The sequence below is a fragment of the Musa acuminata genome, chromosome BXJ3-5, assembly GCF_036884655.1.
Source record: "Musa acuminata AAA Group cultivar baxijiao chromosome BXJ3-5, Cavendish_Baxijiao_AAA, whole genome shotgun sequence".
Taxonomy (NCBI): Eukaryota; Viridiplantae; Streptophyta; class Magnoliopsida; order Zingiberales; family Musaceae; genus Musa; species Musa acuminata.
The window spans coordinates 13,858,193-14,002,371 of NC_088353.1; positions in this window are offsets into that span (position 1 = coordinate 13,858,193).

Below are 144,179 nucleotides of genomic sequence, written 5' to 3' on the forward strand. Positions count from 1 at the left end.
ATTCCGTAGTCCTAGTGGTGTATCTCTGGTCCTTAGACTTGAGACACCAAGGATGTCCTGTATGAGTGCTCCACTCTTTGATACCAAACTTATAGGTTTGGCTGTCCCAGATCTAGTACAACTGGTCATTGGGAGTGGTAGTTGACCTTACGAGGGCTATTGAGTGTCGATAGAGGATCATCCACTCTCGGCGTCATGAGAGGAATATCCCATGTGTTCTTGCTCAGACAAATCCCTGGCCAGGGTCATTCGGGTTGAGAGAGAAAGAGTTCTCCGGGAGAATCCGATTAGAGCGAGACTCGAGTAGAAACCGTATGGGTTTGACAACAGCATGCTCGATATACGGTCTTTGGGATATTACATGGATAAGGGACTATAGGTACATGGTAATTGAGGAAAACATGTCCAATGGATTGAATTCCCCTATATCGTTTGGGGACTACGGCATAGTGGCCTAGTATGTCCATAGTCGATGAGTCGAGTGAATTATTACAGAGATAATAATTCACTGAGTTAGTAGGAGTTCTGACGGGTATGACTCACGACCAGCTCGATATTGGGCCTAGAGGGTCACACAAATATGGCAGGTATTGTAATGAGTAGAGGTTCTGATATGAGATATCCGACGGAGCCCTTGTCTTGTTGGATGCAGATTCAATACCCACTAGGGGAGGACCCATTAGGGTTTGACAGGGGACCTTTATAAAAAGGAGGGATTTAAAGCCTCATAGGCTAGAGTCTTTGCTTGCCTTTCCTATTCTCCTCTCCCTCTCCACCTCAGAGCAGGCCTGGAGTTTTGAGGAGCATCGTCGCAACCCTGCTGTGTGGATCACCGCTAGAGAGGAGGACGCGTGACCTCCTTCACCCTCTCCTAAAGATCTGTAAGGAAACAGGGATATACGATCTCCCTAGGTAACACAATCTACTCTATACGTAGTTTCATGTTTCGCGGATTTTTGCGTATCAATCTTCACACGACGACGAACTTCTCTTTGGGAATCGGGGATTTTGTTTTCTTGTTCTTCCGCTGCGCATGTGATGTCGCCCCCATGATTTCCCAACAGTGATATCAGAGCCAGGTTGTTCGTGCGAATGATTGGTTTTGAACTGCGTGTGTTGTGTTTACGAAGAATATTGACATCAAAATCGTTGACACAAAAGCGAGAAAGTGTAGCAATAGTTGTTGCCCTCGATCTACGTGTGTGAAGCGCAGCCGAAGGCTGGCAGCACAAGGGCTGAGTCTGCAGTAGCTGGCCGGTGGCCTGCTTGCAGCAGGCTTGCTGACGGTAGGGCTGGCAGCCCACGGGCAGAGGCGCCGCAAGGCAGCGGCGCCTGCCGCCACTACTCCCGCGGGCGAAACCCCCCCCATAGGGGCGGCCGGTCGGCGTGACAGCACCGCCTGCGGAGGCAGCAGCGCCCGAAGGGGGCGCCCACCCGCAGCGGCATCGCCGCGAGCGGGCGTGCCGCCTGAAGGCGAGGGTAGTGCCCTCGCCTCGCCACATAGGCCGTCGCCGGCAGGGTGGCGGCGGCGGCAGCAGCGAAAGGGGGAAAGGGCATTAGGGTTTTCTGGGCAAAAGAAAGTTTTGCCCCTCGGAATTTGAGAAATTTCAGTTTCTGTCTTTTGTCCAAATTACAAAAATACCCCTATAAATTCAAAAATTCCCTACATGTCCCTGATTTCAGAAAATATTAATTAATTAAAAGGTTTAGTTGATTATTATTTTTATTATTATCTAGTAGTCCTACATGATGATGATTATTTATACATGTGATGTATGATGTGTGGACGGATGATCATGAACCGTGTGATGTGTGTACTTGTGATTATTATTATTGAGGTCTGTGAGCCTCCATTATATTTCTCGTTTATTATCGGGTCTGCGTGCCTATGATTAAGTTGTAATCACATGAGGAGGCGCAGCGGGAGCGTGGATGCGATAGCGGGACCCATGAGACGGACGATCGCGATGCATGAAGATGCATCAAGATGTCGACGGAACCGACGAGGACGAGATGGACGATCACAAGGCATGGATTTGCACCGTTGCACACATAGATCTTAATGTGAGTGATTAGGCCTACTGGCTCGGGCCTAATCACATTAGGTTGTGGTCCATGATCATCTCGTGTAATTGATTATACACATACTAGATAAGTATATATATTTGCATGCGATGTAGATATATATTAAATATGTATATGTGTGACATGTCATATTAGGAGACCAAATCTTAGAAACAACTCTCGATAATATTAAATCGGTAAACGTGAGGCAATTAGATTGACCCACGTGGCCTTCCATCGTTATAAGTAGGAACCGATTCCTGGTGTAGGTTGAGTTGGTCGAGTCCCTCGAGACTCACCTATATCACGATTCGTTATCTTGTTTACGACATAGAGATGTCACTGGTGACCTGAGGGCATGGTATACTTGGTCGAGTCCCTCGACGGTATATCATCAAATCAGACTCATCTTGTAACGAAGGTGTTGACTTAACCGAGCATCATGGTTGGTCGAGTCCCTCGAGGCCATGGTGATTCGGAGGCCGAACAGGACGGGAATCACAAGGAGTTGTGATCGGCAAGAGTTGCCTACCTTTTAGGCTTAGTGTGATTGGTCGAGTCCCTCGAGGTTACACTAAGACGCTGATTGGATCCTGATCCCCACTAGAAGTCTGCCGGAGACTTCCGTTTCACGTGCTGAGGGTGTCGCGTGACTCGTTAGTAAAATAGTGGGAGCATATTAAGATAGAAGTCCATATCTTGATAGTTTATTTCTTGCAAAATCTACATATTATTCATTTCTGCTACATCTTTATTTTCAGAAAATGTCGCTTTTAAATCTCTTACGTGGCATACTTGATGTCAACCGCATCACTGGTCCAAATTATACGGATTGGCTCCGTAACTTGAGAATTGTTCTCACAGCGGAGAAAATCGTGTACGTCCTTGATACAGTGATGCCTACGCCCGAAGAAGGGGCAAGCGAGGATGAGATCGCTCGCTACGTGAAGTACATTGATGACTCCACTCTTGCTCAGTGCTATATGTTGGGCTCTATGACTCCTGAGTTACAGAGACAACATGAAAAGATGGATGCCAGATCCATTCTCCTACATGTCCATAAATTGTTTGAGGAATAGGGAAGGACTCAACGATATGAGATATCTAAGAGCCTCTTCCGCGCTAGGATGACTGAGGGGACACCGGTTCAGAACCATGTCCTAAAGATGATTGAGTGGATAGAGAAACTCACAGGTCTAGGAATGGTCCAAGAGGATAACTTATGTGTGGACATTGTGCTTCAGTCCCTACCAGATTCCTTTTCACAGTTCATAATGAATTTTAATATGAACAAGCTTGAGGTGACACTCCTATAGCTCCTCAATATGTTGAGGGAGGCAGAGAGTACTATTAAAAATGAGAAGCCAGTTCTCTACACTGGTGAGACCAAAAATAAAAGGAAAGCAGAAAGGTCCCTAAAGAAGGGAAAGGGCAAGGGCAGACTAGGTAAAGCAAAGGTTGCTAAGAAAGACCCAGCAAAGGATAAAGGCCAGTACTTCCACTGTGGTAAAGATGAGCACTGGAAGAGGAACTGCAAAGAGTACCTTGCAGAAAGGGCGAAACAAGAAGCTTGGAGAAGTTTCAGGTACATTCATGATCAATCTCCAATTGTTAGATTTTTGTGATAGTGCATTGGTATTGGATACCAATATTGCTTATCACATCTATAATTTATTGTAAATTCTAGCAAAGCTAAGGGGAGATTGATGAGAGGAATATTGCATAAAGGTTTGTTTATGCAAGACACTACTCCACAGATAATGAATGTAAGTGTCTAAGAGGAAACGAGAGGAGGTGAACAGTGCATACCTATGGCATTGTAGGCTAGGTCACATCCATGAGAGAATGATTCAAAAGTTGCTAAATGATGGATATCTAGATCCATTCGACTATGTGTCATATGCAACTTGCGAGCCTTGCCTTCGTGGAAAACTGACCAACTCTCCATTTAGTGGAACTGGAGAGAGACCCACTGAGCTGTTGGAACTCATACATAGTGATGTATGTAGACCCATGTTAACTCATGCCATTGGTGGTTACTCCTACTTCATTACCTTTATTGATGATTTCTCAAGGTATGGATATGTGTACTTAATGAAGTACAAGTCCGAGGCTTTTGAGAAATTCAGAGAGTATAAGAATGAGGTGGAGGACCAGACTAGAAAGAGTATCAAAACTCTTCGATCAGATCGAGGAGGTGAGTACTTAAGTACATAGTTTACTCAGTTCCTCAAGGACCATGGGATATTATCCCAATGGACACCTCCTTATACACCTTAGCTCAATGGTGTCTCTTGAAGGAGGAATCGTACGCTGTTAGATATGGTACGGTCCATGATGAGTTTCGCTGACCTACCCATCTTATTATAGGGATATGCCCTAGAGACCACAACTTACCTTCTGAACAGAGTTCCAACTAAGTCGGTAGTGTCTACACCATATGAGATATGGAAAGGGAAGAAGCCCGATCTTAAGGTTGTTAAGATTTGGGGCTGCCTTGCCCACATTAAAAGACACAATCCCGACAAGTTAGAATCAAGGACAGAGCGATGCAAATTTGTGGGACACCCTAAGGAAACTTGTGGGTATTATTTCTATCATCTCGAGGACCAAAAGGTCTTTGTAGCTAAGAGAGCAGTGTTCCTTGAGAAGAAACACATTCTTGGCGGAGACAGTGGGAGAATGATAGAGTTGAGCGAGGTTGGAGAACCAAGCTCAAGCACCACTCTACAGCCCGAGTCTGTTCAGGTACCTAATACACAAGTTTCAACTTTACGCAGGTCTGATATCACATCCTCCTGAGAGATATGTGGGACATATTAGAGGGGAGGATGTTGAGTATATTGATCCTCAGACCTACGAGGAGGCTATTATGAGTATAGACTCCGGGAAGTGGTAAGAAGCCATGAATTCTGAGATGGATTCTATGTACTCTAATAAGGTTTGGAACCTAGTTGATGTGCCCGAAGGTATTGTACCCATCGGTTGCAAATGGGATCTTTAAGAAAAAGATCAAAGTAGATGGAAAGGTAGAGACCTATAAAGCAAGGCTAGTGGCTAAGGGGTATCGTCAAAGGCAAAGTGTTGACTACGACGAAACCTTCTCACCCATAGCAATGCTAAAATCCATCAGAATTCTATTGGCTATTGCAGCACACTATGATTATGAGATCTGGCAGATGGATGTGAAAATTGCATTCCTCAATAGGAACCTCGATGAGGAGGTGTATATGATGCAACCTGAGGGATTCGTGTCCAAGAGCTGCACAGATAAGGTGTGTAGGTTGCTTAGATCCATTTATGGACTAAAGAAAGCTTCCCGAAGTTGGAACATAAGATTTGATGAGGCAATCATACCTTATGACTTTGTTAAGATGAAGATGAGCCTTGTGTATACAGAAAGGTAAGTGGGAGCGCTATCACCTTTTTGATGTTATATGTGGATGACATCCTCATCATTGGGAATGACGTAGGAATGCTATCCACAGTAAATGCTTGGTTATCTAGACACTTCTCCATAAAAGACTTAGGGGAAGCATCCTATATCTTGGGGATTAGAATCTATAGAGATAGATCAAAGATGATGCTTGGCTTGTCCCAGTCCAGGTACATAGAAACCATTGTCAAAAGGTTTGGTATGGAAAATTCCAAGAGTGGTCTCATACCGATGAGACATGGGATATCGCTTTCTACGAGTATGTCCCCAAAGACTCCAGAAGAAAGGGCGAACATGAATATGATACCTTTTGCCTTAGCAATAGGGTCTATCATGTATGCCATGCTATGTATTAGGCCTGATATAGCGCATGCTCTGAGTGTCACGAGCAGGTATCAGGCGGATCCAGGCTTGGAGCACTGGAAAGTAGTAAAGTGTATCCTTAAGTAAGGACTAAGGATCTTTTACTATGGAGGTAATAGCCTTAAGGTTGAAGGATACACAGACTCAAGTTTTCAGTCTGATGTCGATGATAGCAAGTCGAATTAAAGGTAATTGTACACCTTGAATGGAGGAGCAGTGTGCTGGAAGAGTTCCAAGCAAGATACCAATGCTGACTTGATCATAGAGGCGGAGTATATTGCTGCATCAGATGCAGCAAAGGAGGGAGTCTGGTTGAAGATGTTCATCACAGATTGGGATTCATTCCGGATAGTGAGAAGTCGACTTCCTTATATTACGACAACTATAGGGCGATTACTCAAATAAGGGAACCAGGGTCTCATCAGAAGTGTTCTGAGGAGGTTACAACTTATCAGAGAGATCGTAACCCGAGGAGATGTAGCAGTGGAAAGAGTTCCATCCGAAGATAACATTGCAGATCCACTGACAAAGCCGTTGTCTCAGATTGTCTTTGAGCGTCACAGGGGTCTGATGGGGATCAGACACATAGGTGATTGGCTTTAGGTCAAGTGGGAGATTGCTAGTCATAGGTGTCCAGCAAGCCAATCACGTGAGTGATGACATGTGTGACTTGATACAGAATCTTTTTGCTTTTGGCGTATATCACTTTATAATTATTGCATATGTGCATATATATATTGTGATGTCCTTGGATTTGTGCAATGGGAATCGGATCGTGATGAGATCACGATAATGAGATCGATTCACCTTTAAACACATATCCTAAATAATCCCGGTCATAGGTTACTCGAGAGGGACATCGTGATAACCGGACAGATTGGTGTACTGTGTACCCGTCCATATGATGGATGCAGTTGGTCTCATAGCTGCTCGTGTAGGGACACTAGGGATACAGTACAAGTGCTCATTGGAGAATGAGTTCACTGATTGATCCGCTTATGGAATGCTGGATGGTTGATGATGTCTTATTGTCAGATAGCGATTTCGTAGTCCTAGTGGTGTATCTCGTCCTTAGACTTGAGACACCAAGGATGTCCTGTATGAGTGCTCCACTCTTTGATACCAGACTTATAGGTTTGGTTGTCCCAGATCTAGTACAGCTGGTCATTGGGAGTGGTAATCGACCTTACGAGGGCTATTGAGTGTCGATAGAGGATCATCCTCTCTCGACGTCATGAGAGGAATATCCCATGTGTTCTTGCTCAGACAAATCCCTGGCCAGGGTCTTTCGAGTTGAGAGAGAAAGAGTTCTCCGGGAGAATCCGATTAGAGCGAGACTTGAGTAGAAACCGTATGGGTCTGACAACACCATGCTCGATATATGGTCTCTGGGATATTAGATGGATGAGGGACTATAGGTACACGGTAAATGAGAACAGACAGGTCCAATGAATTGGATTCCCCTGTATCATCTGGGGACTACGGCGTAGTAGCCTAGTACATCCGTAGTCGATGAGTCGAGTGAATTATTACAGAGATAATAATTCACTGAGTTAGAAGGAGTTCTGATGGGTATGACTCATGGCCAGCTCGATATTGGGCCTAGAGGGTCACACACATATGGTAGGTATTGCAATGAGTAGAGGTTCTGATATGAGATATCCGACGGAGCCCTTGTCTTATTAGATGCAGATCCAATACCTACTAGGGGAGGACCCATTAGGGTTTGACAGGGGACCTCTATAAAAAGGAGGGATTTAGAGCCTCATAGGCTAGAGTCTTTGCTTTCCTTTCCTATTCTCCTCTCCCTCTCCACCTCAGAGTAGGCCTGGAGTTTTGAGGAGCCTCTACGCAACCCTGCTGTATGGATCACCGCTAGCGAGGAGGACGCTTGACCTCCTTCACCCTCTCCTAAAGATCTGTAAGGAAACAGGGATATACGATCTCCCTAGGTAACACAATCTACTCTATACGCAGTTTCATGTTTCGCGGATTTTTGCGTACCAATCTTCGCACGACGACGAACATCTCTTTGGGAATCGAGGATTTTGTTTTCTTGTTCTTCCGCTTCGCATGTGATGTCGCCCCCATGATTTCCCAAAACTAGATACACCACTAGGACCACGAAATTCCTATATAACAATAATGGATCATCAACCATCTAGCATTACCTAAGCGGATCAATTAGTGAACTCATTCCCCAATGGGCACCTATATTATATCCCTAGTGTCCCCACACAAGCAGCTATGAGACTAGTTGCATCCATCATATGGACAGGTATACAACACACCAATCTGTTTGGTTATCTCGATGTCTCTCCTGAGTAACCTATGACCGGGATTATTTAGGATCTGTGTTTAAAAGCGAATCGGTCTCATTATCATGATCTCATCATGATCTGATTCCCATCATACAGATCTAAGGACATCACAATATATATATATATATATATATATATATATATATATATATATATATGCAATAATCAATATAAAGTGATAAAATGCCAAAATATAATAAGCAAAAAGACTGCATGTCAAGTCGCATGCGACATCACTCACGTGATTAGCTTGTAAGGCATATATGACTAGCACTTTTAAAGCCCCAAGAATTCAAGATATTATTCACACTTTTGTGCCCTTTTATGCAGAAAAGGGTGGAGTATTTATAGGCCCCAATGGCTTTAAAAATGGAGCAAAAAAATGTCACATCTTGGATTTCAGGATACTAGCGGTACCACCACCATTATTGAGCAGTACTACCGCTTGCAGACTCACACTAGGCTGTATGACCACCTAATAGAGCTTGGAGACCGAGCTCTAGTGGTACCACTGCCAAACAAGGGGCGATACCATCACTTGACAAGGCGCGGTACCACCGCTTGTTAGCATTAACTACCGATGATACCACCACCCAAACCACCTGGGAGACTGAGTCATCAAGTTGTCACGGACTTAGCTGGTTTTGCCTAAGTTGTGCGGCATCCTTGCATGTCCGTCCGCAAAGGTCAGCCTCCCCGAAGCCGCCCATGTCCCTTAGGACCCACAAAAGAGAGAACGGGATAGAGAAAACGCCTCATTCGGGATCCACAAGCAAACATTTTCGAAAACACTTCATAGACAATGCAAATTACAAATAGACTTTACAAGCTCTGAACAATTGCACAACAAAGGGTAAAATGGTCTATTATAGACCAAAAATCTCTCACACGTGTCCACATGACATAACCTTTATTTACAAGCCTAAAGAGGCCACCAACCTAACTAAAATGGGACTATTAAGCCTTCAGTCGTCCCTCTACATGCTGTACAAGGCATGAACATACCAAAAGACACGGATATACATAAGCATTACATCAAACATCTTGTTTAGAAGTTTGTCCGTGACAAAGTGGTGCCACCGCCGGTTATGACTTTAAGTGCTGAATGGACTGTTCAACCGGCCCAGTTCAGCCCTATTAAAGGCCCAGTTGGCCCCTAACTATGTTAGTGTGATTACCTCCCAATCCTAACTCAACTTCAGGTATAACTTTGATAATTTAAGACATTAACTAATCAATCTTAGTCTGATATGTCAATTGTTCTTCTAGCGAACTTATGACGATCTTCTTGATGAGTTCCGATAAGCTTCTTTAGCAAGCTCTTGGACTTCTCGATCAATTCTGGTAAAATTTCTAACAAACGTTCGGACTTCCATCGAACTTTCGAACTCCCAACAAAGTCTTGATCTTGACTCCGGCCCAACATCTACTTAATGTCTTACTACTATGATAGTTAATCCTACATGTAAAATCTTATATTTTGTTGATGAAATCAATTAATAATTGTTTATGATTTGATTTACATTTTTAGTGATGCAAGATGCTTCGATCAGGATGAGACAATTAAAGCAGGAAGAATCATGTTGTGCCGGAGGAAAACATGTCAGAAGATTGGATGTCGGGCCGAAGGATCGATCGACGTATCAATAGAAGGCTTCGGGCCATGGATTCGGGCATCAAGCCAAGAAGAGCGAATATTACGCTAAGGATATCGGAGGTGCGGAGTCAACTGGCCGATTGGGCAATAGGCCGCAAGAGAGGACGATGCATCGAAGAATCGGACGTAGTGTTGAGGGACCAATGACATGCCGGACAACATAATTAATGGTTAGGATTAATTATCTAGATCAAAGTATGTTTTACATATGCAGGATTAACTATGATAGCAAGGCATGAAGCAAAATGAAGTCCCGGAGTTAAGGATGCGACTTTGTTAGGAGTTCGAGAGTTCGTCGGAAGTTTTATCGGAACCAGCTGAGAAGTCTCAGAGCTTAGCAGAGAAGCTTGTCAAAACTCACTAAGAAGATCGTCGTGAAGTCTAGGAGCTTGTTGGGAGTCTGTCGGAACATTGTCGAGAGATCGTCGAAAGTTCGTCGGAAGATCGCCGAAAGCTCGCCGGAAGAAACCGGACTTATCTTGCTCAAATTATGTCTTAGATTTCGTAGCTAGCACGTAATTGGGTTTGGATTTGGGCCAACCCAATTAGGGGCCAGCTAGGCCCATGTAAGGACTATGTTGGGCCCAATAAGAGGCCCAAACAATGCCCCAAGAAGTCTCACCGTCATGGCACGATCTTCGGGAATATGTCAGGTGGTGGTACCATTAGTCTGGGAGGTTGTACCATCCCTGGCAGGGTGCTAAGCGGTGGTACCGCCTAGTGTCAAACTGACACTGACGGTGGTACCGCCCAGCGCATGCAATGGTACCGCCCGTGCTCGGGAAGCCTGGGATGAGATGGTTTTAGGCTCTAAGTTTGAATCAACTTCAAGCCTATAAATACCCTTCTCTTCCCTGGTTAAAAGACACAAGCACAGAGTATTCAAAAGTGAGAAAACGCTGCTGTAATCTCTTTAGAAATTCCATCCTTCACTCTAAGTTTAGAATTCTGTAAGAGGAGTGTGAGTGCTTGTAAGGGTTGTCTCCTAAACCCGTGAAAAGGAGAAGATGGTGTAAAAGTTGGTTGGTCTTCGCCTATTAAAGGAAGACCTCTAGTGGATGCCGGTGACCTCGTTGGAGGAGGAAGCCGAAAGTAGAAATAGGTCACATTAACCGAACCACTCTAAAATCTGGTTTGCATTTCTATTGTTGTCATTTATATACTACAAACTACTTAGTCACTATGCTTCCATGCGCTTTTAAGTTAAGTTTCCAAAATAGTTTTCATCGTAAACAGATTTTATCGTACGTAAGTTTTTGAAGATGTGATTTTTTCGCTGCACTAATTCACCCTCCCCCCTCCCCCCTCCCCCCCCCCTCTTAGTGTGCTCTTGATCCTAACAATTGGTATCAGATCCTCGTTATTTCTCACTTGGTCTAACACCCAAGAGAAATGGCTCTTTTCGGCTTTCAAGAGGGTCACTCTCTCATTCATCCTCCCTTTTTTAATGGGACGAACTACACTTATTGGAAAACTCGAATGAAAGTTTTTTGCTTTCATTGAATCTCGATTTATAGAATTTAGTCGAAAATGGTTTTCAAAGGTCTTCTCTTCCAATGAACCATTGGAATGATTTGGAGAAGAAGGCTTTTTCTCTAAATGCAAAGGCTATGAATGCCTTATTTTGTGCCTTAGACAAAAATGAGTTTAATCAGGTTTCTACTTGCAAAATGGCTTTCGAGATTTGGCACACATTAGAAGTCACACACGAAGGCACAAGTAGAGTAAAAGATTCGAAGTTCAATCTTTTAATGCATGATTTTGAACTTTTTTATATGAAACCAAGCGAGACTATTGGAGACATGTACATCCATTTTACGGATGTCATCAATAGTCTAAAAGGACTTGGTAAAAGCTTTTCGAATTTTGAACTCGTTAACAAGATCTCAAGATCACTTTCTAAAACTTGAGAATCGAAAGTAATGGCAATACAAGAAACAAAAGATTTAAATATTTTTTCACTTGAAGAACTTATTAGTTCATTGATGACATATGAAATGGTGCATAATGCACATGATGAACAAAACTATCTTTCAAAGAACAGGAAGGATTTGGTACTTAAAACATTTGAAGACCACTCTAGCATAAGCTCAAGTGATGGTGAACATGAACTCCTCACTAATAAATTTAAAAAGTTCATGAAATAAAAATTAAAGAACAAAAAGAATGGAACTACTTGCTTTAAATGCAAGAAGAAGAACATAAATCGGGATGAATCGAGCTCCTCCGAAAATGATGAGAAAATCAACAAAGGCGAGGTGGCAAACTATGTCTTAACGGCATTCGACGATAAGGTAATCTAAATACCTTTAATTTATTTTGAAATTACATGATGTTTTTTCATGAGTTATTTTTAATTTAGGTTAGAATTAATTTTTGCTTAAATAACATGTTTAATAATGTTATGAAAATATAAAAAAAATTAGGAATCATGTTTATCATGCTAGTAATTTTGAAAATAATCATGAAAATTGTATATGATAAAGGAACAAAATGTTAGACTTAAATCATGCTATATGTTTTAATGATGTGATAAAGTGATAATGTGTATCTTGATAATCTTCATACTTTACTAAATCATGCTTGATGAAATAATGTAATTTGTGATCATGCTCAATAAATTTATATTTCGAAATTATGCATGATGATTCTTGCGATTGATGGATTATCGATTTTTAGGGTAATGAAAGTAGATTTTTCAGTTTAAAATATTGATGCATGTTTTTATTTGGCATAAATGAAAAACGCTTGCTTCTATGAAATAAATCACATGAATTGAAATAACTAAAAAGAGAAAAATATTTTTCTTGAATTTTTTTTTTCTCTATCTTATTGACCTTGATGAATCTATTTGATCATCTTTTTATGAATCTTTGGAAAATGATTTTGATTTGATGATTTGAATTTGAATGAGTTTTTATTCAAATCATGATCTTGATCTCTTGGAATTACTTGAGATATTTTTTCAAGATCTCTTCTTTGTACTCCTACGATTTTTTCTTGGTATTTTATTTAAAAAAGAGATTTACTATATGAATTAAATTTTTTGATATTTAATTGGTCTTATCTTTCATGACATGATTTCTATGTATTTATGGCTTGTATGGCCTGAAATGTTTTGGAATGATGCATACAACACTATGATTTTTCCCTTAGATAAAAATGTATGCAACACTATAATTTTTTAAAATAATATGAAAATCAATAATTATTATTTTCTGAAATAATACTCTAGAATGATGATTTGGAATCATGCATGTAATGATGATTTTATATTTTATATACATAATGGTTTGATATTATGCATGCAATACTTTAACTTATGATAATGATCCATGCAATGATAAAATATTCATGATAAAATAATTATTTTGATATTCATAACTTGAATTTTCATCCATGCTATTTTCCTTTGTCATGATTTGAAAATTATTGTAAAGGGAAAAAGAGATACAAAATTGTACTCTTCCCTTCTTTTTGACAATGATATAGGGGGAGCAAATTTTGCTAGCTTGCTAGCTAGTTTGCATACTTCAAGAAGAAGCAAAAGGCTTGCTTATCTCAAAAGATGCAAAAATTTTATCAATTTTCATATGTATACAATTTGCTAGCTTACATGTTCCAAAATTATGTAAAACTTACTAATTTGCTAGCTTGCAAATTGCATAGAGAAAGAATTGCTAGTATGCATATCTCTAAAGAGAAAATTGCTATCTTGCACTTCTCAAAAGAGAAGAAAGAATGATGCTATCTTGTGAATTTTGCTAAGTTACACATTTCAAGAAAATGCAAAAATGATGCTATCTTGTATATTTCAAAAACTTACCTGTTTAAACATCGTAAAGAAAAGCAAATATGTCAACTTGCACATCTTTAAATTTGCTAGCTTGTATGTTATAAAACTTGCATATCTAAAACTTGATAGCTTGCATGTTCTAACATGATATAGCACTTGCTAAATTTTTGCTAACTTGCATGATGTAAAACTTGCTATCTTGAACATCACCTAAACTTGCTAGCTTCCAATCTCAAGAGATGCAACATTGCTATCTTGCTTATCTCAAGAAGCAAAATATGTTAAACTTGCACACCTAGCAAAATTTACAAACTTGCATATTTCAAGAAGGAAGGGTTGCTTTCTTGAACATCTCAAAATTTTTGCTAGCTTGCATAATGATCAAATTGGAAATTATGTTTAATATGCAATGATTTGAACTTGTACTTCTAAACACATGAGAATTGGACTTCTCCTTTATGTTGATGACAAAGGGGGAGAAGTATGATCATATTATGCATGATGACATATTACAAATATTCATGATGAAATTTGCAATGACTCGAATTCAAGGTTCTATCAATATGACATATTAATAGGGGGAGTTTGTTTTAACTCCGTCATCAATTGGTTGTCATTATCAAAAAGGGGGAGATTGTTGAATCTCATATTTTAATGATTAAACCAATTGATAATTGTTTATGATTTGATCTAAGTTTTTAGTGACGCAGGATGCTTCGATCAAGATGAGACAATTAAAGCAAGAAGAATCATGTTGTGTTAGAGGAAAACATGTCAGAAGATTGGACGTCGGACCGGCGGATTGGTCAACGTATCGACAAAAGGCTTCGGGCCATGGATTCGGGCATTGGGCTAAGAAGAGCGGATATTGCGCTAAGGATATCGGAGTTGCAGAGTCAACTGGCCAATTGGGCAATAGGCCACAAGAGAGGACGATGCACCGAAGAATCAGACGAAGCATCGAGGGACCAATGACATGCCGAACAACATGATTAATGCTTAGGATTAATTGTCTAGATCAAAGTGTGTTTTACATATGCAAGATTAACTACAATAGCAAGGTATGAAGCAAAATGAAGTCCCGGAGTCAAGGACGCAACTTCTTTGGGAGTTCGAGAGTTCGTTAGAAGTTCGGACGTTCATCGGAAGTTCTATCGGAACCAGCCGAGAAGTCTTGGAGCTTGGAAGAGAAGCTCATCGGAACTCGCCAAGAAGATCCTCATGAAATCTAGGAGCTTGCTGGGAGTCCGTCGGAACATTGCCAAGAGATCGTCGGAAGTTCGCCGGAAGATCGTTGGAAGCTCGCCGGAAGAAACCAGACTTATCTTACTCAGATTATGTCTTAGATTTTGTAGTTAGCACGTAATTGGGTTTGAATTTGGGCCAACCCAATTAGGGGCTAGCTAGGCCCATGTAAGGACTATGTTGGGCCCAATATGAGGCCTAAATAGTGCCCCAAAAAGTCTCACCGTCGTGGCACAGTCTTTGAGATTGTGTCAAGCGGTGGTACCGCTAGTCTAGGTGGTTGTACCACCCCTGGTAGGGTGCCAAGCGATGATACCGCCAGTCTGGGTAGTGGTACCACCCAGCACAGCCCCCCGAGAGGTGGTACTGTTAGGTTGGGTGGTGGTACCGCCTAGTGTCAAACTGACACTAACGGTGATACCACCCAGTGCAGGCGGTGGTACCGCCTATGCTCGGGAAACCCATGATGAGATGTTTTTAGGCTCCAAGTTTAAATCAACTTAAAGCCTATAAATACCCCTCTCATCCTTGGTTAAAAGACACAAGCACAAAGTATTCAAAAGTGAGAAAATGCTGCTGAAATCTCTTTAGAAATTCCCTCCACTCTAAGTTTAGAATTCTGTAAGAGGAGTGTGAGCGCTTGTAAGGGTTGTCTCCTAAACCTATGAAAAGGAGAAGAGGGGTGTAAAAGGTGGTTCTATTGAAGGAAGACCTCTACTGGACGCTGGTGATCTCGTCGGAGGAGGAAGTCGAAAGTGGATATAGGTCACGTTGACTGAACCACTCTAAAATCTGGTTTGCATTTCTATTGTTGTCATTTACATACTGCAAACTACTTTACTTAGTCACCATGCTTCCATATGCTTTTATGTTTCTGAAATTGTTTTCAACGTAAACAGATTTTATCGTACGAAAGTTTTTGAAGACGTGATTTTTTCGCTGCACTAATTCACCCCCACCCCCCCCCTCTTAGTGCGCTCTTGATCCTAACACTACATACTTATCTCAATATATAGATTAGATCAAATAATTTATCAATTGATTTCACTATCAAAATATGAGATTCAACAACTCATACTTCATTCCTTTTTCTAATAATTTCTTAAGGTATGGACATATGTACTTAATAAAGTACAAGTCCGAGATCTTTAAGAAATTCAGAGAGTATAAGAATAAAGTAGAGAACTAGACTGAAAAGAGTATCAAGACTCTTGATGCTTACAAAAATGGGTAACCAAGCTTATTGGATATGATTATGAAATAACTTATAAAAGGGGGAAAGAGAATGTTGTTACAAATATGCTTTCTTGGCTACTAGAGCAAGCTAAATTATTGGCCATTTCACTTTCAACCAGCAACTTCCTTGAGGATATTAAGAGGGAATGGCAGGAAGAATCGGAGACCAATAAGGGATGCATTGTGTTTGTGCCAAATTCTACTTGCATAAATACCATCCTTCAAAAGATGCATTCCACACCTGTGGTCAGACACTCCATATTCCTTAGAACCTATAAGAGAATTAAGCAAAATTTTTATTAGGTAGGGATGAAAAATATTATTGCTAAATTTGTGGCATAATGTGATGTATGTCAACGACATAAAGGCAAGATAGTGGCGAGTCCCGGAAAGCTGCAACCTCTACCCTTCCCAGACTCAATATGGACTGATATATCAATGGACTTCATCGAAGGGCTTCCCTCATCACAAGGAAAATGTATAATTCTTGTCGTGGTTGATCGCCTTACAAACTATGCTCACTTTTGTATTGTTCATAATCCCTACCCTGCTTCTAGTATTGCTCGAATCTTTATGTAGAATATTGTCAAATTACATGGGATGCCAAGATCTTTTATAAGTGATTGTGATAGGGTCTTCACAAGCATATTTTGGACATAATTATTCCAGATGCTGGGCACTAAATTGAAAATGAGTATGGCATATCATCCACAAACCGATGGCCAAAAGTGATGAATAGGTACTTGGAGATATACTTCAGATGCTTCACTAGTGACCGACCAAAAGAGTGGATAAAGTAGCTTCCTTAGGCCGAGTGGTGGTATAATACAACTTATCATTCATCTATAAAATATACTCCCTATAAGGCTATGTATGGACGACCTCCCCCTATAATCCCAAAAAATATATTAGGTACCTCTAAAGTAGAACAAGTAGACAGGGAACTACAAGACATAGATAAAATGCTGAAGTTACTAAAAGATAATCTCATACAGCTTAAGCAAAGATGAAACAACAATATGATCAGCACAAAAGTGAAAGAGAGTTTTTAATAGGAGATTGGGTCTTCCTACGGCTCGAGCCATACAAGCAAACATCAATCCAGACCAAAGAATCTATGAAGCTTTCACCTTAGTTCTATAGACCCTACCAAATTTTAGAGCGCATCGGAGCGGTAGCATATAGATTGGACTTACCTGCCAACTCTCGAATCCATCCAATCTTCCATATGTCGTGTTTAAAGCTCAAGCTGGGACAAAACGAGACAGCCCAAAGCTATCTACCAAATATGTCTACCCAAGGAGAACTCCACACCCAACTGAGTGCCATTATTGATCGACGGATCGTGACTTGACGACGACGACCCACTACTGAAGTGGTAATATAGTGGGCGAGCCTACCAGTAGAAAATACCACTTGGGAGAACTATGATGACTTGAATATCAAATTCCCAGAATTCATGGGTCGTCAACCTCGAGGACAAGGTTGATTTGAAGAGGGCGGGTCTGTCAGGACTCTAGTTGGGTGAGTCCTAATTGAGTTTCATTGAAAGGGGCATTTATGTAAAACCTACCTAGCCAACCCTATTAAAGAGGTGAAGAGGCTGGCTAAGGTTAGGATTATTTTAGAGGTTGCTTCTTAGAGAAGCATTAAGAGTTGGTTAAAAATAGGAGTCTTAAGTAGGAGTCCTATTAGGAGTTGGTTAGAAGTAGGAGTCCTATTAGGAGTTGGGGTTTAGAATCCCTATAAATAGTCATGTATTCATCCTCTTTTCTGAAGGAATAAATGAATTTTTTTTAGCAGCCTTTGAGCAGTAACTTGGAGGAAGGAACCCCTATAGAGTTCCAAGGAGGTCGATACCCTAAAGAGATCAACCCCAAGCTTAGAATCTACTAGGGTTCTATCAGTTCTCAAACCTACATGATTTTACGAAAACACTAATTCACACTAATTCACACCCCCCATCCCCCCATGCCAAAACGGTCCTAATAGAGAGGAGATCCACTGACAAAGCTATTGTCAATAACATCGTAGATCCACTGACAAAGCTACTGTCTTAGATTATCTTTAAGCATCATAGTAGTCTGATGGGGATCAAACACATAGGTGATTGGCTTTAGGTCAAATGAGAGATTGTTAGTCATAGGTGCCCTACAAGCCAATCATGTGAGTGATGACACATGTGATATGATAAATACTCTTTTTGCTTATTATTATTATGGTATTTTCTTACTTTTTATTGCTTATTACATATATATATTGTGATGTCCATAAATCTGTGCATTGAGAATCGAATCATGATGAGATCGCGATAATGAGATTGATTCGCCTTTAAACACAAACCCTAAATAATTCTGGTCATAGGTTACTTAAGAGGGACATCAAGATAACCGGATAGACTAGTGTACTTACTATATACCCATTCATATGATAGAGGTGGTTGGTCTCATAGTTGCTTATGTAGGGATACTAGGGATATAATGTAGGTGCTCATTGGAGAATAAGTTCACTGATTGATCCGCTCACGGAATGATGGAAGATTGATGATACATCATTGTTAGAGAGTGATTCCATCATACTAGTGGTGTATCTGATCCTTAGACTTGAGACACCAAGGATGTCCTATATGAGTGCTCCACTCTTTGATATTGAACTTATAGGTCTAGATGTTTCAGATCTAGTACAATCGGCTATCGGGAGTGGTAACCAACCTTACGAGAGATATTAAGTATTGATAGTAGATCATTCACTCTCGGTGTCATGAGAGGAATATTCCATATGTTCTTGCTCAGATAAATCCATAGTTATGGTCATTCAGACTAAGAGATAAAGAGTTCTCCAAGAGAATCAGATTAGATCGTAACTCGAGTAGAAACCATATGAGTCCGATAGGTATATGATCTTTGGGATATTATATGGATGAGAGACTATAAGTACATGATAATTAAGGACAAATAGGTCCAAAGGATTAGATTCCCCTATATCATTTGGGGACTATGGCATAGTGACCTAATACATCTATAGTCGATGAGTCGAGTGAATTATTATGAAGATAATGATTCACCAAGCTAGAAGGAGTTTTGACAAGTATAACTCACGGCCAGCTTGATATTGGGCACAAAGGGTCACACACATATGGAAGGTGTTGCGATGAGTAGAGGTTTGGATATAAGATATCCACTAGAGTTGCAATCTTAATGGATATCCAATAAGACCCTGAATTATTGGATCCTATGGATGAGATCGAATAAGAGCCAATAAGAGATTATTGGGTAGAGATATAGTACTCTAAGAGGCTTAGGTAGTTAGATAAAGATCTAATACCTAATAAGGTAGGATCCATTATGGTTAAATTGACAAGGGGCCTCTATAAATATGAGAGAACCAAAGGGTCATAGGCTAAGCCTTTTTAGCTACCACCTCCTATTCTCCTCTCCCTTTCTCCTCCTTAGCCAATAACTCTTATTTGGGGCATGTGGAGATTTAAGTAGTAATTCGAGGAGCGTTTTCGCAGCCTTTACTATATTAATCACCACTATAGAGGAGAATAGTTGACCTCTTTCATCCTCTCCCATGGATTTGTAGGAGTTAAGGGATGTACGATCTCCCTAGGTAACATAATCTTTCTTGTACATGTATTTTTTCGATTTCGTGGGTTTTTGCACACCAAACTTTGCACGACAATAAAACTCTTTTTGTAGAAATCTAGAAATTTTATTTTATGTTCGCATGTGATGTCACCCCCTAGATTTTCTTACATATATGAATCTTTTTCTAAAAATATGAGCCAAGAGTTTAAAATACGCTTAATTGATGATTAATATTTTCTTATGATTATAAATTAAATAATTAAATAATAATTTTTTTATTAGTTAAACCAATTGAAAAGATTTCACATGGATAATTCTAAGATTATCAACACACCAATGAGCATATTTATTAAATTAGACATAGAGATATGGTAGTTGACTTTACTATACCTTACTACCACTAAACCTAATATCATATTTAGTATTGGTCTTTATGTAATATTTCTGTGTAATCCCAAATAATCTCGTTTTAAAGCAGTAAAAATAACTCTTAGGTACTTAAAAGAAATATTATCTCTAGGATTATGGTATCCCAAATTTGATAATTTTAATTTGTTACTTATGCTAATACTGATTTTGTAGAATGTAAAATTGATAGAAAAAGTACTTTTGGTATGCATCAAGTTTTAGATCATACATTTGTTTCTTAATATTCTAAAAAGTAGAATTCTATTGCTCTATTATAGCTAAGGCAGAATATGTTACCATTGGTGTATGTGCTGCACAAGTGATATTGGTAAAACATACCTTAGAAGACTATGAAATCTTCTTAAAAAATATTTCTATAAAATTTGATAATACTAGTGTAATTTGTTTGACAAAGAACCCTATCTAATACTCTAGGACTATATACATAGATATTAGATATCATTTTATTATAGATCATGTTAGTGATTATGATATATTTTCAGAATTTATTGATACAAAGCATCAAATTGTAAAAATTTTTACTAAGCTTTTAGGTGAGATTCAATTTGACTTTATTAGAAGAGAATTAGTTGTGTTAAAATTTTCAAATGCATGATTAAAGATTTTTTGCTATTACATCTCCTTATGACCCTTTCTTTTTGTTAATGACTAAGTGAAAGATTTATTGAAATCAATCATGATCTATGATAGATTTTGACATATCTTTTTCTCGATATCTTGGTGTTCATGGCTTGTGATTTATTTTTATTTATTTTTACTCTTTTGTATTCATGATTTGTATACTTCCATCGTTTTGCTAATGGCAAAGGGGGAGAAGCTATGAACAAATGCCTTAACATCTTAATATCAAAATTATAAAGCTTAATTTCAATGATTCCTATCAAGTTATATTTCATTCTATATTTCTTCAACTTAATGCAATTTAATATTCATCATGTAATTTTATACTATTTGCATAACAATAGAGGACTCTTTCAAACCCCTTCATCAATTAGTTGTCATCATAAGAAAAAGAAGATTATTGAGCCCTAGATTTTGATAATAAAAGCAATTGATGAGCTTAAAAAACTAATCATGTGAAAAGTTAAATGGTACAGGTGTACTTCGAGCAAGGGTCCGAATTGTGGAAAGATTAGAAGTTATGCAAAATGCTCGAACATTGTGATGAAGAATCAGATGTTCTGTTAAAAGGTTGTACATCATGTGGGATGTCGAAGAAGGATAAATCAACTTATTGAATGTTAAGATGATGTGTTGGACTATTGAATGATATGTCAAAAGAATGACAACGTGCCGAAAGAATGAATGACTTATCGAAAGACTCTCATGATATATTGAAAGTAGTTATTGATTTGAAGCCTTATTTGAAAATAATTTGGGTTAAAATTAGGCTTCAATTGGACCATATTTGTTCTATGAAAGGTTAAGATTGTAATGGACTAGATTTGGGCTAAATTAGGTTGGATTTGGGCCTTTACTAGGCCAAGTTAGTGTATATGCAATGGTACCGCCAAGAGGACGTGGTGGTACTACTCAAAGTAGCTTTGGTACTACCTAGGGGTGATTGTACCATCCAAAACAATAGTAACACCTAGAACAATGATAGTACTATCAAAACCCTTGATTTTGGGTTTTTTTCTTAATTTGCTTCATATTTTGGGTACTATGGGAGCTATTAATATCTCACTTCAAGCATGGGTGAGAGATATCATTCTTGAGCTTCCAAGTGTTGAAATCCTCTCTTAGAGCCTTGTTTGAATTTTACTTTCTTAAGTTTCTTGTTGTGTTATTAAGTTTAAAAAATGTGAGATTCTTGAAAGTGATCAAATGCAAAGCCTAAGTCTTCGAAAGGACAAGGTTGTAAATGATCGTTAATCTTCACCCATTAGAAGCAAGATCGATAATCAAGAAAAGAGGAATAGAGAGTGAACATAGGCTGGGAAGACCAAACCACAGTAAAATTGATTTGTCTCTCTATCTTTGCTTATTCTCTTATTTATGCTTATTCCTTAGTTAAACTAGCTTTCAATACTTATATCTTTACTTGATCAAAATTTTAAAGTTTCTTAAAGTTTGTAATATTTCTAATCCAACCCCTCCTCATAGTGTCATGTCGATCCTAACACTTATGATTGTTAGAAAATCTAGGGGCAATATCACATGCACAATAAAAGAACATAAAACAAAAACCTAAATTTCCCAACATGTGTTCGTTGTCGTGCGAAGATTGGGGCACGAAATCCGTAAAATAAAAAACTACATGTTAGAAAGATAGTTGTGTTACCTAGAGAAATCATATATCCTTGAATCCCTGCAAATCTGTAGGAGTGGATGAAGGAGGTTAAGAATCCTCCTCTCTAGTGGTGATACACATAGTAGGGTTGCAACGACGCTCCTCAAATCATCAGGCCTGCTATCTGAGGAGGAGAAGGGGAGAGGAGAATAGAAGGTGATAACCAAGATGCCCTAGCCTATAGACCTTTAGTTCCCTCCTATTTATGGAGGCCCCTAGTTAACCCTAATGGATCTTACCCTATTGAGTTTTGGATTTTCATCCAATTACTTAAACCTCTTAGATTAGTAGGTCTCTACCCAATAATCTCTTTTTAGCTCTTATTGGATCTCATCCATGGAATCTAATAATTCATAGGCTTATTGGATATCCAATAAGATAGGGGCTCCAACGGATATCTCATATTTAAACCTCTAATTGTCGCAACACCTACCATATGTGTGTGATCCTCTAGGCCCAATATCGAGCTGACCAGGAGTCATACCTATCAGAACACCTTTTGACTTAGTGAATTATTATCTCCAAAATAATTCACTCGACTCATCGACTACGGATGAACTGTGCCAATATGCCGTAGTCCCCAGACGATATAGAGGAATCCAATACTTTTGACCTATCTGTCCTCAATTACCATATACTTGTAGTCCCTCAATCATTTAATATCCCAAAGACCATATATCGGGCATGGTGTGTTGAATCTCGGATTTTGATGATGAAACTAATTGATTGTGTTTAGATGTTTAAAAGCATTTTGAGTGATGCAGGTCAACTCGATCAGGATTAGACAGTTGACGCAGGAGGAATCGACGTTGCGCCGGAGGAGATCATGTAAGGATATTGGACGGCAGAAGGCTTCGGACGTCGGGCATCGGGCCAAGGAGAGCGGAATTATGCCAAGGATATCGGGGTTGCGGAGGTCAACCGCCAATTGGGCAACAAGCCGCAAGAGAGGACGATGCGCTGAAGAATCGGACGAAGCGCCAACCAATGACGTGTCGGGCAACAGAATATCAATTCGTAGTGTAATAATTGTCTAGATCAGAGTAGAGTTTTAGCTTGTGTATGCAGGATTAACTACGATAATGATGAAGACATAAAGCGAAACAAAGTGTTAGATTCAAGCGCAAAGGATTTGTTGTGAGTTCGAGAGTTCATCGGGAATGCCGCCGGAACTAGCCGAGAATGAGTAGGGAGCTTGCCGAAGGGTTTTTCGGAAGCTCGCCGGAAGGTTCGTTGGAAATTCGCGGAGCTCACCGAGAAAGATCGAACCTTGCCGAAGAAGCTCGCTGGAACTCGCCAAGATCAAATCGTGAAGTCTAGGAGCTTGCCGGGAGTCCGCAGAATGGTTTCCGAGAGTTTGTCGGAAGACCGTTAGAAGTTCGCCAAAAGCTCGTCGGAAAAAGTCTTGACTTATGGACTTTGTAATAGCTTAGAAAATGTCTTTAAAATTCATAGTTAGCACATTAATTAGGGTTAGGATTAAGTGTTAATCCTATAACCCAAGTAGGGGCCAATTGGGCCCGAGTTCGGACTGGTTTGGGCCAAGTTTGAAGCCCAACTAGTGAGCTAAAATAGTGTAGGCGGTGGCACCGCCCAAAACCCGAGAACTGAGCGGTGGCACCGCTGGACTGAGCGGTGGCACCGCCCAGAACCCGAGAGGTCGGGCGGTGATAGGCGGTGGCACCGCCAGCCTCGAGAACCCAAGAGAATTCAAAATTTGGAGCCCAAATTTGAATCCTCTTGGGGCCTATAAATACCCTTTAATTTTCAGCTGAGACTACAACCTTTCAGAAGCAAGAGATTGAGATAAAAGTCTTAGCAAAGTCTTTAGCAAGTTTTTGTTTTCAATTGCTTGAGTGTTCACCTCCTTCTTTCTCTTTAAAAATTTGTAAGAGAGTGAACCACTTATAAAAGGTTGTAAGAGGGGTATTTGTCCTTCCCCTTCAAAGTGATTTGCTAGTGGAAGTTGGGAGCCTCATCTAAGAATGCTTCGCAAGTGGATGTAGGTTGCATGACCGAACCACTATAAATCGGTTTGCGTTTATCTTATTGTCATTTATATTACTGCAAATCATCTTCACGTTGATTCTCTACTTCTTTGTCTCCTTCTTACGTATGCCTTCAAGTTAAAACGCAATCGAAACGGTTTTAAACGAAACGTTGCTTTTATCGTACGAAGTTTCCGAAAGTGTTTAAATCATCAAAAGTTTATCGTACTTTACCGCTGCACTCTTAGTGCCGCTCCAATCCTAACAATTGGTATCAGAGCCTGGTATTTCTCATTTCGGATTTATACCTGAGAGAATTGGCTCTTCATGGCTTTCAAGAGGGCTTTTCGATTGTTCGTCCACCGTTGTTTAACGGATTTGACTACACTTATTGGAAAACTCGAATTAGAGTTTTCTTGATTTCTATGAATTTGGATTTATGGAATATTATTGAAAATGGTTTTCAACTTCCCTCTAAATCGATGAACGAATGGTCGAATTTGGAGAAGAAGTATTTTTCTTTAAACGCAAAGGCTATGAATGCCTTATTTTGCGCTTTGGACAAAAATGAGTTCAATCGGGTTTCTTTGTGCGAAACGGCTTTCGACATATGGCACACTCTTGAAATCACACACGAAGGCACTTCTAGAGTTAAAGATTCGAAAATCAACATTTTAATGCATGATTTCGAGCTTTTTTGAATGAAGCCGAGCAAAACCATTATTGACATGTACACCCGTTTTACGGATGTCGTCAATGGTTTACAAGCTCTTGGCAAATGTTTCTCAAATTTTGAACTTGTTAGTAAAGTTTTACGATCACTTTCTAAAGATTGGGAATCAAAAGTAACGACAATACAAGAAACAAAAGATTTAAATATTTTTCCACTTGAAGAACTTATCGGCTCATTGATGATATATAAAATGGTGCGCAATGCACATGATGAACACAATCAACACTTGAACCACCTTCCAAAGAATAGGAAGGATTTGGAACTCCAGACAAATGAATACCACTTGAGCGATGACTCAAGTGATGAGGACAATGATGAACTTGAACTTCGAACACTAACTCCTAATAAGTTCATTAAACAAAAATCTAAAATAAACAATGAACTTGAATGGAGGAAGAGGCCAAAGGAAAGGAAGGCACCCAAGGATGAATCAAGAACTTCTAAAGGTGAAACGACGAATTGAGCTTTGACGGGCTTCGACAATAATTCAACTCTCTTGAATTATTTTGAAATTACTTGAAGTTTTTCATGAGTGCTTAATTTAGATAGTAGGAATAGGAAATAAAAAATTATTTTTCAAAAATTATATCATGTTTTTCTTTTTAGCATCGTTGAAAATTTAAAAAATTTAAGCATGAAAAGATAGATTCACCTAAAAAGAAAAATGTATGACTACAACAAATAACAAAATGATTTTGTTTAAAAATGCCTTATGCTCAATGAAACCATCATTGATGAATATGCTTTATATTTAATAGTTTCTTTGGCTTATATGCCTTATCATGATAAACGTTTTAAAAAGTTTGTATCATACTTGATGATTGTTATACATGATGATTTATTGGTCTTGAAGTCATTCAATTTTGATTAAATGAAATCATGTTTGAGTTGAAGTAATGAGTTGAAATAATTTTTTTATGTGTTGCACTTTTTTTTATGATTTTTTATCTTTCCGTTTTAAACGATGATGCATGGATTTAAAAAAAATAAAATAAAATAAAAAAAGGACATGCATGTAACGAATCAATCAATAAGTTGAAACAAAAGGAGGAAAGATTTTTTTATTAAAAATTTTCTTTTTCTCTATCTTATTGATTTCTACCTAAGAGACCAATAAACTTATTTATGCCATTTTGAATCTCTTGAAAGAAATGTTGAGATTTTGATGATTTGGACGATTTGAATTTAAATGAGTTTTATCTAAATTCATGATCTTGATTCCATGATATTTACAAATTAAGATTTATTATGAATCAAGATTTTTTTATTAATCGATCTCTTAAGATTTTCTTTTGATTATTTATGAGTACGTTTTTTAAAAAAAATCATGCCTTTTGGTATTCACATGTTCTAATCTTTCATGATATGATTTTTATGCAATTCCTTATATTCATGAAATGTTTATCGCATCACCCAATTATTTTCTTTTTTATATTCCTTATGTGGTGATATAAAATTATGCATGAAATACTCTTGATATTATTTTGATGCATACAAATGAAAAGTTATGATCATGAATGGTAGGATGAAATTTGACAAGTTAATACCATCATAATTTGAAACATTTATGATTTGAAATTATGCATGCAATTGCTTTTTATTGTGATGATATATGCATATAATTTGTATCATGAATACTTTATTATCATACATGAAAATAGTGATAAATATTTTGAAAATAAATGTTTGTATCATGTTAGATGATTTTACATTTTGTGCATGATGAGTTATAGTGATGATTGAAACAATGATTGAAATAATATGAATGATGATTTGGAATCATGCATATAATGATGAGTTTATATGTTTTAAAAATATATATGATGATTTGGTATTATTTATGTAATTCTTTAATGTACAATAATGATGCACACAATGATGAATTATTCATGATAAAATTATTATTTTGATATTCATGACTTGAATCTTCCTTTCTTTTTGCCATTGACATAGGGAGAGAAAGAGTTGCTAATGTGCTATCTTGAATTGATGTAAAGGGTAATCTCAAAGATAAATTAGCTACCTTGCACAAGTCAAGAAAATGTAAAAACTTACTTTCTTGCACATCTAAAGAAAAGATACAAATGTAACACTTGCCAAATTGTTTTCTTGCTTCATATAAAACATGGTCCCTTGCTAGTTTGGTATTTTGCTAAGGAAGCAAAAATGACACTTCTCAAGAGAGAAGAAAGAGCTTACTTTCTTGAACATCTTTAATATGCTAGCTAGCATGATGTACAATTTGCTATCTTGAATATTACGAAGAAATACTATCATGCACATTGCAAAGAAAAGCAAATATGCCAACTTGCACATCTTTAAATTTGCTAGCTTGTATATAGTAAAACTTGCATATCGTAAAAGTTGCTAGCTTATAGAGAAACAAAGAATTGCTATCTCGAAAGAAGCAAAAAATGCAAAACTTAGAAAACTTGCAATATAATTGCTCTTGCCATGCTTTGTATCAAAAATAGGTTGATATCCTTAAAAGCATCGCATTAAATTTTTTTAGTATTGCAATGTATCACATATATTGCAAATTGAAAATTTTGAGACTATTATCATATCATGTTTAACAATTGATGTCTTTCATGACATGATTTCTTTGCATTTTTGTCTTGTATGTATCATGTGATGATTGAAATATTGATTGATGCAAATTCATAATTTATGTAAAAGTTTAAATCATTGGTTCCTCTCCTTCTTTTTGGCAATGACATAAGGGGAGAAAGATTGCTAGCTCAAGGCAAATGTTGGCTAGCTTGTACTCTTCCCTTCTTTTTGACAAAAACAAAGGGGAGAAAGCTTTTGCTAGTGAGAACATGCAAAGAAAAGCAAAGTGTAATCTTGCACAAGAAGCAAGTGTTGAATTATCATGATTGAACTTAAGAATCTTGCTATGCTTTTGTGCTTATATGTTGTGATGAAAATCTAGCTTTATGTTGCAAAAACTTATATATCTTTTAAAATAGGTAGAGCTACTTCTCCTTTTTGTTGATGACATAGGGGGAGAAGTATATTGATGACTTCATGCATTGAATTGAATATTTTATATATATTTACATGATGGTTTAAATGTTTTTCATAACATGTGTTGAATGTTACTTGGATTTGGGATAATCCAAGTGTTCTATCAATGGCATATTGATAGGGGGAGTTTAGTTAAACTTCGGGGAGTTAAGGTTAACTTCGTTAGTCATCAATTAGTTGTCATCATCAAAAAGGGGGAGATTGTTGAATCTCGGATTTTGATGATGAAACTAATTGATTATGTTTAGATGTTTAAAACCATTTTGAGTGATGCAGGTCAACTCGATTAGGATTAGACAGTTGACGTAGGAGGAATTGACGTTGCGCCGGAGGAGATCATGTCAGGATATTGGACGGCAGAAGGCTTCGGACGTCGGGCATCGGGCCAAGGAGAGCAGAATTGTACCAAGGATATCGGGGTTGTGGAGGTCAACCGCCAATTGGGCAACAAGCCGCAAGAGAGGATGATGCACTGAAGAATCGGACGAAGCGCCAACCAATGACGTGCCGGGCAACAGAATGTCAATTCGCATTGTAATAATTGTCTTGATCAGAGTAGAGTTTTAGCTTGTGTGTGCAGGATTAACTACAATAATGATGAAGACATAAAGCGAAACAAAGTGTCAAAGTCAAGCGTGAAGGATTTGTTGCAAGTTCGAGAGTTCGACGGAAGTCCGAAGGTTCGTCGGGAATGCTACGGGAAGTAGCCGAGAATGAGTAGGGAGCTTGCCGAAGGGTTTTTCGGAAGCTCGCCGGAAGGTTCGTTGGAAATTCGCGGAGCTCACCGAGAAAGATCGGAGCTTGCCGAAGAAGCTCGTTGGAACTCGCCAAGATCAAATCGTGAAGTCTAGGAGCTTGCTGGGAGTCCGCAGAATGGTTTCCGCGAGTTTGTCGGAAGACCGTCGGAAGTTCACCGGAAGCTCACCGGAAAAAGTCTTGACTTGCGAACTTTGTAATAGCTTAGAAAATATATTTAAAATTCATAGTTAGCACATTAATTAGGGTTAGGATTAAGTGTTAATCTTATAAACCAAGTAGGGGCCAATTGGGGCCGAGTTCGGACTAGTTTGTGTCAAGTTTGAAGCCCAACCAGTGAGCTGAAATAGTGTAGGCGGTGGTACCGCCAGATTAGGCGGTGGCACCGCCCAAAACCTGAGAACTGAACGGTGGCACCGTTGGACTGAGCAGTGGCACTGCCCAGAACCCGAGAGGTCGGGCGGTGATAGGCGGTGGCACCGCTAGCCTCGGGAACCCAAGAGAATTCAAAATTTGGAGCCCAAATTTGAATCCACTTGGGGCCTATAAATACCCCTCAATTCTCAGTTGAGATTACAACCTTTGAGAAGCAAGAGATTAAGATAAAAGTCTTAGCAAAGTCTTTAGCAAGTTTTTGTTTTCAATTGCTTGAGTGTTCACCTCCTTCTTTCTCTTTGAAAATTTGTAAGAGAGTGAACTACTTGTAAAAGGTTGTAAGAGGGGTATTTGTCCTTCCCCTTCAAAGTGATTTGCTAGTAGAAGTTGGGAGCCTCATCGAAGAAGGCTTCGCAAGTGGATGTATGTTGCATGACCGAACCACTATAAATCGGTTTGTGTTTATCTTATTGTCATTTATATTACTGCAAATCATCTTCACTTTGATGCTCTACTTCTTTGTCTCCTTCTTACATATGCCTTCAAGTTAAAATGCAATCAAAACGGTTTCAAATGAAACGTTGCTTTTATCGTTCGAAGTTTTCGAAAGTGTTTAAATCGTCGAAATTTTATCGTACTTTACCGCTGCACTAATTCACCCCCCCTCTTAGCACCGCTCCAATCCTAACATGGTGCTATCAGGCCCACATAGTTTCTCCTCGAGTTTCGCTCTAATCGGATTCTCACAATGAACTCTTTCTCTCTCAATCTAAATGACCTTGGCTAAGGATTTGTCTGAGCAAGAACATATGGGATAGTCCTCTCATGATACCAAGAGTGGATGATCCTCTATTAACACTCAATAGCCCTCGTAAGGTTGGTTGCCACTCCTAATAACTGTTTTGTACTAGATTTGAAACTTCCAAACCTATAAGTCCGGTATCAAAGAGTAGAGTACTCATACAAGACATCCTAGGTGTCTTAAGTCTAAGGACCAGATACACTACTAGGACCACGGAATCGCTATCTGATAGTAATGTTGAATCTCGAATTTTGATGATGAAACCAATTAATAGTGTTTATGATTTGATATGCATTTTGAGTGACACAGGAAGCTTGGATCATAGAGAGACAATTAAAGCAGGAAGAATCATGTTATGCCGGAGAAAAACATATAAGAAGATTGGACGTTGCACCGGAGGATCGGTCAACGTATCGACAGAAGGCTTCGTGCCATGCTTTTGGGCATTAAGCCAAGAAGAGCAGATATTGTGCTAAGGATATCAGAGTTGCGGAGGTCAACTAGCCGATTGGGCAATAGGCCGCAAGAGAGGATAATGCGTCGAAGAATCGAACGAAGCATCGATGGATCGATGACATGTCGGACAACATAATTCATGCTTAGTAATAATTGACTAGATCAAAGTGTGTTTTATGTGTGTACGGTTAACTATGATAGCAAGGCATAAAGCAAAATGAAGTCCTGAAGTCAAGAACGAGATTTTGTTAGGAGTTCGAGAGTTCGTCGGAAGTCCGGACGTTCATCGAAAGTTCTATCGGAACCAACCAAAAAGTCTAGGAGCTTGCCAAAGAAACTCATCAGAACTCGCCAAGAAGATCATCGTGAAGTCAAGGAGCTTACCAGGAGTTCGTTGGAACATTGCCGAGAGATTATCGGAAGTTCAACTAGAAGATCACCGAAAGCTCGTTGGAAGAAACATTGACTCATCGGACTTATTTAGCTTAGTGTATGCCTTAGAATTTATAGTTAGCACATAATTAGGATTAGAATTGGGCCAATCGTCAGTTGAGCCCATGTAAGGACTGTGTTGGGCCAATTGAAAAGGCCCAAACAATGACCCAAGAAGTGGCATCGTCATGGCATAATCTCCGAGACTGTGAAAAGCGGTGGTAACGCTAGTCTAGGCGGTGGTATTGCCCATACATAGTCTCTGAGAGGCTGTCGGGCGGGGTAACACTAGTCTGGGTGGTGGTATCACCTAGTCCAGGGTGTCAGGTGGTGGTACCGCCAGACTGGGTGGTGGTACTGCCCAGTGTAGTGTTAGTGTCAGTGTCAGACTTACACTCGCGGTGGTACCACCAAGCAAAGGCAGTGGTACTGCCCGTACCTAGGAAACCCGGGATGAGATGTTTTTAGGCTCCAAGTTTAAATCAACTTGAGGCCTATAAATACCTCTCTCATCCCTGGTTAACATACATAAGCACATAGAGTTTGAAAGTGAGAAACCGTTATTGCAATCACTTGAGAAATCTCCTCCTCTAGACCTAAGTTTAGAATTTTGTTTAGAGAGGAGTGAGTGCTTGTAAAGGTTGTCTCTAAAACCTATGAAAAGGAGAAGAGGGGTGTAAGAAAGAGGTTGATCTTCACCTATTAAAGGAAGATCGATAGTGGATGCCGATGGCCTCGACGGAAGAGGAATCGATGGAGTGGATGTAGGTTACGACGATCAAACCACTATAAAAATCTAGTCTGCATTTTCTTTGAACACTTTACTTTAACTGCAAGATGTCTTCTTATTGCTTTCAAAGTTAAGGATTTCCGAAACGGGATTAATCGCAAAGAGTTTTTCTTAAACTGATGTTTTTACCGCTGCACTAATTTGTTAGGATCAAGAGCACTAAGAGGGGGGGGGGGGGGGGGTGAATTAGTGCAGCGGAAATCTTTCAACGATAAAAAACGTTCGAACGATAAAAGAGATTTCGGTGTGAAAGCCGATTCTAAGATTACTTTAACTTAAGATCAAGCAAGATGACGTTAAAGTCAATCTATGAAGGCAGTTTGCAGTTATGATGAAAATCAGAATATAAGCGCAAACTGAAATACGACATTCATACGATAAAAGCGATTTCGGTATGAAAGTCGATTCGTAAACCACTTTAACTTGAGATGAAGCGAGATGTAGTTAAAGCAAAGATATAAAGGCAGTTTGCAGTTATGATGGAAATCAAAACGTAAGCGCAAACTGAAATACGACGTTCGTACGATAAAAGTGATTTCGGTATGAAAGCCGATTCGTAAGCCACTTTAACTTGAGATGAAGCGATATACAGTTAAAACAAAGATATAAAGGTAGTTTGCAGTTATGATGGAAATCAGAACGTAAGCGCAAACTGAGATATGATGTTCGTACGATAAAACTGATTTGCGTCTAAACGCCGATTCGGAAAGCACTGAACTTTGAAACACGTTTGTAAAAGCACATAACGCAGTAAGCTATTGAGGAGGTTTGCAGTAAAGATAAGATGCTCAAAGTAAATGCAAACTGAGATTTAGAGTGGTTCGGTCAATCTTGACCTACTCAACTTTTGGCTTCCTCCACCGATGAGGTCACCGACGTCAACTAGAGGCCTTCCTTCAATAGGCGAAGGCCAACCACCCTTTTACAGTTTCACTCCTTTTGACGGGCTTAGGAGACAACCCTTACAGAATTTTCTCTCCTCTCTTTAAAGCTCAGAACTTGGAAGAAAAGAGGAAGAAGAACTTTTGGCCTTTACAATAATTTTGAGCTCTAAAAATCACATAACAAGATTAGGATTTCGGTGTATGTTCAGTGCCCTTTCAGTGCTGAATGGGTGGGATAGTTATAGGCCCCAACCCAGTTTGAATTTGGAGCTCAAAACTATCAATTCCCGGAATTCCGGGATCTGGCGATTACACCTCCTAACTGGGGCGATTGCACCGCTTGGAAGAGCTCGAAGACTGAGCCTCTAGGCGGTGCCACCTCTTGTCAGGGGCAGTTGCACCTCTTACCAAAGCTCGAAGACTGAGCTTAGGCGGTGCCACCGCCTAACTGAGGCGGTTGCACCTCCTGCTAGAGCTCGAAGACCGAGCTCAGGCGGTGCCACCTCTTGTCAGGGGAGGTTGCACCGCCCAATCTCGCTCGGAGACTGAGCCCAGGCAGTGCCACCTCCTACCTGGGGCGGTTGCATCACCTAGTCTCGCTCAGAGACTTAGCCCAAGCGGTGCCACCTCCCGGCTTGGGCGGTTCAACCTCCTGGCAGAAATCAGGGTCCGAATGGGTTGATCCGTTCGGCCCAATTTGGGCTTTTCAAGGGCCCAATTGCCCCAAGATTAAGTTAATGAGATCACCTCTCATTTCAAACTTAATCATTGTGCTAACTATAATGTTTCCTAAGACATTTACTGCAACTTGCTCCGGTGCGTCAATCGCTTCTTCCGGCGAACTTCCGTCGATCATCCGATGAACCCTCGGTAATGCTCCTGCGGACTTCCGGCAAATCCTGGACTTGCGACGATCCACTTGGCGAGTTCTGACAAGCTTCTTTGGCAAGCTCATGGACTTCTCGGATTTGTTCCCGTAGAACCTCCGACGACTGTCCGAACTTCCGACGAACTCTCGAACTCCCAACGTGATCATTGTCTTGACTCCGGCGCAACTCCTGTTGCCTATCTTACTTTCATCGTAGTTAATCCTGCGCACACAAAACAAAACTTTGATCGAGACAATTAATCCTAAGCAATTAACCAAGTTGTCCGGCATGTCATTGGTCCCTCGATGCTTCGTCCGATTCTTCGGCGCATCGTCCTCTCCTGCAGCCTATTGCCCAATCGGCCAGTTGACTCCGCAACTCCGATATACTTGGCACAATACCCACTTTTCTTGGCTCGATGCTCGAGTCCACGGCCCGAAGCCTTCTATCGATATGTCGATCGATCCACCGGGTCGACGTCCAATCTTCTGACATGTTCCTCTAGCACAACATGATTTTCCTGCTTTAATTGTCTCATCCTGATCGAAGCATCCTACGTCACTCAAAACGCAGATTAAATCATAAACATATATCAAGTAGTTTCATCATCAAAATACGAGATTCAACAATCTCCCCCTTTTTGATGATGACAACCACTTGATGACGGAGTTAAACTTAACTCCCGGAGTTTAAACAAACTCCCCCTATCAATATGCCATATTGATAGAACCTTGAATTCAAACTGAATTCAAGTCATTGCAATATTCATCATGAATACTTGCAACATGTCATCATGAACTTATGCACAAACTTATGCATAACATCATACTTCTCCCCCTTTGTCATCAACAAAAAGGAGAAGTCCAACTATTCTTGTGTTTGGAATATTAGTTTAACTTATTGCATGAAAAACATAATATCAAGTTTTATCATCATGCAGTTTTGAAGCCCGAAAATTCAGCAAATGTTACATCATGCTTAGAACATTCAAGCTATCAAGTTTTAGATATGCAAGTTTTACAACATACAAGATAGCACTTTTAGAACATGCAAGCTAGCAATTTAGAGATGTTCAAGAAGGCAACTCTTGCTTCTTGAAATATGCAAGTTGCAAGCTAGCAAATTTTTGCTTCCTTTGCAATGTTTGAGCTCACAATTTTGCTTTCATTGCAAGGTGTAAGTTTAGCATGTTTAATTTTCTTGAGATAGCAACTATTTGCTTCTCTTTATACTACAAGCTAGCAATTTTTATGGTATGCAAGTTTTACTACATACAAGCTAGCAAAAATTTCGAAAGCAAATGCAAGATAGCTTTCTTGTGTAAACTTATGATTCTTGCTTCCTATTGCAATGTGCAAGTTGCAAGTTTTGCTTCTTGAGATAGGCAAGATAGCACTTTTGCAATTTTTGTTTGGCAAGCTTGTGATGTTCAAGATAACAATCTCTTTATTCTCTTTTGAGAAGTGACATTTTTTCTTTCATCTTGAATTGTGTAAGCTAGCTAGTTTGCCTCTTTTCATGATGTCCACGCTAGAAATTCTTACTCCCCCTTTGTCATTGTCAAAAAGAAGGGAAGACCCTTTTTTTTTTTTTTTTTTCAGATTATGACAAAGGTAAGTATCAATTTTATTTATGCATCATTATATATTCAAATTAAAACATACACAATTTCAAAAACCTTATTTTTCATGCACGATACCGAAAAATAAATCAATCATCATTAATGGGTATATCATACATGATACTCAAACATTAAAATTTTTAAGCATTTATCAACACGTTGATCATGATACCAAACATTCATCATTTAAAGCATTCATGATACATATCATATGTAATACATCATGTACATCATTGTCATAAGTATTGCATGCATCATTTCAAATTCATGAATATTTCATCATTGCATGCACTATGCCAAATCATAAAATATACAATCATCATTAATGCATGATTCCTAATCATCATTTATTTTGCAACATGATGGTACCAAATTTGTCAAATTACATCCTACCATATATGATCGAAACTTCTTATTTGTATACATCAAAACAAATTAATGAATATTTCATGTATTCTTATCATCACATAAGGAATATCAAGAACAATTATTAGGTGATGAGATAAACATTTCATGAATACAAGGAATTGCATAAAAATCATATCATAAGTGTTTCATGTATTCATATTATCACATGAAGCATACAAGACAATAATGCAAAGAAATCATGTCATGAAGAATATCAATGTGAAAATTCAGCAAAGATCACATGATACAATCACAAAGCATGATATAATTATGCAATAAATCATGAGATGATAATTTATCATATCAATAAAAGATATCAATGAGGATCAATTGTTAGGATCAATTCGTAAATACCAAAGATATGATTCATGGTTCATTAAAATTCTTCTTAACAAGTTCACGATCAAGATTCATATAATTCATAATAAAGGAAATTGATGTACAATCATCACACAAGACATACAAGGCAAAGAAATCTTGTTATTTGTTTATTATGAAATATATGATATCAAGGCTCATGATTCATTTGAAAAGATATAGCACAAAGAGCAACTTGAAACATTCTTATCAAGATCACATTTTAAAATATTCCAAGTATCAAGATATCAATATGACACTTCATTGGATTCTGAGAAATCAAAAGACAAGTTACACTTCATTTGAAGAATTCTTTTTTGATAAATGTAGGGAGCATAATGAACGATCTTGATTTATAAAGAACTTCATGTTATAATTATCAAGATCATGATTTTAATAATTATTTTCTTTAGCAAAGAATCACAAAAGCACTTTATTTTTGCATAAGAAATCTCATTGTATTGTTAGGATCAAGATATGTATGTGAAACAAATCTTTGCAAGTAAAAACACTATCATTCATATCTCAAGATGGAATTTATAAGCAAGAATCATTTCATTAAATCCATTTCAGAAAAATATTTTATAATAAGTGTATGAGAAAATCCGATTGTTATGATACCAATTGTTAAGCGAATCTGAAAATGAAATTAACACTTTCATACATTCAGACAAGATTTTGCTATAGATTTTCAAGTTCAATCATGAAGTTAAAACATGCTCATCATCATAAAAATTTTGTATCTAAAACACATAATTTCTAACATGTTATTAAGGCATGTAATAGTGTAAAATCATCATGGCAATTAAGTGATTTGAACACTGAATCAAGAAAGTCCGAAAAATAATCTTAACAAGTTCATGTATTTGAGCAAATTTTCGCCATAGTTTTTCAAATACACTCATGAAAATAACACATGCTTATCATCGTGTATAGCTTAAAATCTCATGCATAAAATTGTTAATCAAAATATCATTATGCATTTCTTCAAATCAAATATGATTTTTTTAATCAAAATCGAGAAATAACAATGGAAATCAATGTAATACACATTATTTCTTCTTAACCATGATTTCATATTTTCAATCAAGATCATTTTATTTGTTTATCATAAAATATGCAATATTATCATTTTCAAAATTACTTAGCATGATCATAATTTTTTTTTAAAACATGTAATTTTTAAGAAAATTAATTCTAAACTAAAAAAGAAAATACATCATGAAAGCATCAAGTAATTTCAAAATAAATTAGGGGGATTTCGATTATCTCATCATTGAAAGCGATTAAGGCATAGTTTGCCACCTCACCTTTCTTGATTTTCTCCTCGTCTTAGGAGGAGCTCGATTCATCCCACTTTGTGTTCTTCTTCTTTGGCCTCTTCCTTTGTTCAAGTTTATTGTTTATTTTAGATTTTTGTTTAATAAACTTATTAAGATTTAGTGTTCGAAGTTCAAGTTCATCATTGTCCTCATCACTTGAGTCATCGCTCAAGTGGTATTCATTTGTCCAGAGTTCCAAATCCTTCTTGTTCTTTGGAAGGTGATTTTGTTCATCATGTTCATCATGTGCATTGTGCACCATTTCATATGTCATCAATGAACCAATTAGTTCTTCAAGTGGTAAGTTGTTTAGGTTTTTAGCTTCTTGTATTGCAGTTACTTTTGAATCACACTTCTTAGAAAGAGAACGCAAAATCTTGTTTATGAGTTCAAAATCCAAAAAACATTTTCCAAGTGCTCTTAAACTATTGACGACATCCGTGAAACGGGTGTACATGTCGCCTATAGTCTCGCTTGGTTCCATTCGAAAAAGATCAAAATCATGCAATAAAATGTTAACTTTCGAGTCTTTGACTCTACTAGTTCCCTCGTGCGTGATTTCAAGTGTTCGCCAAATGTCAAAAGCTGTTGCGCACGTAGAAATCCGAATGAACTCATTTTTGTCCAAAGCGCAAAATAAGGCATTCATAGCCTTTCTGTTTAAAGAAAAATACTTCTTCTCCAAATCCGACCATTCGTTCATCGGTTTAGAGAGATGTTGAAAACCGTTTTCAACGATATTCCATAAATCCAAATTCATAGAAATCAAGAAAACTCTCATTCGAGTTTTCCAATAAGTGTAGTCCGTCCCATTGAACATGGGTGGACATGTAATAGAATGGCCCTCTTGGTTTCCGACGTATGCCATCTCTCTTGGGTTTTAATCCGTTTGAGAGTTAACCCCGCTCTGATACCAATTGTTAGGATCAAGAGCACTAAGAGGGGGGTGAATTAGTGCAGCTGAAAACCTTCTACGAAAAATAAAAACTGCGTTCGTTCGTTAAGTGATTTTGGTAAGAAAGTCGATTCGTAAATCACTTTAACTTTTGTTTAAGCGAGATGCAGCAAAGATATAAATGTAGTTTGCAGTTATGATTCTAATCAGATAGTAGGCGCAAACTGAAATATGATTATTCGTACAAAAAAACTGATTTACGTCTAAATGCTGATTCGTAAATCACTTGATTAAGTGAGATGCAATTTAAGCAAGGATATAAAGGCAGTTTGCAGTTATGATAGAAATCAAAACGTAAACGCAAACAGAAATATGATGATCGTACGATAAAACTAATTTACGTCTAAACGCCGATTCGAAAAGTGCAAAGCTTGAAACCCGACCGTATATGCGCAGAAAGCAGTAAGCTTTAGAGGAGGTTTGTAGTAAAGATAATATGCTCAAAGTAAATGCAAACCGAGATTTAGAGTGGTTCGATCAATCTTGACCTACTCCACTTTTGGCTTCCTCCATCGACGAGGTCACCGACGTCAACTAGAGGCCTTCCTTCAATAGGCGAAGGCCAACCACCCTTTTACAGTTTCACTCCTTTTGACGGGCTTAGGAGACAACCCTTACAGAATTTTCTCTCCTCTCTTTAAAGCTCAGAACTTGGAAGAAAAGAGGGAGAAGAACTTTTGGCCTTTACAACAATTTTGAGCTCTAAAAATCATATAACAAGATCCGGATTTCGGTGTTAGTTGATTGTTGTTTCAGTGCTGAATGAGTGGTGTATTTATAGGCTCCAACCCAGTTTAAATTTGGAGCTTAAAACTGTCAATTCCTGAAATTCCGGGATCAGGCGGTTGCACCTCCTGACTGGGGCGGTTGCACCGCCTGGCAGAGCTCGAAGACTGAGCCTCTGGGCGGTGCCACCTCCTGTCAAGGGCGATTGAACCTTCTACCAGAGCTTGAAGACTGAGCTCAGGCGGTGCCACCACCTGACTGAGGCGGTTGCACCTCCTGCCAAAGCTTGAAGACCGAGCTCAAGCGGTGCCACCTCTTGTTAGGGGAGGTTGCATCGCCCAGTCTCGCTCGGAGACTGAGCCCAAGCGGTGCCACCTCTTGGCTGGGGCGGTTGTACCGCCCAGTCTCGCTCGGAGACTTAGCCCAAGCGGTGCCACCTCCATGCTTGGACGGTTCAACCGCTTGGCAGAAATCAGGGTCCGAATGGGTTGATCCATTCGGCCCAATTTGGGTTTTTCAGGGGCGCCCCAAGATTAAGTTAATGGGATCACCTCCCATTTCTAACTTAAACATTGTGCTTACTACGATGTTTCCTAAGACATTTACTGCAACTTACTTCAGTGTGTCAATCGCTTCTTCCGGCGAGCTTCCGACGAACTTCCGTCGATCATCCGATGAACCCTCGATGATGCTCCTGTAGACTTCCGACAAACTCCTGGACTTGCGACGATCCACTTGGCGAGTTCCGACAAGCTTCTTTGGTAAGCTCATGGACTTCTCATATTTGTTCCCGCAGAACCTCCGACGATTGTCCGAACTTCCGTCGAACTCTCGAACTCCCAACGTGATCACTCCGGCGCAACTCCTGTTGCATATCTTACTTTTATCGTAGTTAATCCTACACACACAAAATAAAACTTCGATAGAGACAATTAATCCTAAGCAATTAACTAAGTTGTCCGGCATGTCATTGGTCCCTCGATGCTTTGTTCGATTCTTCGGCGCATCGTCCTCTCCTGCAGCCTATTGCCCAATCGGCCAGTTGACTTTGCAACTCCGATATCCTTGGCACAATACCCGCTCTTCTTGGCCCGATGCCTGAGTCCACGGCCCGAAGCCTTCTGTCTATATGTCTACCGATCCACCGGCCCCACGTCCAATCTTCTAACATGTTCCTCTGGCACAACATGATTTTCCTGCTTTAATTGTCTTATCCTAATCGAAGCATCCTACGTCACTCAAAATGCAGATTAAATCATAAACATATATCAAGTACTTTCATCATCAAAATACGAGATTCAACATAATTTACCTCCTCCTCTTAGTGCCGACTCATTCCTAACAGTTGGTATCAGAGCCTTGTTTTTCTCATTTGGTTTAACACCCAAAGAGAAATGACTCTTTTTGGCTTTCAAGAGGGTCACTCTCTCATTTATCCTCCCAAGTTTAATTGGATGGACTATACATATTGGAATACTCGAATGAGAGTTTTCTTGCTTTCGTTAAATCTCGATTTTTGGAATATTATCGAAAATGGATTTCAAAAGACTTCTTTTCCAATGAAAGATTGAAATGATTTGGAGAAGAAGACTTTCTCTTTAAATGTGAAAGCGATGAATGCTTTGTTTTGCGCCTTAGACAAAAATGAATTCAATCGGATTTTTACTTGTAAAACGGCTTTTGATATTTGGCACATTCTTGAAACCACACACGAAAGCACTAGTAGAGTAAAAGTTTCGAAGATTAATCTTTTAAAGCATGACTTCGAATTGTTTCATATGAATCCAAGAAAAACCATTGGAGACATGTACACCCGTTTTATAGATATCGTCAATGGTTTAAAAGCACTTAGTAAAAGTTTTTCGGATTTTGAACTTATAAACAAAATTTTACGTTCTCTTAATAAGAACTGGGATTCAAAAGTAACTATCATACAAAAAGCAAAAGACTTAAACAAATTTCCACTCGAAGAACTTATCGGGTCTTTAATGACCTACGAAATGACTAATGTGGCACAAAACAAACTTGATGACAACCTTCCAAAGAACAGGAAGGATTTCAGACTTAGAACAATTGAAAACCACTCGAGCATAAGCTCAAGTAATAGTGAACTTGAACTCCTCACTATAAAATTTAAAAAGTTCATGAAACAAAAATTAAAGAACAAAAAGAACACAACTACTTGCTATGAACGCAAGAAGTGGGAAGCACTTTGAAATGAATCGAGCTCATCCGATGACGAGGAGCAAACCGATGAAGACGAAACGATGAACTTCGCCCTAACGGCTTTCGACGATGAGGTAAATGACTCACTCGAAACCCCCTTAATTTATTTTTAAATTACTTGATGCATTTCATATGTTGTTTTTAAATTATTATATAAATATAAAAAAATAGATAAATAAAAGGAAATCATGCTTTTCTTTTTATAGCTAATTTTGAAAATGATAATGACAATTGCATATTTTATGAAAATATAACAAAATATTATATTTAAATCTAATGATAATCCTATGTATGTTTTTAAGAAGCATTAAAGTGTATCATGTTGATTTCCATATTGTTTCTCGATTTTGATTAAAGATGCTCTATGATTAATGATATAATGCCCAAAGTAATGATGCATAATGATCATGCTTAAAAATTTATATTTTGAAATTATACATGATGATTTGTGTAATTTATGGCTTATTAATTTGTACCATAATGAAAATTACTTTTTTAATTTTAAAAATAATGCATGCTTTGATTTGCCATAAAGAAAAAAGGCATGCTTATATGAAATGATGTATGTATTATGCTTGATGATTTTATATTTAAATTATATATGATGATTTAAAGCAATGATGATTTTTGGGTAATTTATGGTTTATTGATCTTGATGATTTCAATGATGAGATTTACTCTTTTGATTTTAAACCATGATGTATGATTTTCATGCGGAAAACTTGAGCATGCTTATATGAAATCAATCACTTAAATTGAAACAATTAAAACAAGGAAAATATTTTTTAAAATTTTTTTTCTCTATCTTATTGATTTTGATGAATCTATTTGTATCAATTTTATGAATCTCTTAAACGTGACTTTGTTGATTTAACAAGTTAAATGATTTGAAGATAAATGATGATTTTTCTCTTGATTATAACTTGTGATATTTTTTTTTATATGAATCATCATTTTGATTTCTTGATATTTAATACATGAGATTTCTCTATGAACCAAGATCTTGTTTTTAAACTCCTATGTTTCTTCTTACCATTTTTCTAAAACTAAGAGATTAATGAATCTATCTATGGCCTCTTAATGAATATCTTGAAAATGATTTGGATTAGACGATTTGAATTTGAATGAGCTTTATATTGATTTTTCAAGATTTAGAACTAGGGATTTCTTATGCATCAATCAAGATATTATAACATTTCTTCTCCTTGTTTCTTCTTTTCCTTTACTAAAGAGGAGAAAATAAATGATGAATGTTTGGTACCAATAATCATGAAGTGATAAATGCTTAAAGAAGTTGATTTAATGTTTGGTATCATGAATGCTTTAGTCTCATGCGTGGGAGTAATGATGAAGGTTTTGAAAACAAATGTTTGTATCATGTTTGATGATTTTACATTTTGAAATAATGCATGATGAGTTGAAGTGATGTTGGTTTAAAAATATTTATTCAAATGTATAAATCAACAATCTTTTTGAATCATGATTTTTCTTGTGAATTCTTGGAATTATAACTTGAGTTTTCTTTTTGAATAAAGATTGTTTCCTATCATGCTTTCTATTTACAAAAAGAAAAAACTTGTCAAAAATGATATATGATCTTTTGACATTCATTTTTGTTGTCTATTTTTCTCATGCTTGGAAAATTATTGTAAAAAAAAAGAGGGAAATACAAAATTATATTATTCGCTTCTCTTTGACAATGACAAAGGGGGAGATAAAGTTTGCTAGCTTGCATACTTCAAGAAGAAGTAAAAAAATTGCTAGCTCGCTCATCTCAAAAGAGAAGCAAAGATTGCTAACTTGTATATTTCAAAAATTACCTTTTTGAACATCTCAAATATTACTAGCTTATATTTTTTAAAAATGATGTAAAAATTTGCTAGCTTGTATATTCTAAAATATTGTAAGATTCACTAGCTTGCATGATGTAGAACTTGCTATCTTGAACATCACCAAGAAGTGCTATCTTGCCTATCTCAAGAAGCAAAACATGCTAACTTGCACATCTAGCAAAATTTACAAACTTACAAAATTCAAAATTATTGCTAGCTTGCATGATGATAAAACTAGAGATTATGCAATGATTTGAATTTGAAATTATATCTCAAACACTTGATAGTTGTACTTCTCCTTTTTATTGATGACAAAAGGGAGAAGTATGATGATGTTATGCATAAGTTTTATGATAACATGTTGCTTAGATTTTTGAATCCAAGAGTAATATCAATATGGCATATTGATAGGGGGAGTTTGTTTAAACTCCGGGAGTTAAGGTTAACTTTGTCATCAATTGGTTGTCATCATAAAAAAGGAGGAGATTGTTGAATCTCGAATTTTAATGATGAAACCAATTGATAGTGTTTATGATTTGATATGCATTTTGAGTGGTGCAAGAAGTTTTGATCAGGGAGAGACAATTAAAGTAGGAAGAATCATGTTTGGCCGGAGAAAAATATGTCAGAAGATTGGACGTTGCGCCGGAGGATCAGTCGACATATCGACAGAAGGCTTCGGACCATGGTTTCGGGCATCGGGCCAAGAAGAGTGGATATTGTGCCAAGGATATTGGAGTTATGGAGGTTAACTAGTTGATTGGGCAATAGGCCATAAGAGAGGACGATGCACCGAAGAATCGAACAAAGTGTCGATGGACCAATGACATGTCGAACAACATGATTCATGCTTAGTAATAATTGTCTAGATCGAAGTATGTTTTATGTCTGCATGATTAACTACGATAGCAAGGCATAAAGTAAAATGAAGTCCCAGAGTCGAGAACGAGATTTCGTTGGGAGTTTGAGAGTTTGTCAGAAGTCCGAATGTTTATCGAAAGTTCTATCGGAACCAACCGAGAAGTCTAGGAGATTGCCAAAGAAGCTTATCGGAACTTGTCAAGAAGATCGTCGTGAAGTCCAGAAGCTTACTAGGAGTCCACTGGAACATTGCCGAGAGATCATCGGAAGTTCGCCAAAAGATCGCTAGAAGCTCACCGGAAGAAACCTTGACTCATCGGACTTATTTAGCTTAGTGTATGCCTAAGAATTCATAGTTAGCACATAATTAGGATTTGAATTAGGCCAACCCAATTAGGAGCTAGTTGGGCCCATGTAAAGACTGTGTTGGGCCAAGTGAAAAGGCCTAAAGAGCAATTTGAATTAGGCCCATGTATATGTATATATATATTTATATGTACATGTACATATTTATATATATATATATACATGTACATGTATATATATATATATATATATATATATATATATATATATATATATATATATATATACATGTACATATATATATATATATATACATGTATATATATATATATATATATATATACATGTACATATATATATATATATATACATGTACATATATATATATATATATATATATATATATATACATGTACATATATATATATATATATATATATACATGTACATATATATATATATATACATATACATATATACATGTACATATATATATATATATACATATACATATATACATATACATATATATATATACATATACATATATATATTGTGATGTCCTAAGATCTGTGTAGTCGGAATTGGATCGTGATAATATTATGATAATGAGATCGATCCGTCTTTAAACACAGATCCTAAATATTCCCGGTCATCGGTTGCTCAAGAGGGACATCAAGATAACTGGATAGACTGGTGTGTTATATACCCATTCATATGATGGATACAGTTGGTTTTATAGCTACTCGTGTGGGGACACTAGGGATAAAGTACTGGTGCTCATTGGAGAATGAGCTCAATGATTGATCCGCTTACGGAATATTGGATAGTTGATGATGTCTTATTGTCATACACTGATTTCGTAGTCCCAAAGGTGTATATAGTCTTGGGATATTTTGTATGAGTGTTCCACCCTTTAATACCGGGCTTATAGGTTTGGATGTCCCAGATATAGTACAATCGGTCATTGTGAGTGGTAGTCAACCTTACGAGGGCTATTGAGTGTCGATAGAGGATCATCCACTCTCAGTGTCATAAGAGAAATGTCTCATGCGTTCTTACTCAGATAAATCCTTGGCTAGGGTCATTCGGATTGAGAGAGAAAGAGTTCTCCAGGAGAATTCGATCAGAGCAAGACTCGAATAGAAACCATATGAGTCTGACAACACCATGTGTAGTATACGATCTCTGAGATGTTAAATAGATGAGAGTGTTAGGATCAAGAGCACTAAGAGGGGGGGGTGAATTAGTGCAGCGGAAAACCTTTTACGATAAAAGCTGCGTTCGTTCATTAAAAGTGATTTCGGTAAGAAAGCTGATTCGTAAATCACTTTAACTTTTGTTTAAGTGAGATGCAGCAAAGATATAAATGCAGTTTGCAATTATGATTCAAATCCGATAGTAGGCGCAAACTGAAATATGATATTCGCATGAAGAAACTGATTTACGTCTAAATGCTGATCCGTAAATCACTTGATTAGGCGAGATGCAGTTTAAGCAAGGATATAAAGGCAGTTTCCAGTTATGATAGAAATCAAAACGTAAATGCAAACTGAAATATGATGATCGTACGAAAAAACAGATTTACATCTAAACGCTGATTCGGAAAGTGCCAAGCTTGAAACTCGATCGTATATGCGCAGAAAGCAGTAAACTTTAGAGGAGGTTTGCAGTAAAGATAATATGCTCAAAGTAAATGCAAACCAAGATTTAGAGTGGTTCGGTCAATCTTGACCTACTCCACTTTTGGCTTCCTCCATCGACGAGGTCACCGACGTCAATTAGAGGCCTTCCTTCAATAGGCGAAGGCCAACTACCCTTTTACAGTTTCACTCCTTTTGACGGGCTTTGGAGACAACCCTTACAGAATTTTCTCTCCTCTCTTTATAGCTCAGAACTTGGAAGAAAAGAGGGAGAAGAACTTTTGGCCTTTACAACAATTTTGAGCTCTAAAAATCACAGAACAAGATCCGGATTTCGGTGTTAGTTGATTGTTGTTTCAGTGCTGAATGAGTGGTGTATTTATAGGCTCCAACCCAGTTTAAATTTGGAGCTTAAAACTGTCAATTCCTGAAATTCCGGGATCAGGCGGTTGCACCTCCTGACTGGAGCGGTTGCACCGCTTGGCAGAGCTCGAAGACTGAGCCTCTGGGCGGTGCCACCTCCTGTCAAGGTCGGTTGCCCCTCCTGCCAGAGCTCGAAGACCGAGCTCAGGCGGTGCAACCTCCTAACTGAGGCGGTTGCACCACTTAGCCAGTGCTCGGAGACCGAGCCCAGGCGGTGCCACCTCCTGTCAGGGGAGGTTGCACCGCCCAGTCTCGCTCAGAGACTGAGCCCAAGCGGTGCCACCGCCTGGCTGGAGCGGTTGCACCTCCTAGTCTCGCTCGGAGACTGAGCCCAGGCGGTGCAACCTCCTTCCTTGGGCGGTTCAACCGCCTAGCAGAAATCAGGGTCCGAATGGGTTGATCCATTCGGCCCAATTTGGGTTTTTCAGGGGCCCAATTTCCCCAAGATTAAGTTAATAGGATCACCTCCCATTTCCAACTTAATCATTGTGCTAACTACGATATTTCTTAAGACATTTACTGCAACTTGCTCCGGTGCGTCAATCGCTTCTTCCGGCGAGCTTCCGGCGAACTTCCGTCGATCATCCGATAAACCCTCGGTGATGCTCCTGCGGACTTCTGGCAAACTCCTGGACTTGCGATGATCCACTTGGCGAGTTCCGACGAGCTTCTTTGGCAAGCTCATGGACTTCTCGGATTTGTTCCCGCAGAACCTCCGACGACTATCCGAACTTCCGTCGAACTCTCGAACTCCCAATATAATCATTATCTTGACTCCGACGCAATTCATGCTGCATGTCTTACTTTCATCGTAGTTAATCCTGCACACTTATCTCAACATATAGATTAGATAACAAATGACAATTGACTTCATCATCAAAATCCGAGATTCAACAATCTCCCCCTTTTTGATGATGACAATCAATTGATAATGGAGTTAACCTTAACTCCCCCTGTCTATATGTCATACTTGAGATAAGTCTTTCTTGAATTCAAAACCTTTAAATTCAATGGACATATTGATAAATTAAAATCATTTAAACTTATCAATACTCCTATCATGATTCCCATCATGATGTATCTTACTTAAGATGATGTCAAGGCTTGACATTCATTTTCAAATTTTACATTACAAGTTTGAATGATGATAATAGTAGCAATTTATCATATTGTAAGATATCAATATGTAAAACTGCGAAGTAAGATTTTGATATCATTACATGATACAAACAAGGCATAATGCAAATTATAGCAATCATAGCATCAATTCATATATCTCTTGGTGATGCAAGCATGGCATTAATACTCATATATTTTCCCCCTTTGTCATCAACAAAAAGCATGGTAATTGTGATACCAGGAGAATAATATGAGCAAATTTTGAGCATAAGTGTGATAATCGTTCATGCCTTTACTAGGTTCAAGTTATTTTCTAATAATAAGTGATAGGAAATCAATTGTACAAGCATGATATGTAGATCACTTTGAATACTTCTTCGTTTTTATTTGTTATAATCTTTTTGCATGAAGGAGGAAGGCCATTTGTGATACTAGCTATTTGTGAGTTTACTCTGAGTGAAGTTAAAAAACGATGAGAGATTAAATCATGCTTCAAGTATCAAGATATGTGTGAGAAACAACTCTTTGCAAGTAAAAACACAATCATCCATATTTCAAGATGGAATTCATAAGCAGGAATCATTTCATCAAATCCATTTCAGAAAAATATTTTTCATATATAAGTGTATGAGAAAATCTGATTTTTAGGATACCAATTGTTAAGCGAATCCGAAAATGAAATTAACACTTTCATACATTCGGACAAGACTATGCTACAGATTTTCAAATACAATCATGAAGACAAAATATGCTTATTGTTATGGAAATTTTTGTATTCAGCACATAATTTCTAACATGTTATTTTGGCATGTAATGGCAATCAAGTGATTTGATCATACAATAAAGTCCGAAAAATAATTTTAACTAGTTTATGTATTCGGACGCATCAACATTCATAATTCTCTTCTTATGAAATCAAATTGTTCTTCACTTAGAGGTTTTGTAAAAATATCAGCTAGTTGATATTTAATATAACATGATGCATCAACTGCATTGGTATATCATTTTCACAAATCATATTTATCATGGAAATCAAGACACAAGGTTTTCAAAAACATTTAGTTTCGATGTAAAATCCGATAGTGAGTAACGAGATTAAACAATGAGTGATATTTGTAACTCTGCTCACAAATAAATACATCAGGTAACCAGATCAAGGATCAAGGCACAAGGCATTGTGATCATAGTGAGTAACATAAAGAGTTTACAATACACATATAGGCTCATTCAGGAGGTGGAAAATTAAAATGCCTAAATAAAGAGTCAAATTATCGATGAATTTGCTGTAGCTCAAATAGTATTTGATCTTGTCGATGTTCAAGCTGTTCTTGTCTTTGTTCAAATCGGTCCATCCGAATCCCAATATCTTCGACAAATGATGTATGAGCTGGCTCAAATGAATGTGTTTCCTCAAAGGGACAGATCGGAGGAGATTGAGTACCCCTAAAGATTGGTGTTTCCGGTTCTGGTTCAGGTTGAGGGGGATCGTTTCTTCTAGGCATTCTAACCCAGTTACCATTTCTATAAACACATCTTAATCGGTGAAGTAGAATTTTATTTATTATGCTAAACCTATCTACTTTTATTACTTCTTCTTCCGGTGGTATTAGAATATCGTAGGCTTTCAGTATTCTAGTGATTATACCACCATATGGAAGCATCATGTCTTTCTTAGATAGTTCTAACATGTTTTGCTAGATAAGATAACCAAGACAGATGTCATATCCTTTCATGATCAAATACATAGTTCCTAATTCTAATTGGCTTACTTCATCGTGATGGTATTGTTTAGGGAGAATGATGCTAGTTAGGATATGATGAAGTACCTTAGTGTTTAGTGGCAGTAGATGTTCACAACTTTTAGGAACAAATGCTAAGTTGGGATTGGCGAAAATAGTTCCTAAGGCTTCAACATATGTTGTCCCAACAGTTTCATCATCCCATGATCCTCTAAAGTAAAGTCCTCTACTTTTTATTGGAATGCCTATCATGTCGCAAATGAATTTATCCGTAATGGAGTTGTGTTGTCCTAAGAGATAGGTAGACATTCTTTCTTCTTCATCTACTTGTATGTTGTTGTAAAACAATCCAACAAGTCTTGGATAGATGGGTTCATTAATTTGTAAAATATGGAGTAGATCTAAGTTTGCAAACCATTGGATTGTCTCTAAGTCTCTTAGTTCATTTAAATCAACATGTTTTCCCTTATTGACACTCCTAAGTTCGAAAGAGGAAAACTTTTCAGCATGATATTTTGAATTGAGAAGGGTAAGATTAAAATCTTCCACTAATCTCCTCTTCCCTTTGTCCCTTGAGGATCTTCTAGACCACATAACTACTGCTGTTTAGGAGGATAGTAATGAACAAGAGTAAATGAATCAAAAACAGAATTTAAGGGCTTCTTAGAGTATACCTTCGTGAGATCTTCAAGAGGGGGAAAGATTGTTGATCTTTTGCTTCGAAATGAGGAGTATTTGGTATGCTATGAGGGGAGAAATGTAGGTGGAGAAGCTTTGGAAGAGTAAAGAGGGGAAAGGAGTGAGTTGGGGTCGGTTCCACCGCCAGCCCTAGCTCGGGTTAAAAAGGGGCAGAGTTGCGGGCGGTTGCACCTCTAGCTGGGGCGGTGCAACCGTTTGCAACACATGACAGCCGGAGGTGCTACCTCTAGTTGGAGCGGTGCCACCACCTGCAGGCGGTGAGTACTTGTTCTGACCGTAGTGTGATCTGATTTGAAAGTTTTTGACTTGAGAAGAATTTTCATTCAGAGCAATCAACTTTACTTACGTAATTACATAAGAATTTTCATTGTAAGATAAGAAATTTTGCATAATCAAGATAGATCTTGTAACATGCATACATGTTTGTGACGGATTGTTCAGATTGGTAAGCCTTATAAGTTCATGACAAACTTAGTAAGTTCATGATATAGTTGGAATTGAAAGTAACGAACGGATGAAATCAATGAGTTTGAAAATCTACAGGATATGTGAAGTGAGGATCATGGGTTTCCAATTCTGAGAGATCAAATAGGATTATATCTATATCACATTTGTAATTTTAACTTTCTAATCCTCTTCTGTTATTTAGGCTAGAGAGCATCGCGAGTTCTTTTTTGATCTCGTGTCATGAATATCGAGAATCCAAAGAGCAGGATATTATTTCTTGCTCCCAACTTAAGATGTTTTATGTCTTTACAAGAAAGGATGATCTTTAGGTACCCATTTGCTTTTGGGTGCCTCAAAAATAGATCTACATTGTTTATCATGTTGCATAGAATTTATCATGGTTCCTTTAGGAACCCAAATTAATTTGTTTGGACTAATTTTCTTGAAGGGACAGTAATGCGTTTTGTGTCCAAGTTTGCAACAAAAGTTGCATTTGCTTTGGTGTCGAACATGTAAGATGGGGCCTTTTATGAAGGTGGTTGGATTTTGGTGAGGACTTCTCACAAATCCGATTCCACTTCTTTTGGGAACGTGACCTTTGTTTGCAAGGATCATGTTCAAGGACTTGCTACCAACCTCGAATTTCTTCAAGGTGTCCTTAAGTAGCAAGTTTTCCTATTGGAGAGTTTCTAGATCATGGCATTTTATGCATGAACCTAAACTATCATGATATTCAGTTTTTAACTTATCGAAATTACAAGTAAGACTATCATGCTCCTTTTTTAGCAATTTATATTTTCTACTAATAATCTTGCATTCATCAAATAAGTCATGGAAGGCATTTAATAATTCATCAAATGATAAATCTGCATCTATTAAATTCGTTACCTCCTCTCCGATGGCCATTAAGGCATAATGAGCAACTTGCTCGGTGTTGGAATCCTCTTCTTTGGACGCGCTCGAGTCATCCCATGTTGCTTTGAGCGCCTTCTTCTTTGATGTTCTCTTTTTGACTTGGGGACAATCACTCTTGTAGTGTCCCGGCTTTTTGCACTCATAGCAAATAACTTGATCCTTCTTAGGTTCAAGTTTATTTTTTGTGTCATTCTTAAACTTGTTTCTTTTAATGATTTTTTTAAATTTTCTTGTTAGAAGTGCCAAGTCATCATCATAGTCCTCATCACTTGAGTTTTCTCTCAAGTGGTCTTCTAAAATTCTAAGTGACATATCCTTCCTGTTCTTTGGAAGGATGTCTTCTTGCTCTTCATGAGCTTTGCAAGTCATCTCGTAGGTCATTAATGACCCGATTAGTTCTTCAAGAGGGAAGTTGTTTAGATCTTTCGCCTCTTGAATAGCAGTGACTTTAGGATCCCAACTCTTAAGAAGGGATCTTAGAATCTTATTTACGAGCTCAAAATCCGAAAAACTTTTTTTGAGTCCTTTTAGACCGTTGACGACATCTGTGAAACGAGTAAACATGTCGCCAATAGTCTCACTCGGTTTCATCCGGAAAAGTTCGAAAGAATGTAACAAAAGATTGATTTTTGACTCTTTCACTCTACTTGTGCCTTCGTGAGTCACTTCGAGTGTGTGCCAAATATCAAATGCGGTTTCACAAACCGAAACACGGTTGAACTCATTTTTATCAAGCGCACAAAATAAGGCATTCATAGCCTTTGCATTAAGAGCGAAAGCCTTCTTCTCCAATTCATTCCAATCAATCATTGGAAGAGAAGACTTCGAAAATCCATTTTCGACAAGATTCCAAAGTTCAAAATCCATAGAAATAAGAAAGATCCTCATTCGGGTCTTCCAATAGGTGTAGTCCATCCCATTGAACATGGGTGGACGTGTAATAGAGTGGCCCTCTTGGTTTCCGGCGTATGCCATCTCTCTTGGGTTTTAATCCATTTGAGAGTTAACCCCGCTCTGATACCAATTGTTAGGATCAAGAGCACTAAGAGGGGGGGGGGGGGAATTAGTGCAGTGGAAAACCTTTTACGATAAAAACTGCGTTCGTTCGTTAAAAGTGATATCGGTAAGAAAGCCGATTCGAAAATCACTTTAACTTTTGTTTAAGCGAGATGCAGCAAAGATATAAATGCAGTTTGCAGTTATGATTCAAATCCGATAGTAGGCGCAAACTGAAATATGATATTCACACGAAGAAACTGATTTACGTCTAAATGCTGATCCGTAAATCACTTGATTAGGCGAGATGCAGTTTAAGCAAGGATATAAAGGCAGTTTGCAGTTATGATAGAGATCAAAACATAAATGCCAACTGAAATATGATGATCGTACGAAAAAATAGATTTACGTCTAAACGCTGATTCAGAAAGTGCCAAGCTTGAAACCCGATCGTATATGTGTAGAAAGCAGTAAACTTTAGAGGAGGTTTGCAGTAAAGAAAATATGCTCAAAGTAAATGAAAATCGAGATTTAGAGTGGTTCGATCAATCTTGACCTACTCCACTTTTGGCTTCCTCCACCGACGAGGTCACTGACGTCAACTAGAGGCCTTCCTTCAATAGGCGAAGGCCAACCACCCTTTTACAGTTTCACTCTTTTGACAGGCTTAGGAGACAACCCTTATAGAATTTTCTCTCCTCTCTTTACAACTTAGAACATGGAAGAAAAGAGGGAGAAGAACTTTTGGCCTTTACAACAATTTTGAGCTCTCAAAATCACAGAACAAGATCAGGATTTCGGTGTTAGTTGATTGTTGTTTCAGTGCTGAATGGGTGGGGTATTTATAGGCCCCAACCCAATTCAAATTTGGAGCTCAAAACTATCAATTCCCGAAATTCCGGGATCAGGCGGTTGCACCTCCTGACTGTAGCGGTTGCATCGCCTAGCAGAGCTCGAAGACTGAGCCTCTGGGCGGTGCCACCTCTTGTCAAGGGCAGTTGCACCTCCTGCCAGAGCTCGAAGACCAAGCTTAGGCGGTGCAACCTCCTGACTGAGGCGGTTGCACCACTTAGCCAGTGCTCGGAGACCGAGCCCAGGCGGTGCCACCTCCTGTCAGGGGAGGTTGCACCACCCAGTCTCGCTCGGAGACTGAGCCCAGGCGGTGCCACCACCTGGCTGGAGCGGTTGCACCTCCCAGTCTCGCTCGGAGACTGAGCCCAGGCAGTGCAACCTCCTTCCTTGGGCGGTTCAATCGCCTAGCAGAAATCAGGGTCCAAATGGGTTGATCCATTCAACCCAATTTGGGTTTTTCAGGGGCCCAATTGCCCCAAGATTAAGTTAATGGGATCACCTCCCATTTCTAACTTAATCATTGTGCTAACCACGATATTTCCTAAGACATTTACTACAACTTGCTCCGGTGCGTCAATCGCTTCTTCCGGTGAGCTTCCAGCGAACTTCCGTCGATCATCCGATGAACCCTCGGTGATGCTCCTGCGGACTTCCGGCAAACTCCTGGACTTGCGATGATCCACTTGGCGAGTTCTGACGAGCTTCTTTGGCAAGCTCATGGACTTCTCGGATTTGTTCCCGTAGAACCTCCGATGACTGTCCGAACTTCCGTCGAACTATCGAACTCCCAATGTGATCATTGTCTTGACTCCGGCGTAACTCCTGCTGCATGTCTTACTTTCATCGTAGTTAATCCTGCACACTTATCTCAACATATAGATTAGATAACAAATGACAATTGACTTTATCATCAAAATCCGAGATTCAACAGAGAGACTATAGGTACATGGTAACTGAGGACAAACAGGTCCAATGGATTGAATTCCCCTGTATCGTCTGGGGATTGTGCCGTAATGGCCTAGTACGTCCATAGTCAATGAATCGAGTGAATTATTATGGAGATAATAATTCACTGAGCTAGAAGTAGTTCTAATAGGTATAACTCACGGCCAGCTTGATATTTGGCCTAGAGGGTCACATACATATGGTAGGCATTGAGATGAGTAGAGGTTTAGATATGAGATATCCGCCGGAGCCCCTATCTTATTGGATATCCAATAAGCCCTTGAATTATTGGATCTCATGGACGAGATCCAATAAGAGCCCATAAGAGATTATTAGATAGAGATCCCCTAATATAAGAAGCTTAGGTAGTTGGATGGAGATTCAATACCCAATAGGGGAGAATCCATTAGGTGTAAGTTGACAAGGGACCTCTGTAAATATGAGAGATTTAGTGGTTAGTAGGATAGAGCTTTTGTTTGCCTCTCCTATTCTCCTCCCCCTCTCCACCTCAGAGCAGGTCTGGAGTTTTGAGGAGCGTTGTCGCAGCCTTGCTATTTGGATCACCGTTAGAGAGGAGGGCGTTTGACCTCCTTCACCCTCTCCTAGAAATCTGTAGGGATTTAGGGATATATAATCTCCCTAGGTAACACAATATATTATATACGTAGTTTTACATTTTACTGATTTTTACGCACCAATCTTCACACGACGAAGAACATATCTTTGGGAATTAAGGATTTTGTTTTATGTTTTTCCGTTGCGCATGTAATGTCACTCCAAAATTTTCCAATAGTGGTATTAGAGCCTGGTTGTTTGTGATAGATTAGTTTTCAACTACTTGTGTTGTGTTTTGGAATAGCTTTTGATGTCAAAATCGTTGACGCGAAAGCGAGAAAGAGCAGCTAACTGTTGCTACCCTTGTTGTCATCGCAAATGGTAGCACTGCCATCTGCGTGCAGGCAGGCCACTTGTAGCGGTAGCCACAAGGCCGGCCACGTGCAGGTAGGCCCCCTACAGCGGTGCCCGCAGGTAGGGCCACAGGCATGGCGGCCACATGTGCGCAGGCACTGCGACCGCGCGCAAGGGCGGCACCTACGTGTGTTGGACCCGCGAGCAGAGGCACCGCATGGCAACGGCGCCTATCGGTGCTGCGCCCACGAGCACAGTTGCCTGCGGGCACTGCGTGGGGCAGCGCCACCCGTAAGGACTGCAAGTGGGGGCACCGCTCGCGGGGGCGCTCACCTGCAGGAGCAACACCGCCCGTGGACAGGGGCAGCGCCCCTGCGCCCCCTACCTCACAGGGCTGTCGCCGGCAGGGTGGCGGTGGCTGCAACTAGCAAGGCATTGGGAGTTATAGGGTTTTGGGTAAAAAGATAATTTTACCCTTATGAATTTGAGAAATTCTAGTTCTATCCTTTTGTCCAAATTATGAAAGTACCCCATAAAAGTCAAAAAATTCTCTACATGTCCTTGATTTCAGAAAATATTAATTAATTAAAATATTTAATTGATTATTATTTTTATTATTATCTAGTAGTCCTAAATAATAATGATTTATACATGTGATATATGATATATGTACGAATGATCATGGACCGTGTTGTGTGTGTACTTGTGATTATTATTATTGGGGCTTACAAGCCTCCATTTTGTTTCTTATTTATTGTCAGGCCTGCGTGCCTATGATTAAGTTGTAATCATACGATGAGGCGTAGTGGGAGCGTGGAAGCGATAGTGGGACCCACGAGACAGATGATCGCGATGCATGGAGATACGTCGAGATGTCGACGGAACCGACGAGGATGAGATGGATGATCACAGGGCATGGAGATGCACCGCTGCACACATAGATCTTGATGTGAGTGATTAGGTCCATTGGCTCGGGCCTGATCACATTAGGCTGTGGTCCATGATCATCTGGTGTGATTGCTTATAAACCTACTAGATATGTATATATATTTGCATGCGATGTGGATATATATTAAATATGTATATGTGTGCCATGTCATATTAGGAGACCAAATCATAGAAACCCCTCTCTCGATAATATTAAGTTGGTAAACGTGAGGCAATTAGATTGACCCATGTAACCTTCTATCGTTATAGGTAAGGACTGATTCCCGGTGTAAATTGAGTTGGTCGAGTCCCTCGAGGCTCACCTATATCATGATTTGCTATCTTGCCTACGACATAGAGATGTTACTGGTGATCTAAGGACATGGTATGCTTGTTCGAGTTCCTCGAGGATATATCATCAAATCAGACTCATCTTGTAACGATGGTGTTGACTTAACCGAACATCATAGTTAGTCGAGTCCCTTGAGACCATAATGATTCGGAGGCCGAACAGGATGGAAATCACAAGGAGTTGTGATTGATAAGAGTTGCCTACCTTTTGGGCTTAGTGTGATTGGTCGAGTCTCTCGAGGTTACACTAAGACACTGATTGGATCTTGAACCCCACTAGAAGTCTGTTGGAGACTTCCATTTCACGTGCTGAGGGTGTCACATGACTTGCTAGTTAAATAGTAGGAGCATATTAAGATAGAAGTTCATACCTTGATTATTTATTTTTGTAAAATCTGCATGTTATTTATTTCTGCTACATCTTTATTTTCAGAAAATGTCACTTTCAAATCCCTTATGTGGCATACTTGATGTCAACCGTCTCACTGGTCCAAATTATACGGATTGGCTTTGCAACTTGAGAATTATTCTCACGACAGAGAAAATTGCATATGTCCTTAATATAGTGATGCCTACACCCGAGGAAGGGGCAAGCGAGAATGAGATCGCTCACTACGTGAAGTACATTGATAACTCCATTCTTGCTCAGTGTTACATGCTGGTCTCCATGACTCCTGAGTTATAGAGACAATATGAAAAGATGGATGCTAGATCCATTCTCCTACATATTAGCAAACTGTTTGAGGAATAGGGAATGACTCGACGATATGAGATATCCAAGAGCCTCTTTCGTGCTAGGATGACTGAGAGGACACCGGTTCAGAACCATATCCTAAAGATGATTGAGTGGATAGAGAAACTCACAAGTCTAGGAATGGTCCTAGAGGATAACTTATGTGTGAATATTGTACTTAAATCCCTACTAGATTTCTTTAATATGAACAAGCTTGTGGTGACTCTCCCAGAGCTCCTCAATATGTTGAGGGAGGTAGAGAGCACTATCAAAAAGGAGAAGCCAGTTCTCTACACTAGTGAGACCAGAAAGAAAAGGAAAATAGAAAAGTCCCTTAAGAAAGGTAAGGGCAGACCTGTTAGGATCAAAGCGGCACTAAGAGGGGGGGGTGAATTAGTGCAGCGGTAAAGTACGATAAACTTTTGATGATTTAAACACTTTCGGAAATTTCGTATGATAAAAGCAACGTTTCGTTTGAAATCATTTTGATAGTGTTTTAACTTGAAGGGATACGTAAGAAGGAGACAAAGAAGTAGAGCATCAAAGTGAAGATGGTTTGCAGTAATATAAATGACAATAAGATAAACGCAAACCGATTTATAGTGGTTCGGTCATGCGACCTACATCCACTTACGAAGCCTTCTTCGATGAGGCTCCCAACTTCCACTAGCAAATCACTTTGAAGGGGAATGACAAATACCCCTCTTACAACCTTTTACAAGTGGTTCACTCTCTTACAAATTTTCAAAGAGAAAGAAGGAGGTGAACACTCAAGCAATTGAAAACAAAAACTTGCTAAAGACTTTGCTAAGACTTTTATCTCAATCTCTTGCTTCTCAAAGGTTGTGTTCTCAGCTGAGAATTGAGGGGTATTTATAGGCCCCAAGAGGATTCAAATTTGGGCTCCAAATTTTGAATTCTCTTAGGTTCCCGAGGCTGGCGGTGCCACCGCCTGTCAGTGTCTGACACTGACAGTGTACTGGCGGTGCCACCGCCCAGTCCGGCGGTGCCACCACCGGACCTCTCGGGTGTTGAGCGGTGCCACTGCTCAATCCAGCGGTGCCACCACCTAATCTGTCGGTGCCACCACCTACACTATTTCAGCTCATTGGTTGGGCTCCAAACTTGGCCCAAACCAGTCAGAACTCGGGCCCAATTGGCCCATACTTGGGTTATAGGATTAATATTTAATACTAACCCTAATTAACATGCTAACTACGAATTTAAAGACATTTTCTAACCTATTACAAAGTCCGTAAGTCAAGACTTCTTCCGGCGAGCTTCCGACGAACTTCCGACGATCTTCCGACAAACTCTCGGAAACCATTCTGTGGACTCCCGACAAGCTCCTAGACTTCACGATTTGATCTTGGCAAGTTCCAACGAGCTTCTTCGGCAAGCTCCGATCTTTCTCGGCGAGCTCCGCGAACTTCCAACGAACCTTCCGGCAAACTTCCGAAAAACCCTTCGGCAAGCTCCCTACTCATTCTCGACTAGTTCCGGCAGCATTCCCGACGAACCTTCGGACTTCCGTTGAACTCTTGAACTCGCAACGAATCCTTCGCGCTTGACTCTGGCACTTTGTTTTGCTTTATGTCTTCATTGTTATTGTAGTTAATCCTACACACACAAGCCAAAACTCTACTCCGATCTAGACAATTATTACAATGCGAATTGACATTTTGTTGCCCGGCACGTCATTGGTAGGCGCTTCGTCCGATTCTTCAACGCATCGTCCTCTCTTGTGGCCTGTTGCCCAATCGGCGGTTGACCTCCGTAATCCCGATATCCTTGGCGCAATTCCACTCTCCTTGGCCCGATGCCCAACGTCTGAAGCCTTCTGCCGTCCAATATCCTGACGTGATCTCCTCCGGCGCAATATCAATTCCTCCTGCGTCAACTGTCTAATCATGATCAAGTAGACCTGCATCACTCAAAATGCTTTTAAACATCTAAACACAATCAATTAGTTTCATCATCAAAATCCGAGATTCAACAATCTCCCCCTTTTTGATGATGACAACTAATTGATGACTAACGGAGTTAACCTTAACTACCCGGAGTTTAACTAAACTCCCCCTATCAATATGCCATTGATAGAACACTTGGATTATCCCAAATCCAAGTAACATTCATCACATGTTATGAAAAATATTTAAACCATCATGCAAATATATATAAAATATTCAATTCAATGCATGAAGTCATCAATATACTTTTCCCCCTATGTCATCAACTAAAAGGAGAAGTAGCTCTAGCTATTTTAAAAGATATGCAAGTTTTTGCAACATAAAGCTAGATTTTCATCACAACATATAAGCACAAAAGCATAGCAAGATTCTTAAGTTCAATCATAGTAATTCAACACTTGCTTCTTGTGCAAGATTGCACTTTGCTTTTCTTTGCATGTTCTCACTAGCAAAAGCTTTCTCCCCTTTGTTTTTGTCGAAAAGAAGGGAAGAGTACAAGCTAGCTAACATTTGCCTTGAGCTAGCAATCTTTTTCCCCCTATGTCATTGCCGAAAAGAAGGAGAGGAACCAATGATTTAGACTTTTACATAAATTATGAATTTGCATCAATCAATATTTCAATCATCACATGATACATACAAGACAAAAATTGCAAAGAAATCATGTCATGAAAGACATCAATTGTTAAACATGATATGATAATAGTCTAAAAAATTTTAATTTGCAATACATGTGATACATTGCAATACTAAAATATTTAATGCGATGCTTTTAAGGATATCAACCTATTTTTGATACAAAGCATGGCAAGAGCAATTATATTGCAAGTTTTCGAAGTTTTGCATTTTTTGCTTCTTTAGAGATAGCAATTCTTTGCTTCTCTATAAGCTAGCAAATTTTACGATATGCAAGTTTTACTACATACAAGCTAGCAAATTTAAAGATTTGCACGTTAGCATATTTGCTTTTCTTTGCAATGTGCATGATAGCATTTCTTTGTAATGTTCAAGATAAAAAATTGTACATTATGCTAGCTAGCAAATTAAAGATGTTCAAGAAAGCAAGCTCTTTCTTCTCTTTTGAGAAGTGTCATTTTTGCTTCCTTAGCAAAATGCCAAACTAGCAAGGGACCATGTTTTACATGAGGCAAGCAAACAATTTGGCAAGTGTTACATTTATATCTTTTCTTTAGATGTGCAAGAAAGTAAACAAGTTTTTGCATTTTCTTGACTTGTGCAAGGTAGCTAATTTATCTTTGAGATTACCCTTTACATCAATTCAAGATAGCACATTAGCAACTCTTTCTCTCCCTTTGTCATTGGCAAAAAGAAAGGAAGATTCAAGTCATGAATATCAAAATAATAATTTTATCATGAATATTTCATCATTGTGTGCATCATTATTGCATGCATAATACCAAATCATCATATATATTTTCAAAACATATAAACTCATCATTATATACATGATTCCAAATCATCATTCATATCATTTCAATCATTGTTTCAAACATCACTATAACTCATCATGCACAAAATGTAAAATCATCTAACATGATACAAACATTTATTTTCAAAATATTTATCACTATTTCATGTATGATAATAAAGTATTTATGATACACATTATATGCATATATCATCACAATAAAAAGCAATTGCATGCATAATTTTATATTACCACATAAGGAATATCAAGAAGAAAGTAATTGGGTGATGCGATAAACATTTCATGAATACAAGGAATTGTATAAAAATCATATCATGAAAGATTAGAACATATGAATACCAAAAGGCATGATTTTTTTTGAAAAACCTACTCATAAATAATCAAAAGAAAATCTTAGGAGATCGATTAATGAAAAAATCTTGATTCATAATAAATCTTAATTTGTAAACATCACGGAATCAAGATCATGATTTTGAATAAAACTCATTCAAATTCAAATCATCCAAATCATCAAAATATCAACATTTCTTTCAAGATATTCAAAATGACATAAATAATTTTATTGGTCTCTTAGGTAGAAATCAATAAGATAGAGAAAAAGAAAATTTTTAATAAAAAATTCTTTCCTTCTTTTGTTTCAACTTATTGATTGATTCCATACATGCATGTCCCTTTTTTTTAAAAAAAATCCATGCATCATCATTTAAAACGGAAAGATAAAAAATCATTAAAAAAAAGTGCAACACATAATTTTAAAAAAAAATTATTTCAACTCATAACTTCAAGTCAAACATGATTTCATTTAATCAAAATTGAATAACTTCAAGACCAATAAATCATTATGTATAACAATCATCAAGTATGATACAAACTTTTCAAAACATTTATCATGATAAGGCATATAAGCCAAACAAACTATTAAATATAAAGCATATTCATCAATGATGGTTTCATTGGGCATAAGGCATTTTCAAACAAAATCATTTTGTTATTTGTTGTAGTCATACATTTTTCTTTTTAGGTGAATCTATCTTTTGATGCTTAAATTTTTTAATTTTTCGAAGATGCTAAAAAGAAAAACATGATATAATTTTTGAAAAATAATTTTTTATTTCCTATTCCTACTATCTAAATTAAGTACTCATGAAAAACTTCAAGTAATTTCAAAATAATTCAAGAGAGTTGAGTTACTTACCTTGTAGTCGAAGCCCGTCAAAGCTCATTTCGCCGTTTCACCTTTGGAAGTTCTTGATTCATCCTTGGGTGCCTTCCTTTTCTTTGACCACTTCCTCTGTTCAAGTTCATTGTTTATTTTAGATTTTTGTTTAATGAACTTATTAAGAGTTAGTGTTCGAAGTTCAAGTTCATCATTGTCCTCATCACTTGAGTCATCGCTCAAGTGGTATTCATTTGTCCGGAGTTCCAAATCCTTCCTATTCTTTGGAAGGTGGTTCAAGTGTTCATTGTGTTCATCATGTGCATTGCACACCATTTCATATGTCATCAATGAGCCGATAAGTTCTTCAAGTGGAAAAATATTTAAATCTTTTGTTTCTTGTATTGCCGTTACTTTTGATTCCCAAGCTTTAGAAAGTGATCGTAAAACTTTACTAACAAGTTCAAAATTCGAGAAACATTTTCCAAGAGCTTGTAAACCATTGACGATATCCGTAAAACAGGTGTACATGTCAACAATGGTTTCGCTTGGCTTCATTCGAAAAAGCTCGAAACCATGCATTAAAATGTTGATTTTTGAATCTTTAACTCTATAAGTGCCTTCGTGTGTGATTTCAAGAGTGTGACATATGTCGAAAGCCATTTCACACAAAGAAACCCGATTGAACTCATTTTTGTCCAAAGCGCAAAATAAGGCATTCATAGCCTTTGCGTTTAAAGAAAACATCTTCTTCTCCAAATCATTCCAATGGTTCATTGGAAGAGAAGACATTTCAAATCCATTTTCGACTATGTGCCATATATTCAAATCCAAAGAAAGTAAGAAAACTCTCATTCGAGTTTTCCAATAAGTGTAGTCCATCCCATTGAAAAAGGGAGGACAAATGAAAGAGTGACCCTCTTGAAAGCCGTAAAGAGCCATTTCTATTTGGGTGTTAAACCAAAGTAAAAAAAACGTGGCTCTGATACCAATTGTTAGGATCGGAGTGGCACTAAGAGGGGGGGCTGAATTAGTGCAGCGGTAAAGTACGATAAACTTTTGACGATTTAAACACTTTCGGAAACTTCGTACGATAAAAGCAACGTTTCGTTTAAAACCGTTTTGATTGCATTTTAACTTGAAGGGATACGTAAGAAGGAGACAAAGAAGTAGAGCATCAAAGTGATGATGGTTTGCAGTAATATAAATGACAATAAGATAAACGTAAACCAATTTATAGTGGTTCGGTCATGCGACCAACATCCACTTGCGAAGCCTTCTTCGATGAGGCTCCCAACTTCCACTAGCAAATCACTTTGAAGGGGAAGGACAAATACCCCTCTTACAACCTTTTACAAGTGGTTCACTCTCTTACAAATTTTCAAAGAGAAAGGAGGTGAACACTCGAGCAATTGAAAACAAAAACTTGCTAAAGACTTTGCTATGAATTTTATCTCAATCTCTTGCTTCTCAAAGGTTGTGTTCTCAGTTGAGAATTGAGGGGTATTTATAGGCCCCAAGATGATTCAAATTTGGGATCCAAATTTTGAATTCTCTTGGGTTCCCGAGGCTAGTGGTGCCACCACCTGTCAGTGTCTGACACTGATAGTGTACTGGCGGTGCCACCGCCCAGTCCGGCGGTGCCACCGCCAGACCTCACGGGTGCTGAGCAGTGCCACCGCTCAGTCCAACGATGCCACCACTCAGTTCTCGGGTTTTAGGCGGTGCCACCGCCTACACTATTTCAGCTCACTAGTTGGGCTCCAAACTTGGCCCAAACCAGTCCGAACTCGGGCCCAATTGACCCCTACTTGGGTTATAGGATAAACATCTAATCCTAACCCTAATTAACGTGCTAACTATGAATTTAAAGATATTTTCTAAGCTATTACAAAGTCCGTAAGTCAAGACTTCTTCCGGCGAGCTTCCGACGAACTTCCGACGGTCTTCCGATAAACTCTCAGAAACCATTCTGTGGACTCCCGGCAAGCTCCTAGACTTCACGATTTGATCTTGGCGAGTTCCAACGAGCTTCTTCGGCAAGCTCCGATCTTTCTCGGTGAGCTCCGTGAACTTCCAATGAACCTTCCGGCGAACTTCCGAAAAACCCTTCGGCAAGCTCCCTACTCATTCTCGGCTAGTTCCGGCAGCATTCCCAACGAACCTTCGGACTTCCATCGAACTCTCGAACTCGCAACGAATCCTTCGCGCTTGACTCTAGCACTTTGTTTCGCTTTATGTCTTCATTGTTATCGTAGTTAATCCTACACACATAAACCAAAACTCTACTCCGATCTAGACAATTATTACAACTCGAATTGACATTCTGTTGCCCGGCATGTCATTGGTTGGCGCTTTGTCCGATTCTTCAGCGCATCGTCCTCTCTTGCGGCTTGTTGCCCAATCGGTGGTTGACCTCCGCAATCCCGATATTCTTGGCATAATTCCACTCTCCTTGGCCCGATGCCCGACGTCCGAAGCCTTCTGCCGTCCAATATCCTAACGTGATCTCCTCTGGCGCAATGTCAATTCCTCCTGCGTCAACTGTCTAATCCTGATCGAGTAGACCTGCATCACTCAAAATGCTTTTAAGCATCTAAACACAATCAATTAGTTTCATCATCAAAATCTGAGATTCAATAAGACCAGGTAAAGCAAAGATTGCTAAGAAAGACCAAGCAAAGGACAAAGGCATGTGCTTCCACTACGGAAAGGATGGGCATTGGAAGAGGAACTGCAATGAGTACCTTGCAAAGAGGGCGAAACAAAAGCTGGGAGAAGCTTTAGATACATTCATGATTAGTCTCCATTTATCAGACTCTTATGATAACACATGGGTATTGGATACCGGTAGTGCTTATCATATTTGTAATTCATTACAAGTTCGGGAAAGGCCTAGAAGATTGGCGAGAGGCGAGATGGACCTCAAGATGCACAATGGAGCAAAAGTTGCTATATTAGCTGTTGGCGAGGTCATCTTATATCTACCTGGTGGAGCTATTATTGCATTAGATGCATGTTATTTCATTCCTTCTATTATCAAAAACTTTATTTCCATTTCATGTTTGACAGTTAGTGGATATAAATTAGTTTTTGAGAATAATATTTGTTCAATATTATTGGATGATGAGATCATCATGAAAGGAAAATTGTATAATGGTTTGTTTATGCTGGACACTGCTCCATATATCATGAATGTAAGTGTGTCTAAGAGGAAACAAGATGAGGTGAACAGTGCATACCTGTGGCATTGTACGCTAGGTCACATCCATGAGGGAATGATTCAAAAGTTGCTAAAGGATGGATATCTAGATCCATTCGACTATGAGTCTTATGCAACTTGCAAGCTTTACCTTCATGGAAAACTAACCAACTCTCCATTTAGTGGAACTGGAGAGAGAGCCATTGAGCTGTTGGAACTCATATATAGTGATGTATGTGGACCCATGTCAACTCATACCATTAGTGGTTACTCCTACTTCATTACCTTTACTGATGAATTCTCAAGTATGGATATGTGTACTTAATGAAGTACAAGTCTGAGGCCTTTGAGAAATTTAGAGAGTATAAGAATAAAGTGGAGAACCAGACTGGAAAGAGTATCAAGACTCTTCGATCAGATCGAGGAGGTGAGTACTTAAGTATAGAGTTTACCTAATTCCTCAAGGACTATGGGATTTTATCCCAATGTACACCTCCTTATATACCTCAGCTCAATGGTATGTCTGAAAGGAGGAATTGTACGCTCTTAGACATATTACGGTCCATGATGAGTTTCGCTGACCTATCTATCACATTCTGGGGTTATGCCCTAGAGACTGTAGCTTACTTTCTGAACAGAGTTCCAACTAAGTCAATAGTGTCTATACTATATGAGATATAAAAAGAAAAGAAGCTTGATCTTAAGGTTGTTAAGATTTGGGGCTGTCCTGCTTATGTTACAAGACAGCATCGATAAGTTGGAATCAAGGACGGAGCGATGCAAGTTCGTGGGATACCCCAAGAAACTTGTGGGTATTATTTCTATCATCTTAAGGACCAAAAGGTATTTGTAGCTAAGATAACGATGTTCCTTGAGAAAGAACACATTCTTAGCAGAGATAGTTGGAGCATGATAGAGTTGAGTGAGGTTGGAGAACCTAGCTCAAGCACCACTCTACAGCTCGAGTCTGGTCAGGTACCTAATACACAAGTTCCAACTTTACGTAGGTTCAGCAGAGTATCTCATCCTTCTGAGAGATATGTGGGACATATTAGAGGGGAGGATATTGAGGATATTGATCCTCATACCTACGAGGAGTCTATTACGAGTATAGACTCCAAGAAGTAGCAAGAAACAATGAATTCTGAGATGGATTTCATGTACTCCAACAAGATTTGGAACCTAGTTCATGCACCCAAGGGTATTGTACCCATCAGTTGCAAGTAAATCTTTAAGAAAAAGATCGGAGTAGATGAAAAGATAGAGACCTATAAAGCAAGGTTAGTGGCTAAGGGGTATCATCGATAGCAAGGTGTTGACTATGACAAAACTTTCTCACCCATAGCAATGCTAAAATCCATCTGAATTCTATTGGCTATTGTAGCACACTATGATTATAAGATCTGACAAATGGATGTGAAAACTATATTCCTTAATGGGAACCTCGAGGAGGAGGTGTATGTGATACAACCCGAGGGATTCGTGTCCAAGGACTGCCCAGATAAGGTGTGCAGGTTGTTTAGATCTATTTATGAACTAAGGCAAGCTTCCTGATGTTAGAACATAGGATTTGATGAGGCAATCAGATCTTATGACTTCGTTAAGAACGAAGATGAGCCTTGTGTGTACAGGAAGGTAAGTGAGAGCACTATCACCTTCTTGGTGTTATATATCGATGATATCCTTATCATTGAGAATGATGTAGGAGTGTTATCCATAGTAAAGACTTGGTTATGTAGACACTTCTCCATGAATGACTTAGGGGAAGCATCCTATATCTTGGGGATTTCGATCTATAGAGATAGATCTAAGAGAATGCTTGGCTTGTCTCAGTCCAGGTACATAGACATCATTGTCAAAAGATTTGGCATGGAAAATTCCAATATATGTCTCATACCGATGAGACATGGGATATTGCTTTCTAGGAGTATATCCCCAAAGACTCATAAAGAAAGGGCGAACATGGATAAGATACTCTATGCATCAGCAATAAGGTCTATCATATATACCATGCTATGTATCAGGCCTGATATAGTGCATGCTCTAAATATCACGAGCAGGTATCAAGCGGATCCAAGCTTGGAGCACTGGAAAGAAATAAAGTATATCCTTAAGTACTTAAGAAAGACTAAGGATCCTTTACTGGTATATGGAGGTAGTAGCCTCAAGGTTAAAGGCTACACATACTCAAGTTTTCAATCTGATGTCAATGATAGTAAGTCAAATTCGGGGTGTGTATACCTTGAATGGAGAAACAGTTTGCTGGAAGAGTTCTAAGCAAGATTCCATTATTGACTCGACCATAGAGGCGGAGTACATTGCTACAATAGAGGCAACAAAAGAGAGAGTCTAGATGAAGAAGTTCACCACAGATTTAGGAGTTGTGCTAGGTAGCGATAAGCAAATTCCCTTATATTACGACAACAACAGGGCGATTGCTCAAGTAAAGGAACCCAAGTCTCATCAGAAGTGTTCTGAGGAGGTTCCTCCTAATCAGAGAGATCGTGACCTGAGGAGATGTAGGAGTGGAAAGAGTTCCATCCGAAGATTACATTATAGATCCACTAACAAAGCCTTTGTCTCAAATTATCTTTGAGCGTCATAGGGGTCTGATGGGGATCAGACACATAGGTGATTGGCTTTAGGTCAAGTGGGAGATTGCTAGTCATATGTGCCCTACAAGCTAATTATGTGAGTGATGGCACATGTGACTTGACACGTAGTCTTTTTGCTTATTATATTTTGGTATTTTATCGCTTTATATTGACTATTGAATATATATATATATATATATATATATATATATATATATATATATATATATCTTGTGATGTCCTTTGATTTGTGTAATCGAAATCGGATCATGATGAGATCATGATAATGAGACCGATCTGCCTTTAAACACAGATCCTAAATAATCCCGATCATAGGTTACTCGAGAGAGACATCGAGATAACTGGACAAACTAGTGTGCTGTATACCTATCCATATGATGGATGCAGTTGGTCTCACAGCTACTCGTGTGGGGACACGAGGGATATAGTATAAGTGGTCATTGTTGAATGAGTTCATTGATTGATCCGCTTACAGAATGCTAGATAATTGATAATACCTTATTGTCAAACACCGATTCCATAGTCCTAGTGGTATATCAGGTCCTTAGACTCGAGTCACCAAAGATATCCTATATGAGTGCTCCATTATTTGATACCGGACTTATAGGTTTGGATGTCCCAAATCTAGTACAGCTGGTCATTGGGAGTGGTAGTCAACCTTATGAGGGCTATTGAGTATCGATAGAGGATCATCCACTCTCGGTGTCATGAGAGGAATGTCTCATATGTTTTTTCTTAGACAAATCCCTAGCTAGGGTCATCCGAATTGAGAGAGAAAGAGTTCTCCGGAAGAATCCGATTAGAGCAAGACTCAAGTAGAAACCGTATAGGTCTGAAAGCACCATACCCGGTATATGGTCTCTGAGATATTAGATGGATAAGGGACTATAGGTATATAGTAACTGAGGACAAATAGGTCCAATGGATTAGATTCCCCTGTATCGTCTGGGGACTATGACGTAGTGTCCTAGTACGTCCAAAGTCGATGAGTCGAGTGAATTATTATGGAGATTATAATTCACTGAGCCAGAAGGAGTTTGGATAGGTATGACTCACGGCCAACTTGATATTGGGCCTAGAGGGGTCACACACATATGGTAGGCGTTGCGATGAGTAGAGGTTCGGATATGAGATATCTACTAGAGCCCCTATCTTATTGGATATCCAATAAGTTCCTAAATTATTGGATCTTATGGACGAGATCTAATAAGAGCCTATGAGAGATTATTGGATAGAGATCCACTAATCTAAGAAGCTTGGGTAGTTGGATGGAGATCCAATACATAAGAGGGGAGGATCAATTATGGTTAAGTTGATAGGGGACCTCTATAAATAGGAGGGATTCGGTGGTTCATAGGCTAGCCTTTGCTTGCTCTCCTATTCTTCTCCCCCTCTCCACCTCAGAGCGGGTCTGGAGTTTTGAGGAGCATCGTCGCAGCCTTGCTGTGTGGATCACCGCTAGAGAAGAGGGCATTTGACCTCTTTCACCCTCTCCTAGAGATCTGTAGGGATTCACGAATATACAATCTCCCTAAGTAACACAATCTATTCTATATGCAGTTTTAAGTTTCATGGATTTTTGCGCACCAATCTTTGCACGACGATAAAATATCTTTGGGAATTGGGGATTTTGTTTTCTGTTCTTTCGCTATGCATGTGATGTTGCCCCCAAAATTTCCCAACATGATCTCCATTAGACCCCTATGATGCTCAAAGATAATCTGAGACAATGGCTTTGTTAGTGGATCTACGATGTTATCTTCAGATGGAACTACTTACAATGCTACTTCTTCTTCGACCATGATATTTTTAATAAGTTAGAACCTCCTTAGAACACTTCTGATGAGACCCGGGTTCCCTTATTTGAGTAATTGTCCCATTGTTGTCGCAATATAAGGGAATCAACTCCTCGTCTGGCACGACTCCCAAAATATGTGATGAACTTCTTCATCCAGACTCCCTCATTTGTTGCCTCTACTATAGCAATGTCATTTGCCTCTATGGTCTAGTCAACAGTAGTATCTTGCTTAGAACTCTTCCAGCATACTGTTTCTCTATTTAGGGTGATCACATACCCAGATTTAGACTTGCCATCATCGATATTGGACTAGAAACTCGAGTCCATATAGCCTTCAACCATGAGGCTACAACCTCCATATACTAGTAAAAGATCCTTGTCCTTCTCAAGTACTTCAGGATATACTTTACTGCTTTCCAATACTCCTAGTCTAGATCCGCCTGATACCTACTCGTGACACTCAAAGCATACGCTATATCAGGCCTGGTATAGAGCATGACATACATGATAGACTCTATTGCTGAGGCATAGGGTATCATATCCATATTCACCCTTTTTTCAGGAGTCTTTGGGGGCATACTCCTAGAAAGCGATTTCATATATCTTATCGGTATGAGAACTCTCATGGAATTTTCCATGCCAAACCTTTTGACAATGCTATCTATATATCTGAACTGGGATAAACCAAACATCATCTTTGATCTATCTCTATAGATTCGAATCTCTAAGATATAGGATGATTCCCCTAAGTCCTTCATGGAGAAGTATCTAGATAACCAAGTCTTTACTATGGATAACATTCCTATATCATTCCCAATTATTAGGATGTCATCCACATATAACACCAAGAAAGTGATAGTACTCCCACTTACCTTCCTGTATACATATGGCTCATCTTCATTCTTAACGAAGTCATAAAATATGATCGCCTCATCAAATCTCATGTTCCAATTTCTGGAAGCTTGCTTCAGTTCATAAAGAGACCTAAGCAACCTACACACTTTATATACACAATTCTTGGATATGAATCCCTCAGGTTGTATCATATACACCTTGCTAGTCATAAGTGCCCAGCAAGCCAATCACGTGAGTGATGGCACGTGTGACTTGATACAGAATCTTTTTGCTTATTATATTTTGGCGTATATCACTTTATAACTATTGCATAAATGCATATATATTGTGATGTCCTTGGATTTGTGCAATGGGAATCGGATCGTGATGAGATCACGATAATAAGATCGATTCACCTTTAAACACATATCCTAAATAATCCCGGTCATAGGTTACTCGAGAGGGACATCGTGATAACCGGATAGACTGGTGTGCTGTATACCCGTCCATATGATGGATGCAGCTGGTCTCATAGCTGCCCGTGTAGGGACACTAGGGATACAGTACAGGTGCTCATTGGAGAATGAGTTCACTGATTGATCCGCTTACGGAATGCTGGATGGTTGATGATGCCTTATTGTCAGACAACGATTCCGTAGTCCTAGTGGTGTATCTGGTTCTTAGACTTGAGACACCAAGGATGTCCTGTATGAGTGCTCCACTCTTTGATACCAGACTTATAGGTTTGGCTGTTCCCAGATCTAGTACAGCTGGTCATTGGGAGTGGTAGTCGACCTTACGAGGGCTATTGAGTGTCGATAGAGGATCATCCACTCTCGGTATCATGAGAGGAATATCCCATGTGTTCTTGCTCAGACAAATCCCTGGCCAGGGTCATTCGGGTTGAGAGAGAAAGAGTTCTCCGGGAGAATCCGATTAGAGCGAGACTCGAGTAGAAACCGTATGGGTCTGACAGCACCATGCTCGATATACGGTCTCTGGGATATTAGATGGATGAGGGACTATAGGTACATGGTAACTGAGGACAGACAGGTCCAATGGATTGGATTCCCCTGTATCGTCTGGGGACTACGGCGTAGTGGCCTAGTACTTCCGTAGTCGATGAGTCGAGTGAATTATTACAGAGATAATAATTCACTGAGTTAGAAGGAGTTCTGACAGGTATGACTCACGGCCAGCTCGATATTGGGCCTAGAGGGTCACACACATATGGTAGGCATTGCGATGAGTAGAGGTTCGGATATGAGATATCCGACGGAGCCCTTGTCTTATTGGATGCAGATCCAATACCCACTAGGGAAAGGACCCATTAGGGTTTTGACACGGGATCTCTATAAATAGGAGGGATTCACAGCCTCATAGGCTAGAGTCTTTGCTTGCCCTTCCTATTCTCCTCTCCCTCTCCACCTCAGAGTAGGCCTGGAGTTTTGAGGAGCGTCGTCGCAACCCTGCTGTGTGGATCACCGCTAGAGAGGAGGACGCTTGACCTCCTTCACCCTCTCCTAAGGATCTGCAAGGAAACAGGGATATACGATCTCCCTAGGTAACACAATCTCTATACGCAGTTTTGTGTTTTTGCGGATTTTGCGCACCAATCTTCGCACGACGATGAACATCTTTTTGAGAATCGGGGATTTTTGTTTTCTTGTTCTTCCGCTGCGCATATGATGTCGCCCCCCCTATGATTTCCCAACAGTGGTATCAGAGCCAGGTTGTTCGTGCGAATGATTGGTTTTGAACTGCGTGTATTGTGTTTAGGAAGAATTTTGACGTCAAAATCGTTGACGCAAAAGCGAGGAAGGGCAGCAACAGTTGCTGCCCTCGATCTGCGTGCGTGCAGCGCAGCCGAAGGCAGGCAGCACAGCGCCGGCGCATGCGCAAGCGCTGTGCCTGCAGCAGCCGGCCGGCGGTCTGCTTGCAGCAGGCTTGCGGCCGGCGGGGCTGGCAGCCCGCGGGTAGAGGCGCCTGCAGCCGCTGAGCCCGCGGGCAGAGGCGCCGCGGGGCAGCAGCGAGGGCTGAGGCACCGCAGGGCAGCGGCGCCTGTGGCCGCTGCTCCCACTGGCAAAAACCCCGCAGGGGCGGCCGCCAGCAAGGCAGCACCGCCTGCGGGCGCTGCCTAGCGGGCAGAACCGCCCGCGGAGGCGGCGGCGCCCGCAGGGGCGCCAACCCGCAGGGGCGGCCGCCAGCGAGGCAGCGGCGCCCGAAGGGGGCGCCCACCCGCAGCGGCAGCGCCGCCAGCGGGCGAGCCGCCTGCAGGCGAGGGCAGCGCCCTCGCCCCGCCGCACAGGCCGCCGCCAGCAGGGTGGCGGCGGCGGCAGCGGCAGCAGAAAGAGGGTATTAGGGTTTTCTGGGCAAAAGACAGTTTTGCCCCTCGGAATTTGAGAAATTCCAGTTTCTGTCTTTTGTCCAAATTACGAAAATACCCTTAGGAATTGAGAAATTCCCTATATATCTCTGATTTCAGAAAATATTAATTAATTAAAAGGTTTAGTTGATTATTATTTTTTATTATTATCTAGTAGTCCTACATTATGATGATTATTTATACATGTGATGTATGATGTGTGGACGGATGATCATGGACCGTGTGATGTGTGTACTTGTGATTATTATTATTGAGGTCTGCGAACCTCCATTATATTTCTCGTTTATTGTCGGGCCTGCGTGCCTATGATTAAGTTGTAATCACATGAGGAGGCGCAGCGGGAGCGTGGATGCCATAGCGGGACCCACGAGACGGACGATCGTGATGCATGGAGATGCATCAAGATGTCGACGAAACCGACGAGGACGAGATGGACGATCACAAGGCATGGAGATGCACCGTTGCACACATAGATCTTGATGTGAGTGATTAGGCCTACTGGCTCGGGCCTAATCATATTAGGTTGTGGTCCATGATCATCTGGTGTGATTGCTTATACACATACTAGATATGTATATATATTTGCATGCGATGTAGATATATATTAAATATGCATATGTGTGACATGTCATATTAGGAGACCAAATTATAGAAACATCTCTCGATAATATTAAGTCGGTAAACGTGAGGCAATTAGATTGACCCACGTGGCCTTCCATCGTTATGAGTAGGAACCGAATCCCGGTGTAGGTTGAGTTGGTCGAGTCCCTCGAGACTCACCTATATCGCGATTCGCTATCTTGCTTACGACATAGAGATGTCACCGGTGACCTGAGGGCATGATATGCTTGGTCGAGTCCCTCGAGGGTATATCATCAAATCAGACTCATCTTGTAACGAAGGTGTTGACTTAACCGAGCATCATGGTTGGTCGAGTCCCTCGAGGCCATGGTGATTCGGAGGCCGAACAGGACGGGAATCACAAGGAGTTGTGATCGGCAAGAGTTGTCTACCTTTTAGGCTTAGTGTGATTGGTCGAGTCCCTCGAGGTTACACTAAGACGCTGATTGGATCCTGATCCCCACTAGAAGTCTGCCGGAGACTTCCGTTTCACGTGCTGAGGGTGTCGCGTGACTCGTTAGTAAAATAGTGGGAGCATATTAAGATAGAAGTCCATATCTTGATAGTTTATTTCTTGCAAAATCTGCATGTTATTTATTTTTGCTACATCTTTATTTTCAGAAAATGTCGCTTTCAAATCCCTTACGTGGCATACTTGATGTCAACCGCCTCACTGGTCCAAATTATACGGATTGGCTCCGTAACTTGAGAATTGTTCTCACAGCGGAGAAAATCGTGTACGTCCTTGATACAGTGATGCCTACGCCCGAAGAAGGGGCAAGCGAGGATGAGATCGCTCGCTACGTGAAGTACATTGATGACTCCACTCTTGCTCAGTGCTATATGTTGGGCTCTATGACTCCAGAGTTACAGAGACAACATGAAAAGATGGATGCCAGATCCATTCTCCTACATGTCCGTAAATTGTTTGAGGAACAGGGAAGGACTCAACGATATGAGATATCCAAGAGCCTTTTCCGCGCTAGGATGACTGAGGGGACACCGGTTCAGAACCATGTCCTAAAGATGATTGAGTGGATAGAGAAACTCACAGGTCTAGGAATGGTCCTAGAGGATAACTTGTGTGTGGACATTGTGCTTCAGTCCCTACCAGATTCCTTTTCACAGTTCATAATGAATTTTAATATGAACAAGCTTGAGGTGACTCTCCCAGAGCTCCTCAATATGTTGAGGGAGGCAGAGAGTACTATTAAGAAAGAGAAGCCAGTTCTCTACACTAGTGAGACCAAAAAGAAAAGGAAAGCAGAAAGGTCCCTTAAGAAGGGAAAGGGCAAGAACAAACAAGGTAAAGCAAAGGTTGCTAAGAAAGACCCAACAAAGGACAAAGGCCAGTGCTTCCACTGTGGTAAAGATGGGCACTGGAAGAGAAACTGCAAAGAGTACCTTGCAGAAAGGGCGAAACAAAAGCTTGATGAAGCTTCAGGTACATTCATGATCAGTCTCCATTTGTCAGACTCTTATGATAACACATGGGTATTAGATACCGGTAGTGCTTATCATATATGCAATTCGTTGCAGGTTCTGGCAAGGCCTAGGAGACTAGAGAGAGGCGAGATGGACCTCAAGATGGGTAATGGAGCAAAAGTTGCTGTATTAGCTGTTGGCGAGGTCGCCCTACATCTGCCTAGTGGAGCTTTTATTGCATTAGATGCATGTTATTTTGTTCCTTCTATTATCAAAAACATTATCTCCATTTCATGTTTAACAGTTAGTGGATATAAATTTGTTTTTGAGAACAATGGTTGTTCGATATTATTAGATGATAAGATCATCACGAAAGGAACATTACATAATGGTTTATTTATGTTAGACACCACTCCACATATCATGAATGTAAATGTGTCCAAAAGGAAACGAGATGAGTTGAACAGTGCATACCTATGGCATTGTAAGCTAGGTCACATCCATGAAAGAAGGATTCAAAAGTTGCTAAATGATGGATATCTAGATCCATTCGACTATATGTCATATGCAACTTGTGAGCCTTGCATTCGTGGAAAACTGACCAACTCTCCATTTAGTGGAACTGGAGAGAGAGCCACTGAGTTGTTGGAACTCATACATAGTGATGTATGTGGACCCATGTCAACTCATGCCATTGGAGGTTACTCCTACTTCATTACATTTACTGATGATTTCTCAAGGTATGGATATGTGTACTTAATGAAGTACAAGTCCGAGGCTTTTGAGAAATTCAGAGAGTATAAGAATGAGGTGGAGAACAAGACTGGAAAGAGTATCAAAACTCTTCGATCAGATCGAGGAGGTGAGTACTTAAGTACAGAGTTTACTCACTTCCTCAAGGACCATGGGATATTATCCCAATGGACACCTCCTTATACACCTCAGCTCAATGGTGTCTCTGAAAGGAGAAATCGTACATTATTAGATATGGTACGGTCCATGATGAGTTTCGCTGACCTACCCATCTTATTCTAGGGATATGCCCTAGAAATCGCAGCTTACCTTCTGAACAGAGTTCCAACTAAGTCGGTAGTGTCTACACCATATAAGATATGGAAAGGGAAGAAGCTTGATCTTAAGGTTGTTAAGATTTGGGGCTGCCCAACCCACGTTAAAAGACACAACCCCGATAAGTTAGAATCAAGGACAGAGCGATGCATATTTGTGGGATACCCCAAGGAAACTTATGAGTATTATTTCCATCATCTCGAGGACAAAAAGGTCTTTGTAGCTAAGAGAGCAGTGTTCCTTGAGAAGGAACACATTCTTGACGGAGACAGTGGGAGAATGATAGAATTGAGCGAGGTTGGAGAACCAAGCTCAAGCACCACTCTACAGCCCGAGTCTGTTCAGGTATCTAATACACAAGTTTCAACTTTACGCAGGTCTGATAGAGTATCCCATCCTCCTGAGAGATATGTGGGACATATTAGAGCAGAGGATGTAGAGGATATTGATCCTCAGACCTACGAGGAGGCTATTATGAGTATAGACTCCGGGAAGTGGAAAGAAGCCATGAATTCTGAGATGGATTCTATGTACTCCAATAAGGTTTGGAACCTAGTTGATGCACCCGAAGGTATTGTACCCATCGGTTGCAAGTGGATCTTTAAGAAAAAGATCGGAGAAGATGGAAAGGTAGAGACCTATAAAGCAAGGCTAGTGGCTAAGGGGTATCGTCGAAGGCAAGGTGTTGACTACGACGAAACCTTCTCACCCGTAGCAATGCTAAAATCCATCAGAATTCTATTGGCTATTGCAGCACACTATGATTATGAGATCTAGCAGATGGATGTGAAAACCGCATTCCTCAATGGGAACCTCGAGGAGGAGGTGTATATGATGCAACCTGAGGGATTCGTGTCCAAGAACTGCCCAGATAAGGTGTGTAGGTTGCTTAGATCCATTTATGGATTAAAGCAAGCTTCCCGAAGTTGGAACATAAGATTTGATGAGGCAATCAGATCTTATGACTTCGTTAAGAACGAAGATGAGCCTTGTGTATACAGAAAGGTAAGTGGGAGCGCTATTAGCTTTTTGGTGTTATATGTGGATGACATCCTCATCATTGGGAATGACATAGGAATGCTATCCACTGTAAAGACTTGGTTATCTAGACACTTCTCCATTAAGGACTTAGGGGAAGCATCATATATCTTGGGGATTAGAATCTATAGAGATATATCCAAGAGGATGCTTGGCTTGTCCCAGTCCAGGTACATAGAAACCATTGTCAAAATGTTTGGCATTGAAAATTCTAAGAAAGGGCGAACATGGATATGATACCTTATGCCTCAGCAATATGGTATATCATGTATGCCATGCTATGTACTAGGCCTGATATAGCGCATGCTCTGAGTGTCACGAGCAGGTATCAGGCGGATCCAGGCTTGGAGCACTGGAAAGCAGTAAAGTGTATCCTTAAGTACTTGAGAAGGACTAAGGATCTTTTACTAGTATATGGAGGTAATAGCCTTAAGGTTGAAGGCTACACTGACTCAAGTTTTCAGTCTGATGTCGATGATAGCAAGTCGAATTCAGGGTATGTGTACACCTTGAATGGAGGAGCAGTGTGCTGGAAGAGTTCCAAGCAAGATACCACTGCTGACTCGACCACAGAGGCGGAGTACATTGCTGCATCAGATACAGCATAGGAGGGAGTCTGAGTGAAGAAGTTCATCACAGATTTGGGAGTCGATACAGATAGCGACAAGTCGACTTCCTTATATTGCGACAACTATGGGGTGATTACTCAAATAAGGGAACCCGGGTCTTATCAGAAGTGTTCTGAGGAGGTTCCAGCTTATAAGAGAGATCGTAACCCGAGGAGATGTAGCAGTGGAAAGAGTTCCATCCGAAGATAACATTGCAGATCCACTAACAAAGCCATTGTCTCAGATTGTCTTTGAGCGTCACAGGGGTCTGATGGGGATCAGACACATAGGTGATTGGCTTTAGGTCAAGTGGGAGATTGCTAGTCATAAGTGCCCAGCAAGCCAATCACGTGAGTGATGGCACGTGTGACTTGATACAGAATCTTTTTGCTTATTATATTTTGGCGTATATCACTTTATAACTATTGCATAAATGCATATATATTGTGATGTCCTTGGATTTGTGCAATGGGAATCGGATCGTGATGAGATCACGATAATAAGATCGATTCACCTTTAAACACATATCCTAAATAATCCCGGTCATAGGTTACTCGAGAGGGACATCGTGATAACCGGATAGACTGGTGTGCTGTATACCCGTCCATATGATGGATGCAGCTGGTCTCATAGCTGCCCGTGTAGGGACACTAGGGATACAGTACAGGTGCTCATTGGAGAATGAGTTCACTGATTGATCCGCTTACGGAATGCTGGATGGTTGATGATGCCTTATTGTCAGACAACGATTCCGTAGTCCTAGTGGTGTATCTGGTTCTTAGACTTGAGACACCAAGGATGTCCTGTATGAGTGCTCCACTCTTTGATACCAGACTTATAGGTTTGGCTGTTCCCAGATCTAGTACAGCTGGTCATTGGGAGTGGTAGTCGACCTTACGAGGGCTATTGAGTGTCGATAGAGGATCATCCACTCTCGGTATCATGAGAGGAATATCCCATGTGTTCTTGCTCAGACAAATCCCTGGCCAGGGTCATTCGGGTTGAGAGAGAAAGAGTTCTCCGGGAGAATCCGATTAGAGCGAGACTCGAGTAGAAACCGTATGGGTCTGACAGCACCATGCTCGATATACGGTCTCTGGGATATTAGATGGATGAGGGACTATAGGTACATGGTAACTGAGGACAGACAGGTCCAATGGATTGGATTCCCCTGTATCGTCTGGGGACTACGGCGTAGTGGCCTAGTACTTCCGTAGTCGATGAGTCGAGTGAATTATTACAGAGATAATAATTCACTGAGTTAGAAGGAGTTCTGACAGGTATGACTCACGGCCAGCTCGATATTGGGCCTAGAGGGTCACACACATATGGTAGGCATTGCGATGAGTAGAGGTTCGGATATGAGATATCCGACGGAGCCCTTGTCTTATTGGATGCAGATCCAATACCCACTAGGGAAAGGACCCATTAGGGTTTTGACACGGGATCTCTATAAATAGGAGGGATTCACAGCCTCATAGGCTAGAGTCTTTGCTTGCCCTTCCTATTCTCCTCTCCCTCTCCACCTCAGAGTAGGCCTGGAGTTTTGAGGAGCGTCGTCGCAACCCTGCTGTGTGGATCACCGCTAGAGAGGAGGACGCTTGACCTCCTTCACCCTCTCCTAAGGATCTGCAAGGAAACAGGGATATACGATCTCCCTAGGTAACACAATCTCTATACGCAGTTTTGTGTTTTTGCGGATTTTGCGCACCAATCTTCGCACGACGATGAACATCTTTTTGAGAATCGGGGATTTTTGTTTTCTTGTTCTTCCGCTGCGCATATGATGTCGCCCCCCCTATGATTTCCCAACACACCTCCTCCTCGAGGTTGACATTGAGGAACGTGGTTTTCACATCCATCTACCAAATCTCATAATCATAGTGTGCTGCAATAGCCAATAGAATTTGGATGGATTTTAGCATGGCTACAGGTGAGAAGGTTTCGTCATAGACAATAGCTTGCATTTGACGATACCCATTAGCCACTAGTCTTGCTTTATAGGTCTCTACCTTTCCATCTACTCTGATCTTCTTCTTGAAGATCCACTTGCAACCAATGAGTGCAATACCTTCAGGTGCATCAACTAGGTTCCAAACCTTATTGGAGTACATAGAATCCATCTCAGAATTCATAGCTTCTTGCCACTTCCCGGAGTCTATACTCGTAATAGCCTCTTCGTAGGTCTTAGGATCAATATCCTCAACATCCTCTCCTCTAATATGTCCCACATATCTCTCAAGGGGATTAGATACTTTGTCAGACCTATGTAAAGTCGGAACTTGTGTACTAGGTACCTAAACAAACTCGGGCTTTGGAATGGTGCTTGAGTTAGGTTCGCCAACCTCACTCAACTCTATCATGCTCCAACTGTCTCAGCCAAGAATATGTTCCTTATCAAGGAACATCACTCTCTTGGCTACAAAGACCTTTTGGTCCTTGGGGTGATAGAAATAATACCCATTACTTTCATTGGGGTATCCCACGAATATACATCACTCCATCCTTGATTCCAATTAGTCGGGGTTGTGTCTTTTGACGTGGGCAAGGTTGCCCCAAATCTTAATAACTTTACGATCGGACTTCTTCCATTTTCATATCTTATATGGAGTAGACACCACCAACTTAGTGAAATTCTATTCAGAAGAAAAGCTGCGATCTCGAGGGCGTATCCCCAAAGTGAGACGGGGGGTCGACGAAACTCATCATGGACTACACCATGTCTAACAGTGTGTGATTCCTCCATTCGGATACACCATTGAGATAGAGTATATAAGGAGGTGTCCACTAGGATAGAATCCCATGGTCCTTGACAAACTGGGTGGACTCTATACTCAAGTACTCACCTCCTCGATCTGATCGAAGAGTCTTGATGTTTTTTCCAATCTAATTATCCACTTCATTCTTATACTTCCTGAATTTCTCGAAAGCCTCGGACTTGTACTTCATCATGTATACATATTCATATCTTGAGAAATCATTAGTAAAAGTAATGATATAGGAGTAACCACTTATGGCATGAGTTGACATTAGACCATATACATCACTATGCATGAGTTCCGACAACTCAGTAGCTCTCTCTCCAGTTCCACTAATTGGAGAGTTGGTCATCTTTCCATGAAGGCAAGGCTCGCAGGTTGCATAACTCATAGTCGAATGGATCTAGGTATCCATCTTGTAGCACCTTTTGAATCCTTCCCTCATGGATATGACCTAGCCTACAATACCACAAGTATGCATTGTTCATCTCATCTCATTTCCTCTTGGACACACTTACATTCATGATATGTGGAGTAGTGTCTAGCATAAACAAACTATTATGCAAAGATCCTTATGCCAATCTCCTAGGCTTTGCAAAAATCTGTAACAAATTACAGATGTGGTAAGCACTACCAGTATCTAATACTATCTACTATTACAAAAATCTAACAACTAGAGAATGATCATGAATATACCTGAAGCTTCTCCAAGCTTCTATTTCGCCCTCTCTACAAGGTACTTTTTATAGTTCCTCTTCTAGTGCCCATATTTGCCATAGTGAAAGCATTGGCTTTTGTCCTTTGCTAGGACTTTCTTAGCAACCTTTGCTTTACCTGATCTACTCTTACCCTTGCCCTTCTTAAGGAACTTTTCTACCGTCCTTTTCTTTCTGGTCTCACTAGCATAGAGAATTGGCTTCTCTTTCTTGATTATGCTCTCTGCCTCCCTCAATATATTGAGGAGCTCAGAGAGAGTCATCTCAAGCTTGTTCATATTAAAATTCATTATGAACTAAGAAAAGAAATTTGGTATGGACTGAAGTTCAAGGTCTAAACACAAGTGATCCTCTAGGGTCATCCCTAGACCTGTGAGTTTCTCTATCTACTCAATCATCTTTAGGACATGGTTCTGAATCGGTGTCCCCTTAGTTATCCTAGCACGGAAGAGACTCTTAGATATCTCAAATCGCTGAGTCCTTCTCTGTTCCTTAAACAGTTTGCGGACATATAGGAGAATGGATCTAGCATCCATCTTTTTATGTTGTCTTTGTAACTCAAGAGTCATGGAGCCTAATATGTAACACGGAGCAAGAGTGGAGTCATCTATATACTTCACGTAGCGAGCGATCTTATCCTCGCTTGCCCCTTCCTCAAGCGTAGGCATCACTGTATCAAGGACATACGCGATTTTCTCCGTCGTGAAAACAATTCTCAGGTTGCGGATCCAATCAGTATAATTTGGACCAATGAGGTGGTTGACATCAAGTATGTCATGTAAGGGATTTAAATGCGACATATTTCTGAAAATAAAGATATAGTAGAAATAACTAACATGTAAATTTTGCAGAAAAAATAAGCAATTAAGATAAGGACTTATATTTAATCTACTCCCACTATTTTCTCGTGAATCACACAACTCCCTCTAATATGTGAATCGGAGACCATGTTAGAACCCTTGCAGATTCTAAACTTCGGGTTGATCTCTTTAGGGGATCGGCCTCCTTGGAACTCTATAGGGGTTCCTCCCTCCAAGTTGTTGCTCAAAGGCTACATAAAAGATTCATCTATTGCTTGTGAAAAGAGGAGGAATACATGACTATTTATAGGGCTTTTAAACCCTAACTTCTAATAGGACTCGTACTCAAGACTCCTACTTCTAACCAACTCCTAATAGGACTCCTACTCAAGACTCCTATTCCTTTACAACTCCTTATTATTAAGAAACAACCTCCTAACCCTAGCCAGCCTCTTCACCTTTTTAATAGGGGTCGGCTTAGGTAGGTTTTACATGAATGTCCCTCTCAATTATGACTCTCCAAGCTAGAGTCCTAATATACCCGCCCTCTTCAAATCAGCCTTGTCCTCGAGGCTGATGATTCATGAATTTTGGGAATTTGATCTTCAAGTCATCATAGTTCTCCCAAGTGGCATCTTCTATTGGTAGGTTCGCCCACTGTATTAGCACTTCATTAGTGGGTCATCGTTGTCGAGTCACGATCAGTCGATCAATAATGGCACTTGGCTGGGTCTGGAGTTCTTCTTAGGTAGTCTTATTTGGTGGGTGGCTTTAGGCTGTCTCCAAGCACCTATTTACAACTTTCGTCTGGCCATCGGTTTGTGGGTGATATGCCGTACTGCTTTTCAATTTAATACCCTGCATATGGAATAACTTTGTCCAAAATCTGCTTGTGAAGATGCAAGTAGAATTTGTCATAAGCATAATGCATCCCTTATAGTGTAATTCTTTTGAGTCTCAATTATAATGAGCCATAGAGCTGTTGAATCTCGTATTTTGATGATGAAACTACTTGATATATGTTTATGATTTAATCTGCGTTTTGAGTGACGCAGGATGCTTCGATCAGGATGAGACAATTAAAGCAGGAAAATCATATTGTGCCGAAAGAACATGTCAGAAGATTGGACGTCGGGCCGGTGGATCGGTCGACGTATCGACAGAAGGCTTCGGGCCGTGGACTCGGGCATCGGGCCAAGAAGAGCGGGTATTGTGCCAAGGATATCGGAGTTGCGGAGTCAACTGGCCGATTGGGCAATAGGCTGCACGAGAGGACGATGCGCCGAAGAATCGGACGAAGCGTCGAGGGACCAATGACATGTCGGACAACTTGGTTAATTGCTTAGGATTAATTGTCTCGATTGAAGTTTTGTTTTGGTGTGCAGGATTAACTACGATGAGAGTAAGACAAGCAGCAGGTGTTGCGCCGGAGTCAAGATCATGATCACGTTGGGAGTTCGAGAGTTCGACGGAAGTTCGGACGGTCGTCGGAGGTTCAGCGAGAACAGATCCGAGAAGTCCAGAAGCTTGCCAAGCGAAGCTCGTCGGAACTCGCCAAGTGGATCGTCGCAAAGTCCAGGAGTATGCCGGATGTCCGCAGAAGGATCACCGAGGGTTATCGGATGATCGACGGAAGTTGGCCGGAAACTCGCCGGAAGAAGCGATTGACGCATCGGAGCAAAGCTGCAGAAGTTGTCTTAGAGTTAATCGTAGTTAGCATGATGATTAAGCATGAAAATGGGAGGTGATCCCATTAGCTTAATCTTGGGGCAATTGGGCCCCTGAAAAGATTCAAATTGGGCCGAATGGAGTGAACCATTCGGACCCTGATTGCACCAGGAGGTGCAACCGCCCCAGCCAGGAGGTGCAACCGCCTGGGCTGTGGGGTTGGGAGGTGCAACCGCCCTAGCCAGGAGGTGCAACCGCCAGGGCTGCGAGGCTGGGAGGTGCAACCGCCCCAGCCGAGAGGTGCAACCGCCCAGAGCTCAGTCTTCGAGCTAGACTGGGCGGTGCAACCTCCTCTGCCAAGAGGTAGCACCGCCAGAGCTCAAGTTTCGAGCTCTGCCAGGCGATGCAACCACCGAGCTCAGTCTTCGAGCTCTGGCGGAGAGGTGCATCAGCCTGAGCTCAGCTTGGAGCTCTGCCAGGTGATGCAACCACCGAGCTCAGTTTCGAGCTCTGCCAGGTGATGCAACCACCAAGCTCAGTCTTCGAGCTCTGCCAGGTGATGCAACCATCGAGCTCAGTCTTCGAGCTCTGGCAGAGAGAAGCAATCGCCTGAGCTCTGTCTTCGAGCTCTGCCAGGCGGTGCCACCTCTCCAGTCAAGAGGTGCAACCGCCTGATCCCAGAATTCTGGGATTTGATCGATTTGATCGTTTTGAGCTCGAATTTTGAATTGGGTTGGGGCCTATAAATACCCCACCCATTCAGCACTGAAAAGATACAGACCTACACCGAAATCTTGATCTTTTCTGTGATTCTAAGAGCTCAAAAGTGTTGTAAAGCCTTTAAGTCTCCTCCTTCTGTTCTTCAAGTTTTCAGTTGTAAAGTGAGGAGAGAAAGGTCTGTAAAGGTTGTCTCCTGAGCCTGTCAAAAGGAGAGAAATTGTAAAAGGGCAGTTTGGCCTTCGCCCATTGAAGGAAGGCACCTAGTTGACGTCGGCAACCTCGTCGGTGGAGGAAGCCAAAAGTGGAGTAGGTCAAGGCTGACCGAACCACTCTAAATCTCTGGTTTGCATTTATTTTCGAGCACTTTATCATTACTGCAAACCTCCCTCATTACTACTGCTCTCTGCGCTTTCACGAACAAGTTCTAAGTGCTGTTCTTCCGAATCTGCATTCAGACGTAAATTCGTATTTTCATACGTTACTGTTTACGTTTACGTTTGATTCTGCAGAACTGTCTTCCGTGCTTTTACGTGTTAGGATCGAGAGCACTAAGAGGGGGGGGGTGAATTAGTGCAGCGGAAATCTTACAGCGATTAAAATCAAAAGCTGCGATCGTTCAAAAACTGTTATTATGCAAAAGCAAATTCTCAGTTTGTATCTAAGTGCAGTTTGCGTCTAAGCGCAGATTGCGTTTAAGCGCAGTTTTGCGTCTAAGCGCAGTTTTGCGTCTAAGCGCAGTTTTGCGTCTAAACTCAGATTTACGTCTAAATGCAGATTTACGTCTAAACGCAGATTTACGTCTAAACGCAGATTTACGTCTAAACGCAGTTTTACGTCTAAACGCAGTTTTACGTCTAAACGCAGTTTTACGTCTAAACGCAGATTTACGTCTAAACGTAGTTTTACGTCTAAACGCAGATTTACGTCTAAATGCAGATTTACGTCTAAACTTTGAAACTCGTTTGTATACTCGCAGAAGGCAGTATGCAGTTGAAATCAAGACGTAAACGTGAACTGAAATCTGACGATTGAGCGAGGAAAGCCGATTTACGTCTGAATGCAGTTTTGCGTCTAAATGTTGAAACTCGTTCGTAAAATCATAGAGGACAGATTGCAGTTATTAATAGGATTAAAATGTAAGCGTAAACTGCAAAGAAGCTCGTTCGTAAAAGCACGGAAAACAGTTCTGCAGAATCAAACGTAAACGTAAACGTAAACTGTAATGTATGAAAATACGAATTTACGTCTGAATGCAGATTTGGAAGAACAGCACTTAGAATTTGTTCGTGAAAGCGCAGAGAGCAGTAGTGATGAGGGAGGTTTGCAGTAATGATAAAGTGCTCAAAAATAAACGCAAACCAGAGATTTAGAGTGGTTCGGTCAGCCTTGACCTACTCCACTTTTGGCTTCCTCCACCGATGAGGTTGCCGACGTCAACTAGGTGCCTTCCTTCAATGGGCGAAGGCCAAACTTCCCTCTTACAATTTCTCTCCTTTTGACAGGCTTAGGAGACAACCTTTACAGACCTTTCTCTCCTCACTTTACAATTGAAAACTTGAAGAACAGAAGGAGGAGACTTAAAGGCTTTACAACACTTTTGAGCTCTTAGAATCACAGAAAAGATCAAGATTTCGGTATTGGTCTGTATCTTTTCAGTGCTGAATGGGTGGGGTATTTATAGGCCCCAACCCAATTCAAAATTCGAGCTCAAAACGATCAAATCGATCAAATCCCAGAATTCTGGGATCAGGCGGTTGCACCTCTCAACTGGAGAGGTGGCACCGCCTGGCAGAGCTCGAAGACTGAGCTCAGCCGATTGCTCTTCTCTGCCAGAGCTCTAAGACTGAGCTCGATGGTTGCATCACCTGGCAGAGCTCGAAGACTGAGCTTGGTGGTTGCATCACCTGGCAGAGCTCGAAATCTGAGCTCGGTGGTTGCATCACTTGGGAGAGCTCGAAACTGAGCTCAGGCTGATGCACCTCTCTGCCAGAGCTCGAAGACTGAGCTTGGTGAATCCATCACCTGGCAGAGCTCGAGACTTAGCTCAGGCTGATGCACCTCTCTGCCAGAGCTCGAAGACTGAGCTCGGTGGTTGCATCGCCTGGCAGAGCTCGGAACTTGAGCTCTGGCGGTGCAACCTCTTGGCTGGGGCGGTTGCACCTCCCAACCCCACAGCCCAGGCGGTTGCACCTCCTGGCTGGGGCGGTTGCACCTCCCAACCCCACAGCCCAGGCGGTTGCACCTCCTGGCTGGGGCGGTTGCACCTCCCAACCCCACAGCCTAGGCGGTTGCACCTCCTGGCTGGGGCGGTTGCACCTCCTGGTGCAATCAGGGTCCGAATGGTTCACTCCATTCGGCCCACTTTGAATCTTTTCAGGGGCCCAATTGCCCCAAGATTAAGCTAATGGGATCACCTCCCATTTTCATGCTTAATCATCATGCTAACTACGATTAACTCTAAGACAACTTCTGCAGCTTTGCTCCGATGCGTCAATCGCTTCTTCCGGCGAGTTTCCGGCCAACTTCCGTCGATCAACCGATAACCCTCGGTGATCCTTCTGCGGACATCCGGCATACTCCTGGACTTTGCGACGATCCACTTGGCGAGTTCCGACGAGCTTCGCTTGGCAAGCTTCTGGACTTCTCGGATCTGTTCTCTCTGAACCTCCGACGACCGTCCGAACTTCCATCGAACTCTCGAACTCCCAACGTGATCCTGATCTTGACTCCGGGGCAACACCTGCTGCTTGTCTTACTCTTATCGTAGTTAATCCTGCACAACAAAAACAAAACTTCGATCGAGACAATTAATCCTAAGCAATTTACCAAGTTGTCCGACATGTCATTGGTCTCTCGACGCTTCGTCCGATTCTTCGGCGCATCGTCCTCTCCTGCAGCCTATTGCCCAATCGGCCAGTTGACTCCGCAACTCCGATATCCTTGGCACAATACCTGCTCTTCTTGGCCGAATGCCCGAGTCCACGGCCCGAAGCCTTCTGTCGATACGCCGACCGATCCACCGGCCCGACGTCCAATCTTCTGACATGTTCCTTCGGCACAACATGATTTTCCTGCTTTAATTGTCTCATCGCCTGATCGAAGCATCCTGCGTCACTCAAAACGCAGATTAAATCATAAACATATATCAAGTAGTTTCATCATCAAAATACGAGATTCAACAATCTCCCCCTTTTTGATGATGACAACCACTTGATGACGGAGTTAAACTTAACTCCCGGAGTTTAAACAAACTCCCCCTATCAATATGCCATATTGATAGAACCTTGAATTCAAACTGAATTCAAGTCATTGCAATATTCATCATGAATACTTGCAACACGTCAACATGAACATATGCATAAACTTTATGCATCACATGTCATGTCATCAACATACTTTCATCAACATACTTCTCCCCCTTTGTCATCAACAAAAAGGAGAAGTATCACAATCAAGTGTTTGTGATATTGGTTCAACTCATTGCATGAAAAACATAATATCAAGTTTTATCATCATGCAAGTTTGCTAATATCAACATGAAAAATTACGATGTAAGCTTTTGATATCATAACGCAAACATTTCAAGTGTTTATCAATTGTAGCATTTCATCACATGGTAAGATATCAACGCGTAAAATTACGATACAAGCTCTTGATATCTTAACGCATGATGCAAACATGGCATAATGCAAGTTTGGCAATCATAGCATCAATTCATATATTTCTCACCCTTTGTTATCAACAAAACGGAGAACGATATAAGCAAATTTTAAGCATAAGTGCTTGTAATTATTCATGTCATAACTAGGTTCATGTCATTTTCCAACAGTGAGTGATAGGATATCAATTATACAAACATCTCAAGGAAAACATGACATGGAGATAGCTTTGAAAACTTCTTTCTTTTTTTGTTATTATCTTTTTGCATGAAGGAGGAAGACTATTTGTGATACATGCTATTTGTGAGTTTACTTCGAGTGAAGTTAGAATCGATGAGAGATTAAATCATGCTTCATTTTTACAAGGACCAAGATATGTATGTGAAATAAATCCTTGCAAGTAAAAACACTTTCATCCATATTCATCAAATCCATTTCTCAAAAAATATTTTTCACATGATGTGTGTATGAGAGATGTATTTGCTAGTTAATCAATGAACTAAACTTGATATGACATATGCTTGTTAAGTTTGGAAGAGAGTGAACTTGATATGTTAGATTCAAGAGAATCCGAAAATGAAATTTGACTCTTTCTTCCATTCGGACAAGGTTTTGCTATAGATATTCAATTACAATCATGAAGGTAAAGCATGCTTGTTATCATGGAAGTTTTGTATTCAAGCACATAATTTTCAACAAGTAATTGTGTAAAATCATTATGCCAATCAAGTGATTCGATCATTCAATCAAGAAGGTTCGAAAAATAATTTTAACACGTTCAATCATTAGGACGTGTTTTTGCCATAGTTTTTCAAATACAATCATAAAGATAAGACATACTCATCATCATGATAGTATGATAGCAGGTTTACCAAATACAAGCTGGCAAAAAATTTGTACATTTTAAGGCCCGCAAGCTAGCAATTTTGAGATGTTCAAGAAAGCAACTCTTGCTTCTTGATATATGCAAATTTGTCAAGTTTTGCTAGATGTGCAAGTTAGCATTTTGCCTCTTGAGATAGGCAAGATAGCACATTTGCTTCTTTTGAGATAGCAACTTTTTGCTTCTCTTTAGACCAACAAGCTAGCAATTTTTACGATATACAAGTTTCACAATATATAAGCTAGCAAAAATTTTGAAAGCAAATGCAAGATAGCTTTCTTGTGTAAGCTCATGATTCTTGCTTCCTATTGCAATGTGCAAATTGCAAGTTTTGCTTTTTGAGATATTCAAGATAGTGATGTTCAAGAAGACAATTTTTCTTCTTGAAATAAGCAAGTTAGCAATCTTTGCTTCTTAAAATAGGCAAGCTAGCAATCAAGTTTTTTTCATCTTTTGTACAAGCTAGCTATCTCCCCCTTTGTCATTGTCAACAAGGGAAAAACCCTTTACATCAATTTCTAAATCATGACAAAGGTAAGTAATCATTCTTATTTGTGCATCATTATAGTTTCAATGCACAAATTCATTAACATTACATTTCAAAAAATTTATGCATGATACCGAAAAATCAATCATCATCATGAGCATATCAAACATGATATTCAAGCATCCATGATATATCATTTTGGCAGCATGATCATAGATATTCAAACGATGGTATCTAGAATTCATTACATCCTATTATGCATGATCATTAACTCCTCATTTGTATTTCATGCATTATTTCATTTCATCTCATAAGGAATATCAGGAAGAGTTATTGGATGATGAGATAAATATTTTATGAATACACAGAATATCATAAGTGTTTCATGTATCCATATTATCACATGAAGCATATTATCATTTTTAAGATTCATAACATGAATAACGTTATTACTATTTCATCAAAATCAGTTTCGAGATTCACATAATATCATGAAATCATTAATCTCGATAAAATGGGAAAAACATTTTCTTTTTAAGTGATTCTTTTAACACATCATAAAAAAGAAAAACTCATTCATAATTCAAGTGATTTACAAGATATCATAAATGAATTTATCACTTGTATTTCACCAAAATCGAGAACTCTTAGAGATAGAAAATGATTGAAGCATTTAATCTGATTGAAGAATGATTCATATTTAAAGTGTAGCATTTGTCAAATCTGAAATCATCAAGTATAACTTTAATATTTTCATTGCAACATTAAGCAAGGTTTCATTGAACATAATTTTGAATGATTCTTATAAATGCCTAAAACTTCTTTAGTTTTAATTTATGATTGACTTTATAATAGCATGCTCAAATTTTTATTTTTATGTCAAAACCATACATTATCTTTAATAAACAAAGACAATGAAAAATATCAAGCCTTCCAGACAAAAGCCATGTATCGTCATTGAAAAGCAACATGAAAATCATCAAAATATACATTCTGGCTTCTCAAGCACATAAATAAGATTAATCTCACTAGGTGTAAGATCATTAGATTTCTATCTTGCATTTACATAAGACATGCAATTTTCATTATTATTTTCTGTTGAATCTCGGATTTTGATGATGAAGTCAATTGTCATTTGTTATCTAATCTATGTGTTGAGATAAGTGTGCAGGATTAACTACGATGAGAGTAAGACAAGCAGCAGGAGTTGCGCCGGAGTCAAGATCATGATCACGTTGGGAGTTCGAGAGTTCGACGGAAGTTCGGACGGTCGTCGGAGGTTCAGAGAGAACAGATCCGAGAAGTCCAGAAGCTTGCCAAGCGAAGCTCGTCGGAACTCGCCAAGTGGATCGTCGCAAAGTCCAGGAGTATGCCGGATGTCTGCAGAAGGATCACCGAGGGTTATCGGTTGATCGACGGAAGTTGGCCGGAAACTCGCCGGAAGAAGCGATTGACGCATCGGAGCAAAGCTGCAGAAGTTGTCTTAGAGATATTCGTAGTTAGCACGATGATTAAGCATGAAAATGGGAGGTGATCCCATTAGCTTAATCTTGGGGCAATTGGGCCCCTGAAAAGATTCAAAGTGGGTCGAATGGAGTGAACCATTCGGACCCTGATTGCACCAGGAGGTGCAACCGCCCCAGCCAGGAGGTGCAACCGCCTGGGCTGTGGGGTTGAGAGGTGCAACCGCCCCAGCCAGGAGGTGCAACCGCCAGGGTTGCAAGGCTGGGAGGTGCAACCGCCCCAGCCAGGAGGTGCAGCCGCCAGGGTTGCAAGGCTGGGAGGTGCAACCGCTCCAGCCAAGAGGTTGCACCGCCAGAGCTCAAGTTCCGAGCTCTGCCAGGCGATGCAACCACCGAGCTCAGTCTTCGAGCTCTGGCAGAGTGGTGCATCAGCCTGAGCTCAGTCTCGAGCTTTGCCAGGTGATGCATTCACCAAGCTCAGTCTTCGAGCTCTGGCAGAATGGTGCATCAGCTTGAGCTCAGTTTGGAGCTCTGCCAAGTGATGCAACCACCAAGCTCAGATTTCGAGCTCTGCCAGGTGATGCAACCACCAAGCTCAGTCTTCGAGCTCTACCAGGTGATGCAACCATCGAGCTCAGTCTTCGAGCTCTGGCAGAGAGAAGCAATCGGCAGAGCTCAGTCTTCGAGCTCTGCCAGGCGGTGCCACCTCTCCAGTCGAGAGGTGCAACCGCCTGATCCCAGAATTCTGGGATTTGATCGATTTGATCGTTTTGAGCTCGAATTTTGAATTGGGTTGGGGCCTATAAATACCCCACCCATTCAGCACTGAAAAGATACAGACCAATACCGAAATCTTGATCTTTTCTGTGATTCTAAGAGCTCAAAAGTGTTGTAAAGCCTTTAAGTCTCCTCCTTCTGTTCTTCAAGTTTTCAATTGTAAAGTGAGGAGAGAAAGGTCTGTAAAGGTTGTCTCCTAAGCCTGTCAAAAGGAGAAGAAATTGTAAGAGGGAAGTTTGGCCTTCGCCCATTGAAGGAAGGCACCTAGTTGACGTCGGCAACCTCATCGGTGGAGGAAGCCAAAAGTGGAGTAGGTCAAGGCTGACCGAACCACTCTAAATCTCTGGTTTGCGTTTATTTTCGAGCACTTTATCATTACTGCAAACCTCCCTCATCACTACTGCTCTCTGCGCTTTCACGAACAAATTCTAAGTGCTGTTCTTCCAAATCTGCATTCAGACGTAAACTCGTGTTTTCATACAGTACAGTTTACGTTTACGTTTGATTCTGCAGAACTGTTTTTCGTGCTTTTACGAACGAGCCGTTTTTGCAGTTTACGCTTACATTTTAATCCTATTAATAACTGCAATCTGTCCTCTGTGATTTTACGAACAAGTTTTAACATTTAGACGCAAAACTGCATTCAGACGTAAATCGGCTTTCCTCGCTCAATCGTCAGATTTCAGTTCACGTTTACATCTTGATTTCAACTGCATACTGCCTTCTGCGAGTATACAAACGAGTTTCAACGTTTAGACGTAAATCTGCGTTTAGACGTAAAACTACGTTTAGACGTAAATCTGCGTTTAGACGTAAAACTGCGTTTAGACGTAAAACTGCGTTTAGACGTAAATCTACGTTTAGACGTAAATCTGCGTTTAGACGTAAATCTGCATTTAGACGTAAATCTGAGTTTAGACGCAAAACTGCGCTTAGACGCAAAACTGCGCTTAGACGCAAAACTGCGCTTAAACGCAATCTGCGCTTAGACACAAACTGCACCTAGATACAAACTGCGAATTTTCTTTTGGATCATAATAGTTTTTGAACGAACGCAGCTTTTGGTTTTTAAATTAATATAAGATTTCCGCTGCACTAATTCACCCCCCCCCTCTTAGTGCTCTTGATCCTAACAATTGGTATCAGAGCAAGGTTAACTCTCTAAAGGATTAAAACCCAAGAGAGATGGCATACGCCGGAAACCAAGAGGGGCATTCGATTACACGTCCACCCATGTTCAGTGGAACGGACTACACTTACTGGAAGACCCGAATGAGGATCTTTCTTATTTCTATGGATTTTGAACTGTGGAACCTTGTTGAAAATGGATTTTTAAAATCTTCTCTTCCAATGATCGATTGGAACGATTTGGAGAAGAAGGCTTTCGCTCTTAATGCAAAGGCTATGAATGCCTTATTTTGCGCACTTGATAAAAACGAGTTTAATCGTGTTTCAACTTGCGAAACTGCTTTTGATATTTGGCACACACTTGAAGTGACCCACGAGGGCACAAGTAGAGTGAAAGAGTCAAAAATCAATCTGTTGCTGTATTCTTTTGAACTTTTCCGAATGAAACCGAGTGAAACCATTGGCGACATGTTTACCCGTTTCACGGATGTCGTCAACGGTCTAAAAGGACTCGGAAAGAGTTTTTCGGATTTTGAGCTTGTTAATAAGATACTAAGATCCCTTCCTAAGAGTTGGGATCCTAAAGTCACCGCCATTCAAGAGGCAAAAGATCTGCGAAATTTCCCTCTTGAAGAACTAATCGGGTCATTAATGACCTACGAAATGACCTGCAAAGCTCATGAAGAGCAAGAAGACATCCTTCCAAAAAACAGGAAGGATATGGCACTTAAAACTTCTGAATGCCACTTGAGAGAAAACTCAAGTGATGAGGACTGTGATGATGACTTAGCACTTTTGACAAGAAAGTTTAAGAAGTTCTTCAAAAGAAACAAGTTTAAAAACGATGTGAAAAACAAACTTGAACCTAAGAAGGACCAAGTGATCTGCTACGAATGTAAAAAGCCGGGACATTACAAAAGTGATTGTCCCCAAGTCAAGAAAAGAACAACAAAGAAGAAGGCGCTCTAAGCAACATGGGATGATTCGAGCGCATCTGAGGAAGAAGAATCCAACACCGAGCAAGTTGCTCATTACGCCTTTATGGCTATCGAAGAGGAGGTAACGAATTTATTAGATGCTGATTTATCTTTCGATGAATTATTAAATGCCTTCCATGATTTATTTGATGAATGCAAAGTTATAAATAGAAAATACAAGTTGCTAAAAAAGGTACATGATAATCTTACTTGTGAGTTTGATAAATTAAAAGTCGAACATCATGATAGTTTAAAGTCATGTATCAAATGTCATGATTTAGAAACTATACAAAAAGAAAACTTGCTACTTAAGGACACCTTGAAGAAATTCGAGGTTGGTAGCAAGTCATTAAACATGATCCTTACAAACAAGGGTCATGCTCCCAAAAGAAGTGGGATTGGATTTGTGAGGAGTCCTCACCAAAATCCAACTACCTTTGTAAAAGGCCCCATCTTACATGTTCAAACCAAGTGCAACTTTTGTTGCAAATCTGGACACAAGACACATTGCTGTCCATTCAAGAAAATAAGTCCAAACAAATTAATTTGGGTTCCTAAAGGAACCATGATAAACTCTATGCAACATGATAGAAAATGTAGATCTATTTATGAGGCACCCAAAAGCAAATGGGTACCTAAACATCATTCTTTCTTGTAGAAAACTAAACAATCGCAAGCTAGGAGCAAGAAATGGTACCTTGATAGTGGATGCTCAAGGCATATGACCGGAGATCCATCTCAATTCTCTAAGCTCTCTAGCATAGACGAAGGATATGTCACCTTCGGAGACAACAACAAGGGTAAAATCATTGGCAAAGGAACCATAGGTAACAAATCCAACCTCTCTATTGAAGATGTTTTACTAGTTGATGGTCTAAAACATAACCTCTTGAGCATTAGTCAATTATGTGATAAAGGATATATTATAAGATTTGAATCTAATGCCTGCATCATTGAAAAACCACACAAAAATATATCTATGATTGCATTAAAACAAAACAACGTTTACACTATTGACATCAATGACTTATGTGATGAAATGTGCCTTGCCGTTATGAATGAGGATGCTTGGCTATGGCATAGAAGATTAGGTCATGCTAGCATGAAACTAATCAATCAAGTATCATCTAGAGAACTTGTAAGAGGAATTCCTCATATCAAGTTCATCAAAGATAATGTATGTGATGCTTGCCAATTAGGTAAGCAAATTAGGGGTAGCTTCAAAGCTAAGAATCAAATAAGCACCTCTAGGCCCTTACAATTGATCCATATGGACTTGTTCGGACCAATCTCTACATCAAGTCTAGGAGGTAGCAAATACGCCTTTGTCATTATTGATGACTACAGCAGATATACATGGACCTACTTCTTAAAACAAAAAAATGAATGCTTTAGACATTTTACCAAGTTTTGTAAACTTGTTCAAAATGAGAAGGAATCTATGATTTCGTCAATTAGAAGTGATCACGGTGGAGAATTTCAAAACCATGACTTCCAAGAATTCTGTGAACTCAATGGATACAACCATAACTTCTCTACTCCAAGAAATCCTCAACAAAATGGGGTAGTAGAAAGAAAAAATCGAAATTTGCAAGAAATGGCAAGAACCATGTTGAATGAACATAGCCTACCCAAATATTTTTGGGCCGAAGCTGTAAACACTGCATGTTATATTTTAAATAGAGTCCTAGTAAGACCCTTACTCTCCAAAACTCCTTATGAGTTATGGAATAACAAAAAACCCAATGTCTCATATTTTAAAGTCTTTGGGTGTAAGTGTTTTATCTTGAATGAAAAGGATAACTTAGGAAAATTCGATGCTAAGTCTGATGAAGGAATCTTTCTTGGTTATTCTTCGGTTTCTAAAGCTTTTCGCATCTTCAATAAAAGAACCTTAATTATTGAAGAATCCATCCATGTTGTTTTCAATGAGATTTCAGAAATTAAGAAAAATGATCTTGATGATGATGTTAATTTTGATTCCTTGAATTTAAACGAAACCCCGTCTCCAACTAGCAACTTGGTTGCATCCACTTCCAAAACATCCTTACCCAAGGATTGGAAGTATATAGATGCTCATCCTAAGGAGCTAATCCTAGGAGACACATCAAAGGGGGTTCAAACACGATCTTCTTTTAAAAACTTTTGTGCCAACGCCGCTTTTCTCTCCCAAATTGAACCCAAATGTGTTGATGAAGCCATGAAAGATGATTCATGGATCATCGCAATGCAAGATGAATTAAATCAATTTGAGAGAAATGAGGTGTGGACGCTTGTTCCTAGGCCAAATGACCATTTAGTAATTGGTACTAAATGGGTCTTTAGAAACAAGCAAGATGAAAATGGTATCGTGGTTAGAAACAAGGCTAGATTAGTGGCCAAAGGTTTCAACCAAGAAGAAGGTATCGATTACGAAGAAACCTTCGCACCTGTGGCTCGATTGGAAGCCATAAGGATGCTCCTTGCCTACGCTAGTTGCAATAATTTTAAGTTATTTCAAATGGATGTTAAAAGCGCTTTTCTAAATGGTTTCATTTCCGAAGAAGTTTATGTTGAACAACCTCCTGGATTTGAAAACAATGGCTACCCTAATCATGTGTTTAGATTAACTAAAGCTCTCTATGGTTTAAAACAAGCCCCAAGGGCTTGGTATGAGAGACTTAGCTCTTTTCTCATTGAAAATAATTTCATAAAAGGCAAGGTTGATACTACATTATTTATCAAGAATTTTGAAAATGATTTTCTCATTGTTCAGATTTATGTTGATGATATTATCTTTGGTTCTACAAATGAATCTCTTTGTGAATCCTTTTCGAAAACTATGAGTCATGAATTCGAAATGAGTCTAATGGGAGAGTTAACATTCTTCTTAGACCTACAAATCAAACAACTAAGCAATGACATCTTTATTAGTCAAACCAAATATGCTGTGAGTCTGCTAAAGAAGTTCAAAATGAATAATTCAAAAGCCATTGACACTCCTATGAGCACCTCCACTAAGTTAGAAATTGATGAGAATGGAGAAAGCTTCGATCAAAAAACCTATAGGGGTATGATAGGAAGTTTACTTTACCTCACTGCCACCAGACCAGACATCATGTTCAGTGTAGGACTTTGTGCTAGATTTCAATCAGACCCTAAGATATCTCATCTCAAAGCAGTCAAAAGAATACTCAGATATCTTAATGGAACTACCAATCTAGGATTATGGTACCCAAAATCAGAAAATTTTGAATTAACAGCTTATGCTGATGCGGACTTCGCTGGCTGTAAACTAGACAGAAAAAGCACATCAGGATCATGTCAATTTTTAGGACATGCCCTCGTATCCTGGTCATCTAAGAAACAAAACTCGGTTGCCCTATCAACAACCGAAGCTGAATACATTGCAGCAAGTGCATGCTGTGCACAAGTTGTATGGATGAAAAACACTTTAGAAGACTACAAAGTGAATCTTAAAGATATTCCCATTAAATGTGATAACACGAGTGCAATATGCTTAACTAAAAATCCTATACAACACTCAAGAACAAAACACATTGATATTAGACATCACTTTATACGAGATCATGTCACTAATCATGATGTAACCATAGAGTTTATTGATACCAAACATCAACTGGCTGATATCTTCACAAAACCCCTATGTGAAGAACAATTTGATTACATAAGAAGAGAATTAGGAATGTTGATGTGTCCGAATACTTAAACTAGTTAAAATTATTTTTCGGATGTTATTACTATTACATGCCTTGACAATGCTTGATCAAATAACATTTTGCAATTTATGTGACAAACCAAATGCATGTAAGAAGTTCATTTTTCGGGTTGTATGCTAAAAATGGGATGTTCCCGTACACTCTTATGAAAACTCTTTGGAAAATGACTTTCCTCCGTCAAGCAAAAACAATAAAAAGATATATGTCATGACTTCCTTTATATGCTTGATAATGCTATCATGCTTTTTGTTGATGACAAAGGGGGAGAAAAATATGAATTGATAAACACTATGTCATAGCTGAACTGCCATAATCATATCTATGTCATAGTTGCAAATACTTGAGTGATGCTATAAACAATGTTATGCCATCCTTGCATCACCAAGAGATATGTGAACATGTACTATAGTTTGCATCATGTCTTGATTTGATATTATAAAGAAAATGCAAACTTACTAGAAAATCTCAAATGTGAGCATCATGTAAAAAGTCCTTCGTTGCTTTATATGATTACATGATGAATGGTTACAAACACAATCATACAAACTTGATGATGTATGTCATGCCTTGACATAATTCTTGAAGAGATACATCATGATAGGCATCATGATGGGAGCATTGATAAGTTTAACTGATCTAACTTATCAATACGTCACTTGAATTCTTAGGTCTTGAATTCAAGGTTGACTTATCTCAACTATGGCACATAGATAGGGGGAGTTAAGGACAACTCCTTTATCAATTGATTGTCATCATCAAAAAGGGGGAGATTGTTGAATCTCGGATTTTGATGATGAAGTCAATTGTCATTTGTTATCTAATCTATGTGTTGAGATAAGTGTGCAGGATTAACTACGATGAGAGTAAGACAAGCAGCAGGAGTTGCGCCGGAGTCAAGATCATGATCACGTTGGGAGTTCGAGAGTTCGACGGAAGTTCGGACGGTCGTCGGAGGTTCAGAGAGAACAGATCCGAGAAGTCCAGAAGCTTGCCAAGCGAAGCTCGTCGGAACTCGCCAAGTGGATCGTCGCAAAGTCCAGGAGTATGCCGGATGTCCGCAGAAGGATCACCGAAGGTTATCGGTTGATCGACGGAAGTTGGCCGGAAACTCGCCGGAAGAAGCGATTGACGCATCGGAGCAAAGCTGCAGAAGTTGTCTTAGAGATATTCGTAGTTAGCACGATGATTAAGTATGAAAATGGGAGGTGATCCCATTAGCTTAATCTTGGGGCAATTGGGCCCCTGAAAAGATTCAAAGTGGGTCGAATGGAGTGAACCATTCGGACCCTGATTGCACCAGGAGGTGCAACCGCCCCAGCCAGGAGGTGCAACCGCCTGGGCTGTGGGGTTGAGAGGTGCAACCGCCCCAGCCAGGAGGTGCAACCGCCAGGGTTGCAAGGCTGGGAGGTGCAACCGCCCCAGCCAGGAGGTGCAACCGCCAGGGTTGCAAGGCTGGGAGGTGCAACCGCTCCAGCCAAGAGGTTGCACCGCCAGAGCTCAAGTTCCGAGCTCTGCCAGGCGATGCAACCACCGAGCTCAGTCTTCGAGCTCTGGCAGAGTGGTGCATCAGCCTGAGCTCAGTCTCGAGCTTTGCCAGGTGATGCATTCACCAAGCTCAGTCTTCGAGCTCTGGCAGAATGGTGCATCAGCTTGAGCTCAGTTTGGAGCTCTGCCAAGTGATGCAACCACCAAGCTCAGATTTCGAGCTCTGCCAGGTGATGCAACCACCAAGCTCAGTCTTCGAGCTCTGCCAGGTGATGCAACCATCGAGCTCAGTCTTCGAGCTCTGGCAGAGAGAAGCAATCGGCAGAGCTCAGTCTTCGAGCTCTGCCAGGCGGTGCCACCTCTCCAGTCGAGAGGTGCAACCGCCTGATCCCAGAATTCTGGGATTTGATCGATTTGATCGTTTTGAGCTCGAATTTTGAATTGGGTTGGGGCCTATAAATACCCCACCCATTCAGCACTGAAAAGATACAGACCAATACCGAAATCTTGATCTTTTCTGTGATTCTAAGAGCTCAAAAGTGTTGTAAAGCCTTTAAGTCTCCTCCTTCTGTTCTTCAAGTTTTCAATTGTAAAGTGAGGAGAGAAAGGTCTGTAAAGGTTGTCTCCTAAGCCTGTCAAAAGGAGAAGAAATTGTAAGAGGGAAGTTTGGCCTTCGCCCATTGAAGGAAGGCACCTAGTTGATGTCGGCAACCTCATCGGTGGAGGAAGCCAAAAGTGGAGTAGGTCAAGGCTGACCGAACCACTCTAAATCTCTGGTTTGCGTTTATTTTCGAGCACTTTATCATTACTGCAAACCTCCCTCATCACTACTGTTCTCTGCGCTTTCACGAACAAATTCTAAGTGCTGTTCTTCCAAATCTGCATTCAGACGTAAACTCGTGTTTTCATACAGTACAGTTTACGTTTACGTTTGATTCTGCAGAACTGTTTTTCGTGCTTTTACGAACGAGCCGTTTTTGCAGTTTACGCTTACATTTTAATCCTATTAATAACTGCAATCTGTCCTCTGTGATTTTACGAACAAGTTTCAACATTTAGACACAAAACTGCATTCAGACGTAAATCGGCTTTCCTCGCTCAATCGTCAGATTTCAGTTCACGTTTACATCTTGATTTCAACTGCATACTGCCTTCTGCGAGTATACAAACGAGTTTCAACGTTTAGACGTAAATCTGCGTTTAGACGTAAAACTACGTTTAGACGTAAATCTGCGTTTAGACGTAAAACTGTGTTTAGAAGTAAAACTGCGTTTAGACGTAAATCTACGTTTAGACGTAAATCTGCGTTTAGACGTAAATCTGCATTTAGACGTAAATCTGAGTTTAGACGCAAAACTGCGCTTAGACGCAAAACTGCGCTTAAACGCAATCTGCGCTTAGACACAAACTGCACCTAGATACAAACTGCGAATTTGCTTTTGGATCATAATAGTTTTTGAACGAACGCAGCTTTTGGTTTTTAAATTAATATAAGATTTCCGCTGCACTAATTCACCCCCCCCCCTCTTAGTGCTCTTGATCCTAACATTTTCAAGATTACAAGCATGATCATATTTTTGCATTTTCATTATTAAAAATATAATTTTCAAGAAAATTTAAAGAGAAAGAAAAATGCATCATGAAAAGCATCATGTAATTTCGAAGTAAATTAGGGGGATTTCGATTACCTCATCATTGTAGGCTATTAAGGCGTAGTTTGCCGCCTTGCTTTTGTTGACTTTCTCTTCTTCGGATGAGCTCGATTCATCCCAATTTTTGTTCTTCTTCTTGCGTTTAAAGCAAGTAGTTCGATTGCTTTTTAATTTTCGTTTCATTTGTAGTTTAAGTTCACCATCACTTGAGCTTATGCTCAAGTGGTCTTCAAATGTTCTATGTCCCAAATCCTTCCTGTTCTTTGGAAGGTTGGTTTGTTCATCATTGTCCTCATCACTTGAGTCATCGCTCAAGTGGCATTCATTTGTCCAGAGTTCCAAATCCTTCCTGTTCTTTGGAAGGTGGTTCTCAAGTTCTTCACGTGCATTGCACGTCATTTCATATGTGATCAATGAACCAATTAGTTCTTCAAGTGGTAAGTTGTTTAGATTTTTAGCTTCTTGTATTGCAGTTACTTTTGAATCCCACCTTTTAGAAAGAGAACGCAAAATCTTGTTTACGAGTTCAAAATCCGAAAAACATTTTCCAAGAGCTCTTAAACTATTGACGACATCCGTGAAACGGGTGTACATGTCGCCTATAGTCTCGCTTGGTTGCATTTGAAAAAACTCAAAATCATGCAATAAAAAGTTAACTTTCGAGTGTTTGACTCTACTAGTTCCCTCGTGCGTGATTTCAAGAATTCGCCAAATGTCAAAAGCCGTTTCACACGTAGAAATCCGATTGAACTCATTTTTGTCCAATGCGCAAAATAAGGCATTCATAGCCTTTGCGTTTAAAGAAAAATTCTTCTTCTCCAAAACCGACCATTCGTTCATCGGTTTGGAGGGAAGTTGAAAACCGTTTTCAATGATACTCCATAAGTCTAAATTCGTAGAAATCAAGAAAACTCTCATTCGAGTTTTCCAATAAGTGTAGTCCAATCCGTTAAACAACGGTGGACGAAAGACCGAAAAGCCCTCTTGAAGAGCCATTTCTCTCGGGTGTAAATCCGAAATGAGAAATACCCTGCTCTGATACCAATTGTTAGGATCGAGAGCACTAAGAGGGGGGGGGTGAATTAGTGCAGCGGAAATCTTACAGCGATTAAAATCAAAAGCTGCGATCGTTCAAAAACTGTTATGATGCAAAAGCAAATTCTCAGTTTGTATCTAAGTGCAGTTTGCGTCTAAGCGCAGATTGCGTTTAAGCGCAGTTTTGCGTCTAAGCGCAGTTTTGCGTCTAAGCGCAGTTTTGCGTCTAAACTCAGATTTACGTCTAAATGCAGATTTACGTCTAAACGCAGATTTACGTCTAAACGCAGATTTACGTCTAAACGCAGTTTTACGTCTAAACGCAGTTTTACGTCTAAACGCAGTTTTACGTCTAAACGCAGATTTACGTCTAAACGTAGTTTTACGTCTAAACGCAGATTTACGTCTAAACGCAGATTTACGTCTAAACTTTGAAACTCGTTTGTATACTCGCAGAAGGCAGTATGCAGTTGAAATCAAGACGTAAACGTGAACTGAAATCTGACGATTGAGCGAGGAAAGCCGATTTACGTCTGAATGCAGTTTTGCGTCTAAATGTTGAAACTCGTTCGTAAAATCATAGAGGACAGATTGCAGTTATTAATAGGATTAAAATGTAAGCGTAAACTGCAAAGAAGCTCGTTCGTAAAAGCACGGAAAACAGTTCTGCAGAATCAAACGTAAACGTAAACTGTAATGTATGAAAATACGAATTTACGTCTGAATGCAGATTTGGAAGAACAGCACTTAGAATTTGTTCGTGAAAGCGCAGAGAGCAGTAGTGATGAGGGAGGTTTGCAGTAATGATAAAGTGCTCGAAAATAAACGCAAACCAGAGATTTAGAGTGGTTCGGTCAGCCTTGACCTACTCCACTTTTGGCTTCCTCCACCGATGAGGTTGCCGACGTCAACTAGGTGCCTTCCTTCAATGGGCGAAGGCCAAACTTCCCTCTTACAATTTCTCTCCTTTTGACAGGCTTAGGAGACAACCTTTACAAACCTTTCTCTCCTCACTTTACAATTGAAAACTTGAAGAACAGAAGGAGGAGACTTAAAGGCTTTACAACACTTTTGAGCTCTTAGAATCACAGAAAAGATCAAGATTTCGGTATTGGTCTGTATCTTTTCAGTGCTGAATGGGTGGGGTATTTATAGGCCCCAACCCAATTCAAAATTCGAGCTCAAAACGATCAAATCGATCAAATCCCAGAATTCTGGGATCAGGCGGTTGCACCTCTCAACTGGAGAGGTGGCACCGCCTGGCAGAGCTCGAAGACTGAGCTCAGCCGATTGCTCTTCTCTGCCAGAGCTCGAAGACTGAGCTCGATGGTTGCATCACCTGGCAGAGCTCGAAGACTGAGCTTGGTGGTTGCATCACCTGGCAGAGCTCGAAATCTGAGCTCGGTGGTTGCATCACTTGGGAGAGCTCGAAACTGAGCTCAGGCTGATGCACCTCTCTGCCAGAGCTCGAAGACTGAGCTTGGTGAATCCATCACCTGGCAGAGCTCGAGACTTAGCTCAGGCTGATGCACCTCTCTGCCAGAGCTCGAAGACTGAGCTCGGTGGTTGCATCGCCTGGCAGAGCTCGGAACTTGAGCTCTGGCGGTGCAACCTCTTGGCTGGGGCGGTTGCACCTCCCAACCCCACAGCCCAGGCGGTTGCACCTCCTGGCTGGGGCGGTTGCACCTCCCAACCCCACAGCCTAGGCGGTTGCACCTCCTGGCTGGGGCGGTTGCACCTCCTGGTGCAATCAGGGTCCGAATGGTTCACTCCATTCGGCCCACTTTGAATCTTTTCAGGGGCCCAATTGCCCCAAGATTAAGCTAATGGGATCACCTCCCATTTTCATGCTTAATCATCATGCTAACTACGATTAACTCTAAGACAACTTCTGCAGCTTTGCTCCGATGCGTCAATCGCTTCTTCCGGCGAGTTTCCGGCCAACTTCCGTCGATCAACCGATAACCCTCGGTGATCCTTCTGCGGACATCCGGCATACTCCTGGACTTTGCGACGATCCACTTGGCGAGTTCCGACGAGCTTCGCTTGGCAAGCTTCTGGACTTCTCGGATCTGTTCTCTCTGAACCTCCGACGACCGTCCGAACTTCCGTCGAACTCTCGAACTCCCAACGTGATCCTGATCTTGACTCCGGGGCAACACCTGCTGCTTGTCTTACTCTTATCGTAGTTAATCCTGCACAACAAAAACAAAACTTCGATCGAGACAATTAATCCTAAGCAATTTACCAAGTTGTCCGACATGTCATTGGTCTCTCGACGCTTCGTCCGATTCTTCGGCGCATCGTCCTCTCCTGCAGCCTATTGCCCAATCGGCCAGTTGACTCCGCAACTCCGATATCCTTGGCACAATACCTGCTCTTCTTGGCCGAATGCCCGAGTCCACGGCCCGAAGCCTTCTGTCGATACGCCGACCGATCCACCGGCCCGACGTCCAATCTTCTAACATGTTCCTTCGGCACAACATGATTTTCCTGCTTTAATTGTCTCATCGCCTGATCGAAGCATCCTGCGTCACTCAAAACACAGATTAAATCATAAACATATATCAAGTAGTTTCATCATCAAAATACGAGATTCAACATTACGAACGAGCTTCTTTGCAGTTTATACTTACATTTTGATCCTATTGATAACTGCAAACTTTCCTCTACGATTTTACGAACGAGTTTCAGCATTTAGACGTAAAACTGCATTCAGACGTAAATCGGCTTTCCTCGCTCAATCATCAGATCTCAGTTCACGTTTACGTCTTGATTCCAACTGCATACTGCCTTCTGCGAGTATACAAACAAGTTTCAAAGTTTAGACGTAAATCTGCGTCTAGACGTAAAACTGCGTTTAAACGTAAATCTGCGTTTAGACGTAAATCTGAGTTTAAGGCGTAAATCTGAGTTTAGACGTAAATCTGTGTTTAGACGTAAAACTGCGTTTAGACGTAAATCTGCGTTTAGACGTAAATCTGCGTTTAGACGTAAATCTGCGTTTAGACGTAAAACAGCGTTTAGACGTAAATCTGAGTTTAGACGTAAACTGCGCTTAGACGCAAAACTGCACTTAGACGCAATCTGCGCTTAGACGCAAACTGCACTTAGATACAAACTGAGAATTTGCTTTTGCATCATAACAGTTTTTGAACGAACGCAGCTTTTGGTTTTTAATCGCTGTAAGATATCCGCTGCACTAATTCACCCCCCCCCTCTTAGTGCTCTCGATCCTAACAATTGGTATCAGAGCGGGGTATTTCTCATTTCGGATTTACACCCGAGAGAAATGGCTCTTCAAGAGGGCTTTTCGGTCTTTCGTCCACCGTTCTTTAACGGATTGGACTACACTTATTGGAAAACTCGAATGAGAGTTTTCTTAATTTCTCTAAATCTGGATTTATGGAATATCGTTGAAAACGGTTTTCAACTTCCCTCTAAACCGATGAACGAATGGTCGGATTTAGAGAAGAAGTATTTTTCTTTAAACGCAAAGGCTATGAATGCCTTATTTTGCGCTTTGGACAAAAATGAGTTCAATCGGGTTTCTTTGTGCGAAACGGCTTTCGATATTTGGCGCACTCTTGAAATCACACACGAGGGAACTAGTAGAGTCAAAGACTCGAAAGTTAATATTTTACTACATGATTTCGAGCTTTTTCATATGAAACCAAGCGAAACCGTTGTTGACATGTACACCCGTTTTACGGATGTCGTCAATGGTTTAAAATCACTTGGTAAAAGCTTTTCGGAGTTTGAACTCATTAACAAAGTTTTGCGCTCACTTTCTAAACCTTGGGATTCAAAAGTAACTGCTATTCAAGAATCGAAAAACTTGAACCAATTTCCACTTGAAGAACTAATTGGTTCATTGATCACATATGAAATGACGTGCAATGCACGTGAAGAACTTGAGAACCACCTTCCAAAGAACAGGAAGGATTTGGGACATAGAACATTTGAAGACCACTCGAGCGTAAGCTCAAGTGATGGTGAACTGAAACTACAAATGAAACGAAAATTAAAAAGCAAAAAGAATGGAACTACTTGCTTTAAACGCAAGAAGAAGAACAAAAATTGGGATGAATCGAGCTCATCTGAAGACGAGAAAGTCAACGAAAGCGAGGCGGCAAACTACGCCTTACTAGCCTACGACATTGAGGTAATTAAAATGCCTTTGATTTATTTTAAAATTACTTGATGCTTTCATGATATATTTTCTTTTTTAGTTTAGAATTAATTTTCTTGAAAATTGCATGTTTAAAAAATAAAAATACAAAAATTATGATCATGCTGATAATTTCGAAAATGATAATATTGCATGATAAACAAACAAAATGATTTTGATCATGGTTAAGAAGTAATAATGTGTATCATGTTTGATTAACATTGTTGAATGAAATCACGTTTGATTTAAAGTAATGCATAAAGATGTAATATCAAATGATTATTAACAATTTTATGCATAAGATTTGAAGTTATCCATGATCATGAGCTCGTTTGATCTTCTTGATTTAATTTCAAGATCTATAGCAAAAATCATGTCTGAATATATGAAAGTGTTAATTTCATTTTTGGATTCACTTAACAATTGGTATCATAACAATCAGATTTTCTCATACACTTATAAAAAATATTTTTCTAAAATAGATTTGATGAAATGATTCCTGCTTATAAATTCCATCTTGAAATATGAATGATAGTGTTTTTGCTTGCAAAGATTTGTTCCACATTCATATCTCCTATGATTCATGTGCAGAAAAAGAATTTATAAATCATAATACAATGAGATTTCTTATGCAAAAATAAAGTGCTTTTGTGATTCTTTGCTGAAGAGAATAATCATAATCATGATCTTGATAATTATAACATGAAGCTCTTTATAAATCAAGATCGTTCATTATGCTCCCTACATTTATCAAAAAGGAGTTCTTCAAATGAAATGCAATTCAATGAAGTGTCATATTGATATCTTGAAACTTGGAATATTTTAAAATGTGATCTTGATAAGAATGTTTCAAGTTGCTCTTTGTACTATATCTTTTCGAATGAATCATGAGCCTTGATATCATATATTTCATAATACAAGATTTATTTGCCTTATGTCTTGAACTTTCATGCTTATCTTAATTTGGCATATAAAGACTAAGGCATGCTTAGATGAAAAAGAATCTCTTAAAAAAAAAAAAAAAAAAAATTTGCTTTTCCCATTTGATCGAGATTAATGATTTCATGATATTTTATGAATCTCGAAATTAATTTTAATGACTTGATTATGAACTTCAAGTTAATGATTTAATTTGAATAAGTTTTATCTAAATCATAATCTTGATCTTGCAAAATTGAAGTCACAAATAATATCTTGTGGTAGTCATGAATTGATACTCACAATATGAAAACTTTGATATTCATGACTTAAATTGGATTGAAACATTGTATGCTTAAATTAATCATTCTCCTATGTTTCAAAAATTCCTTGAATGCCTTATGTGATGATTGAAAACTAACTTGCTTTATGATGAATCACGAATCATGACTTGATCTATGATGTAAATGCCTTGAAATGATTGAAATATTTAACACTTTTATGCTCTTCCCCCTACTTTCTTCTTGTTTTCAATGATAAAATGGGGAGAAGTTTTGATCATGCATGGTAGGATATAATTTGACAAAATTGATACCATCATGATATGAAACATTAATGTAATTATGAATGGTGATATGATATCATGCATGTAATACTTCAACTTATGATAATGATGCATGCAATGATAAAATATTCATGATGAAAAATTGTCTTGACATTCATAACTTGATTATCCATCATTTGTCATGATTTTGAAATCGTTCTAAAAGGAAAAGAGAACTACAAAACTGTATTCTCTCTTTCATTTTTACAATGACAAAGGGGGAGATAGCTAGCTTGTACAAGTCAAGAAGATGCAAAAACTTGATTGCGAGCTTGCCTATTTTAAGAAGCAAAGATTGCTAACTTGCTTATTTCAAGAAGAAAAATTATCTTCTTGAACATCACTATCTTGAATATCTCAAGAAGCAAAACTTGCAATTTGCACATTGCAATAGGAAGCAAGAATCATGAGCTTACACAAGAAATTTATCTTGCATTTGCTTTCGAAATTTTTGCTAGCTTATATATTGTGAAACTTGTATATCATAAGAATTGCTAGCTTGTTGGTCTAAAGAGAAGCAAAAAGTTGCTATCTCAAAAGAAGAAAATGTGCTATCTTGCCTATCTCAAGAGGCAAAAATGCTAACTTGCGCATCTAGCAAAATGAGCAAAATTTTCAAGAAGCAAGAGTTGCCTTCTTGAACATCTCTAATTTGCTAGCTTGCATAATATAGAACTTGCTATCTTGAACATTACCAAAAGTGCTATCTTATATGCTATAAAACTTGCATATCTAAAACTTGATAGCATGAATGTTCTAAGCATGATGTAACACTTGCTAAATCTTCTAGCTCCAAGATTGCATGATGATAAAACTTGATATTATGATTTTCATGCAAAGAGTTGAACCAATATCACACACAAACACTTGATTGTGATACTTCTCCTTTTTGTTGATGACAAAGGGGGAGAAGTATGTTGATGACATGACATGTGATGCATAAGTTTATGCATATGTTCATGTTGATGTATTGCAAGTATTCATGATGAATATTGCAATGACTTGAATTCAGTTTGAATTCAAGGTTCTATCAATATGGCATATTGATAGGGGGAGTTTGTTTAAACTCCGGGAGTTAAGTTTAACTCCGTCATCAAGTGGTTGTCATCATCAAAAAGGGGGAGATTGTTGAATCTCGTATTTTGATGATGAAACTACTTGATATATGTTTATGATTTAATCTGCGTTTTGAGTGACGCAGGATGCTTCGATCAGGATGAGACAATTAAAGCAGGAAAATCATATTGTGCCGATGGAACATGTCAGAAGATTGGACGTCGGGCCGGTGGATCGGTCGACGTATCGACAGAAGGCTTCGGGCCGTGGACTCGGGCATCGGGCCAAGAAGAGCGGGTATTGTGCCAAGGATATCGGAGTTGTGGAGTCAACTGGCCGATTGGGCAATAGGCTGCACGAGAGGACGATGCGCCGAAGAATCGGACGAAGCGTCGAGGGACCAATGACATGTCGGACAACTTGGTTAATTGCTTAGGATTAATTGTCTCGATTGAAGTTTTGTTTTGGTGTGCAGGATTAACTACGATGAGAGTAAGACAAGCAGCAGGTGTTGCGCCGGAGTCAAGATCATGATCACGTTGGGAGTTCGAGAGTTCGACGGAAGTTCGGACGGTCGTCGGAGGTTCAGCGAGAACAGATCCGAGAAGTCCAGAAGCTTGCCAAGCGAAGCTCGTCGGAACTCGCCAAGTGGATCGTCGCAAAGTCCAGGAGTATGCCGGATGTCCGCAGAAGGATCACCGAGGGTTATCGGATGATCGACGGAAGTTGGCCGGAAACTCGCCGGAAGAAGCGATTGACGCATCGGAGCAAAGCTGCAGAAGTTGTCTTAGAGTTAATCGTAGTTAGCATGATGATTAAGCATGAAAATGGGAGGTGATCCCATTAGCTTAATCTTGGGGCAATTGGGCCCCTGAAAAGATTCAAATTGGGCCGAATGGAGTGAACCATTCGGACCCTGATTGCACCAGGAGGTGCAACCGCCCCAGCCAGGAGGTGCAACCGCTTGGGCTGTGGGGTTGGGAGGTGCAACCGCCCCAGCCAGGAGGTGCAACCGCCAGGGCTGCGAGGCTGGGAGGTGCAACCGCCCCAGCCGAGAGGTGCAACCGCCCAGAGCTCAGTCTTCGAGCTAGACTGGGCGGTGCAACCTCCTCTGCCAAGAGGTAGCACCGCCAGAGCTCAAGTTTCGAGCTCTGCCAGGCGATGCAACCACCGAGCTCAGTCTTCGAGCTCTGGCAGAGAGGTGCATCAGCCTGAGCTCAGTCTCGAGCTCTGCCAGGTGATGCATTCACCGAGCTCAGTCTTCGAGCTCTGGCAGAGAGGTGCATCAGCCTGAGCTCAGCTTGGAGCTCTGCCAGGTGATGCAACCACCGAGCTCAGTTTCGAGCTCTGCCAGGTGATGCAACCACCAAGCTCAGTCTTCGAGCTCTGCCAGGTGATGCAACCATCGAGCTCAGTCTTCGAGCTCTGGCAGAGAGAAGCAATCGCCTAAGCTCAGTCTTCGAGCTCTACCAGGCGGTGCCACCTCTCCAGTCAAGAGGTGCAACCGCCTGATCCCAGAATTCTGGGATTTGATCGATTTGATCGTTTTGAGCTCGAATTTTGAATTGGGTTGGGGCCTATAAATACCCCACCCATTCAGCACTGAAAAGATACAGACCTACACCGAAATCTTGATCTTTTCTGTGATTCTAAGAGCTCAAAAGTGTTGTAAAGCCTTTAAGTCTCCTCCTTCTGTTCTTCAAGTTTTCAATTGTAAAGTGAGGAGAGAAAGGTCTGTAAAGGTTGTCTCCTGAGCCTGTCAAAAGGAGAGAAATTGTAAAAGGGCAGTTTGGCCTTCGCCCATTGAAGGAAGGCACCTAGTTGACGTCGGCAACCTCGTCGGTGGAGGAAGCCAAAAGTGGAGTAGGTCAAGGCTGACCGAACCACTCTAAATCTCTGGTTTGCGTTTATTTTCGAGCACTTTATCATTATTGCAAACCTCCCTCATTACTACTGCTCTCTGCGCTTTCACGAACAAGTTCTAAGTGCTATTCTTCCGAATCTGCATTCAGACGTAAATTCGTATTTTCATACGTTACTGTTTACGTTTACGTTTGATTCTGCAGAACTGTCTTCCGTGCTTTTACGAACGAGCTTCTTTGCAGTTTATACTTACATTTTGATCCTATTGATAACTGCAAACTTTCCTCTACGATTTTACGAACGAGTTTCAGCATTTAGACGTAAAACTGCATTCAGACGTAAATCGGCTTTCCTCGCTCAATCATCAGATCTCAGTTCACGTTTACGTCTTGATTCCAACTGCATACTGCCTTCTGCGAGTATACAAACAAGTTTCAAAATTTAGACGTAAATCTGCGTCTAGACGTAAAACTGCGTTTAAACGTAAATCTGCGTTTAGACGTAAATCTGAGTTTAAGACGTAAATCTGAGTTTAGACGTAAATCTGCGTTTAGACGTAAAACTGCATTTAGACGTAAATCTGCATTTAGACGTAAATCTGCGTTTAGACGTAAATCTGCGTTTAGACGTAAAACAGCGTTTAGACGTAAATCTGAGTTTAGACGTAAACTGCGCTTAGACGCAATCTGCGCTTAGACGCAAACTGCACTTAGATACAAACTGAGAATTTGCTTTTGCATCATAACAGTTTTTGAACGAACGCAGCTTTTGGTTTTTAATCGCTGTAAGATATCCGCTGCACTAATTCACCCCCCCCCCCTCTTAGTGCTCTCGATCCTAACAAGAGCATGGTGCTTCCTCCAATTTTTTTATGATCTTACTGGTCTCCGAATCTTCTTGTCATTCCATCTTAATATCCTTAAGGAAGTTGCTGGTCGGAAGTGAAACGGCCGAAACTTCAGCTTGCTCGGGTAGCTGCTAAACCGCATCTGCAAGAACATTATCTTTCCCCTTTTTGTAAGTTATTTCATAATCAAATCTAAGAAGTTTTGTTACCCATTTTTGCTGCTCACGGGATGATGTCTTTTGCTCCAAAAAGTACTTGAGGCTTTTATGGTCAGTTTTAATTTGAAATCGTCGACCAATCAAATAGGGTCTCCACCTCGTTGCTACGCGCACAATGGCGAGCATCTCCTTATCATATGTTGACTTATTTTGATGGGAGGGAGATAATGCCTTGCTAGTGTATGCGAGTGTTTAACCATCTTGCATGAGAATGGCTCCAATTCCGACTCCAGATTCGTCGGCCTCAATAATGAAGGGTCGGTTGAAATTTGGTAGTGTTAGCACCGGCGTCGTCGTCATGGCTGCCTTAAGTTTGTCAAAGGCAGCGGAGGCTCTGTCTAACCATTGGAAGACATCTTTTTCCAGTAAGAAAGTAAGTGGTGCATTGATCTTTCCGTAGTTTTTCACGAACTTACGATAGTAGCCTGTTAAACCTAGAAAGCCATGTAGCAATTTTATGTTCCTCTAGGTAGCCCAGTTTTGCATTGCTTCAATTTTGAAGGGGTCCACTGTCACACCTTCCTCTGATATGATATGCCCAAGACATTCCACCTTGTATTAAAGAAAGCAAAAATTCGTAGTGGTTGTTGTGTGTTCAAAAGGTGGTTTTTGGTATGTCTTCTTCGCACACTCATATTTGATGATACCCGGATCAAAGGTCCAACTTTGTGAAGATTTGTGCTCCCTTTCATCTAGCAATTCATCTGCTATTAGAATAAGGTATTTGTCCTTGATGATTATGCCATTAAGAGCTCGGTAATCAATGCATATTCGCCATCTTCCGTCCTTCTTACGTACAAGTAGCACCGGTGAAGAGTAGAGGTTTGCCTGAAAGAATCATAATATAATGATTATGCCAACGTGTAAGAGGTAGGTTGTACGGTTCGTCAAATATATCTAAAAATTCAGCAAGCAAAGGAAGTAGGTTTGGATCTTCAAATTCTATTGGCTCTCCCTTAGTTTGCTGCTCAAGTTGTACCAAAAATCTGCTGCATGTTTTATGCAAAACCTTCTCCATTTATTATGTGCAAATCGTCGTTACATCGCCCCCACGTTTCCCGTTCAGTATTACCTTTTTGTCCTTACTGTAAAATTTCATAATTAGTTGCATAAAATTCCAAAAAATATCACCTAATGTCATCAACCATTCAATTATGAGCTTGACCTCATGATCATCAAGAGGGAGAAGGAAGAAATATGCAATTATCTCTTGGTAAGGCCTCATGATCAGCAACAGTTTCATTTGCGGGCGCCTACGATCATACTTCAAAATCCATCCATCGGCGACCTTAACGTCAAACTTGTTGCAATTCTCGATAGGTAAGGCCATCTGAATAGTAACCTTACTGTTTAGAAAGTTATTAGTACTGCCCGTGTCGATGAGAACAGTGTTCAGTTGTTGTTTGAGAAGGCCTCCAACTTTCATCGTTTGCGGGTTTGAGTAGCCGGCTAGTGTAAGTACCGTAACTTCGGTCATTTGTGGCTCTTCTTCTGTATCTTCTTCTTCATGCTCAAGGCTCTCTTCTGGATGTTCAATGACCTCTTCTTCTATTGGTTCAATCATCAGAAGTCTCCTTTTACTACAGCGATGCTCACGGCTCCACGGCTCGTCACAATGCCAACATAACCCCTTCGCATATCGCTCCCGAAGCTCTTCTCTTGTTAACCTCTTTAGTGTAGGGACTTGGTCGATAGTGTTGAATCTCGGGTTTTGATGATGAAGTCAATTGTCATTTGTTATCTAATCTATGTGTTGAGATAAGTGTGCAGGATTAACTACGATAAAGAGTAAGACAAGCAGCAGGTGTTGCGCCGGAGTCAAGATCAGGATCACGTTGGGAGTTCGAGAGTTCGACGGAAGTTCGGACGGTCGTCGGAGGTTCAGCGTGAACAGATCCGAGAAGTCCAGAAGCTTGCCAAGCGAAGCTCGTCGGAACTCGCCAAGTGGATCGTCGCAAGTCCAGGAGTATGCCGGATGTCCGCAGAAGGATCACCGAGGGTTATCGGTTGATCGACGGAAGTTGGCCGGAAACTCGCCGGAAGAAGCGATTGACGCATCGGAGCAAAGCTGCAGAAGTTGTCTTAGAGTTAATCGTAGTTAGCATGATGATTAAGCATGAAAATGGGAGGTGATCCCATTAGCTTAATCTTGGGGCAATTGGGCCCCTGAAAAGATTCAAAGTGGGCCGAATGGAGTGAACCATTCGGACCCTGATTGCACCAGGAGGTGCAACCGCCCCAGCCAGGAGGTGCAACCGCCTGGGCTGTGGGGTTGGGAGGTGCAACCGCCCCAGCCAGGAGGTGCAACCGCCAGGGCTGCGAGGCTGGGAGGTGCAACCGCCCCAGCCGAGAGGTGCAACCGCCCAGAGCTCAGTCTTCGAGCTAGACTGGGCGGTGCAACCTCCTCTGCCAAGAGGTAGCACCGCCAGAGCTCAAGTTTCGAGCCCTGCCAGGCGATGCAACCACCGAGCTCAGTCTTCGAGCTCTGGCAGAGAGGTGCATCAGCCTGAGCTCAGTCTCGAGCTCTGCCAGGTGATGCAACCATCGAGCTCAGTCTTCGAGCTCTGGCAGATAGAAGCAATCGCCTGAGCTCAGTCTTCGAGCTCTGCCAGGCGGTGCCACCTCTCCAGTCAAGAGGTGCAACCGCCTGATCCCAGAATTCTGGGATTTGATCGATTTGATCGTTTTGAGCTCGAATTTTGAATTGGGTTGGGGCCTATAAATACCCCACCCATTCAGCACTGAAAAGATATAGACCTACATCGAAATCTTGATCTTTTCTGTGATTCTAAGAAGCTCAAAAGTGTTGTAAAGCCTTTAAGTCTCCTCCTTCTGTTCTTCAAGTTTTCAGTTGTAAAGTGAGGAGAGAAAGGTCTGTAAAGGTTGTCTCCTGAGCCTGTCAAAAGGAGAGAAATTGTAAAAGGGAAGTTTGGCCTTCGCCCATTGAAGGAAGGCACCTAGTTGACGTCGGCAACCTCATCGGTGGAGGAAGCCAAAAGTGGAGTAGGTCAAGGCTGACCGAACCACTCTAAATCTCTGGTTTGCGTTTATTTTCGAGCACTTTATCATTACTGCAAACCTCCCTCATTACTACTGCTCTCTGCGCTTTCACGAACAAGTTCTAAGTGTTGTTCTTCCGAATCTGCATTCAGACGTAAATTCGTATTTTCATACATTACAGTTTACGTTTACGTTTGATTCTGCAGAACTGTTTTCCGTGCTTTTACGAACGAGCTTCTTTGCAGTTTACACTTACACTTTAATCCTATTGATAACTGCAATCTGTCCTCTACGATTTTACGAACGATTTTCAGCATTTAGACGTAAAACTGCATTCAGACGTAAATCGGCTTTCCTCGCTCAATCATCAGATCTCAGTTCACATTTACATCTTGATTCCAACTGCATACTGCCTTCTACAAGTATACAAACAAGTTTTTGGGTTTAGACGTAAATCTGCGTTTAGACGTAAAACTGAGTTTAGACGTAAATCTGCGTTTAGACGTAAATCTGTGTTTAGACGTAAATCTGCGTTTAGACGTAAAACAGCGTTTAGACGTAAATCTGAGTTTAGACGTAAATCTGCGTTTGGACGTAAATCTGCGCTTAGACGCAAAACTACGCTTAGACTCAATCTGCGCTTAGACGCAAACTGCACTTAGATACAAATTGAGAATTTGCTTTTGCATCATAACAGTTTTTGAACGAACGCAGCTTTTGGTTTTTAAATCATTGTAAGATTTCTGCTGCACTAATTCACCCCCCCCCCCTCTTAGTGCTCTCGATCCTAACAATTGGTATCAGAGCGAGGTTAACTCTCTAAAGGATTAAAACCCAAGAGAGATGGCATACGCCGGAAACCAAGAGGGGCATTCGATTACACGTCCACCCATGTTCAGTGGAACGGACTACACTTACTGGAAGACCCGAATGAGGATCTTTCTTATCTCTATGGATTTTGAACTGTGGAACCTCGTTGAAAATGGATTTTCAAAATCTTCTCTTCCAATGATCGATTGGAACGATTTGGAAAAGAAGGCTTTCGCTCTTAATGCAAAGGCTATGAATGCCTTATTTTGCGCACTTGATAAAAACGAGTTTAATCGTGTTTCAACTTGCGAAACTGCTTTTGATATTTGGCACACACTTGAAGTGACCCACGAGGGCACAAGTAGAGTGAAAGAGTCAAAAATCAATCTGTTGCTGCATTCTTTTGAACTTTTCCGAATGAAACCGAGTGAAACCATTGGCGACATGTTTACCCGTTTCACGGATGTCGTCAACAGTCTAAAAGGACTCGGAAAGAGCTTTTCGGATTTTGAGCTTGTTAATAAGATACTAAGATCCCTTCCTAAGAGTTGGGATCCTAAAGTCACCGCCATTCAAGAGGCAAAAGATCTGCGAAATTTCCCTCTTGAAGAACTAATCGGGTCATTAATGATCTACGAAATGACCTGCAAAGCTCATGAAGAGCAAGAAGACATCCTTCCAAAGAACAGGAAGGATATGGCACTTAAAACTTCTGAATGCCACTTGAGAGAAAACTCAAGTGATGAGGAATGTGATGATGACTTAGCATTTTTGACAAGAAAGTTTAAGAAGTTCTTCAAAAGAAACAAGTTTAAAAACGATGTGAAAAATAAACTTGAACCGAAGAAGGACCAAGTAATCTGCTACGAATGTAAAAAGCCGGGACACCACAAAAGTGATTGTCCCCAAGTCAAGAAAAGAACAACAAAGAAGAAGGCGCTCCAAGCAACATGGGATGATTCGAGCGCATCTGAGGAAGAGGAATCCATCACCGAGCAAGTTGCTCATTACGCCTTCATGGCCATCGAAGAGGAGGTAACAGATTTATTAGATGCTGATTTATCTTTCGATGAATTATTAAATGCCTTCCATGATTTATTTGATGAATGCAAAGTTATAAATAGAAAATACAAGTTGCTAAAAAAGGTACATGATAATCTTACTTGTGAGTTTGATAAGTTAAAAGTCGAACATCATGATAGTTTAAATTCATGTATCAAATGTCATGATTTGGAAACTATACAAAAAGAAAACTTGCTACTTAAGGACACCTTGAAGAAATTCGAGGTTGGTAGCAAGTCATTAAACATGATCCTTACAAACAAGGGTCATGCTCCCAAAAGAAGTGGGATTGGATTTGTGAGGAGTCCTCACCGAAATCCAACTACCTTTGTAAAAGGCCCCATCCTACATGTTCAACACCAAACCAAGTGCAACTTTTGTTGCAAGTTTGGACACAAGACACATTATTGTCCATTCAAGAAAATAAGTCCAAACAAATTAATTTGGGTTCCTAAAGGAACAATGATAAACTCTATGCAACATGATAGAAAATGTAGATCTATTTATGAGGCACCCAAAAGCAAATGGGTTCCTAAAGATCATCCCTTCCTATAAAAACATTAAAAGTCTAGGCCGGAGCAAGAAATAATTTTCTGCTCCTTGACTCTCAATGGTCATAAACCAAGAATCAAAAAGGAACTCGTAACGCTTAAGTAACAAGTGGAAGTTGTGAAATCACAAAAACGATACAACCTTATTAGAAACATATGATATCCAAATTCACATACCCCCCCTGATCTTCAAAACCCATTCTTCTACGAATTAATTCTTGTAGAAACTAAATATGTCATGATCTTAAAAGGGATACCAAACAAACATACGTATGCACGTTAAAAGATCTATCTTGATCGTACAAAGAGCTTAAAAAAAAAAAAAAAAAAAAACTCATACGAAATCATTAATTGCTCTGAAACTCTCCTCAAGGCAAAGACTCCCTAATCAAATCATCTTAGGTGCTCACCTGCTGCAGGCGGTGGCACCTCTCCAGCTGGCGGTGGCACCTCCAGCCATCACGGGTTGCCAGAGGTTGCACCGCTCCAGCCAGAGGTGCAACCGCCAGCAAGCTCTGCCCTTTAAAATCACGTTAGGGCCGGCTAAGGAACCGACCACAACTCACCCCCATTTCCTCCTCTACTCTTCCAAGTCTCCTCCATTCCCATTTCACTCCTCTAAGCCTTCCAAATACCTCTCATTTCGGAGCAAAACATCAAGAATCCTTCCTTCTCTTGAAGATTTCACAAAGGTACTCTCTAAGAAGCTCCTAAATTCTGTTTTGTTCTTCATTTACTCTAGCTCATCTTCATCCCTCTAAAACAGCAGTAGTAATGGGATCTAGAAGATCCTCAAGGGACAAGGGAAAGAGGAGAGTTGTAGAAGAGTTTGATCTCACTCTTTTTGATTCCAAAAACCATGCTAAAAAATTTCTCTCCTTCGAACTAAGAAGCATCAATAAGGGAAAATACGTAGATCTGAATGAACTAAGAGATGTAGAGACTATCCATTGGTTTGCAAACCTAAATCTACTTCCCATTTTGCAGATCAACGAACCCATTTATCCTAGACTAGTTAGATTGTTTTACAACAACATGCAAATAGATGATGAAGAAAGGATATCAACCTATCTCTTAGGACAACACATCTCAATCACTGATAGATTCATTTGTGATATGATAGGTATTCCCATGAAAAGCATAGGACTTTACTTTAAAGGATCATGGGATGAAAAAACTATTGAAACATCCTACGAACAATCCTTGCCAATCCTAACATAGAATCTATTCCTAAAAGTTGTGAACATCTAATGCCCTTTAACACTAAGATACTTCATCATATCATGACTAGTATAATTCTTCCTAAGCAATACCATCATGATGAAGTGAGTCAATTGGAATTAGGAATTATGTACCTAATCATGAAAGAACGTGACATTTGTCTTGGCTATCTGATCCAACAAAACATGTTGGAATTATCTACAAAAGATATGATGCTCCCATATGGTGGAATAATTACTAGAATAATGAAAGCTTACGACACTCAAATACCACTAGAAGAAGAAGTAATGAAATCAGATAGATTCAGCATAATAAACAAAAATCTACTTCACCGACTAAGATGTCACTATAGAAACGGTAACTGGGTTAGAATGCCTAGAAGAACTGATCCCCCTCAACCTGAACCTGAACCAGAGCCGGAAACCCCAGTCTTTAGGAGTACCCACTCTCCTCCGATCTGTCCCTTTGAGGAAACACATCCGGTTGAGCAAACTCACACATCATCCATCGAAGATATCGGGATTCGGATGGACCGATTTGAACAAAGACAAGAACGGCTTGAACTTTGACAAGATCAAATCCTAACCGAGCTGCAGCAAATCCATCGACAATTTGACTCTTTACTTAGGCACTTTAATCTTCCACCTCATGAATAAGCTTGTATGAACATATGATGTTTTTGATATGACATGTTGTAAACTCCTTATGTTATTCATGAAAGACTTTGTCTTTATGGTTACCTAATATGCTGTACATATGTTACCCTGATATGGTTATCCTTGTTTGTGTAAGCATATTTGCAAACATCTCTTGTTGTTTATCTCGGTTTTTGCACTGAAACTAAAAAGGTTTAAAAAGCCTATGCCTTGAAAAATATGAAGCAACATACCAATGTAAGTTGTTAAGTCAGCAGTATGACATTGATATAGTTGCTAATATGATTACTATGTATCAAGATATCAAACAAAAATTTGCATCGTACGAGCTGATATATCACCATGTGATGCAATGCTACAAAAAATCTTGCTATGTGATACAATGCTACACTTGCTGAAATAAAAATCTTGCTATGCAATATGATACAATGCTACACTTGCTGAAATAAAAATCTTGCTATGCAGTATGATACAATGCTACACTTGCTGAAATAAAAATCTTGTTATGCAATATGGTAGAATACTGCACTTGAAATGATTGTGTTACTATATCAAAAGCTTAACACTCAAAAATCAAACACATTGATATTAGACCTCACTCTATACGAGATCATGTCACTAATCATGATGTAACCATAGAGTTTATTGATACCAAACATCAACTAGCTGATATCTTCACAAAACCCCTATGTGAAGAACAATTCGATTACATAAGAAGAGAATTAGGAATGTTGATGTGTCCGAATACTTAAACTAGTTAAAATTATCTTTCGGATGTTATTACTATTACATGCCTTGACAACGCTTGATCAAATAACATGTTGCAAATTATGTGACAAATATTTTTAACCAAATGCATGTAAGAAGTTCATTTTTCGATTTGTATGGGATGTTCCTGTACACTCTTATGAAAACTCATCGAAAAATGACTTTCCTCCGTCAAGCAAACACAATAAAGAGATATATGTGTCATGACTTCCTTTATATACTTGATAATGCTATCATGCTTTTTGTTGATGACAAAGGGGGAGAAACATATGAATTGATAAACACTATGTCATAGCTGAACTGCCATAATCATGTCTATGTCATAGTTGCAAATACTTGAGTGATGCTATAAACAATGTTATGCCATCCTTGCATCACCAAGAGATATGTGAACATGTGCTATAGTTTGCATCATAATCATGTCATAGTTGCAAATACTTGAGTGATGCTATAAACAATGTTATGCCATCCTTGCATCACCAAGAGATATGTGAACATGTGCTATAGTTTGCATCATATCTTGATTTGATATTCTATATTGTGAAGAAAATGCAAACTTGCTAGAAAATCTCAAATGTGTGCATCATGTAAAAAGTCCTTCGTAGCTTTATATGTTTACATGATGATCAGTTACAAACACTATCATACAAACTTGATGATGTATGTCATGCCTTGACATCATTCTTGAAGAGATACATCATGATGGGCATCATGATGGGAGCATTGATAAGTTTAACTGATCTAACTTATCAATACGTCACTTGAATTCTTCGGTCTTGAATTCAAGGTTGACTTATCTCAACTATGGCATTTAGATAGGGGGAGTTAAGGACAACTCCTTTATCAATTGATTGTCATCATCAAAAGGGGGAGATTGTTGAATCTCGGGTTTTGATGATGAAGTCAATTGTCATTTGTTATCTAATCTATGTGTTGAGATAAGTGTGCAGGATTAACTACGATAAAGAGTAAGACAAGCAGCAGGTGTTGCGTCGGAGTCAAGATCAGGATCACGTTGGGAGTTCGAGAGTTCGACGGAAGTTCGGACGGTCGTCGGAGGTTCAGCGTGAACAGATCCGAGAAGTCCAGAAGCTTGCCAAGCGAAGCTCGTCGGAACTCGCCAAGTGGATCGTCGCAAGTCCAGGAGTATGCCGGATGTCCGCAGAAGGATCACCGAGGGTTATCGGTTGATCGACGGAAGTTGGCCGGAAACTCGCCGGAAGAAGCGATTGACGCATCGGAGCAAAGCTGCAGAAGTTGTCTTAGAGTTAATCGTAGTTAGCATGATGATTAAGCATGAAAATGGGAGGTGATCCCATTAGCTTAATCTTGGGGCAATTGGGCCCCTGAAAAGATTCAAAGTGGGCCGAATGGAGTGAACCATTCGGACCCTGATTGCACCAGGAGGTGCAACCGCCCCAGCCAGGAGGTGCAACCGCCTGGGCTGTGGGGTTGGGAGGTGCAACCGCCCCAGCCAGGAGGTGCAACCGCCAGGGCTGCGAGGCTGGGAGGTGCAACCGCCCCAGCCGAGAGGTGCAACCGCCCAGAGCTCAGTCTTCGAGCTAGACTGGGCGGTGCAACCTCCTCTGCCAAGAGGTAGCACCGCCAGAGCTCAAGTTTCGAGCTCTGCCAGGCGATGCAACCACCGAGCTCAGTCTTCGAGCTCTGGCAGAGAGGTGCATCAGCCTGAGCTCAGTCTCGAGCTCTGCCAGGTGATGCAACCATCGAGCTCAGTCTTCAAGCTCTGGCAGATAGAAGCAATCGCCTGAGCTCAGTCTTCGAGCTCTGCCAGGCGGTGCCACCTCTCCAGTCAAGAGGTGCAACCGCCTGATCCCAGAATTCTGGGATTTAATCGATTTGATCGTTTTGAGCTCGAATTTTGAATTGGGTTGGGGCCTATAAATACCCCACCCATTCAGCACTGAAAAGATATAGACCTACATCGAAATCTTGATCTTTTCTGTGATTCTAAGAAGCTCAAAAGTGTTGTAAAGCCTTTAAGTCTCCTCCTTCTGTTCTTCAAGTTTTCAGTTGTAAAGTGAGGAGAGAAAGGTCTGTAAAGGTTGTCTCCTGAGCCTGTCAAAAGGAGAGAAATTGTAAAAGGGAAGTTTGGCCTTCGCCCATTGAAGGAAGGCACCTAGTTGACGTCGGCAACCTCATCGGTGGAGGAAGCCAAAAGTGAAGTAGGTCAAGGCTGACCGAACCACTCTAAATCTCTGGTTTGCATTTATTTTCGAGCACTTTATCATTACTGCAAACCTCCCTCATTACTACTGCTCTCTGCGCTTTCACGAACAAGTTCTAAGTGTTGTTCTTCCGAATCTGCATTCAGACGTAAATTCGTATTTTCATACATTACAGTTTACGTTTACGTTTGATTCTGCAGAACTGTTTTCCGTGCTTTTACGAACGAGCTTCTTTGCAGTTTACACTTACACTTTAATCCTATTGATAACTGCAATCTGTCCTCTACGATTTTACGAACGATTTTCAGCATTTAGACGTAAAACTGCATTCAGACGTAAATCGGCTTTCCTCGCTCAATCATCAGATCTCAGTTCACATTTACATCTTGATTCCAACTGCATACTGCCTTCTGCAAGTATACAAACAAGTTTTTGGGTTTAGACGTAAATCTGCGTTTAGACGTAAAACTGAGTTTAGACGTAAATCTGCGTTTAGACGTAAATCTGCGTTTAGACGTAAATCTGCGTTTAGACGTAAATCTGCGTTTAGACGTAAAACAGCGTTTAGACGTAAATCTGAGTTTAGACGTAAATCTGCGTTTGGACGTAAATCTGCGCTTAGACGCAAAACTACGCTTAGACGCAATCTGCGCTTAGACGCAAACTGCACTTAGATACAAACTGAGAATTTGCTTTTGCATCATAACAGTTTTTGAACGAACGCAGCTTTTGGTTTTTAAATCATTGTAAGATTTCCGCTGCACTAATTCACCCCCCCCCCTCTTAGTGCTCTCGATCCTAACAGATAGTAGGAGGGGCTGAGGGCTTCAATATTACTGGTTGAGGAGCGACCCTAGTCCTCTGAGCTTCATGGTTCAATTGCTCCTCTTGATGTCGTGCGAAAGAGATGGTTGCCATAAGCATATATGGTTGTCGCGCTTTAATTTCTCCTTGGATCTCCGGCTTCAAGCCCTCAATAAAGGTTCTCAATAGCTGTTTTCGATACCAATCATAAGTTTGATTAGATAACCTTTCAAACCTGGTTTGGTACTCCTGAATGGTAGAGGTTTGTCGGATCTTTGCTAGTTGCCCGTCAATATTCTCGTAATCAGTTGGTTTGAAGCGGATCAGCAGTCCTTCTTTGAATTGTCGCCATGAAAGGACTCCATAAGTATGTTCAAACCAGTCAAACCACTGTATAGCATCCCCTTCAAGATGTATAGCTGTAATTTTTGTTGAATCTCGTATTTTGATGATGAAACTACTTGATATATGTTTATGATTTAATCTTCGTTTTGAGTGACGCAGGATGCTTCGATCAGGATGAGACAATTAAAGCAGGAAAATCATGTTGTGCCGAAGGAACATGTCAGAAGATTGGACGTCGGGCCGGTGGATCGGTCGACGTATCGACAGAAGGCTTCGGGCCGTGAACTCGGGCATCGGGCCAAGAAGAGCGGGTATTGTGCCAAGGATATCGGAGTTGCGGAGTCAACTGGCCGATTGGGCAATAGGCTGCAGGAGAGGACGATGCGCCGAAGAATCGGACGAAGCGTCAAGGGACCAATGACATGTCGGACACCTTGGTTAAATTGCTTAGGATTAATTGTCTCGATCGAAGTTTTGTTTTAAGTGTGCAGGATTAACTACGATGAAAGTTAGACAAGCAGCAGGAGTTGCGCCGGAGTCAAGTTCATGATCACGTTGGGAGTTCGAGAGTTCAACGGAAGTTCGGACGGTCATCGGAGGTTCAGCGAGAACAGATCCGAGAAGTCCAGTAGCTTGCCAAGCGAAGCTCGTCGGAACTCGCCAAGTGGATCGTCGCAAAGTCCAGGAGTATGCCGGATGTCCGCAGAAGGATCACCGAGGGTTTATCGGATGATCGACGGAAGTTTGCCGGAAACTCGCCGGAAGAAGCGATTGACGCATCGGAGCATAGCTGCAGAAGTTGTCTTAGAGTTAATCGTAGTTAGCACGATGATTAAGCTTGAAAATGGGAGGTGATCCCATTAGCTTAATCTAGGGGCAATTGGGCCCCTGAAAAGATTCAAATTGGGCCGAATGGAGCGAACCATTCGGACCCTGATTGCACCAGGCGGTGGAACCGCCTAGGCCAGGAGGTGCAACCGCCAGGGCTGCGAGACTGGGCGGTGCAACCGCCCCAACCAGGCGGTGCAACCGCCTAGAGCTCAGTCTTCGAGCTAGACTGGGCGGTGGAACCGCCCTGACAGAGAGGTAGCACCGCCTAAGCTCGGTCTTCGAGCTCTGGCAGAGCGGTGCAACCGCCTCAGTCAAGAGGTGGCACCGCCGGGGGCTCTGTCTTCGAGCCAGACTCAGGCGGTGCAACCGCCTCTGACAGAGAGGTGCAACCGCCTGGGCTCAGTCTCCGAGCTCTGCCAGGCGGTGCAACCTCTCCAGTCAAGAGGTGCAACCGCCTGATCCCGGAATTCTGGGATTTGATCGATTTGATCGTTTTGAGCTCCAAATTTGAACTGGGATGGGGCCTATAAATACCCCACCCATTCAGCACTGAAGAGACACAGATCCACACCGAATTCTTGATCTTTTCAGTGATTCTAAGAGCTCAAATTTGTGTAACGTCCTAAAGTTCTCCTCCTTCTGTTCTTCAAGTCTTGAGTTGTAAAGAGAGGAGAGAAAGGATCTGTAAGGGTTGTCTCCTGAGCCTGTCAAAAGGAGAGAAACTATAAAAGGGCAGTTAGCCTTCGCCCATTGAAGGAAGGCAGCTAGTTGACGTCGGTGACCTCGTCGGAGGAGGAAGCCAAAAGTGGAGTAGGTCAAGACTGACCGAACCACTCTAAATCTCTGGTTTGCTTTTACTTTGAGCACTTTATCATTACTACAAACCTCCTACATTGCTACTGCCCTCTGCGCCTTTACGAACAAGTTTCTAAGCTCTGATCTTTCAGAATCTGCATTCAAATGTAAATCGTGTTTTCGTACGATCTTCACACTGCAGCTTACGCTTACATTCGGATTCCATTTATAACTGCAAACTGCTTTCTACGTAAAACGCTTTTCAAGGTTCAAAACTGCTTTTAGACGCAAAACTACATTTAGACGTAAAATTACGTTTAGACGTAAAACTGCGTTTAGACGCAAAACTGCGTTTAGACGTAAAACTGCGTTTAGACGTAAAACTGCGTTTAGACGCAAAACTACGTTTAGACGTAAAACTACGTTTAGACGTAAAACTGCGTTTGGACGTAAAACTGAGTTTAGACGCAAACTGTGCTTAGACGCAAACTGCGCTTAGACGCAAACTGTGTTTAGACGTAAACTGCGCTTAGACGCAAACTGTGTTTAGACGCAAACTGCGCTTAGACGCAAACTGCGCTTAGACGCAAACTGCACTGTGATTCTGCTTTTATATCGAAATCGTTTTTTATCGGACGAACGCAGCTTTCGTTTTTAAATCGCTGTAAGATTTCCGCTGCACTAATTCACCCCCCCCCTCTTAGTGCTCTCGATCCTAACAATTGGTATCAGAGCGGGGTATTTCTCATTTCGGATTTACACCCGAGAGAAATGGCTCTTCAAGAGGGCTTTTCGGTCTTTCGTCCACCGTTCTTTAACGGATTGGACTACACTTATTGGAAAACTCGAATGAGAGTTTTCTTGATTTCTCTAAATCTTGATTTATGGAATATCGTTGAAAACGGTTTTCAACTTCCCTCTAAACCGATGAACGAATGGTCGGATTTAGAGAAGAAGTATTTTTCTTTAAACGCAAAGGCTATGAATGCCTTATTTTGCGCTTTGGACAAAAATGAGTTCAATCGGGTTTCTTTATGCAAAACAGCTTTCGATATCTGGCGCACTCTTGAAATCACGCACGAGGGAACTAGTAGAGTCGAAGACTCGGAAGTTAATATTTTACTGCATGATTTCGAGCTTTTTCATATGAAACCAAGCGAAACCGTTGTTGACATGTACACCCGTTTTACGGATGTCGTCAATGGTTTAAAATCACTTGGTAAAAGCTTTTCGGATTTTGAACTCGTTAACAAAGTTTTGCGCTCACTTTCTAAAACTTGGGATTCAAAAGTAACTGCTATTCAAGAATCGAAAAACTTGAACCAATTTCCACTTGAAGAACTAATTGGTTCATTGATGACATATGAAATGGTGCACAATGCACATGATGAACATGTTGAACACAATCACCTTCCAAAGAACAGGAAGGATTTGGAACTCTGGACAAATGAATGCCACTTGAGCGATGACTCAAGTGATGAGGACAATGATGAACAAAACAACCTTCCAAAGAACAGGAAGGATTTGGGACATAGAACATTTGAAGACCACTCGAGCATAAGCTCAAGTGATGGTGAACTTAAACTACAAATGAAACGAAAATTAAAAAACAAAAAGAATGGAACTACTTGCTTTGAACGCAAGAAGAAAAACAAAAATTGGGATGAATCGAGCTCCTCCGAAGACGAGGAGAAAATCAACAAAGGCGAGGTGGCAAACTACGCCTTTATGCCTTTCGACGCTGAGGTAATCAAAATGCCTTTAATTTACTTTGAAATTACATGATGCTTTTCATAAAGCATTTTTTTTTTTTTAATTTTCTTGAAAATTGCATGTTTAATAATCTTATAATGAAAATACAAACAATTAGGAATCATGCTTATCATTCTAGTAATTTTAAAAATAATCATGAAAATTGCCTGTTTATGATAAACAAAATGATTTTGATTAAAAATACCTTATGAAATCATGCTATATGTGGTTGAGAAGTAATAATGTGTATCATGTTAATTTCCATTGTTATTTCTCGATAAAATCATGAATCTATTTATAAATTTTGTGAGCCATAAAAATGATTTTGATAATTTAAAATTGAAATAAGTTTTATCAAAATCATAATCTTGATTTATCAAATTGAATGAATTGAAAATGAATAATGAATTTTCTCTTGAATGATTATGACTTATATTCCTTGTATTCATGATATGATTTTTATACAATTCTTTGTACTCATGAAATATTTATCTCATCACCCAATTATTCCTTTTCAATACTCCTCAAGTGATGATATGAATGCATGAGATATTCATGAATTTATTTTGATGTATGCAAATGAGAAGTTTCGATCATGCATGGTAGGATGCAATGTGACAAATTAATATCATGATGATTTAAAATATTTATGATTTGGAATGATGCACATGTTTTTTTTAATGTATATCATGAATGCTTTAAATGATAAATGTTTGGAATCATGATTAAAATGAAGTGATAAATACTGATTTAATGTTCGGTATCATGAATACTTCATTATCATACATTAAAATAGTGATAAATATTTTGAAAATAAATGATTGTATCATGTTAGATGATTTTATATATTGTGCATGATAAGCTATAAGTGGTGATTGAAACAATGATTGAAATAATATGAATGATGATTTGGAATGATGCATATAATAATGAGTTTATTTGTTTTGAAAATGTGCATGTTTTAATTTGAAAATATAATGATGCACAAATAAGATTGATACTAATCTTTGTCATGATTTAAAAATTGATGTAAAGGGTTTTTCCCTTCTTTTTTACAATGACAAAAGGGGAGATAGCTAGCTTGCACAATTCAAGAAGAAAGCAAAAATTGCACTTCTCAAAAGAGAAGAAATTGCTATCTTGAACATTACTAAGAAGTGCTATCTTGCAGATCTCAAGACACACAAATGCAATCATGCAAAATTTGTAATTTTGCACATCATTAAAATTTATGATGCTTTGGTGATTATGCATGTTCTAAAATGTTATAAAATTCACTAGCTTGCATGATGTAGAACTTAGCTATATTGAACATCACCAAGGAATGCTATCTTGCCTATCTCAAGAAGCAAAAAGTTCACTTGCACATCTAGCAAAACTTATATTTCAAGAAGCAAGAGTTGCTTTCTTGAACATCTCAAAATTGCTAGCTTGCGGGCCTTAAAATTTAGAAATTTTTTGCTAGCTTGTATATGGTAAACTTGCTATCATACTACCATGATGATGAGCATGTCTTATCTTTATGATTGTATTTAAAAAACTATGTCAAAAATACGTCCTAATGATTGAACGTGTTAAAATTATTTTTCGAACCTTCTTGATTGAATGATCGAATCACTTGATTGGCATAATGATTTTACATAATTACATGTTGAAAATTATGTGCTTGAATACAAAACTTCCATGATAACAAGTATGCTTTACCTTCATGATTGTAATTGAATATCTATAGCAAAACCTTGTCCGAATGGAAGAAAGAGTCAAATTTCATTTTCGGATTCTCTTGAATCTAACATATCAAGTTCACTCTCTTCCAAACTTAACAAGCATATGTCATATCAAGTTTAGTTCATATCATTGATTTTTGACATATGTAATTAACTAGCAAATACATCTCTCATACACACATCATGTGAAAGATAATTTTTGAGAAATGGATTTGATGAATATGGATGAAAGTGTTTTTACTTGCAAGGATTTATTTCACATACATAACAACAAGCACTTATGCTTAAAATTTGCTTATATCGTTCTCCGTTTTGTTGATGACAATGGGGGAGAAATATATGAATTGATGCTATCAAGACTGATGCTATGCTTGCATCATCAAGAGATATATGAATTGATATGATTGCCATATTTGCAATGCTTGCATCATTAAGAGATATATGAATTGATGCTATGATTGCCAAACTTGCATTATGCCATGTTTGCATCATGCGTTAAGATATCAAGAACTTGTATCGTAATTTTACGCATTGATATCTTACCATGTGATGAAATGCTACAATTGATAAACACTTGAAATGTTTGCGTTATGATATCAAAAGCTTACATCGCAATTTTTCATGTTGATATTTGATATTAGCAAACTTGCATGATGATAAAACTTGATATTATGATTTTCATGCAATGAGTTGAACCAATATCACACACACTTGATTGTGGTACTTCTCCTTTTTGTTGATGACAAAGGGGGAGAAGTATGTTGATGACATGACATGTGATGCATAAGTTTATGCATATGTTCATGTTGACGTGTTGCAAGTATTCATGATGAATATTGCAATGACTTGAATTCAGTTTGAATTCAAGGTTCTATCAATATGGCATATTGATAGGGGGAGTTTGTTTAAACTCTGGGAGTTAAGGTTAACTCCGTATATGATGGCATGTTGCTTAGATTTTTGAATCTAAGAGTTTCTATCAATATGGCATATTGATAGGGGGAGTTTGTTTAAACTCCGGGAGTTAAGTTTAACTCCGTCATCAAGTAGTTGTCATCATCAAAAAGGGGGAGATTATTGAATCTCGTATTTTGATGATGAAACTACTTGATATATGTTTATGATTTAATCTTCGTTTTGAGTGACGCAGGATGCTTCGATCAGGATGAGACAATTAAAGTAGGAAAATCATGTTGTGCCGAAGGAACATGTCAGAAGATTGGACGTCGGGCCGGTGGATCGGTCGACGTATCGACAGAAGGCTTCGGGCCGTGAACTCGGGCATCGGGCCAAGAAGAGCGGGTATTGTGCCAAGGATATCGGAGTTGCGGAGTCAACTGGCCGATTGGGCAATAGGCTGCAGGAGAGGACGATGCGCCGAAGAATCGGACGAAGCGTCGAGGGACCAATGACATGTCGGACACCTTGGTTAAATTGCTTAGGATTAATTGTCTCGATCGAAGTTTTGTTTTAAGTGTGCAGGATTAACTACGATGAAAGTTAGACAAGCAGCAGGAGTTGCGCCGGAGTCAAGTTCATGATCACGTTGGGAGTTCGAGAGTTCAACGGAAGTTCGGACGGTCGTCGGAGGTTCAGCGAGAACAGATCCGAGAAGTCCAGTAGCTTGCCAAGCGAAGCTCGTCGGAACTCGCCAAGTGGATCGTCGCAAAGTCCAGGAGTATGCCGGATGTCCGCAGAAGGATCACCGAGGGTTTATCGGATGATCGACGGAAGTTCGCCGGAAACTCGCCGGAAGAAGCGATTGACGCATCGGAGCATAGCTGCAAAAGTTGTCTTAGAGTTAATCGTAGTTAGCACGATGATTAAGCTTGAAAATGGGAGGTGATCCCATTAGCTTAATCTTGGGGCAATTGGGCCCTGAAAAGATTCAAATTGGGCCGAATGGAGCGAACCATTCGGACCCTGATTGCACCAGGCGGTGCAACCGCCTAGGCCAGGAGGTGCAACCGCCAGGGCTGCGAGACTGGGCGGTGCAACTGCCCCAACCAGGCGGTGCAACCGCCCAGAGCTCAGTCTTCGAGCTAGACTGGGCGGTGGAACCGCCCTGACAGAGAGGTAGCACCACCTGAGCTCGGTCTTCGAGCTCTGGCAGAGCGGTGCAACCGCCTCAGTCAAGAGGTGGCACCGCCGGGGGCTCTGTCTTCGAGCCAGACTCAGGCGGTGCAACCGCCTCTGACAGAGAGGTGCAACCGCCTGGGCTCAGTCTCCGAGCTCTGCCAGGCGGTGCAACCTCTCCAGTCAAGAGGTGCAACCGCCTGATCCCGGAATTCTGGGATTTGATCGATTTGATCGTTTTGAGCTCCAAATTTGAACTGGGATGGGGCCTATAAATACCCCACCCATTCAGCACTGAAGAGACACAGAACCACACCGAATTCTTGATCTTTTCAGTGATTCTAAGAGCTCAAATTTGTGTAAAGTCCTAAAGTTCTCCTCCTTCTGTTCTTCAAGTCTTGAGCTGTAAAGAGATGAGGGAAAGGATCTGTAAGGGTTGTCTCCTGAGCCTGTCAAAAGGAGAGAAACTGTAAAAGGGCAGTTAGCCTTCGCCCATTGAAGGAAGGCAGCTAGTTGACGTCGGTGACCTCGTCGGAGGAGGAAGCCAAAAGTGGAGTAGGTCAAGACTGACTGAACCACTCTAAATATTTGGTTTGCTTTTACTTTGAGCACTTTATCATTTCTGCAAACCTCCTACATTGCTACTGCCCTCTGCGCCTTTACGAACAAGTTTCTAAGCTCTGATCTTTCAGAATCTGCATTCAAACGTAAATCGTGTTTTCGTACGATCTTCACACTGCAGCTTACGCTTACATTCGGATTCCATTTATAACTGCAAACTGCTTTCTACGTAAAACGCTTTTCAAGGTTCAAAACTGCTTTTAGACGCAAAACTACATTTAGACGTAAAATTACGTTTAGACGTAAAACTGCGTTTAGACGCAAAACTGCGTTTAGACGTAAAACTACGTTTAGACGTAAAACTGCATTTAGACGTAAAACTGCGTTTAGACGCAAAACTGTGTTTAGACGTAAAACTGCGTTTAGACGTAAAACTGCGTTTGGACGTAAAACTGAGTTTAGACGCAAACTGTGCTTAGACGCAAACTGTGCTTAGACGCAAACTGCGCTTAGACGCAAACTGTGTTTAGACGCAAACTGCGCTTAGACGCAAACTGTGTTTAGACGCAAACTGCGCTTAGACACAAACTGCGCTTAGACGCAAACTGCACTGTGATTCTGCTTTTATATCGAAATCGTTTTTTATCGGACGAACGCAGCTTTCGGTTTTAAATCGCTGTAACATTTCCACTGCACTAATTCACCCCCCCCCCCTCTTAGTGCTCTCGATCCTAACAATTTTCACCATAGATGCATCCGCGGTTTTATGGTACCGAAAATATCGCTGCACGCGCAAGATCCAACCAATCGGGTCTCCTTCTTCCCATCTAGGGAAGTCCACTCTCATGCATGGATAGTTGGGGTTGGTCATAGAGCTTCCCCTCTCTTGGAAGTCATATCTTTGGGCTTGGTGTGATTGGGCAAAGCTCTCTCCTTGATGCGATTTCTTCGGGCTTAGTGGTCGGCCCAATCTGAGTTCGGTAAAGAGCGTCCGAATCTTATCCTCCATTCGCGCCTCGAAGGCTTCGAATTTAGCATTGATTACCTCCTCAGATGCCATAGTATATGCCGTCAAATCTGTGATGCTAAGATCTCTCTTTTGTTGTCGGGTTAAAGGCATGTATTGGTTGAGAGAGGTGATGGTCGAAAGGGTTGGTAGATCGGTGGATGTAGGCTACGGTTTAGGCTTGTTTTGTGGCTATTTTGGGTGCAGTTTGAGGGTATGGTTTAGTGGAGTTTTAGGGCTGTAGATGAAAGTTTTGGATCTGTGGTAGATGGTAGCAAAGGTTTGATAGAAATAAGTGGAAGTTGCAGCAAGTATGTGCTGTCTTGTAAGAGTAGAATTGTCGTCGAAGAAACAATAGTTTCTTGACGTAATTTCCACCAAAAACTTGAGAGAATTGAGGAGGGAATTGATAGCAAAATCACAGTTTATATAACAACAAGGATATCTAATTTAATTAAGAAAATTTTGGCAGTATAACAGCAAGGAAATTGGTGCAAGTTACGATTGCAGAATTCTCGTCGAGAAATTTCAATGGGTTACGACGAAAATTTGCAGCAACACAAAATCATTTTTAGAGATGAATTTCTGAATAGATCAATTTTAGATAGAAGCCAAGATGATCTATGAAGTGTATAAGACTCCTACTTCTAACCAACTCCTAATAGGACTCCTACTCAAGACTCCTATTCCTTTACAACTCCTTATTCTTCTCTAAGAAAAAACCTCCTAACCCTAACCGGCCTCTTCACCTTTTGAAGAGGGGTCGGCTTAGGTAGGTTTTACATGAATGTCCCTCTCAATTAGGACTCTCCAAGCTAGAGTCCTAACAGACCACCGGTAGATCATTAGTGGGGATCAGAATCCAATCGATGTCTTAACGTAACCTCAAGTGACTCGACCAATTATATTAAGCTCGTAAAGGTAGGTAACTCTTGCCAATCACAACTCCTTGTGATTCCCGTTCTGTTTGACCTCCGAACCACCATAGCCTCGAGTGACACGACTAACCATGGTGTTTGGTTAAGTCATCACCATCGTTACTATTGAATCTCGTATTTTGATGATGAAACTACTTGATATAAGTTAATGATTTAATCTGCGTTTTGAGGGACGCAGAATGCTTCGATCAGGGTGAGACATTTAAAGCAGGAAAATCATGTTACACCGGAGGAACATGTCAGAAGATTGGACGTCGGGCCGGTGGATCGGTCGACGTATCGACAGAAGGCTTCGGGCCGTGGACTCGGGCATCGGGCCAAGAAGAGCAGGTATTGTGCCAAGGATATCAGAGTTACGGAGTCAACTGGCCGATTGCACAATAGGCTACTGGAAAGGACAATGCGCCGAAGAATTGGACGAAGCGTCGAGGGACCAATGACATACCGGACAACATGGTTAATTGCTTAGGATTAATTATCTCAATCGAAGTTTTGTTTTAAGTGTGCAGGATTAACTACGATGAAAGTAAGATATGTAGTAGGAGTTGTGCCGGAGTCAAGACAATGATCACGTTGGGAGTTCGAGAGTTCGATGGAAGTTCGGACAGTCGTCGGAGGTTCTGCAGGAACAAATCTGAGAAGTCCATGAGCTTGCCAAAGAAGCTCGTCGAAACTCGCCAAGTGGATCGTCGCAAGTCCAGGAGTTTGCCGGAAGTCCGTAGGAGCATCACCGAGGGTTAATCGGATGATCGACGAAAGTTCGCCGGAAGCTCGCCGGAAGAAGCGATTGACGCACCGGAGCAAGTTGCAGTAAATTTCTTAGGGAATATCATAGTTAGCACAATGATTAAGTTGAAAATGGGAGGTGATCCCATTAACTTAATCTTGGGACAATTGGCCCCTAGAAAAACCCAAATTGGGCCAAATGGATCAACCCATTCGGACCCTGATTTCTGCTGGGAGGTGCAACCGCCCCAGCCAGGAGGTGGCACCGCCTGGGCTAAGTCTCCGAGCGAGACTGGGCGGTGCAACCGCCCCAGCCAGGAGGTGGCACCGCCTGGGCTCAGTCTCCGAGCGAGATTGGGCGGTGCAACCTCCCTTGACAAGAGGTGGCACCGCTTGAGCTCGGTCTTCGAGCTCTGGCAGGAGGTGCAACCGCCTCAGTCAGGAGGTGGCACCGCCTGAGCTCGGTCTTCGAGCTCTGGCAGGAGGTGCAACCACCCCTGACAGGAGGTGGCACCGCCCAGAGGCTCAGTCTTCGAGCTCTGCCAAGCGGTGCAACTGCTCTAGTCAGGAGGTGCAACCGCCTTATCCCGGAATTCCAGGAATTGACAGTTTTTAGCTCCAAATTTGATATGGGTTGGGGCCTATAAATACCCCACCCATTCAGCACTGAAATGGCACAGAATACACACCGAAATCTTGATCTTGTTCTATGATTTTTAGAGCTCAAAATTGTTATAAAGGCCAAAAGTCCTTCTCCCTCTTTTCTTCCAAGTTCTGAGCTGTAAAGAGAGGAGAGAAAATTCTGTAAGGGTTGTCTCCTAAGCCCATCAAAAGGAGTGAAACTGTAAAACGGTGGTTGGCATTCGCCTATTGAAGGAAGGCCTCTAGATGACGTCGGTGACCTCGTCGGTGGAGGAAGCCAAAAGTGGAGTAGGTCAAGATTGACCGAACCACTCTAAATTTCGGTTTGCATTTACTTTGAGCATATTATCTTTACTGCAAACCTCCTCTAAAGCTTACTTCTTTCTGCGCATATACGATCGGGTTTCAAGCTTTGCACTTTCCGAATCAGCATTTAGACGTGAATCAGTTTCTTCGTACGAACGTCGTATTTCAGTTTGCGCTTATATTCTGGTTTTCATCATAACTGCAAACTGCCTTCATAGATTTACTTTAACGTCATCTCGCTTGATCTTAAGTTAAAGTAATCCTAGAATCGACTTTCACACCAAAATCATTTTTATCGTTCGAACGTTTTTTTATCGTCGAAAGATTTCCGCTGCACTAATTCACCACCCCCCCCCCCCCCCCCCTCCCCCCCCTCTTAGTGCTCTTGATCCTAACAATTGGTATCAGAGCCCGATATTTCTCATTTCGGATGTACACCCGAGAGAAATGGCTCTTCATGACTTTCAAGAGGGCTTATCGGTCTTTCATCCATCGTTGTTTAACAGATTGGACTACACTTATTGGAAAACTCGAATGAGAGTTTTCTTGATTTCTATGAATTTGGATTTATAAAATATCATTGAAAACGGTTTTCAACTTCCCTCTAAACCGATGAATGAATGGTCGGATTTGGAGAAGAAGTATTTTTCTTTAAACGCAAAGGCTATGAAAGCCTTATTTTACTCTTTGGACAAAAATGAGTTCAATCGGATTTCTACGTGCGAAACGGCTTTTGACATTTGGCGAATACTTGAAATCACGCACGAGGGAACTAATAGAGTCAAAGACTCGAAAGTTAACATTTTATTGCATGATTTTGAGCTTTTTCGAATGCAACCAAGCGATACTATAGGCGACATGTACACCCGTTTCACGGATGTCGTCAATAGTTTAAGAGCTCTTGGAAAATGTTTTTCGGATTTTGAACTCGTAAACAAGATTTTGCGTTCTCTTTCTAAGAAGTGGGATTCAAAAGTAACTGCAATACAAGAAGCTAAAAACCTAAACAACTTACCACTTGAAGAACTAATTGGTTCGTTGATAACATATGAAATGGTGCATAATGCACATGATGAACATGATGAACAAAATCACCTTCCAAAGAACAGGAAGGATTTGGAACTCCGGACAAATGAATACCACTTGAGCGATGACTCAAGTGATGAGGACAATGATGAACTTGAACTTCGAACACTAAATCTTAATAAGTTTATTAAACAAAAATCTAAAATAAATAATAAAATTGAACGAAGGAAGAGGCCAAAGAAGAAGAACACAAAGTGGGATGAATCAAGCTCCTCCGAAGACGAGGAGAAAATCAAGAAAGGCAAGGTGGTAAACTACGCCTTAATCGCTTTCAATGATGAGGTAATCGAAATCCCCCTAATTTATTTTGAAATTACTTGATGCTTTCATGATGTATTTTCTCTTTTAGTTTAGAATTAATTTTCTTAAAAATTACATGTTTAAAAAAAAAATTATGATCATGCTAAGTAATTTCGAAAATGATAACATTGCATATTTTATGATAAATAAATAAAATGATCTTGATTGAAAATATGAAATCATGGTTAAGAAGTAATAATGTGTATTACGTTGATTTCCATTGTTATTTCTCGATTTTGATTAAAAATCATGTTTGATTTGAAGAAATGCATAATGATGAAATTAAATATTTTGATTAATAATTTTATGCATGAGATTTTAAGCTGATGATAAGCATGTGTTATTTTCATGAGTGTATTTGAAAAACTATGGCAAAAATGTGTCCGAATACATAAACTAGTTAAAATTATTTTTCGGACTTAATTGAATAATCAAATCATTTGATTGTCATTACATGCCAAAATAACATGTTGGAAATTATGTGCTGAATACAAAAATTTCTATAACAATAAGCATGTTTTGTCTTCATGATTGTATTTGAAAATCTATAGCATAGTCTTGTCCGAATGCATAAAAATCGGATTTTCTCATACACTTATATGTGAAAAATATTTTTTCTGAAATGGATTTGATGAAATGATTCCTGCTTATAAATTCTATCTTGAAATATGAATGATAGTGTTTTTACTTGCAAAGATTTGTTTCACATACATATCTCCTATGATTCATGTATAGAGAAAGAATTTATAAATCATAATACAATGAGATTTCTTATGCAAAAATAAAGTGCTTTTGTGATTCTTTGCTAAAGAAAATAATTATTAAAATCATGATCTTGATAATTATAACATGAAGTTCTTTATAAATCAAGATCGTTCATTATGCTCCCTACATTTATCAAAAAAGAATTCTTCAAATAAAGTGTAACTTATCTTTTGATTTCTCAGAATTCAATGAAGTGTCATATTGATATCTTGATACTTGGAATATTTTAAAATGTGATCTTGATAAGAATGTTTCAAGTTGCTCTTTGTGCTATATCTTTTCAAATGAATCATGAGCCTTGATATCATATATTTCATAATATAGAAATAACAAGATTTCTTTGCCTTGTATGTCTTATGTGATGATTGTACATCAATTTGCTTTATTAAGAATTATATGAATCTTGATCGTGAACTTGTTAAGAAGAATTTTAGTGAACCATGAATCATATCTTTGGTATTCACGAATTGATACTCATTGATATCTTTCATTGATATGATAAATTATCATCTCATGATATATCGCATAATTATATCATGCTTTTCGATTGTATCATGTGATCTTTGCTGAATTTTCACATTGATATTCTTTATGACATGATTTCTTTGCATTGTTGTCTTGTATGCTTCATGTGATAATATGAATACATGAAACATTTATGATATGATTTTTATACAATTCCTTGTATTCATGAAATGTTTATCTCATCACCTAATAATTCTTCTTGATATTCCTTATGTGATGATAAGAATACATGAAATATTCATTAATTTGTTTTGATGTATACAAATAAGAAGTTTCGATCATGCATGATAGGGTGTAATGAATTTTGACATTTAGATACCATCATTTGAATAGCTATGATCATGTTGCCAAAATGATATATCATGAATGCTTGAATATCATGTTTGATATGCTCATAATGATGATTGATTTTTCGGTATCGTGCATAAAAAAATGAAATGTTAATGAATTTGTGCACTAAAACTATAATGATGCACAAATAAGAATGATTACTTACCTTTGTCATGATTTAGAAATTGATGTAAAGGGTTTTTCCCTTTTTTTTGACAATGACAAAGGGGGAGATAGATTGCTAGCACAATTCAAGAAAAAGGCAAAAATTACAAAAGAGAAGAAATTGCTATCTTGAACATCACCGATAATTACTAGCTTGAAATGTCAAGAAAATGCAAAAACTTGTTTATTTTCTTGCATATCTCTTGCCAAATTGTAACACTTGCCAAATTGAAATGTCAAGAAGATGCAAATGTAACACTTGCCAAATTGTTTGCTTGCCTCATGTAAAACATATCTCTTGCTAGTTTGGCATTTTGCTAGCTTGCACTTTGCAAAGAAAGCAAAAATTACACTTCTCAAAAGAGAAGAAAGAGCTTGTTATCTTGAACATCACAAGGTTGCCAAACAAAAATTGCAAAAGTGCTATCTTGCCTATCTCAAGAAGCAAAACTTGCATATCGTAAAAATTGCTAGCTTGTAGTATAAAGATAAGCAAATAGTTGCTATCTCAAGAAAATTAAACATGCTAAACTTACACCTTGCAATGGAAGCAAAATTGCGAGCTCAAACATTGCAAAGGAAGCAAAAATTTGCTAGCTTGCAACTTGCATATTTCAATAAGCGAGAGTTGCCTTCTTGAACATCTCTAAATTGCTAGCCTGCAAGTTCTAAAATGTTGTAGCATTGCTTGCTTGCATGTTCTAAAAGTGCTATCTTGTATGCTGTAAAACTTGCATATCTAAAACTTGATAGCTTGAATGTTCTAAGCATGATGTAACATTTGCTGAATTTTCTGGCTTCAAAACTGCATGATGATAAAACTTGATATTATGTTTTTCATGCAATAAGTTAAACTAATATTCCAAACACAAGAATAGTTGGACTTCTCCTTTTTGTTGATGACAAAGGGGGAGAAGTATGATGTTATGCATAAGTTTATGTATAAGTTCATGATGACGTGTTGCAAGTATTCATGATAAATATTGCAATGGCTTGAATTCAGTTTGAATTCAAGATTCTATCAATATGGCATATTGATAGGGGGAGTTTGTTTAAACTCCGGGAGTTAAGTTTAACTCCGTCATCAAGTGGTTGTCATCATCAAAAAGGGGGAGATTGTTGAATCTCGTATTTTGATGATGAAACTACTTGATATATGTTTATGATTTAATCTGTGTTTTGAGTGACGCAGGATGCTTCGATCAGGATGAGACAATTAAAGCAGGAAAATCATGTTGTGCCGGAGGAACATGTCAGAAGATTGGACGTCGGGCCGGTGGATCGCTCGACGTATCGACATAAGGGTTCGGGCCATGGACTTGGGCATCGGGCCAAGAAGAGCAGGTATTGTGCCAAGGATATCGGAGTTGCAGAGTCAACTGGCCGATTGGGCAATAGGCTGCAGGAAAGGACAATGCGCCGAAGAATCGGACGAAGCGTCGAGGGACCAATGACATGACGGACAACTTGATTAATTGCTTAGGATTAATTGTCTCAATCGAAGTTTTGTTTTAAGTGTGCAGGATTAACTACGATGAAAGTAAGATATGCAGCAGGAGTTGAGCCGGAGTCAAGACAATGATCACGTTGGGAGTTCGAGAGTTCAACGGAAGTTCGGACAGTCGTCAGAGGTTCTGCGGGAACAAATCCGAGAAGTCCATGAGCTTGCCAAAGAAGCTCGTCGAAACTCGCCAAGTGGATTGTCGCAAGTCCAGGAGTTTACCGAAAGTCCGTAGGAGCATCACCGTGGGTTCATCGGATGATCGACGGAAGTTCGCCGGAAGCTCGCCGGAAGAAATGATTGACGCACCGGAGCAAGTTGCAGTAAATGTCTTAGAGAATATCGTAGTACGCACAATGATTAAGTTGGAAATGGGAGGTGATCCCATTAACTTAATCTTGGGGCAATTGGGCCCCTGAAAAACCCAAATTGGGCCGAATGGATCAACCCATTCGGACCCTGATTTCTACTGGGAGGTGCAACCGCCCCAGCCAGGAGGTGGCACCGCCTGGGCTAAGTCTCCGAGCGAGACTGGGCGGTGCAACCGCCCCAGCCAGGAGGTGGCACCGCCTGGGCTCAGTCTCCGAGCGAGACTGGGCGGTGCAACCTCCCCTGATAGGAGGTGGCGGTGCAACCTCCCCTGATAGGAGGTGGCACCGCTTGAGCTCGGTCTTCGAGCTCTGGTAGGAGGTGCAATCGCCTCAGTCAGGCGGTGGCACCGCCTGAGCTCGGTCTTCGAGCTATGGCAAGAGGTGCAACCGCCCCTGACAGGAGGTGGCACCGCCCAGAGGCTCAGTCTATAAGATGAGTTTGATTCAACAATATGCCCTCAAGTGACTCGACCAAGCATACCATGTTATTAGGCCACCGCCGACATCTCTATGTCGTAGGAAAGATGGTGAATCATGAAATTGGTGAGCTTCGAGTGACTCGACCAACTCAACCTACATTGGGAATTAGTCCCTATCTATAACGATGGAAGGTCACATGGGCCAATCTAATTGTCTAATATTTACCAACTTAATATTATAAAGGGAGGGAATTTTTTATTTGGTCTCCTAATACGACGTATCACACACATATATATTTAATAGATATCTACATCGCATGCAAATATATATTTAGTAGGTGTACAAGTAATCACACATCACATGAGTAATCACACCAGATGATCATGGATCACACCATAATGTGATCAAGCCCGAGCTAGTGGGCCTAATCACTCATATCAAGATCTATGTGTGCGGTGGTGCATCTCCATGCCCTGTGATCGTCCATCTCGTCATCATCGATTCCATCGGCATCTTGACGCATCTTAATGTGTCGCAATCGTCCATCTCAGCCTCGTGGGTCCCGCTATCGCTTCCATGCTCCCGTTGTGCCTTCTTATATAATTACAACTTAATCGCAGACACATAGGCCTGACAATAAATGAGAAATAAATTAGAGGCTCGTAGGCCCCAATAATAATAATAATTACATATACACACACATCACACGGTCATGATCATCTGTCCACATCATATATCACATGTATTCATCATCATTGCGTAGGACTACTAGATAATAATAATTATTATTATTATTATTAAAATTTTTAATTAATTAATATTTTTTGAAATTAGGGACATGTAGGAATTTCTTAAATTTTGAAGGGTATTTTGGTAATTCGAACAAAAAGGACAAACTCAGAATTTTTAAAATTCTAAGGGGCAAAACTATCTTTTATCCAAAAAACCCTAATTCCCTTCAGTTGTGTTGCCTCTACGGCCACCCAGTAGACGGCGGTCACTACAAGGGGCGAGGGGCGCCGCCCTAACCCGTGGTCGACACTACAAGCGGTAGTCGCCCTACGAGCCGCTCGCCCACGGGTGTCGCTGCTTACGATGCAGGTGAAGTGCTTGCGTGCAGGCGGCTCTATTTGTGCGTATGCGGCTCTACTTGTGGGCGGCCAGCCACCTGCGATTGTAACTGCACGCAACAATGGTTGCTGCACGCTGGCGACCTACTTGCAAGGCGACCGCCGCTGCAAGTGGCCTGCCTGCACGTATATGGTAATAAGGCTGCCATCTTCGAGGGTAGCAAGGGCAACAATAATTGCTGCCCTTTCCCGCTTTTGCATCAACGATTTTGACTTCAAAAACTTTTCTAAAACACAACACACGTAGTTCAAAACCAATCTTTCGCACGAACAACCTGGCTCTGATACCATTTTAGGAAAATCTAGGGGCAGCATCACATGCACAGTGGAAAAACATAAAACAAAAAACCTAAATTTTCCAATATGTGTTTGTCATTGTGCGAAGATTGGTGCGCGAAATCCATAAAATCGAAAACTAAATGTCAGAAAGATAGTTGTGTTACCTAGGGAGATCGTATATCCCTGAATCCCTGCAGATATGTAGGAGTGGATGAAGGAGGTCAAGCGTCCTCCTCTCTAGCGGTGATCCACACAGTAGTGCGACAACGACGCTTCTCAAATCTCCAAGCCTACTATCTGAGGTGGAGAAGAGGAGAGGAGAATAGGAGGTGGCAACCAAGAAGCCCCAACCTATGGGTCTTTAGTTCCCTCCTATTTATAGAGGCCCCCAGTTAACCCTAATGGATTTTGCCCTATTGGGTATTGGATCTGTTAGGATCGAGTTGCCACTAAGAGGGGGGGTGAATTAGTGCAGCGGATAAAAATGTCGGTTTAAAAATCTTCATATAGGAAAAAACTAATCTCGGAAGATTGCTTGAAAGCATGTTTGTTCATAAGGGTAGTGAAAGCCACGTAAAGAGGAAGTGAAGCAATTGCAAAGTAAGTAAATGACAATAATAGAAATGAAAACCAGAATTTATAGTGGTTCGATCGTTGTGACCTACATCTACTTTTGATTCCTCCTCCGTCAAAGTCACCGGCATCCACTAATGATCTTCCTTCAATAGGCGAAGACCAACCACCTCTTTACAATGCTTTCTCCTTTTCATGGGTTTAGGAGGTAACCCTTACAAGCCTCATACCTCTCTTGAATGATCACAACACTAGAAAGGGAGGAGAAGGACTCTTTGCACTTTTACAACACTTTTAACACCCCAATAATTCAAGATATCGTGCATACTTTTGTGCCCTTTAATGCAGAAAAGGGTAGGGTATTTATAGGCCCCGATGGCTTCAGAATTGGAGCTAAAACATGTCAAATCCTCGGATTTCGAGATACTGGTGGTACCATCGCCATTATTGGGTGGTACTATCACCTACAGACTGATACTGGGTGGTATGATCACCTGATAGAGCTCAGAGACCGAGCTCTAGCGGTACCACTGCTTGACAGGGGTGGTACCACCACCTTGTCCCGGACAAACTTCTAAACAAGGTGTTTGATGTAATGCTTATATATGTCCGTGTCTTTTGGCATGTTCATGCCTTGTACAGCATGTAAAGGGGCGACCAAAGGCTTAATAGTCACATTTTAGTTGGGTTTGTGGCCTCTTTAGGCTTGTAAATAAAGGTTGTGTCATGTGGACACGTGCGAGAGATTTTCGGTCTGTAATGGATCATTTTACCCTTTGTTGTGCCACTATTCAGAGCTTGTAAAGTCTGTTTGTAATTTGCATTGTCTATGAAGTATTTTTCAGAGATTTTTGCTTGTGGATCCCGATTGAGGCATTCTCTCTAACCCGTTCTCTCTTTTGGTAGTCCTAAGGGACAATGGGAGGCTTCGGGGAGGTTGACCTTTGCGGACGGACATGCAAGGGTGTCACACGACTTAGGCAAAACCAGCTAAGTCCATGACAACCTGGCAGACTTAGTCACCAGGCGGTGCCACTATCGACCGTGACTTCTGTTAGGATCAAGAGCACTAAGCGCGGGGGGGGGGGGGGAGTGAATTAGTGCAACAGAAAACTTTCGACAATTAAAATCGCGTTCGTACGATAAGAGCGATTCGGTAGAAAATCCGATTCGTAAATCACTTTAACTTGCAACCAAGCAAGATGTAGTTAAAGCAAAGATATAAAGGCAGTTTGCAGTTATGATAGAAATCAGAACGTAAACGCAAACTAAAATATGATGTTCGTACGATAAAAATGATTTACGTCTAAACGCCAATTCGGAATATGCAGAGCTTGAAACACGATCGTATATGCGTAGAAGGCAGTAAGCTTTTGAGGAGGTTTGTAGTAAAGATAAGATGCTCAAAGTAAATGCAAACCGAGATTTAGAGTGGTTCGGTCAATCTTGACCTGCATCCACTTTTGGCTTCCTCCTCCGACGAGGTCATCGACGTCCACTAGAGGCCTTCCTTCAATAAGCGAAGGCCAACCACCCTTTTACAGTTTCACTCCTTTTGACAGGCTTAGGAGACAACCCTTACAAAAATTTTTTTCCTCTCTTATCAGATTAGAACTTGGAAGAAAAGAGGAAGAAGAACTTTCAACTCATACAACACTTTTGAGCTCTAAAAATCACAAAGTAAAATCAGAAATTCAGTGGTTTCTGGGTGCCCTTTCAGTGCTGAAAGGGTGGGGTATTTATAGGCCCCAACCTAGTTTGAATTTGGAGCTCAAAACTATCAATTCCCGGAATTCCGGGATCTGGCGGTTGCACCGCCTGGCAGAGCTCGAAGACTGAGCCTCTGGGTGGTGCCACCTCCTGTCAGGGGCAGTTGCACCTCCTGCCAGACTCGGAAACCGAGCCCAGGCGGTGCCACCTCTATCAGGGGCGGTTGCACCTCTTGCCACAGCTCGAAGACTGAGCTCAGGCGGTGCCACCGCCTAACTGTGGCGGTTGAACCGCCTGACAGAAATCAGGGTCCGAATGGGTTGATCCATTCAGCCCAATTTGAGTTTTTCAAGGGCCCAATTGCCTCAAGATTAAGTTAATGGGATCACCTCCCATTTCCAACTTAATCATTGTGCTAACTATGATATTTCCTGAGATATTTACTGCAACTTGCTCCGGTGCGTCAATCGCTTCTTCCGGCGAGCTTCCGGCGAACTTCCGTCGATCATCCGATAAACCCTCGTTGATGTTCCTGCGGACTTCCTGCAAACTCCTGGACTTGCGACGATCCACTTGGCGAGTTCCGACGAGCTTCTTTGGCAAGCTCATGGACTTCTCGGATTTGTTCCCGTAGAACCTCCGACGACTGTCCGAACTTCCGTCGAACTCTCGAACTCCCAACGTGATCATTGTCTTGACTCCGGCGTAACTCCTGCATATCTTACATTCATCGTAGTTAATCCTGCACACTTAAAATAAAACTTTGATTGAGACAATTAATCCTAAGCAATTAACCAAGTTGTCCGGCATGTCATTGGTCCCTCGATGCTTCGTCCGATTCTTCGGCGCATCGTCCTCTCCTACAGCCTATTACCCAATCGGCCAGTTGACTCCGCAACTCTGATATCCTTGGCACAATACCCGCTCTTCTTGGCCCGATGCCCGAGTCCACGACCCGAAGCCTTCTGTCGATACGTCGAGCGATCCACAGGCCCGACGTCCAATCTTCTGATATGTTCCTCCGACACAACATGATTTTCCTGCTTTAATTGTCTCATCCTGATCGAAGCATCCTGCGTCACTCAAAATGTAGATTAAATCATATATATATATATCAACTAGTTTCATCATCAAAATACGAGATTCAACAATCTCCCCCTTTTTGATGATGACAACCACTTGATGACGGACAACCACTTGATGACGGAGATAAACTTAACTCCCAGAGTTTAAACAAACTCCCCCTATCAATATGCCATATTGATAGAACCTTGAATTCAAACTGAATTCAAGTCATTGCAATATTCATCATGAATACTTGCAACACGTCATCATGAACTTATGCATAAACTTATGCATAACATCATACTTCTCCCTCTTTGTCATCAACAAAAGAGAGAAGTCTAACTATTCTTGTGTTTGGAATATTAGTTTAGCTTATTGTATGAAAAACATAATATCAAGTTTTATCATCATGCAGTTTTGAAGCCAGAAAATTTAACAAATGTTACATCATGCTTAGAACATTCAAGCTATCAAGTTTTAGATATGCAAGTTTTACAGCATAAAAGATAGCACTTTTAGAACATGCAAGCTAGCAATGTTACGACATTTTAGAACTTGCAAGC